The sequence below is a fragment of the Dreissena polymorpha genome, chromosome 14 (assembly GCF_020536995.1).
Source record: "Dreissena polymorpha isolate Duluth1 chromosome 14, UMN_Dpol_1.0, whole genome shotgun sequence".
Lineage (NCBI taxonomy): Eukaryota > Metazoa > Mollusca > Bivalvia > Myida > Dreissenidae > Dreissena > Dreissena polymorpha.
Window position 1 is genome coordinate 29,907,593 of NC_068368.1, and position 144,179 is coordinate 30,051,771.

A 144,179-nucleotide genomic window follows, 5' to 3' on the forward strand; every position below is an offset into this window, starting at 1 on the left:
TTGATTGGTCTGGCTATGTACATATACCGCGCCTTGCAGACAGCTAGTCTTGCTTTGTACATATGTATCACCAAGTTTTCTATATGGTAAAGTCTGTCACGTGACTACGATCAACAACAAGGAATTATTTAACATAAAAGTCAATTAAAAATACACATTCAAATAAACACAATCTATGGTATTCAACAAATAAAGAAAACATCATTGGCGACATTACCTCTCCTTGCCTCGGTCCAACCACATAACTAAAATAATCTGAATAACATGAATATACTTCAACACATTACTTATCATTTGAATACATATCTCTCACTATTCTAAGCACTTTGCTTTGTATACCAGACTTAAACATGTTCAACCATATTGCATTGCGGTATATACTATCAAAACATTTCAACATGTCGACGTATATAACAAATAGACGTTTATTTTCATTTAAATAATTGTGTACAATCGATACCAATATATAAATAGCATCAGCAGTTGAACAACCTTTCATAAATCCTAACAGCGCCTCCGAAATAATGTTATTTTTACTGCAAAAAGATTCAAGACGTTTGTTAAAAATCGTGGTTAATAATTTTGAAAAGCCACTCACTAAACTAATCCCTCTATAGTTATTAACATCATTTACAGCATCTTTTTATAGAACATAACAGAAAGACAGTTTATTAAAACTTATACATAATAACATCGCCTTTAATGCCTAGTAATGTCACGAGTCGGTATACTAAAGTAGCTAACCCAATCAATATTGCTACGTATATATGTTAGTATTTTTAATGAATTTTCAAAACTAAATTCAATGAAATTTCTTAACAAAATAAAGAAATATATAGAAAGGGATTATCATCCATTCTGTCCATTTTTCGTGAAAAAATATCGAGTTTCTGGAATATAATTGTGTTATATATAACTTAATTGGCCTTATAGAGCGTTAATAAGGACCTGTTGTACCCACGATGATCTGGAGACAGAATTGTTAAAACAATTGCTCTTCGCACTTATTTACCGAAGTCTAACACAGGGGGTAATAACGTGACGAACAAAATGGCGACGTCCGTGCCGAAGCATTCATTATCCCCCGCCAAAGGCGGAGGGATATTGTTTTGGCATTGTCCGTCCGTCCTTCCGTCCGTCCGTCTTTCCGTTCGGCCGTCCGTCCGGAGCAACATCTTGGAAGTGCTTTGGCGGATTTCATTGAAACTTGGTATGAGTATATATATGGATAATAGGATGATGCACACCAAATGACATTGTACACCATCTGATAATAACAGAGTTGAGTTATGGCCCTTTGTATCTTGAAAAAATGCTTTTTGTGTGTGAAGAGCCATATCTTGGATGTGCTTTGGCGGATTTCATTGAAACTTGGTATGAGTGTCCAGAAGCATATTGGCGGGGGATGTCAATTCAACGAATTTGCTTGGTTTTTGTGGTTTGTACCCTGTATTATTTTTGTTGATTTTTTTTAAATTGTTAAATACCGCTAATTTTCGAGCCATATCGGTAAGAAAGTGATTAGCGTTCATTTAGTATTCGCTTTATATCTCGACTTCACTTTCTGCGATTTTTCTAACCGGGGGCTGTAACTTTGAGATCGTTTTATTAAGTGACAGAGCAGGAACCCTCTGGCATTCTTATTTGCATTTAACATACCAAAATCGAAAACAAAATCGACACAATAGTTCCATTATCAATCATTAACAACAAAACGATGTAATGAAAACGATGGCGACAACCATTATATACGTCATTACAATAATAAATGTACTGGCAGCGTCTAAATTGGATCCGTTTTATGTATTTAATGCAAAACAACATTAAAGATTGCATAGTCGTTAATTATACCTGTAAACAGTATAATAAGTTGTTCTCACCCATAGAACTGGTCTGTTATATAAATAAATATAGCCACTATGGCTCATTTTCGCATGATTGCATAACGTTTAACATCGACAGCATGTAAGCAAGGGTAATTCCATTTGATCTGGTAGTGGAAGATGATGCAAACATTGAATCCACCAGCTTGCAATAAATCACAACCATATCGGAAAAAATGTGCTGTGCGGTTAAAATTTTTTAATTGAGAGAACACAATGCGCTAAAAACGATGATATATAAAATGTTCAGGTGCCGTTATAATTAAAACTGAAAATTAAAAAAAATCTTGTGTTTTAATTATGTTTATATTAAAATCCAACTTAATTGTAAACATTCCCTTATTATATTTTTAATAATATTCTTTGATCTGTTGTGATATTTAAAGTTCACGTAAATATACAAGTGCGCTTTTAATCGAGGGAGGTAATTTGAACGAATTTTTATAATAAATACGCGTTTGCACTTGTCTAACATGGTGTTTATTAGTAACACTGGCGACTTGTCCATTTATTCACATTACAAAAACAACACGTACTTGTTTACAGGTAATTAATTTAAACGGTAAATGTTTGAAAAAAAAACACCACGCTAGTGCTGGGCGAGCGAACGCGGACATTCATTTTTAATCTAAATTTACTCATGCTGTCCACATTTTTTGGGTTAACTAGTTTAATTAAAACGGACGATTTGTGGTGTTTAAGATTGACCAAAAAGTCAATAAATTATTATTGTTAATGAATAGAAGCATATTTACAACAGCCAAACGACTAAACACATTTATGTTTCACTAATAAGCACATTATAATATTGTATCGTTAACTTTGACCTTAAACACTTAATGAGGGTTTTACGAGAAAGAAATAACATAGCGTTGAATAATACTAGTATCTTTACTTAATTTATCAGTTCACTATGTCATCACGATACATAACTGATATTTAAACGATAAATCATTCAACACCCAAGCGATAGGAAGTCATTTTACGGATGCTCAGAAATTACATATTGTTACATAAAGATTTATTTTGTCTTCGGCTGAACTGGTATGTGCCTTGTCGTATCGACGAATGTTTAGCATTTAACATAAGACTTCAATTTGCAGTTTTAAAGAAGACGTTTATTAGGTATATTCCTTAAACGAAGATCAGGCAAGTGACATAAGTGACAGAGATGAATAATAAAAATTCAAAAAAGTTATTATAGAAATTAATTGTTGACATTTATGTTTCTACGAAAACTATTTTGCTAAGTAAATTTTTAAAACGATATATGAAATAGAAAAGATTTAAGGCGTTGACGATTGTTCACATTTAATTATAGTTCGTTAAATTAAATAAAAAACGCAGTCGTTTTTAAAGCACTACACTTTGAATTGATTATGATACGCCCACATAGTTTGTTTTCTTAAACAAATCATCAGAAGTATTTAAAAGGAGGAGATAAAGTGATTTTTTGTCCATTGTATCAGCTAAACGTGTCACAATCCAAGCATTTAACTTTCACAAACAAATAGAACACACGTTTTTAGTGCAGTTTATAATTTTATATGTTTAATGTACCTTATTTCTCAACATACTATTGTTTAATATTGTAACTGAATATTTTTTACGAAACATGTTCTCTGTCATTTCGGATGCATTAAAGTGTAATAATAACCACACAAAACAGCACTCAATGGGCGTAAAAACACATTCATTGTTCCGAAAAGTATAACATGTTTATTTTCAAAAAAAAAATAATTAGATATTAGGAAATGCAAATGTATTCCTTATTTCCAAACACTTTCGTATTCTTATTGTGTTTTTACCTCCTAGATTTCACGCACATTTAATACGAATGTCCTTTATCGCAAATTTGGTCTAACTTTAAAATAAAGCGAACTATGATGACATTATGGTAATTCTCTCATCTTTATCTATGTTGCTAAAGTCAAGTTGCCTTTAAATGCCAGCATATACAAATGCGTCGTTTGCCTTAAAAAAAGAACAAAATGAATTTAAGTTTCACTTTTTTAATTATAAACAATTAGTCTTTAAGTTTTACTTTCTTTCATGAACTTTATTTTCTAGTTAATTGAATGACTCTATCTAGCCATGATCTAATTAAGGAACCAAAGTTGTATTGATTGTGTTATTGGTATTTTCTTCTCTGTATTTTCTGCAATTTTAAATAAGGAGAACATTATTCGATACGTAAAAGAAAACAATACGTGTCCAATCATATATAATTCAGTTATAAAGATTAGAATCGAGAGGAAAATGGTGTGATCTTCTCGGATAGCTTACGTAGCACGTGGTCATTCCAGAGAAGATCAACAATATATAGCATCTCTCCTCAATACTGTGTTTGTTTTTCATCAAACAAAGAGATCGTATTAGTGCAGAAATATTTCTTTAATACAATATCCGATGTCCATTAAAGTAATTTAAATGCACACCATTCGCACAAATCTACTTATTCGATAAATAAAAACAATATATATCATATTGCGCTATATCGTATCAAACAAATTATCAAGTGTAAGAATCGATAGCGATCGTTAAATCTCTTCGAAACACCATGTTTTCGTCCAGCTGTATCTAATGAATACGCCAATCGCAAAATATCTTCTAGACAAGCAATAAATCATCTGCAGAACAATCGCAGAAGACAATCTTTGCAAATTAGATTGGTTGTTGTTTCGCAAGTGTTCCCTTAACGGGAAAGGTAATATAAGCGTATTAATTTGAAATTGAAAGTCTTGAAATAGTAAAATATGTTACTGGGGACCTGTGAGTCTCTCTGGAGTGTTGGGACATATAGTTTTCCATTTTGCCTATCATACATTACATTTTATGCAGACAAGTATGGAATGCATATCGTTATCAACCAATTATATACATCGAAATTATTATAGGAAACATTTGGGACAGTCTTAAAAATCTCATCATTTGATACGAATTGACCAGGCTCGTCATTCATTGGAAGACCGTTTGTGGTGTGTTTCTTGCCTGTATGTGGCCATTGATCCGCTGCGCGTCGTGAGTCGCGTGTATCAAAGGTTGTATAAGAACTTCTGCGAAGATTAAGTCAATTCAGTTGTGCGGTAAATGTTGGTAAAGTCGGGATTTGTCGGCAAATACAAACGACCATTAGAAAATGAAAACTATAATCGGAAAGTGTTTCTCTTGTTTTAGCAAAATAAAAAGCCTATGACAAGTTAATATTGATGTAAATCATTTTTGTTCAGAGAATAAATACAAGTGCAAAATATAACATGTTCAATAAATAAAGAACACAAAAAGTTACACAATTGTTGATTGATGATATAATAAGGCATTTGCTACGTACATTCGCAAACATCATGTCTCATTAAACATTGAAAACCGAATAGCGACAACCATGTAAATAGCGGACCCATCATGCAATAATGAAATAAATCATGTATTACTTTTTGCATATTTTTAATTTAGAAAAAAGTACAATGTATTCAAATATTTTGATATTTTTTAGATTTATCATCTATATGCCGAAAGGAAATGTTTTCTTCCCTCACGAACACTCGGTTAAGTGAAAACAAATGTTTATTTCTTTCAAACTTCGTCCAAAAAGATATCACGATGACATTCCAGAAAATGCCGAGGATACTTTAATAGGCATTCTTAACAGATGTTTCTGATTTTATGGAATCCTTTGTAAAACACAGCTCTGTTGTTTATGTCTTAAACAACCACTTCCATTATATTTCGCTGAAATTAGATATTAATAAAAGGAAACAACACGTGTTTGATTGTATAACATAATTTGTTTAATGATATTAAAATCAGCGACGTTGATGTGTCTGATTAATAGTATTGAACAGTAACTTACAGTGGCAATATGCTGTGCTAAACTTAAACGATGACACTTTCATTTCGTTTCCTGTCAATAAGGGATGACGTGCTTTATTAAGTTTTCTTTATAATTGACACAGCTGAAGTTTTAATGGTTCTTATTTGGTATGTGCTTTGTTTCTAATTGGTTGTAATGAAATAAAATCACATAAAACACAATGATACTCTATGAATATAAACTTTATATTTCTATTCACTTGTACTAGTAAATCGAAGGACATGTCACAATACAAAAACATAAAATAAATAAGTGAAGAAAACGCCAATTTGTTATCTTATAGCTCTATGGGGCTCCGTAACAAGTATGCTTTCTAATGAAAATGTGTCCTGTAAGTCAATTGTAAGCTTATCGGTTTGTTAGAAGTTACACGTACACCTGCAGACGACGTGAATAAATAGTGGTCCGTAAAAACAAACGTGTTTCATCAGCAAATATTCAACAATGTCTGATGGTCGACTGGCCTATCATGGGTCTCTATTACTGAATGCATGAACGGGAGTCGTACATTCGATAAACTCCTGTGTTTCTTGACCATGTGACATTGCAAAAGGTGTGTGCATCACGAAGAGATGTCTGCAAGAAAGGACTGGCTTTGAACAAACTCAAATACCACTAGACCATCAATTTATTAATAAAGAGTTGGTTAAAAGATCTAATAAGAAAGAAATATAAAGGAAATACCACTAGACCAATAAATTGTCAGAAAAGAGTAAGTGAACATTTGTATGTGCAGTTCACAAAAAGTATTTGAACTGCTGTTGCGTTTCATGCTCATTTCTAGTAAACATGACTAAGTAACATATTTTATATTTATTATGCCTTACCTTTAGCAAATCAAATATATATTAGAATTGTTAGATATTGGTTGAATTGTTAATAAGCAATGACAACAAATACACTCGAATAGTATATAATATGTTAAAAGCTGATGCAAATATATACCCTTATAAAACATCCTGGGTTACTTTAGTGTGAGATTTCGCTTCACAACACTTGTCCCGTAGTCTGGACGACCGTTGGGGCACCACAGATGATCTGGCAACCAGTACTCTTCATTCTTCTCGCCCTTCGGACTGTCTCACGGCTTCGCTGAGCCTCATCCCTGTCCACTCTGAGACGTTGTCCTCCCATCTTTTCTTTGTCTGCCTCTCCTCCTCCCTCCTTTTACTGTGCCTTGTAACACAGTCTTGGCAAGCCCTGACGATCGTGAGACGTGCCCATACCACTTTAGTTTGCGCCTTTTCACAGTGGTCAGTAGTTCTTCATGGGGACCTATGGCTTGCCTGATTCTGTTTCGGACTTCCTCGGTTGTGATGTGGTCCTTGTAGGAGATGCCGAGGAGTCGTCGAAAGCATCTCATGGCCTGTATCCTTCTCTCCAAGTCAGCTGTTAGTGTCCACGACTCACAGGCATACAAAAATATGGACATAACCAGGGTGCGCATCAGTCTGATCTTTGAGCTGAGGGCTATGTTTGTGTCCTTCCAGATGGTTTTGAGTTTTGTGAGTGCTGCTGTGGTCTGGGCAATTCTGGCGAGTAGTCCGAGATTTACTGACCTCCATTTGCTTCTACAAAGTATGGCTTTTTCGAGGAGTAGGTGATATTGATGTTTTATGTATGTTTTAAGCAACGTCTTCATGCTAGTTATATCCAATTATGGTAACATCGTCTGGAAAACTCGACCCAAGCAACGTTTTTTTCGGGAGATAGTCGACTTTGATTTACAAACGTTTCCTAAGTGTATAAATGTTAAAAGTTCAGGATTGCTTTCACTAGGTTAATTGTTTCTTCTCATAATCTTCAAGTTGAGTCTGGAAGGTGGCATAGACCAATAAGTATCCCATTATAAGACAGAAAATGTACTGTTTGTTATAAGCTTGAGACGAGTTTCACTTTATTTAAGAATGTTCAGTATATCATGATTTACGCAAACAATACATCAAACAAAATATTGTTGGTGTACACCTGGCCCCGTGTTCACAAAACGATTTTGCAATCGAAAATCTGTTTTAACTGACATCGATTTTCGTTTTTGCCTATCAACTACAATGAAAATCCATTTTCAATGACAAGCAAAATCGGAAAAAAATGTTTTGTGAACACGGGGCAAGGTACGTTTAAATTAACGCAGCTGTTTGAAAGCAAACATGAAATTGTATTTCGGCGTCTAAGCATGTTTATATTTAAATGTTTTGAAATCAGAAAATCATTAAATGATACATCATTTGTAAAAGACACCCACTGTCTCTTTTGATAGTGCAACGCACACTAGGTTAGTATTATCATACGTTCATGTGTATTGAGCTTCTTTGACAAATTAGAAAATCATTTTAATCATAATCATATGACTGTGTTAATTACATTTGTGTCTCTTTAATAAATCCTCTAGTTGTATTCTGAGAAATATATTCATTGAATGTTTTGTAAATGTGTATTCCGTATGAAAATACGACAGAGTTAACTCATTGTGTATAGTCATATTTGTTCATTTGTATTTAGTCAATAACGAAAGATATTGTAAATATGCTATTAGTTCTTTTATATTGCGTCCCTACTGACATCTATGAGACAATTGCTTGTAATATGTAACTATCATATTAGTGTGCACATATCGATTGCGTATCTTCTGTAATATTGACTTTGTGTTATATGGCGCATGCTCTTTTGTACCATGTCTCTCACACTGTAATATAATGATATGATTTCTCGTACACCAAGTCTCTACTGGTAATTTATTGATAAATATTTAACACAGATACTGAGATATAACTATATGTGTACTTTTGTAACACATGTGTTTATTGACAGATCATGGTGTCTCTTTAAAAAAAAAACATAAGAATAACGAAATGTGATCATGCATGTTGCGTATCTTTTGGGCAACTTTGAAACAAATCCGTAAATTATTAACATAATTGTGTTTTTGAAAGTTACGATTATGAACTATAACTGCATAAAGAATCAGAGAAGCATATCATTGTAATGTATAATAAATATGTGTTATTTTTTATGCCCGGTTTATGTATTTTGTGTTGACATACATTAAACGAACAGAGATATAGCGCCCATGAGAAAAAAATGAATAATTATATACACATTCTCCATATATTTGCGTTTTGTCCGATAACCCACCTTTTGCCTCTGCTCGTATTATTAATCGGCATCTTTGTTATATTTAATTATTTAGCACAGCTCATTCCTATAAATGTATTGGTACTTGATTTTTTTCAACACAACTTTTTCATTTTGCATTGTGTCCCGTGACTTGCTATTACTGTTTATGTACATATCTATATGTTAACATGGGCCTTTGGCCTACCGATTCTGAAATAAAAATATCGACCCTTTTTCCGTTTTGCTCAACGCTGCACGCACAGGCTACAAACATTAATCGTATTGTACGATCAAACGTCTATTAGAGCATAGTTATTAACACATTAATGTTAACATTATAGCTTATAATTTACTACTTCCCTTCTTGGTAAGTAGCGGCGGTAATTGACTGATGGTGGCTGATAAACAACAATTGTCTTATTAAAGTGATGCGAACGCGGTGTGGTCATTCATACGTTCCAATCGAAGCGACTGGAAAAACAATCAATTTATAAATGTGAAGGAAAGTTTAGTGTCAAGACTCTGTAATCATGAAACATCGTTTTAACAGAGGCCAAACACTAGACGTATATGTTTTATTTATTGCTTCCTGAGTTTTTCTGAAATAAAATATGCATTAAATGTCTATAAACGTTTCATTATTTCAACCGGAATACTTGAATAATAAGTCCATACACGTTGTTAATTATGAATGCAGTAGCAATAAACTTGTCTCAGCCTCACCGTTTTATCGGAAAAGAGCGAAAGAGATGTATTGAGCTTAATCATTAGTTCTGCTTTTATCGATCTGCTTATCAATGTATTAGAGAAATAATGTGACGCTAAAATGCAACAGAATATCGGCTTTGTCAAAAATGTAAATACTTTATCATTTATGTAATTACAATTGTCCTAATAACATAGAAAACAAATTAAAGGTATATAAAACTTCTTTAGCTCTTCCTTAAATATTACTGTTGACATGAGAGGATAAAAAATGACATAGGTTTCTCTATTGACGATTTTGCGGTTTCCTAGCGGTTTGGCTCTATTTAATCACGCAGTGCACGCCGATAAGAGCTAATTAATGTATATTAAAGAGAAGTTTAGGCACCGTTTAATAAAAAAGTGAATCGCTCTTTTAACTAAGAAAGTCATCTGCTTATCTTTTGTTTCACATTACATGGACGATTGATGTCTCTTTCTTCTTTGAAGTGGTGCACAATTCGAAGCAATAGTCATCTTTCCTCGATCGTGCACAATCGTAAGAATATATGAATTATAATTGATCGTGCATGTCATGTCTTTTGTGTTTTCGTTAAAACTCACAGGTGGCGCCATTGAAATGTGCCTTAAAGACATCCTGTTTTAGGCTTTAACGGATTTGGATACGGATACAGCAGAAACCGACGGGAGAGTGATTATAATTCGATTTCTTTTCGCATAACAAACGGTAATCACACTAACATACAAAGAGTGATTGGTGCTTCATGTTTTATGGACTTCGAAAGTCAAGGACCGGGGAAACAGAGTCTTACTGCCTGACTCTCAGTTATTTTATGTATGTATTGTGATGTATACACATCTTTTCTACGGAGTTTGTTGAGGTATATACAATTCAGTCAATATTGTATACTATTGAGCGGCTCGACATCCATAGTTCTAGAGGCAACAGCTATAACAGAAAGGTTAAGAGAGTTCTTTGTTATGAAGTTGAAGTGAAATATTTGTGCTCCGATTGTATTGTGCCAAAGCTAAATACTTGAGTCTAATCACCATTTATGTTTGCCGTTTAAACATGCAATTATTAAAGTGAGGTTAATTGTATCAAGTGCGATCTCTGTTATAATAAGAATACATCTATTTGTGGTGAAAAACGATAGACGTTCAGTAAATACAAATCGCATGGGCCAAGTGTGGGGTTTGGAGTTCCTTTAACAGGTTTAACCACAATGCTCGTTCATTTACCTTTCCAATGCGTTTACCTATAAATGGTGTTATATGTCAGTGCGTTTGTTATTTATGTGTTTTTTTGTATTGCATTCGTTTTATGTCGCATTGTTTTGCAAAAGGATCATTGTCACAAATTAAGGACCACATTGTATATTACTTATTCTTCTTAAGTTTTAGTTTGTGTGTGCATGGTACAGAAATACCAAACGAAAGGATTTTAGGAGTACCAATAACGTATTGATAGAATATGACCTGCTAACTTCTTCTTACACAATATATTACAACAAAAACATTGATATTCATTTAGAAACACAGATAGTTAGATATGTTTAAAACTGAATAGTACCACGATAAAATTCGGAAAGTGTACATAGTTTTCCATCTGAAATTTACAAACTTTTAAAACTTAAGTATTCCACGTCCACATTCTGGAAACGTTTTCATAAATTGTAAATAAACGACTGCTGAATATTTACTTAAAGAAATTGTATTTTAATGCACACGCTTACGGTTTTAATAAAACGATTCTGTAAGGATTATATTTTATGTTTCCTATGTTAATAAAATGCCGGAAAACACTGTTTCATTACTCGAAAGCCAGTGCTCAATATTGTAACATTTTTGTTGTTTTGTTTCAATGAAATATGACATTATGTGACAGTATATGCATTTGATATATGTTGTTGTTTTCAGATCTTAATGGTTTTACGTGTTGGTTTTTTTTCTCGAGTTTAATTGCATGTTGCATTTTAAACAACTAAAATCTTAGTCGATATATCTGAACATAACAATCCCTCAACAACCAAACATTGTGTATCAGGTGTTATAGTAAACAGTCGAATCGGTGTCAGGTTTACCTTTAGTGTGAAGGCAATACATAAGATTCATGATACAACGATTTGCAATCAATAAAAATACATGCTTATGTCATTGTAACATTGCGACACAAACGATGTATAACTGTTCTAAAAAGTACAATGATAAAAGGCAAACAAACCATGATTAACAGAGTCAGTAAAAGGGGGCAGTGGTAATAAATTACAGCACATGTCGACTGAACCAAAGCGATAAATAATGCATCAAACAGAAGTTTTTTGCCGCTCACACAGAACAAGACACATATAATCTCTTATTTTCTCAACACGGAATAGACAAAATCAAAAGATGTTGTTGCTGTATACCTCGTATCTTTCTATTGGGCGATGTACATATGTGTTTTGTTCTGTGAAAGCTGGTCGTAATGCATGTGCGTGAAGTGTCGTCCCAGATTAGCCTGTGCAGTCCGCACAGGCTAATCAGGGACGACACTCTCCGCTTAAATGGTATTTTCCGTTTAAAGGAAGTTCCTTTTTACCGAAAATCTAGTTTAAGCGGAAAGTGTCGTCCCTGATTAGCCTGTGCGGACTGCACAGGCTAATCTGGGACGACACTTTACGCACATGCATTATGCCCAATTTTCTCAGAACAAGACACATATTTCTAAAAGAAACTTTCTAGAATATATTACGGGAAGGTCAAGTTCGCATTTCCTGTTCGATGTTGCTTTGTGCGTGCACTTGAAACACATCAAATGGTGTCATTCTGGATTTGGAACATCCGCTCTATATAAAACAAACCTTTAAAATTTATTTGAAACCTATTTATATTTAGCTCCATTGCATAGAAAGTCCAAGGCTTATTTGAAACGCTCTCGAGTCCATTTCCTGGGACTTGAATCAGTACTTTGTGTCTATGGGGGAGATCAAAAGAACACTCCCACAGTGGGGATCTAACCCGTGACCATAAAGTCGCCAGGCGAACACTGTATCCATTACGCCACGGCGACCTCTTGAAAATTGAAATGAGGTTCCTCACAGAGCATTAATAACCTCCCGTTCTCACAGAGCTGCGACTTTACGACGATCATCCCGATCAAGCCACGATCTGAAAAAGTTTGGATCGGGGCGGATCGAGGTCGATCGGAGTCTAAATCGAGCAATTTGGCAAATTATGGTCTTCATTTCGACTTTTGTCTTTTTCTTCTTGTTTCTTTTTGGCCACGATCCAGCTACGCTTGTTTTGAGCATGTTCAAAAATAAGCGTCGCGAGAGCGTAGAGCTCCCAAATCATTAAGACTCTGTCGCAATCATACTGCGCGTATGAAGACTCCACTACGTTTCTCCTGCGATTTGTCACGATCGGCCACTCTTTGATCATAGTAGAAGCGGCGTCAACGTGTGGACTGGGGGTAAGCAGCTCTAATGATATATTCAAAATCTGAGTGCTTTTAAGGTTTGTTCTTAGATATGACTTGGAGACCCAGTTGTCGCCCTCAATCGATCATCTAGATGGCAAAGTGGCAAACTTATTTTCAATATAAACATTTTGACCCAAATAGTATAAAGACTGTGTCAGCAATGTGACTTCTATAGTGTTAATTTTTTTTGTAAGGTCTGACCTGATGAAGAAGTTTGATCTCACTTCACCAAGATTTAAAATTGTCCCACATAGTCAAGTTGTAAGATTTACATATTTACACAGTTTTAGCAAGATTAAGTAATACATACTAAATCTATGAACAAATGCTCTAGTGATCTACTTGTTTACCACACTTGACCCAGATTAGAATTGTGCATATTATCAAGTTAAAAATTCTGACCAAGTTTAAGAAAGAGAGACATTTCTAGAATTATTTTGTTTTTTTAATTCGGACTGATTACAAATTATATATTTATTCGTTCACACAAATTTAAACAAAAAAACGGTTGGAACTAGTCAAACTTTTGCGTTGAGGATGGTAGAAAAGCATGCAAAGCCAATGTGTTAAAAAGGTTTTGATGGCAGACTGCAATCAGGGGCAATTCTTTACACACATTGGTAAAGCCTGGTTTTTCCTAGAGACTTGATCATCATAGTGTAGATAATTTTTTTAATAAATGAAAACCCAATGATAATTACTTAAGTTGCATTTATTTCAGTTAATATAATCAATTATATACATACACTGCATGTACATACAATTGAAGTAAATGTTTCAAAATGTATAAAAAACCTGTTTCTAAGCAGTATACATTTTCAAGAAAAGATACATGTCACCAAATGATCTGATAACATAACATATTGCATTAAATGACAACTTTTAGACTAAATAATACCATTTTGAAGGTTGACAGTTACTACATATAAGTATATGTGATTCAATAAATATGATACATTTTAATGACAACATCTGTATAAGTGAGATAAGAAATAAACAGCAAAAAACAACAACAATCTTTAGCAACAATGTGAGTAAATGGTGCGTATTCATTTAGCCAAGCAAACTTCAAGAACACTATTTATACCCACAACAAAATGCTAAGATAAAACAAAACATAAAAAGTAATAAACACACACATTTATTCATAATTGGTCCTGAAAAACCAATCCACATGGGTGAGTATTTTCTAGCACGTCAGAGTCGATCCATCTTTGAAAATTATGGACATGACTTTACAAAATGACAATATCAGTAAATAGTGACCTTTGAATGTAAAACATGTGAGTGTGTGTGTTTCAATATGTTAGAGCCCTATGATTTGACAATTAAGTTGTGGTTATAATTGGAAACTTAAATTTAATTTGATAGACCGAAAATGTGCGAAAATATTTATTCCTCATCATTCAAAAATGGATCCTGTGCCATATGTGGCCAAAGTAGCGAAGTCCAGCCTAATCATCCTTTCAGTCTGGTCAGGAGCTGCACTTTGCATTAATGAGACCACAAAACATTATTGCAGACAGTTGCACATGTAGCACTGATTAGACTGCGTTATTAATCAACTTTGATGATCTTTATGTTGTTTGTTTTTGTTCAATTAACTGAATAGCTCAATATACCCGGTATCGTGGTAATATACTGTTATTGACTTAGAACAAAACTCATGACATATGCTTATATAGATGCCACTTGGTTTTTACTAATGCAGTTTGAATCCTGATTTATTTACCAACACGTATGAAACTGTTGGCCTTTACATGTCTATAAAGTACAAGAACCAGTAACTTCTTCAGTCATAAGACCACACTTAAGTTAATGAATGGTTTGCTGAATATGGACCATAATAAACCTTGAAAACAATCATGACCAAGACACAGTCCACTCCTTTGTTTACAATTTGTAAAGACAAGACATATGAGCCTAGTTGTGAGAAAAAAGGCTTAATGAATGTTGCGTAAAGTGTCCTAACAGATTAGCCTGAGAAGACTGCACAGGCTAATAAGGGACAATACTTTCTGCTTATATGATCTTTTCCTGTGAAGTCTGCACAGGCTAATAAGGGACGATACTTTCCGCGTTTGTGTTCTTTTTTGTCTCTTTTTCACAAAAAAATCATTTCAGTCTTAAGGTGTTATCCATGATTAGCCTGTGGTAACAATCCAGGTTAATTTGGGACTACACTTAACGCACATGCATTAAGCCCCATTTTCACAGAGCGAGACCTAAAAAGATGAAACTACACAAACGCATATGTTAAATTAAAAATATTTAAAAATGTAACATTTAGCAATAGAGATTTTTGCCTACATAATTGAGTGCCTTATGGATATAGATAAATAACAATTACATAAAAGAACTTAAATAATGATGATGTTATTATTTTTAATATTAGTGATAATTATTAATTTTTAAAGGTTAATTAGAGAAGTTAAAATATTACAGCAGACTTTTAAACATAGAAATTAAAGAAATTAATGAATTTTAAAGCAAAATAAATATATGTTTTTACTAAATTCGAGTTAATAAGTCTCATATCAGGATGAAATCTTGGTTGAAAGCACCATCAACAAGAGATGTGTTTGTCAGAAACACAATGCCTACTATTGCGCCGCTTTGAAATAAAATTTCAATATATCATTTGGCAGGTTTAGAAATTATCTCCCTTTTAAAGCTTATTACTTCCCTTGGATTGTATTTTTTACTTTTAACCTTGAAGAATAACCTTTCACCACTCAAAATGTGCAGCTCCATGAGATACACATGCATGCCATATATCAAGTTACTATCTTCAATATTGCAAAAGTTATGGCCAATGTTAAAGTTTTCGGACGGACGGACAGACAGTTCAAATGCTATATGCCACCCTACCGGGGGCATAAAAAAAACATTTCATCGACTCAACAAATTACTATATAATTATTTCCAGAAACAAGAGGTAATTACATTACATTTATTTATGAGCAGCTTACAGATGAGATACAGCAAAAACATAAATGCAAGAATAAGCATCTAGATCGAAGCATGGCAGTGCTAATTTATTCTTAATTTATGATAAAAGAAACAAAACTCATAACTGATTAAATCCTGATAAACTGGTTTTGAAAAAAGATGTCATTCACAGTCAACAACAGGTTCAAGTATCGTAACTTCCAATGTACACTTTTAAGATTAAAAATTGATTAAATGTCATATTGAATCAATGGATAGTAACATTCTGTATAGGACATACACTTTCATTTCTTAAAGTCATCTTTAAACATTGGCATTATTTACAGTTATTTAAACATACCATTTTCTTTCAGTGTAAAAGACGTGGTTGCTTTATAAACATAACATATGTTAGTATTTAAGTACAAAAGACTGCATTAAAATAGCATACATCTATTGAGAATTCATACTGTTACTTTATAATTCATTTTTTTGAATTCAATGCTATAAAGAAAACAGAAATAGTGAAATAACAATTAAGCACTTGCAAAATAATGTTCATGACACTTTCAGTGTAATGGTCCAAATAAAATGTGAAAATTATAAGTACTTTTAGAAAATGAATAAAAAAAGTCAGCGTAGTATTGTTTCAAATGTTGTTCACTAGTATTTGACAACAATTGTGATAGATGAAACATAGCCTTTATATCTTTTTGAAAATTCGACAAAATAAACGAGATATAGAAACACAAGCAATTTCATATCTGCAAAAACATGATTAAATTTTAATAAATAATAATTCTCACATTTGAATGTGCTTTTAATATTTTCCTTAACTTTGTTTAAGACCAATTTCTTGAGAAACAAAATGTTTCTTTGACATACCTTCATGTTTGATGAAAATGCTTCCAAATAATCATGGCCGTAAATAATCTAAATATCATTGCATTGTACTCTCCCCTTGTAAATAACCTTGTATTGTTTATTAAGTTATTCCGTGGTAAAATAAACAAATAGTTTCGTAATGAGACATGTTTATAATAAGTTAACAATCTTATAATCTAAGAACAAAATGATATTACAAAACAATGTTTTTAACATTATAAGCAAAGTTCGAATCCTGACAAGAAATAACATGGCGTATTTGGCATAAATATTAACAGATGGTTGACATTTGCTACATATGATTATATCCGTCAATAAAAATATAACTGTACATAGGGCATTTCCCCTTAAAATTCTCCACCCTATCAAATGCTCAATTTCTTATCATACACAAACTACCACCCTAATCAATAGCATCATTATAAATTTCATTATGTTCAAGCATGACTTAACAGTAGTTGTTTTAGTCAAATTATGCTGCCAGCAAGTACTAGACACCAAGAAATTAGAAATGCTCATATATAATGAATAAAATTATTAAATACCAAAATGTGGAGTCAATATAAAAGCCCAAAAATGGTAAAATGAAGACAAATCGGGCAATAATTAGGAAATATACATGTGTTGCGTCAAACAATTTACAGCAGCATATTCAGTTGAGTTGATATAGTAACTGAATGAATTCAGTTTATCACCACATGTGAATCAATTGGGTTTCACATTTAAATATCATATATCACATACAATTACACATTAAAAAATATTTAAAATATAACACAGACCAGAAACACCACATAATAGTTTTACAGCATTCAGGTGTCTTCTTTATCAACAAATCACATAACTTAAAGTTTTCATATCCATATAAACTCATGTCAATTTTTTTTAAACATTTATCTGCTTCAAAACATATTGCACATACATACATGTAATTGGGTTCCTTTTTTAAAGAAGTCACCTAACCACCTATGCAACGTTTTAGCAACCCCAGAGTTTCTCACTGGGTCTAGAGCAGCATATTAACGTAATTCATCAAATCTCAGTTTCATCAGATTCCAGTTTTCAGACCAGCAAAATATTCTATTATTGTGGATACTAACTAACAAGTTACATGTAACTGTTTCCACTGAATGGTTTTTGACATTTTATTATTTCTTTGATTTTTGCAATTTTGAAAAGCATACGAACATTTAGAACCTTTTGTCCATAAGATGTAATCTTGTAGGAAATAAGCAGATTTATTTCCTAAAATATGAAGTGCATGTACATGTGTTTTTTCTTTAAATTTAGGGCCAGGGTATTCGGCCCTATTCCCAATGGCAAAATTTATATATTTTTCCAAAATGGAACCTTAAAATTCCCAATGAAAATTGAAAGGTTCCCAGATATTTTTTTTATCTCAACATTTACCTCACCTCCCATCCACATCTTTAAGTTGAACCATAGTAAATATAATATTGAAAACACTTTAATTGTAAAATTTACAACACTTATTTCCTAATTTTAGTTTAAAACACCAATCCAAAAGATCAATTCTCAAAATTGTACTGCCCCCCCCCCCACATTTACAGCACTGTCACTATAATTGCCATAGCTTTGTTGTTTTCAAGGACTAGGTAGTGTGACACTGTATAAACAGACAGGTCACTGTACAGGTATATAAATATTAGGCAGAAAAATGCATCAATTATCTCAGTTTAAACTTTTAAACCTTAAATTGTTTTCTTTAGACTGCAAATTGACCGATCAACAAGATTTAATAGCACTTACTCGCTAAAGCATGGATCGTATTTATCTGACAGACATGTCACATTTTTATCCTTAATTGGTGTTTGAACGGAGATTTACCCATAAACAGATAATATACATGGTTAAATATGCAGCAGTAATCTATTAACGTGACTGAAACAATTTATTGTATGTATATTGTCACTGCAAATGTCTAACAAAAAAGATGGGAAATTCGATTTTTGTTGATAAGCATGATTTCATGTTTATGTTCGCCATCTTTTGTATCATATTTTTTATCAAATACTTTGCTATAAATGCATAATTATATTTTGTCTCAATCTAGATCCAAAGAAAAAATTAACAACCTACAAAAAAAATGCCTCTAACTTTGTCCAATTTTATCAAAATCATGTGTGTTTTTTTCACAATCAAGCTTGGATTGAGAGGAACTTAATAAAAAAATTAAAGGGAAAAATATTTTTTAAATTCCTTTGAAGCACAGGAATAGGACCAATTTCTGCACAACAAAGCCCTAACAAATCTCTATTTATCAAAATGTAAGCCACGTTTGTGCATTTTATACATTGAAGTTGAATTCATTAGACAACTATTCGATCTATGGCAAGTTGAACAACAAATGTCACAAAAAACAGTTTTTATGTTAAAACGGAAGTTTCCTGGCCAAATAAAGCACCTTGACTGTTATATGACAAATACAAAGACTGTATATTTAATCTCATTGATATTCTCCTTTATAACTTTTCTCCTGCCAGATTTCCGGCATCTAAAAGTGCATATAATATATATATATATAACTTCTCAGGTAATGGCGCAAATTTCACAAACGTATTTCTGTTTCGAGCTGTCTAATGACTTCAAGTCCACGTGCGTATACCATTGTGCGGTATATATCTCACAGTTATCACAGTAATAATCTCTATATTATACACATATCAATTATGGCCCTTAATTTAAACATGTCCACGTTTAAAACCAAAGTGTACACATTTGGATAGCTTCCATTCAGGTCCATACAGGCACAATGCACGTTTCGATTTAGGCCTCCATTTCACACACTGTAATACTATGTTATTTGGTATGTATGACAAGCCTTGCCCATGCTTGTCATAAACATATCCATATGACCCAGCCATTTTTTCAAGCACACATCTATGACTTGTAACCACCATTTCACATACTAGTTGCGCAAGAGTAGCTGTCTATTGTACATAAAAATACTTTTGTTAATCTATATTATATTCCTTCAGACCTCTTTTAAACACTCATTGTTTGCTATAATTATATTTAAAGATATCTATTCTGACTTTTTATAAAGCACTTTTCCATCATTTACAAACATGAAAATCTAGGTCTATATTGCACAAAATCGAGTTTCAGCCTCTATTTCACACACATGTCAATTTTGCACTTTATAGAAACTAATGCTATTTAACATACATGTGGTACTTTTGACCTCTGTCACATTTATGTCTGTTCAGTCTCTATTTCACTTTCATGTCAGTTTGGCCTCTATATTTCACATTCATGTCAATTTAACCTCTATTTCACATACTGTTAAGTTTGAGCTTCTATTTCGCAAAGACATGTTAGTTCTGTATTCTATTTCACATAAATGCTAAAGAAACATCTATTTCAAATACATGTTTGAGCTGGTTACTTTCACATACAAATGACAGTTTTGCCCAATAATTTAGAACATTTTTGTGGTGTCACAACACGCCTCTATTTAACGGCCATGTAACGGAGCGTGTATATCCAACCATATCCCGGATTCATCTGGTCCCACGAGTACTGGTTCACCGCGGTCATATTGAGCAGGAAGCGTTTCTCATCCAGTCGACCACAGGTGGCGTTTTTGACCTGCAATTTGAAAATTGCAATTAAAAGAAAAGAAAACTTAAGAAATATTTTTAACGCTTTCTGAGTAGATTCAGGGTGTTATATCAGGGTGTTCTAGTGGGCCTGTCGAGAGCCACCCCAATGGTCTTGTTGATAAGAGTGTAAGAGAACTGCAATATTTACAACCCATGTAGGTAATCATTTTGAATAAAGTCTATTAAGTCAGAATCGTGTACATTAAAAAAGCAATTGTAACAAGCACATATCAACATATTCATCATATAAAATGTACAAGCAAATTATAGACTTTGCTATTGAATTGACTTTATAAGTCATTTTTAAGTGAGGACCCTGCAAAACACCTGTTTTTATAAAAATTAAACCACCCAATACGGACGAAACCTATTGCTTTCAACAAAAAAATGACAATCAATAAGACAATTTCCTTTTTTGAAAAAAGGATAAATCAATGCTCAAAACCAAAGCTACACAGGCAGTTCAAAAGAAGGTGGTCCTGAATTCAGACACAAAAAGATTCTAAGTATTGTGAACAACAGACGAAATCAATGCCATGATTGTGACAGACTAAGACTTGCAGGAACCACCTGCCATGCGTGGACATGTAAATGGGCGTGTTGTGTTTATTTCCCATGTCTGCTAGGACCATAATTTTCAATTAAAATGACAGTTTCACCGAGCTGCAACCTCTACTAGTGTCACTGTTATTGTTAGAATAAACAGAGACAGGGCATTCCAAGGTGAGCAGGGATGCTCTATATAAGGCAAAAGTCATAATCAGATCTGATGTTTAGGGGCCATTCGTAAACTTCGATTGGTCAGGCCTAGAATTCATGCATATTAATTATTTGAATTTCTATTGCAAGTCGCCCAACTCTTCAATGTACTTAGAACCTTGAAACAAGTAAGTTGGTCACTCATGTGCTAGTAGACACTGAAACTAGTGGGTCTGGCACGACTGCTAATCATTTTTGGGGACTACAGATAGCAATATGCAGTAAGTAATATTTTGTGTAACCTCATAATTGTCAGTTTTATGAGAAAATTAATTTTCTTTATCGATCGTATTCCTAATACTTTATCAGTAAATTTTTGATATCTTAATAAGATTTGATTTTTGGTAAAGGGCAGGAAAACCACACATAATGTCATATGTTAATTGATTGATTGAATAAGTTTGATCTGTATGAATGTACAATTATGTATTCATGAGATATTGTTTTTATCATGACCCATACAACCTTTGTTAAATCATGTATTTTATATAATGCATGCGTCTGATTGAATGTTGTATTATGTCTAGGTAACTTTGTTATTTGCAGAAAACCGTCTTCGAGTATAACGTCTTAACATCTTCGTCTTCTGCACGTCATTTAACATCTGTTGGCGTCAATCATGAATTTTATTTTACAAGACGCGTGTGTTGCTTTGTCTTCTAAGCCCCCAAAAGGTGATCACGCCAGGAGTTGTGTCTCTATACTCCGTGGCACAGTTATTGCATAATTTAAAGTTACTGCGAAAGGAACTTGACAATTATCGCGAAGAAAGAGTTACTGCGTAACCTCTGTTTCCTACAATGACAATGAAGCATTCCTTAAAATGGAAATGAGAAGAAATAACTAGAAAGTCCTACTTATCTCATACATCAATTTGCCTCCAGAAGATAATCAGAATAAAAGCTGCTACATGATAGAAATTGTAATCCCCCAAGATTAGAGTATTAGCATTAGGATTCCCTGTTACCTAAATGGGTGATTAACATGCATTCACATATTTCAATTAACTCTTCAAGGTTGCTTGTTTAAGACCACTTTTTTTTAAAACCTTTTCCAGATATTGGCACGGCAGCATTTATATCTTACAGACAATGTAGGCAGACATATTTAATATTAAAGCGGTCACCCTAGGTGTAATTTTAATGATTACATTAGTCTTAATAAGAAAATCGTGCCTCTCCAATTATGTTTGATTTTAAAGCTATGAGGAATAGAATAGTTTTGCTATTCAGTCTTTGGTCAAGTTTATAAATTAAAGTTTGAATGAATGAGTGAATACAGATACTTGTATATAATGCAAAATTTCCAAATAAAACAATGAAACACAATTTTCTACTTAGGTCTCAAAACAATTTTAAGAGTGTGTGTGTTTCAAAGATTATGTACAGGCCCTCTTTGTCTAAACGCCTGCATGTATGTGTGGACTGCAAGTATGTGACCAGGCTGGGGGATAAACCTGTCACCGCCAGATTTGTAGAGGGCTTGATCATCTGAGCAGGCTGGGGAACAAACCTGTGACCGTCAGATTTGTAGAGGGCTTGACCAACTGAGGTAGCCGGCCCAGTTTTGGTAACAATTTCAAAACAATGTCCCTCATTTACCCATTCATGCCTAGTGGACTCTCCCATCCTTCTAAATTGGATCAATTTATTTCCAAAATGAGGGATGTCTAGTATATTTATTTCTATATTTAGAATATTTCATACAGAAATTCCTTTAAGCAAACGGCGCAGACCCTGATGAGACGCCTCATCATGCGGCGTCTCATCTGGGTCTACGCTGTTTGCCAATGCCTTTTTCTAGACGCTAGACATACATGTGTTAATAGGAAAAATGATCACATATTTCCCTCCAAGCATTTCAGACAACAATATATAGCCCATTAGTAGCATATTTATTATTCTTTAATGTTCTCTGTTTATTTGCGTCTTGGTATAATTCTTGTTGTATTATTAAACCATGCACAATTTGTGCTATAAAGATAATATACTATTGATCCAGCTGTCATCTGTTAAAATTCACTTTGATATTGGTTAGGGTTTTTTTATACAGCAATGTTCATACAGCATTTTATTTTCGTCACTTCTGAGGCAAGATTGAAGTCAACAGTAAAGGGCAACACCTGATTTAGACAGGTTAAATTAATCATTTCAAGTAAACAACTTAATGTCACATTTGGTTGTATCAAACAAAGGCATTTAAAAAAGTATATGAGTCAAGCTCTGTGAAAATGGGGTTTAATGCGTAAAGTGTCGTCCACAATAGATTAGACTGTGCACTCGGCACAGGTTAATCAGGGACGACACTTTTTCTAAACCCGATTATTGTGAAGAAGAGACTTTCTTTAAACGAATGACATAAAAGCGGAAAGTGTCGTCCTTGATTAGCCTGTGCAGATTGCACAGGCTTATTTGAGACGACACCTTACTCACATTTATTCAACCCCCTTTTTCACTGAGCACGGAATTTAATTTGAGATGGTATATATTGAAATCCTTATAAAAATAAATTGCAGACTTAGTTACTACAACATAACATCTGATTGCACTTTAAAGGCATGTCCTCAAAAAAAGAAATGAACATTTAGATAGCAACCCATTACATGAATTAAATACAACTTATACATAAATTAGAGACCTCTCACAAGAACAATTAAGTGAACAAACATGTAAATGTAAATGTAAATGACCTGTTCTATCAGATCCGCCCTTACCTTATCATTTGTATTGCCACATTGTACATGCTTCTTGATTTATACCCAAAATACAAGGCATATCTCTACAGGGTCAAATAAGACCAGATGTGTTTGTGAAACACTATGTCCCCCTTTATATTTGACCTTTGACCTTTAAGGATGACATTGACCTTAACCTTTCATCACTCAAAATGTGCAGCTCCATGAGAAACACATGCATGCCAAATATCAAGTTGCTATCTTCAATATTGTAAAAGTTATGGCAAATGTTAAAGTTTGACGCAAACAAACCAACAAGCCAACAAAACCAACAAACAGACAGGGCAAAAACAATATGTCCCCCAGTATAGCCTGGGGGACGTAAAACGCACCAATGTTTAAAAAAAACTGTCAACATACTTTTTATTCATACAAATTCGAGGAACAAAATACATTTTTACAGTCACAAAGAAATAGATTTACCTAGACAATTGGTTTTAAACCTGAAGCATGGCAAGGAAGCCTTTTATTATCATAGAGAAAAGTCATAAAGAGGAGTGATGAACCGAATTAAGCCTCTGATTTGCCTGCAGAAATACTTGATTACAAGAATGTATGAAATAAAAGAACGATTATTTAAATAAGAGCATCTACATAACCTAAAGGATTCTTGGCTGCAGAAAAAAGACACACACAATGATAAAGCAGTGCAGAATCTCCAAGATTTAAAATAGTTTAATTGAAACGGACGATTTGTGGTATTTAAGATTTACCAAAAAGTAAATAAATAATTATTGTTAATGAATAGAAGCACATTTACAATAGTCAAACGGCTATACACATTTATGTTTCGCTCAAATAAGCTCATTATATTATTGTATTGTTAACTTTGACCTTATCCACTACGAAAACAAGCCCACCATTCGCTACGATTTCTCACATTTATTAAATCGGGAAGACTCGTGACAGTCTGCGATTCAGTTACGACAGTGGTACGATTGAGTTACGACGAATCGTGGGGTTCGGTTGAAGTCTTGCGAATAGGGTTGCGACTTCACTACGATGTGTAAGAATCTACTGCGACTGTACTACGAACGATGCAGATCGGTCACGACTAAGCTAGGACCTCACCGAACGCACCCATGAATTCGGCGCCAATATCTACTGATCTTGATTCTAACACGGCACGCGACTTGTTTTCTATAGACAAAAAAAGAAATAAAGTGTGGGGTATTCTGCAATAAACTATGGGCGGAAATTAATGTTTCGAAAATAGTTCCGAATAAATAAAGAAAATAGTGCAGTAAAATGCACGTGCTTAAATCCCGCTCTTAAAGAAATGTAAAAAAATGTAGCACGTATATAAATGTAATGAAACAACAAATTGTATATTTGGTGATAAGTGGCATGACCACGCCTGCTAAAAATTTGTTTGTTAAGAAACGTAATTAAGAAAACATTAATAGCATGTCAGCTTTTCAGAAGAATTAATATATGTGACGTCATTTAGTTCCTATGAGTGTCGTTCTCAATGAAAGTGACGAAATTTGCAAAATATTTATGAATGAAAACGACGTCAAATGTTTGTACAATTCAATTACGTCACTAAATATTGAACTTTGTACTAAGAAGGGCGGAGTATTGAAAAATATAGTTCACGTCCAAAAGCTTGAAGCAAATCAATCAGAATCGTGTAAGAATAGAAATAATATTTTTCTATGATGGCTTGTTGTCGAATAACCCACAGTAAGGAGTATAGATTCGTGTTATCAAAGCACTCGTGCTCCGCATTCGTGATTTAATTCCTACGCATCTATACTCATTACTGTGGGTTATTCGAAAACAAAACATGATGGAAAAATATTATTTCTTTATCATTCTTTACAAAATCGTAACTGTTTCGTAACTTAATCGCGAGAATCTTAGCGGGCTCGCAACTCAATCGGGGTGAACTCTTGAGAGTCTTGACAAAGTCGTAAATGATTCGTAGACAGATCACGTGATCACCGATTCCCCGATTGAGTCACGAATTACCTAAGATTCCATTACGACGCCCAAGAACGCACTGTTACGAGTCAACTGCGATTAAATTCGGTCTTGGAGGTCTTGGTCAAATTTTGAACACGTTTAAAAACGGGCCGCGATTTTTTGGGAGCTCACGACTCGCCCGCGACTGGCTACGAATGAGTTAGGACCTTCGCCGATTGAGTTACGAATGTCCCAGACCTCAAAATATTGGAAATCGGGACAAATCGTGGCGAATCGGGTCGTTGTGGAATACCCCTATTAAACACTGTATGTGGGTTTCACGAGGAAGGAATAACACAGCGTTGAATAATATCTATTCTTAATTTATCAGTTTACTATGGCATCACGATACATAACTGATATTAAAACGATAAATCATCCAAAGCCCACGCGATTGGAAGTAATTTTACGGATGCTCAGAAATTATATATTTTTCAGTAAATATATATTTTGTCTTTGGCTGAACTGGTATGTGCCTTATCGTATCGACGATACTTTAGTATTCAACATATAATTTGCAGTTTTAAAGAAGACGTTAATAAGGTATATACCTTGAACGAAGATCAGGCAAGTGATATAAGTGACAGAAATGAATTTTACAATATTTATGTTTGCTCAAATACTATTTTGCTGTGTCAAATTTTAAAACGATACATGAAATACAAAAGATTTAAGGCTTTTACGATTTTTTACATTTAAATGTACTTCGTTCAATTTAATAAGAAAGCCCTACACTTTGAATTGAATATGATGCGCCAACAGAGTTTGTTTTCTTAAACAAATCGTCAGACTCATTAAAAATGGTGAGTTAAAGTCAAATTTTGGGTCTATTGTATGAGTTAAATGTGTCACAATACAAACATTGAACTTACACAAACAAATCGAACTCACATTTTTAGTGCGATTTATAACTTTATATGGTTAAGGTACCTTATTGTTTAACATATTATGGTTTAATATTGTACGAGAACATGTTCAATGCAATTGTGGATGCATTAGCTAATAAAAGTGTAATTATACCCACACAGAACGGCACTCAATGGGCGTACAAACCCATTCATTGATCCGACAATGACAACATATATATTAAAAAAAAATATTATTAGATATAGGGAAATGCCAATGTATTTCTTATTAACAAACACATACATCGTATTTCTATTGTTTCTTTTTACCGCCCAGATTTCGCGCACATTTACTATGATTGACATTTATCGCAAACTTGGTCTAACTTGAAATAAAGCAACATATAACATACCGGTAATTATCTCATCTTTATCAATATTGTTAAAGTCAATTTGATCGAACATTCAAACTTGTCATTTGCCTTAAATGAAGAACAAAACAAATTTAAGTTCGGCATTTTTTTAATTATAAGCAATCAGTGTTTAAGTTTTACTTTCATTCAGGAACGTTATTTTCTAGTTAATTGAATGACTCTACCTAGCCATGATCTACTTAAGGAATCAAAGTTTTATTGATTGCGTTATTGGTATTTTCTTCTCTGTATTTGTCTGCAATCTTAAATAAGGGGAACATTATTCGATTCGTAAGAGAAAACAATATGTGCCCAGTCATATTTAGTTCAGCTGAAAAGATTAGAATCGCGAGGAAAAATATCTGATCTTGTCGAATATATTACGTAGTACGTTGTCAGTCCAGAGAAGATCAACAATATACCAGCACTCCTCAATAATATTTTTGTTTTTCATCAAACCAAGAGATCACATTAGTGCAGAAATATTTCTTTGAGACAATGTCTTATGTCCATTAAACTAATTTAAATGCACACCTCACTTGCACAAATTTGCATATTCGATAAATAAAAATATAATATATATTCTATTGCGCTATATCATATCCAACCAATTATCAAGTGTAAGAATCGATGGCAATCGTTCAAACTTTTAGAAAAACCATGTTTTTGTCCAGTATATTCAAAGGAAAAGGTCAATCGCAAAATATCTTCTAGACAAACAATAAATCATCTGCAGAACAATCGCAAAAGACAATCTTTGTAAATTAGATTGGCTGCTGCTCCGCAAGTGTTCCCTTAACGGGAAATGTAATACAAGTGTATTAATTTGAAATTGAAAGTCTTGAAATACTGAAATATTTTACTGGGTGCCCTGTGAGTTCTTCTGGAGTCTTAGGTTTTATAGTTTGCCATTTTGCCTATCATACATTACATTTTATGCAGCTAAGTATGGAATGCATATCGTTATCAACCAATTATATACATCGAAATTATTATAGCATTTGGGGCCGTCTTAAAAATCTCATCATTTGATACGAATCGACCAGGCTCGTCATTCATTGGAAGACCATTTGTGGTGTTTTTCAAGCATGTATGTGGTCATTGATCTGCTACGCGTCGTGAGTCGCGTGTATCAAAGGTTGTATAAGAACTACTGCGAATATTTAGTCAATTCAGTTGTGCGAGGAATGTTGGTAAGGACGGGATTTGTCTGAAAGCCAAACACTATTATTTTATGACAAATACAAACGACCATTAAGAAACGAAAAGTATAATTGTATTGTGTGTTTGTCTTGTTTTAAGCAGAAAAGCCAATGACAAGTTAATCTTCATGTAAAGAATGTGTTTTCAGAGAATAAATACAGGGGGAAAATATAACATGTTCAATAAAGAAAGAACACAAAAATGTCACATAATTGTTAATAAATCACATTATTAGGCATAATCGTCGGATACCCACGTTCGACCCATGGAGAGTAACGGAATGAATTAGTCGTGGGTATCCGACGATGAATTAGGCATGTGCTACATTAAATCGCAAACCTCATTTCGCATTAAACATTGAAAATAAAATAGCGACAACCATGTAAAAAGCGGAACCATCATGCAATCAAGAAATACATCATGAATAACATTTTGCATAATTTTATAGTAGAATTTGACGTCTTATAGTTTTGTGATGTATCATCTATACGCCGAAAAGATATGTATTCTTCCCTAACCAACACTCTGTAAAGTGAAAACAAATGTTTATTTCTTTCAAACTTCGTCCTAAAAATGTCACGATGGCATTCCAGAAAATGCCGGGGATACTTTTATAGGTATGCTTAACACATTTTTGCTGATTGTATGGAATCCCTTCCGCTGTTTATATCTGAAAACACACACTTGCAGACTATTTCTCTGAAACTGGATATTAATAAGAGGAAACAACACGTGTTTGATTGTATACCATTACTTGTTTAATGATGTTAACTCAGCGACGTTGATGTGTCTGAACAATAGTATTGAACAGTAACTTTACAGTGGCAATATTCTGTGCACAACTCAAACGAGGACACTTTTATTTTGTTTCCTGTAAATAAGGGACAACGTGCTAAAGTTGTCTCTATAATTGGTGCAGTTGAGGTTTTACTTGGTTCACATTTGGTCTGTGCTTTGTTTCTCATTTAGTGTAATGAAATTAAATAACATAAAACACAATGATACTCTATAAGTATAAACATTGTTTCTCTATTCACTTGCACTAGTAAATCGAAGGACTTGGCACAATACAAAAACATTAAATAAATAAGTGAATGAAACATAGCAAGAAAATGCCAATTTCTTATCTTATAGCTATTTGGGGCTCCGTAACCAGCATGCATTCTAATGTAATAGATGTTGTCCTCGAGGTAAATGTTAAGCTTATCGGTTTGTTAGAAATTACACATACACCTGCAGATGACGTGAAAAAATAGTGGTCCATAAAAACAAACGTGTTTCATCAGCAAATATTCCACAACGTCTGATAGTCGCCTGGCTCTCATGGATCTTTATTACTGAATGCATGCACGGGAGTCGTACATTCGATAAACTCCGATGTTTTTGACCATGTGAAATTGCAAAAGGTATGAGCATCAAGAAGAGCTGTTTGCAAAAACGAACTGGCTTTGAACAAATACCACTAGACCATCAATTTATTTATAAAGCGTTGGTTAAAAGATATAATAAGGAAGAAACATAAAGGAAATATCACAAGACCAATACATTGTCAGAAAAGAGTAAGTGAACATTTGTATGCGCACTTCACAAAAGTATTTGAACTACTGTTTCGTTTCATGCTCTGTTCCAGTTAACATGACTAAGTGACATATTTTCTATTTATTATGCCTTACCTTTAGCAAATCAAATGTATATTAGAATTGTTAGATATTGATTAAAAGTGTTAATACGCAATGACAACAAATACACTCGAACAGTAAATAATATGTTAAAAGCTGATGCAGATATATACCCTGATAAAATCTCTTGGGATACTTTAGTCCAAGATGTACTGATCTCAATTGGCTTCGACGAAGTATGGCTTTCCCAAGGAGTTGGTGATATTGATGTTTATATGTATGTTTTTAAGCAACGTCTGCATGATAGTTATATCCAGTTATGGCACCATCGTCTGGATAACTCGACTCGGGCAACGTTTTTTTTTCGGGAGGTAGCCGACTTTGATATTCAAACGTTTCTTAAGTGTTCAAAAGTTCAGAATTGCTTTCACTAGGTTAGTATTATCATACGTTCATGTGTATTGAGATTCTTTGACAAATTAGAAAAGCATTTTAATCAATATCATATGACTGTAAATATAAAACGTGTGTCTCTTTAATATGTCCTCTAGTTGTATTTTGATTAACATATTTATTGAATATTTTGTAAATTTGTTAATCGTATGAAAATACGACAGAGTTAACTCATTGTACATAGTCATATTTGTTCATTTGTATTTAGTCAATAACGAAAGATATTGATCAAAAACTATTTGTTCTCGTATATTGCGTCCCTACTGACATATATGAGACAAATGATTGTAATTTGTAACTATCATATGATTGTGCACATATGCATTGCGTCTCTTCTGTAATATTTACTTTGTGTTATAGAGTGGCGCATGCTCTTTTGTATCATGTCTCTCACACTGTAATACTATGATATGATTTCTCGTACACCAAGTCTCTACTGGTTATTTATTGATAAATATTTAACACACATACTGAAATATCATTAAAACCCCTATTGGAATAACGCAATGTGCTCATGAATGTTGTGTATCTTTTGGGCAACTTTGAAACAAATCATAAAATTATCAACATAATTATGTTTTTGAGAGTTACGATTATAAATAATAAATGTATACAGATTTGGATATATACGATTATTTATATTGTAATGTATAATAAATTATGTATTATTTGAATATGACCGTTGTATATATTTTGTGTTGACATAAATTAAACTAACAGAGTTATAGAGCCCACAGGACAAAAAAATGTAAAATTATATACACCTTCTCCGCATATTTACGTTTTGTCCGATTACCCCCTTTTGCCTCTGCTCGTATTATTAATCGACATCTTTGTTATATTTAATTATTTAGCACAACTCATTCCTATAAATGTATTGGTACTTGATTTATTTCAACGCAACTTTTTCATTGTCATTTTGTCACGTGACTTGCTATTACTGTTTATGTACATTAACTGTGTGTTCACATGGGCCTATGGCCTACCGATTCTGAAATTAAATCTTCTTCGTCTTCACGTTAGAAGGAATGCATTAAAAATAAAAATGTCGATCTTTTTTTTCGTTTTGCTCTGCGCTGCATGCACAAGCTACAAACATAAATCGCATTTTACGATCAAACGTCTATTAGAGTATAGTTGTTATCATTTAAATGTTTACATTATAGCTTATAATTTACTACTCTCTTTCTTTGTAAGTCGCAGCAGTAATTGACTCATGGTGGCTCATTAACAACACTTACCTTATTAAATGCATGAGCTGTATGGTTATTGACGTTCGAATCGACAATTAGCAACACTTGATGAATAATATATGAAACAGCTAAAAATTATTTAATGACTTCATAATCTTTTTAATGAAATGAGTACGTTATCATTATGTGAATATAATTGAGCGACTGGAAAACAATACTTAAATTGTCGATTGTTACATGTGAAGGAAGTTTGGTGTCAAGACTCAGTTATCATGAAACATCTTTTTTAACATTGACCAAATACTAGAATATATGTTTTATTTATTGCTTTCTGAGTTTGTCTGAAATAAAATATGCATTAAATGTTTATAAACGTTTGGTTATTTCAACCGGAATAATTGAATTAAAAGTCCATACACGTTGTTAATTCTGAGTGCAGTAGCAATAAACTTGTCTCAGCCTCACCGTTTTATCGGAAAAGAGCGAAAGAGATGTATTGAGCTAAGTCATTAGTTCTGCTTTTATCGATTTGCTAATCAATTTATTAGAGCAATAATTTGACGCCAGTATGCAACAAAATAACGGCTTTGTCAAAAATAGAAACATTAATCCGTTATCATGCATGTGATTACCCTGGCCCTAATAACAAATTACATGTATATTAAACGTGCTATAGCTCTTCCTTAAATATTACTGTTGACATGAGTTGATAACAAATGACGTGGGGTTTCTCTATGGACGATTTTGTGGTTTCCTAGCGGTCTGGCTCTATGTTATCATACAGTCCACACCGATAAGAGCTTAATACATATTTAAGAGATGTTTAGGCACCGTTTAATCAAAAGAGAATCGCTCTTTTAACTAAGAAAGTCATCTGCTTATCAATTAATTCACAATTTTTGGACGGTTGTCGTCTCTGTCTTCTTTGAAGTGGTGCATAATTCCAAGCCATACTCATTTTTCCTCGATTGTGCAAAATCGTAAGAACAAATGAACTTAAATTTAAAGAACATTTCCGGCCTTTTGTGTTTTCGTTTCAACTCACGTGGCGCCATTGCAATTTGCCTTCAAGACATCCTGTTTTGGGCTTGAGCGGATCTTAATGGTTACGAACACAGCAGATATCGACTGGAGAGGGAGTACAATTCGATTTCTGTTCGGATATCACGTTGATTAAAACACACTTCCATACGGAGAGCGGTTGCCGCGTCATGTTTTCTGGACTTAGAGAGTCAAGGACCGCAGAAACGGAGTGCTACTTTCCGAAACACAGTTATTTTATGTATGTGTTGTGATGTATGCACATCTTTTCTAAGTGGTTTGTTGTTTTATGTACAAGTCCATCAATATTGTATACTATTGATCGGGTCGACTTCCATAGTTCTATAGTTCTAGAGAAAACAGCTTTTACAGAAAGGTTCAGAGAGAACTTTGTCATGAAGTTGAAGTCAAATATATTTGTGCTCCGATTGTGTTGTTAAATACTTATGTCTAATCACCATTTATGTTTGCCATTTAAATATGCAATTATTACAGTGAGGGTAATTGTATCAAGTACGAACTCTGTTATAAAAAGAATACATATATTTGTGGTGAAAAGCGATAGTCGTTCAGAAAATACAAATCGCATGGGCCATGTGTGAGGTTTGGAGTTCCTTTAACAGGTTTAAACCACATTACTCATTAATTTACCTTTCGATTGCGTTTACCTAATAATTATGCGTTATATGTATGTGGGTTTGTTATCTACGTATGTTGTTTTTTTCCTCTTAAAATTCGGAAAGTGTACTTAGTTTTCAATTTGAAATTTTCTAACTTTTGAAACTTAAGTATACCACGTCAACAAATGCATAAAATTGTAAATTAACGTCTGCTGAATATTTGCTTAAAGAAATTGTATTTTATCGCACACGCTTAAGGTTTTAATGAAACGATTCTGTAAGGATTACATTTTATGTTTCCTATGTTAATAAAATGCCGGAAAACACTGTTTCATTACTCGAAAGCCAGTGCTCAATATTGTAACATGTTTTGTTTTAAATTTGCATGAAATTTGACATTATGTGATTGTGTATGCATTTTATATTTGTGTTTTTTTTTTATCTTAATGGTCTTACCTGTTGGTTTTCTTTTCTTGAGTTTAAAGGGATCTTTTCACGCTTTGGTAAATTGACAAAATTGAAAAAAAAAGTTGTTTCAGATTCGCAAATTTTCGTTTTAGTTATTGATATTTTTGAGGAGACAGCAATACTGAACATTTACCATGATCTAATATAGCCATTATATGCATCTTTTGACGATTTAAAAACCTGAAAATTATAAAGCGTTGCAACGCGAAACGATTGAATAATTTGGAGAGTTATGTTGTGTTGTTGTTTAATCATGTGAAACTACGAAGATTGCTTATACGAATTATAAAATACATCTCTAATAGATACTTGCCAGGATAGCCGAGCGGTCTAATTGGTTTTTACTCCAGGACTCCGGGGGTCACTGGTTCGAGCCCTGCTGCGGACTACTTTGTTTTCCTTTTTTAAATTTTATTCTTGATTTTTTACTGGAGCTCTTTAGATCCAATGTTTACATTTATCTATAAAAACATTTAATGAGAAACTTCAAAACATGCCAAAATCTGTAAAAAGGCCCCTTTAATTGCATGTTGCATTTACAACAACTAAAATCGTTGTCGAAATATCTGAAAATAACAATCCCCCCACAACCAAACATTGTTTATCAGGTGTTATAGTAAACAGTCGCATCGGTGTCAGGTATACCTTTAGTGTGAAGGCAATACATAGTGCCCCAACATAAGATTCATGATACAACGATTTGCAATCAATAAAAAATACATGCTTGTGTCATTGTAACATTGCGACACAAACGATGTATAACTGTTCTAAAAAGCACGATGATAAAAGGAAAACAAACCATGATTACCAGAGTCAGTAAAAGGAGGAGGGGTAGTGGTAATAAATTACAGCACATGTCGACTGAACCAAAGCGATAATAACTTGCATCTGCGAAAAAAAATTATCAAACAGTTTTTTGCCACTCACACAAATGAAAGTAGATGGAATATCTTGCATACGTTCACAAGTATATGACTAAGCTAAAATGTGCTTCTGCGCCAAGTATACGTTACTATAACATGTATTGCGCAGTTCGGCCTGGTTTTGAACGGTTTGTAATGGCTTAATATTTACATATTACGCCCCGCCTTTGCCCCGCCCCGCAACCCCACAACCTAGAGCAATCGGTGATTTTCAATTAAGTGATACCATGGTGTCATACAATAAATATTTATCCTTGAAAAGGTTTCGATTATAACGTTCATTCATCATATTCGTAGAAAACACGCTTCAATGTCCATTTTAACTCTCTGCAATGCACCGGTATCTATGGTAGAACAGGTTCATAGTAAATGATTAACGTAAACATGCTGCGTTTTTGTGCTGCATGTTGTTCATATTTCCACAAAACAAAACAAGAAGTTGTTTATTCAATAAAAGCCTTTTCTGCTCTATGTATGCACCAGTGTATTCCCTTTACCAATTTGTGTAATAAATGTCCATCAAATGTCATAGGCAGTCGTGCAAAAATATAACAAGCCGCTTTTTTTGTCTGCATATGTCAGCTTGCTGCGCTAGAATTGCAAAGAAACTGCAATCTGCAATATAGTCGACAGGTATGTTGACGGTTTGGTAAATATCGCACAGTGCAACAGTGTTTCTTGCAAGAGAATAAGTTACATGTATGCGTATAATTATAATTATACTGTTATTGGCGTCGCCCTGGAGGGCAGCGACTAGTATGTAATGCTTTTTTTCGCTTATGGGAGGAGAAGTTATTTTACGGATCAATGTATATATTTTTGTTTTAAGAATATCTTGCATAGTGGTGATTTTTTGTGTAAATTAGTGTAAATAAGTACTGCATTTGTGCCTATTACATTTATTACAACATTTATTGCCAATAATGGAAAGCTAATTGTTTAAATTAATAACTGATCCACAACTGATCACAGGGAAAAGATCACAGGGACTGGGCAAATACGCGAAACTTTCTGGTTTTGTATAAAAACAAATGATGTTTTGTATAAAAACAAAACATAATCAAAATATATTTATTTTGTGTTTTTTCTAATTTGCTTATTTAGTGGAGAATCAATGAAGTACGATATTTGACGACCTATCGCGCAAGCAAATTTATTGGAAGGCGTAGTGGTATGAAAACGTACAATGTATTAGTTTATTAATAGACATATAATAACGATCGCTATACACAACTTCGCCAAATAGCAGTGCATAATAGCCGGAATAGCTCAGATGGGAGAGCGTTAGACTGAAGTTGTTTACGCAACAGTCATCTAAAGGCCCCAGGTTCAATCCCGGGTTCCGGCACGAACGGAACAATTCGGCGGCTGACAATTTGTTCAGTCAGGTTAATAAATATAATAAAGCTTTATTTTATGTAGACATTTTAAAATCCATTTTACTACAATTGGACATTTTTATTAAACTTAATGGATGCAACGTGGTGACAACGTTAATAAAAATTTCTTACATCATTTAAATATCTTTTAAAAATACACGTGTTTTTATATAAACAAATAAATGCAAACAACACATCTATTATCCATGTATATTTATGGTTGTCTATCATAGGCCTAACCCTACCACATATAGAACGCGAAGCGCGACACGTATTATTGATTGTAACAATGAGTTGCGATAAAGGAAGCGGCCGCTTATCAAGGAGGAGCTGTGTCCCAGCAACCCGTTTCCCTAGAGTCAAGCACTCCTCGGAGTTTTTTTAAGAACCACATATAGAGCGCTAAGCGCGACACGTATCACTATCCAGGTGGTACGGGCCCTTGAGCATTATCCGACCATTACGTCCAAAGTTATCTTCCTTAGAATTTGAGAAATTTTGAAATCCTTGTTCGAAGTCCAAAATTTTCATCCGATTGTTCCCAAACTTTCACAGGTTTTTTTATCAATAAGGACCCAGCCCAAACTCTATATGAGCAATATCGGACCATAAGTCCAGAATTATGTCTCTTTGAATTTAAAAATAAAAGTGAACTAGAAATGGTGCGACAGAGGCCGACGCGTATCCCCACGCCGCATGTTTGACCCAGGGGTGCCCCAGGGTTGGTAATGGGGCCATGGATAGTTGAGATTGACCGTATTGTCATAAGAGAAGTTAGTATCAATAAGAAGTGAATCGGTGTAAAAATGAAGAAATTATAGTAAAAGGCTATTTTCGGTGGGTGTGGCCTATTTGGGCTGGGCGCCCCAGGGTTGGTAATGGGGCCATGCATAGTTGAGATTGACCGTATTGCCATAAGAGAGATTCAGTATCAATTTGAAGTGAATCGGTGTAGAAATGAAGAAATTATAGTAAAAGGCAATTTCGGATGGGTGTGGTATATGTGGGCGGGGCGCCCCAGGGTTGGTAATTGGGCCATGCATAGTTGAAATTTACCGTATTGTAATAAGAGAGGTTCAGTATCAATTTGAAGTGAATCGGTGTAGAACTGAAGAAATTATAGTAAAAGACAATTTTGGGTGGGTGTGGCCTATGTGGGCGGGGCGCCCCAGGGTTGATAATCGGGCCACGCATAGTTGAGATTGACCGTATTGTCATTAGAGAGGTTCAGTATCAATTTGAAGTGAATCGTTGTAGAAATGAAGAAATTATAGTAAAAGGCAATTTTGGGTGGGTGGGGTCTATGTGGGCAGGGACGCCCAAGGGTTGGTAATAGGGCCATGCATAGTTGAGATTGACGGTATTGTCATAAGAAAGGTTCAGTATTAATTTGAAGTAAATCGGTGTAGACATGAAGAAGTTAATGTTAAATAACCTAAAAAAATGATTGAAAATATCTGACCCGGCCCCACCCCAACCCACATAACTTTTGACCAAGGGGTCAGATCAAAATTCCAAATAGTGCAGTGTCGCACATATGCTCATAGCTACCATGTGTGTAAGTTTCATGGTTGTAGTGCTAATAGTGTAGGAGGAGATAGTGGCCAGGACGGACAGACAGACGGACGGACAGACGGACGGCGGAGATACCACAATATCCCCACGCTTTTCAAAAATTGTGGGAATAAAAACTGCTTGGTAAGGTGATTATGTCAACATTTTTCATCAGATTCTTTCCAAACTTACAGTGTCTTCATATCAATGATCATTTTTACCTAATTTAAAATGAGAAACATCGGGACAATAAGTCCAGAATTTTTTTCATTTAAATTTGACACATTAAAAAATTTCCACTTAGTTTAAAAGATTTCACAACTTTCGTCTGAATCTTTCCAAACTTGTTAAGTGTTTTATATCAGTTTTACTCGAACCCTATTGAAAATGATGAATATCGGAGCAATAAATCTATTATGAACTTTTACTGAATTTCAAAGTATTGTGAATTGCAGCTTCTTTATACAATTTACAGTTTTCATTCATTTTTTTTCAAACTTTTACAGTGTTTTCATATCAATGAGTACTCAATCCCTATCGTAAATGAGCCACGTAAGAATAAGTTCAGAATCATCTCCCCTTGACGTTGAGAAAAATATGAAATTACGCTTACAAGATGAAGCAGATTTTTAAAACCTACACAGTTCTGTTCCATTAATGAAAACTGCACACGGTTAACAGTAAAAAAATGAAACCAATGTAAATAAAATGAACTATGAAATATTTGGGAGTTACAACACAAAATCATAGATAATGGTTATTTGGGAGTTATAACACAACAACATAAATAATGGTTATTTGGGAGTTACTAACACAAAATCATATATAATGGTTTTACCAGTATCTTTTTCTATTTTGTTTAAAATAATCGGCCAATATTTACAGTAGAAAAAAATTGTTCCATGTAACTTCATTGAGTGCTTTTTACACTGAAATTCCCGACGCCCTTTGATGCTTTGCATCAATACTTATCTTGTTGTATATTGAAGCGCAGGAGGCATGGACAAGAGAGACCATATGACAAAAACATACCAGAGGGAATATTAGTATAATTCCGTAACAATATATCGTTTCAGTTTCCGCATATTTAAACAGGGTATTACCAATGACATGAGTACTATTAAAAGATAAGGTCAGCTGCTACGAAGAAAACATACATCCCTCTTGGGTATATTCAATATTCAGTAAAGTATATCCGATTTCCAGACCTCAAGTGAAGTAGATATCATTTTTGCAGTGAGGTATATATGATTTACAGTTAGATATATCCTTCGTGTTCAGAATATTTCCGATGTGGTATATTTCAGAGTTGTACTGATTATTTCAATTGAGATGAATTTCATGTTAATTTTGGGTTCAACCCGATTTTCATTGAGGTATTTCTCTGTGTTTTATTTCAACTCATATACACACAACATTTATTATTCCTCCCGAATAATCTCTTATTTTCTCAAAACGAAATAGTCAAAATAACAAAATAGTGTTGCTGTACATTTCGTATCTTGCAAGGGCGGTGTGCATATTTCTTTAAGAAACTTTCCAGAATCTATAACGGGTAGGTCCAGTTCGCATTTCCGGTTTGATGTTGTTTTGTGCGTGCCCTTGAAACACATCAAATGCTGTCATTTTGGATTTGGAACATCGGCTCTATATAAAAAACCTTCAACATGTATTTGAAAGCTATTTATATTTAGCTCGAACTGCATAGAAAGCCCAAGGCTTATTTGACACGATCTTGAGTCAAATTCCTGGGACTTGAATCAGTTCTTTGTGTCTATGGGGAGATCAAAAGAACACTCCCACAGTGGGGATCGAACCTGTGACCGTTATGTCGCTAGGCGGACACTGTATCCATTACACCACGGCGACCTCTTGAACATTTGGATGAGTTTCCTCACAGAGCAACTCTGCCGAGGAAAGTCCCAAAAGAAGGATGGTTGGACGTGGGGCTAGCAACCCCACTCCGTAAAAAAAGTGACGCTACAGAAACTGCAACGACAACAACTACGCCTTAGCAACTGCCTGGACGGGAAGTCTCCACTTCAGTGGGGTCCATGACGCGAGCTGGTGAAAACCTTCAGGAAGCCAGCCCGCTGACAAGTCTTCTTACGACGAAGGCCAAGACAAGGATAGGGACCTGGAACATCACAACCCTATATGAGAGTGGCAAATCAGCACAAGTGGCCAGAGAGATGGTAAGATACAACATCAAAGTTTTGGGATTATGCGAGACCCGATGGAATGGGAGTGGCCAGACCAGACTGTCTTCAGGAGAAACCATCATCTACTCCGGACATAAAGACATGGAACACGATCACACCCAAGGAGTCGCACTAATGCTGGCGTCAGAGGCTACGAGAGCGTTGATGGCATGGGAACCTGTCTCACCCAGACTTATGGCAGCGAGGTTCAACTCAAAGGGAAGGATGACCACCATCATCCAGTGCTACGCACCCACAAACACAGCCCAGGAAGAGGAGAAGGAAGACTTCTACAGCTCTTTGCAGTCCCTTCTAGACCGGACTCCGCACAGAGTAATAAAAATCGTCATGGGCGACTTGAACGCTAAGGTGGGCGAAGACAACCCAGGCAATGAACTCATCATGGGCAGACATGGCGTAGGTACCTGCAATGAGAACGGAGAGCTGTTCACAGACTTCTGCTCTTTCAATGACCTAGTGATAGGTGGCAACATCTTCCCCCACAGAAGGATCCAAAAGACCACTTGGACTTCACCTGATGGGAAGACGGAAAACCAGATTGACCACTTCACCATTGACCAAAAGTGGAGACGAAGTGTCCTGGACTTCAGAGTAAGACGCGGCCCTGACGCAGCCTCCGAACATCAGTTGCTAGTGGCAACACTGAGGACCAAGCTCAGATCCTTCTGTGACTCTTCAGGAAGAGCATACCACAAATACAACATACAATTTTTAAAGGACAAAAAGAAAGCGGGAGAGCTCAACTGTGAAGTCAAGAACAGGTTCGAGGCGCTGATAGAGTTGGGCGAAGAGACAGTAGAGTTCCACTGGACAGAGATACAGAAGACCTGGAAGGATGCATGCACCAAAGTTCTGGGGAAGAAAGTGAGGGAGCAGAAGAACTAGATGACGACGGGAACATGGGAGAAGATAGAGAAGAGGAGGGAGCTGAAATAGAAAATTAACCGATGCGGTGACTAACAACAGAAAACCGACCTCAGAGCACAGTATTGAAAGGCGAACCGAGAAAAGCGCAAGACATGACAAAAGGCAATTTGTACACGACTTGACAGAAGAGGCAGAAACAGCAGCTTAGCAGAACAACATGAAGAGAGTCTACGAGATAACCCGGGCCTTGTCAGGGAAGAGTTTCAATCCGAGTAAGCCAGTCAAGGACAGGAATGGGAGAACCATCACAAGTGATTAGGGGCAAAGGAAAAGATGGACGGAACATTTTGAAGAAATTCTCAACAGACCACCGCCGCATACAGTTCCTGACATACCACCAGCAGAAGAACCCCTATGCATCAACACAAACCCACCAACCAACTTAGGCAGAAATCATCAAAGCCATCAGGTCCCTGAAAAACGGCAAGGCACCAGGCCCTGACGGCATCCCCCCAGAAGCCCTAAAGACAGATGCGACAGCAGCAGCAGATATGTTGCACCCCTTCCTGGCGAAGATATGGGATCAGGAAAAGTGCCAACTGACTGGAATCTTGGGTACTTGGTAAAGCTTCTAAAGAAAGGTGACCTTTCTCAGTGCGAAAACTGGCGAGGAATCATGCTGCTGTCCATCCCCAGCAAGGTGCTGACCAGAATCATCATAGAGAGACTGAAGGAGGCTTTAGACAAGAGGTTGGAACAGAACAAGCAGGATTTAGACAAGACCGATCATCTACAGACCATATCGCCACTCTGCCTATCATCATAGAGCAGTCTCCTTTGTACACGACCTTCGCTGACTTCGAAAAAGCGTTTGACAACGTCGACAGGGATACCATCTGGAAGTTGATGCATCACTACAGAATCCCGCAAAAGCTCATAAACATCATCCAGCAGCTTTATGAGGACCCATCTTGCCAGGTCATCCACAATGGGAAGCTGACAGATGCCTTCACAGTAAAGACAGGAGTGAGGCAAGGTTGTATGCTCTCGCCGACAATTTTCCTGATCGTCATAGACTGGATCATGAGAAGACCACTGAGGGCAGCAACACTGGCATGCAGTGGACCTTTACCAAACACATAGAGGACCTGGACTTTGCAAATGACATCGGCCTTCTTTCACACAAGCAACAGCATGCTAGGTCTAAGCTAACGCAGCTAGCGGAAGAGGCAGAAAAGACTGGCCTGAGAATCAACACCAAAATAACAGAGCTGATGAGGATGAACAATCGACAACATCAGCCACTGAATCTATGGGGAGAAGATCTGGTAGAGGTCGACCGCTTAATGTACCTAAGAAGAGTGGTCAACATTAATGGCGGCGCAGATGAAGACGTTAAGAACTGGATTGACAAAGAAAGGGTAGCTTTCAACATCCTGCGTCCCATCTGGAACTCCAAGGCCTTATCCCAGCGCAGCAAAGTCTGCATCTTTAACACCAACGTGAAAGCAGTCCTCCTCTATGGATCCGAAACATGGCGGGTTACCAACACCATCACCAACAAGATACAGACATTTGTCAACAAGTGCTTGCGCCACATTCTCAACATCAGGTGGCCTGAGATGATTTCTAACACAGACCCATGGAACGGAACCAACCAGAATCCCGTCGGTCAGGACATCAAGAAAAGACTAGAGCCTTGTCACAGACGTGACGTATACCCCCACATGCCGCATTGACACAGACTATTTTTCATCTTGTCTTCACAAAACAAGAGAATCTTATTTATGGCGATTTTGAAGAATTATTATGCCATTATCATTTATAGCCATTTTGACCTTTGAACTCTTGAGTTCTTTCACATGACAAGCCGTCCAATGACTGTGAACAAAATTAATGCACAGAGTCATTTATAAATCTCACAATGAATGGCATAGTTATGGCCCAGACAAGATCATTTATTGCCATTTTTGATCTTTGAACTAAAAATGTGACCTTGACCTTGAAGATATCGACGTAATTCTTTCGCGCGCCACACCGTCCAATGATGGTGAACCAATGTGCCAAATGATTTTAAAATCTCACAATAAACGACATAGTTTTGCACGGACAAGCTCATTTATGGCCATTTTTGACCTTCGAACTCAAAGTGTGACCTTGACCTTGGAGATATCGACGTAATTCTTTCGCGCGACACTCCGTCCAATGATGGTGAACATATGTGCCAAATGATAATCAAATCTCACAATGAACGACATAGTTATGGCCCGGACAAGCTCATTTATGGCCATTTTTGACCTTTAAACTCAAAGTGTGACCTTGACTTCGGAGATATCGATGTAATTCTTTCACGCCACACACCGTCCACTGATGGTGAACAAATGCGCCAAATGATTTTAAAATCTCACAATGAACAACATAGTAATGGCCCGGACAAGGTCATTTATGGCCATTTTTGACCTTTGAACTTTAAGTGTGACCTTGGAGATATCGACGTAATTCTTTCGAGCAACACACCTTCCAATGATGGTAAACAAATGTGCCAAATTTTATTAAAATCTTACAATGAATGACATAGTTATGGTCCAAACAAGCTCATTTATGATCATTGAACTCAAAGTGTGACCTTGACCTTGGAGATATCGACATAATACTTTCGCGCGACACACCGTCCAATGATGGTGAACACATTTGCAAAATGATTTTAAAATCTCTCAATAAATGACAAAGATATGGCCCCGACAAGCATTTGACCTTTGAACTGCAAGTGTAACCTTGCTCTTTGAGATATCGACGTACTTTTTTCACACGACACACCGTCCCATGATGATGAACAAGTGTACCAAGTTATTTTAAAATCTAACGATACTTGACATAGTTATGGACCGGACAAACTTTCAGTTTAAAACACACTAAGTGACCCCGTGACCTAGTTTTTGACCTGACATGACCCTTAATCAAACTTGACCTAGACATCATCTAGATACAACTACTGACTAAGTTTGGTGAAGATCGGATGAAATTTCGGGACAGAGAGACAGACCGACCGACGGACCGACCGACTAAGTGACTCCTATATAGCCCCCATTACCAATGGTAATGGATGTATAAAAATGGGGATGGATAGGTCGCACACTTAGAAAACCAGTCGACAACGTCACAAGGCAAGCACTAGACTGGAACTCACAGGGAAAAAGGAAAGTGGGACGGCCCAAACAGTCATGGAGAAGGTCAGTCCAGAGTGACATGGACCCAGCTTAGGAGAGCAGCCCAGAACAGAGTGCGTTGGCGTGGTGTTGTTGCAGCCCTATGCTCCAATAGGAGTCTCACGGAATAAGTAAGTCAAGTCCATACAGAGCGTTAGTAATGATATATACAAAATCTGGGTGCTTTTAAGGTTTGTTCTTAGATATTACCTGGAGACCCAGTTGTCGCCCTCAATCGACCTAGATGGCAAACAGGCAAATGTATCTTCAATATAAACATTCTGACCCAAATAGTATGAAAACTGTGTCAGCAATGTGGCTTCTTTAGTGTTAACATTTTTTGGGTATGTTTGACCTTCTGAAGAAGTTTGATCTCACTTCACCCAGATTCAAAATGGTTCCACATTTGGTAAGATTTACATATTTACACAGTTTTGGCAAGATATAGTAATAAATATGGCTGGTAAACTAATAATAAATTCTATGAACAAATGCTCTAGGGACCTAGTTTTTGAACACACTTGACCCAATTGATTAGAATTGTGCATATTATCAAGTTAAAAATTCTGACCAAGTTTCAGAAAGAGAGACATAGCGAGAATTATTTTGTTTTTTTTAATTCGTCCTGATGACAAATTATATATTTATTCGTTCACACAAATTTGAACAAAAAACGGTTGGAACTAGTCAAACTTTTGCGTTGAGGATGGTAGAAAAACATGCAAAGCCAATGTGTTAAAAAGGTTTTGATTGCAGACTGCAATTAAGGGCAATTCTTTACACACATTGGTTTAGCCTGGTTTGTCCTAGAGACTTGATCATCATAGTGTAGATAATTTTTTAAATAAATAAAACCCCATTAAAATTACTTTAGTTGTATTTATCTCAGTTAATATAATCAATCATATACATACACTGCATGTACAAACAATTGAAGTAAATGTTTCAAAAATTAATAAACCTGTCCCTTAGCAGTATACATTTTCAAGAAAAGATACATGTCACCAAATGATCTGATAACATAACATATTGCATTTAAAGACAACTTTTAAACTAAATAATACCATTTTCAAGGTATATGTGCTTCAATAAATATGATACATTTTAATGACAACATCTGTATAAGTGAGATAAGAAATAAACAGCAAAAAAACAACAACAATCTTTAGCAACAATGTGAGTAAATGGTGCGTATTCATTTAGTCAAGCAAACTTCAAGAACACGTTTTATACCCACAACAAAATGCTAAGATAAAACAAAACATTAAAAGTAATATATCTTAAACACACACATTTATTCATAATTGGTCATGAAAAAGCAATCCACATGGGTGAGTATTTTCTAGCACGTCAGAGTCGAACCAGCTTTGAAAATTACGGACCTGAACTTACAAATTGACCACATCAGTAAATAGTGACCTATGAATGTAAAACGTGTGTGTGTGTGTGTGTGTTTCAATGTGATAGAGCCCTATATTTTTCCAATTAAGTTGTGATTATAATTGGAAACTTAAATTTAATTTGATAGACAAAAAATGTATGAAAATATTTATTCCGCATCGTTCAAAACTGGGTCCAGTTCCATATGAGGCCAAAGTGGCCAAGTCCAGCCTTATCATCCTTTCAGTATGGTCAGGAGCTGCACTTTGCATTAACCCTTTCAGTGCTGGAACCGAATTTTAAAGGCCTTTGCAAACAGTTTGGATCCAGATGAGACGCCACAAAACATGGCGTCTCATCAGGATCCAAACTGTTTGCTATTTTGATAGTAGTCTTTGAAAAAAATCGAAGAAATGCTAAATTTAGAAATTCAGCAGACGACATTTTAGCAGAAGACAAATTTCCCAGCATGCAAAGGGTTAATGAGACCACAAAACATTATTGCAGACAGTTGTACATGTAGCACTGACCAGACTGCGTTATTGTTCAAGCTTGTCTGGACTTATCCTTACTGCATATCCCTATGCATGCCGGGAAATTTATCGTCTGCTAAAATGTCGTCTGCTGAATTTCTACAATTAGCATTTCTTCGGAAAAAAAATTCAAAAAATACAATCAGAATAGCAAACAGTTTGGATCCAGATGAGACGCCACGTCCTGTGGCGTCTCATCTGGATTCACACTGTTTGCAAAGGCCTTCAAAATTCGGTTCCCGCACTGAAAGATATATAGCAGAAGACACTTTCTGCACAAGTGGTTCAGGTAATCTGATTATGTAAAACATATTGCCCCGTGATTAGATTACAAAATAATGCAAGACTTGTGTAAGCATAACTTAATTATAAAAGAGAATCCAGTGAGGCCAATTAGAAATTTAAATTTGTGTTCAGCCTCTTATATTTTCTGAGAAAACGCTATGCTTAGCTTTCCATAGGACGCAGTCTGACAGATCAAGTCTGGTGGACTGAGGTCAAAAAGTTAGTTAATATCCATTTTATAAACAAATGAAAATGAGTGCTTAATCATGAAAACAGTTTTATTAGTTAGCATATTTAATTGATTAGTAAATTACTTTTGGATTAGCCCATTCAAAGGTATTACCTTCATGATCTTTATGTTTATTTTTTTCAATTAACTGAATAGCTCAATACATCGTGGTAACATACTGTTTTCTTGACCTTGAACAAAATTCATGACAGATGCTTATATACATGCCACTTGGTTTTTACTAATGCAGTTGGAATCCTGATTTATTTACCAACACGTATGAAATTGTTGGCCTTCACATGTCTATAAAGTACAAGAACCAGTAACTTCTTCAGTCATAAGACCACACTTAAGTTAATGAATGGTTTGCTGAATATGGACCATAATAAACCTTGAAAACAATCATGACCAACCACAGTCCACTCCTTTGTTTACAATTTGTAAAGACAAGACATATGAGCCTAATTGTGAGAAAAAAGGCTTAATGAATGTGCATTAGGTGCCCTAACATATTAGGCTGTGAAGTTTGCACAGGCTAATAAGGGACCATACTTTCTGATTATATGATCTTTTCCTGTTTAGTATGAACAGGCTAATAAGGGACAATACTTTCTGATTATATGATCTTTTCCTGTTTAGTATGAACAGGCTAATAAGGGACAATACTTTCTGCGTTTATATTCTTTCTTGTCCCTTTTTTACAGAACATCAGGTCAGGCTGAGAGTGTTATCCCTGATATTTAAGCCTGTGTGAATAATACAGGTTAACCCTTTGCATGCTGGGAAATTTGTCGTCTGCTAAAATGTTGTCTGCTGAATTTCTAAAATAAGCATTTTCTTCGATTTTTTTTTCCAAGAATACTATCAGAATAGCAAACAGTTTGGATCCTGATGAGACGCCACCTTCTGTGGCGTCTCATCTGGATCCAAACTGTTTGCAAAGGCCTTTAAAATTCGGTTCCCGCATTGAAAGGGTTAATCTGTGACCACACTTTATGCACATGCATTGTAGCCCTCTTGCCAAGAGTGAGACCCACATGGATATAACTACATGTACTCACATGTTAACTTAAAAATATCAAAAATGTAACATTTAGCAATAGAGATTTTGCCTACATAATTGAGTAACCTATGAATATACATATATAACAATAAGTTATTTAACATAAAAGAACTTAAATAATGATGATGATATTATTTTTTAATATTAATGATAATTATCTATTTTTGAAAGGTTAATTTGAGAAGTTAAAATAATGCAGTAGACTTATAAACAAAGAAAATAAAGAAAACAATGAATTTTAAAGCACTAACAATTAGTTAAAATATATGTTTTTACTCAATTCCAGTTAATAAGGTTTGTATCAGTATGAAATCTTGGTTGAAAGCACCATAAATTGAAAAACCCATTTCATCAACTTAACAATTGAGTTACTATACATGTATAATAATTTCTAGCAACAAGAGGTTGTACTAATGGAAGCACTCAACTATTTCAAAGCGCATTTAATGTCATTTATTTATGAGAAGCTTACAGTTGATATACAGCAAAAAAATAAATGCAAGAATAAGCATCTAGATCGAAGCATGGCAGTGCAAAGTTATGCTAAATATATGATTAAAGATACACAACTCATAACTGATTAAATCCTGATAAACTGGTTTTTAAAAAGATGTCATTCGCAGTCAACAACCCGTTCAAGAATTTCAATTTCAATGTACACTTTTAAGAAAATTGCTTAAATGTCATATTGAATCAATGTATAGTAACATTCTGTTCAGGACATTAACTTTTTTTCTATAAGTCATCTTTTAACATTGACATTAATACAGTTATTTAATCCTTTCCCACTTAAAAGCAAAGTGAAAATGGCTATGTGCAAACAGCATAAAAGCTTGTGAGTAACTCGCAGTCTGTTCAGGTTTTATTTTGTTTGATGCTCATCAGTATCTAAGGTTTTGGAGATGAAGCCTTAAAAACTTGAATCTAGTAAAAAAGATCTTTAATTAAATATAACTTTCTAAGGGGCTACACATGCTTGAAAATACGTTTCTAAATGGTAAAGGGTTAAACATACAGTTTCTTTCAATGTGAAAGACGTGGTTGCTTTATGAACATAACATATGATAGTATTTAAGTACAAAAGACTACGTTAAAATGGCATACATCTATTGATAATTCATACTGGTACTATATAATTTATTTGTATGAAATCAATGCTATAAAGAAAACAGAAATAGTGTAATAACAATAAAGCACTTGCAAAATAATGTTCATGGCACTATCAGTTTGGTCCAAATAAAATGTGAAAACTATTAGTACTTTTAGAAAATGAATAAAAAGTCAGCGCAGTATTGTTTCAAATGTTGTTCACTAGTATTTGACAACAATTGTGATAGGTCAAACATTGCCTTTATATCTTTTACGAAAATTCAACAGAATAAACAAGATATACAAACATAAGCTATTTCAGATCTGCAAAAACTTGATTAAATAATTAGTCCAACATTTGAATGTGCTTATAATATTTTCATAAATATTTGTCTGAATGCCTATTTCTTGAGAAACTAAAATTTAATGTTTTGTTGACATATCTGTATGTAATGATGTGAATGCTTGCAAATAATAATGGACGTAAATAATCCACATTATCATTGCATTGTTAACTTTCCCCTTGTAAATAGTCTTGTATTGTTCATTTAATTATTCTGTGGTAAAATAAATAAATAAATTTGTAATGAAACATGTTTATAATAATTGAATAATTGTAAAAATCTAAGAACAAAATGATATTACAAAACAGTGTTTTTTAACATTATAAGCAAAGTTCGAATCCTGACTAGAAATAACATGGCGTATTTGGCATGAATATTAACAGATGGTTGACATTTGCTACACATGATTATATCCGTCAATAAAAATATAACTGTACATATGGCATTTCCCCAAAAAATTCTCCACCCTATCAAATGCTCAATTTCTTATCATACACAAACTACCACCCTAATTAATAGCATCATTATACATTTCACTATGTACAAGCATGACTTTAACAATAGTTGTTTTAGTCAAATTATGTTGCCAACAACTACTAGACACCAAGAAATTAGAAATGCTCATATATAATGAATAAAATTATTAAATACGAAATAAGTGGAGTCAATAAAAAGCTTAAAAATGGGAAAATGAATACACATCTGACAATAATTGGGACATATACAGTGTGTTGCGTCAAAACATTTACAGCAGCATATTCAATTTAGTTGATATAGGAACTAAATGAATTCAGTTTATCACCACATGTGAATCAGTTGGGTTTCAAATTTAAATTTCATTTTTCATAAAAAATTTCACATAAAAAAATATATACTTGAAAAACAGAGACCAAAAACACCACATAATACAGCATTCAGGTGTCTTAATATTTATCAACACATCACATAACTTAAAGAATTCATATCCATATATACTCATGTTAAAAGTTTTTTTTACAAATTTATCTGCTTCAAAACATATTGCACATACAAAATTGGGTTCCTTTTTTTAAAGAGGTCTCCTATAAACCACCTATGCAGTGTTTTTGCAACCCCAGTCTCTCACTGGGTTTATGGGCAGCATATTGACATCACTCATCAAATCTCAGTTTCATCAGATTCCAGTTTTCAGACCAGCAAAATATTATATTATTGTGGATATAACTATAACAAGCTACATGTAACTGTCTCCAATGATTGGTTTTTGACATTTAATTATTTCTTTGATTTTTGCAATTTTGAAAAGCATAAGCACATTTAGAACCTTTTGTCCATTAGATGTAACCTTGTTGGAGATTAGCAGAAAGGTGGAAAATTTACCCAAATAATGATACCTAAATTTCCTAAACTATTAAGCACATGTACACAGTGGATATTTTTTCCTTTACATTCAGGGCCAGGGTATTCGGCCCCATTCTCAATGGCAAAATTTATATATTTTTCCAAAATGGAACCTTAAAATTCCCAATGAAAGGTTTCCAGAAAAATATTTTTTTTAGATCTCAACATTTAGCTCACATCCCGTCCACCTCTATAAATTGAACCTTAGTAAATATAATATTGAAAACACTTCAATTGTCAATTTTGAAGCATTTGTAAGCAAAACAACTACAACACTTATTTCCTTACTTTAGTTACAAACAGGCCTCGACACTAACAGTGTCCCGGGAACCCGAGACCCCTAAATTTGTGTGAGGGACACCAGTTTTTCCCAGGATTTTGCTCTAATTTTAATAGTCAGGGTTCCCTGTCGACACCAATCTGTAGAAGTTAGTGTCAAGCCCTGACAAAAGCTGTGATTTTTACCAATCCAAAGGAATCCATTCCCAAAATGGTACCCCCCCCCCCCCCACACACACACATGTATGTGGCACTGTCACTATAATGTAGCACTGTCACTATAATTGCCATATCTTTGTTGTTTTCAAGGACTAGGTAGTGTGACACTGTATAAACAGACAAGGTCACTGTACCGGAATATAAATATTGAATGCATCAATTAACTCAGTTTAAACTTGTTAAACCTTAAATTGTTTTCTTAAGACTGCAAATTGACCGATCAACAAGCTTTAATAGCCATTGCTCACTATAACATGGATCATATTTATCTGACAGATATGTCACATTTTTATCCTTAATTGGTGTTTGAACGGAGATTGACCCGTGAGCAGATAATTATACATGGTTAAATATGCAGCAGTAATCTATCAATGTGACTGAAACAATTGTATGCATTTTTTCACTGCAAATGTTTAAAAAAATTGAATTGGGGTTAGTTATAATATTAACATAGCTCAGTGTTTTCGTTTCACCTTTGGGGAGAGGTGGAGGGGCCCTTAAGATGGGAAATTCGATTTTTGTTGATAAGCATGATTTCATGTTTATGTTCGCCATCTTTTGTATCATATTTTTTTATCAAATACTTTGCTATAAATGCACAATTATATTTTGTCTCAATCTAGATCCAATGAAAAAATTAACAACCTATACAAAAATGCCTCTAACTTTGTCCAATTTTATCAAAATTGTATATGTTTTTTTCACAATCAAGCTTGGATTGAGAGGGACTTAATAGAATAATCAAAGGGGAAATATTTTTTTTTATTCCTTTGAAGAACAGGAATGGGACCAATTTCTGCACAACAAAGCCCGAACAGATCACTATTTATCAAAGTGTAAGCCAAGTTTGTGTATTTTATACCTTGAAGTTGAATACCTACATTAGAAAAAAAATCTATGGCAAGTTGAACAACAAATCTCACAAAAAACAGTTTTTATGTAAAAACAGAAGTTTCCTGGCCGAATATAGCACCTTTACTGTTATATGACAAATACAAAGACTGTATATTTAATCTCATTGATATTCTCCTTTATAACTATTCTCCTGCCAAACTTCCTGCATCTTAAAGTGCATATAATATAACTTCTCAGGTAATGGCGCAAATTTCACAAACATATTTCTGTTCCGAGCTGTCTCATCTGCTAATGGCTTCAAGTCCACGTGCGTATGCCATTGTGCGGTATATATCTCATAGTTATCACAGTAATAATCTCTATATTATATACACATGTCAGTAATGGCCATTAATTTAAACATGTCGACGTAGTCCGTTTATAACCAAAGCGTACACATTTGGATAGCTTCCATTCAGGTCCATAGTGTCAATGCACGTTTCGATTTAGGCCTCCATTTCACACACTGCAATACTATTTGATTTTGTATGTATAACAAGCCTTGCCCATACTTGTCGTAAACATATCCATTTGACCCAGCCATTTTTTCAAGCACACATCTATGACTTGTAACCACCATTTCACATACTAGTTGCGCAAGAGTAGCTGTCTATTGTACATAAAAATACTTTTTATCCCCACGCTTTTTGAAAAAAAGGTGGGGATATTGTGGTGATCTCCGCCGTCCGTCCGTCCGTCTGTCCGTCCGTCTGTCCGTCCGTCCTGGCCACTATCTCCTCCTACACTAAAAGCACTAGAACCTTGAAATTTACACACATGGTAGCTATGAGCATATGTGCGACCCTGCACTATTTGGAATTTTGATCTGACCCCTGGGTCAAAAGTTATAGGGGTTGGGGTGGGGCCGCGTCAGAAATTATCACTCATTTTTTTAGGTTATTTTACATTTACTTCTTTATTTCTACACCGATTCACTTCAAATTGATACTGGACCTCACCTATGACAATACGGTCAATCTCAACCATGCATGGCCCCATTCCCAACCCTGGGGCGCCCCGCCCACATAGGCCACACCCACCAAAAATTTCCATTTACTATAATTTTTTCATTTCTACACGGATTCACTTCAAATTGATACTGAACTTTTGTTATGACATTAGGGTCAATCTCAACTATGCATGGCCCCAATCCCAACCCTGGGGCGCCCGCCCACATAGGCCACACCCACCAAAAAATTCCATTTACTATAATTTTTTCATTTCTACACGGATTCACTTCAAATTGATACTGAACTTCTCTTATGACATTAGGGTCAATCTCAACTATGCATGGCCCCATAACCAACCCTGGGGCCCCGCCCACATAGACCACACCCACCCAAAATTGCCTTTACTATAATTTCTTCATTTCTACACCGATTCACTTCAAATTGATATTGAACTTCTCTTATGACAATACAGTCAATCTCAACTATGCATGGCCCCATTACCAACCCTGGGGCGCCCCGCCCACATAGACCACACCCACCCAAAATTGCCTTTTACTATAATTTCTTCATTTCTACACCGATTCACTTCAAATTGATACTGAACCTCTCTTATGACAATACGGTCAATCTCAACTATGCATGGCCCCATTACCAACCCTGGGGCGCCCTGCCCACATATGTCACACCCACCCAAAATTGCCTTTTACTATAACTTCTTCATTTCTACACCAATTCACTTCTAATTGATGATGAACTTCTCTTATGACAATACGGTCAATCTCAGCTATGCATGGCCCCATTACCAACCCTGGGGCACACCTAGGTCAAACATTCGGCGTGGGGATACGCGTCGGCCTCTGCCGCGCCATTTCTAGTTTAAATCTGTTTTATATTGCTTCAGGCCTCTTTTAAACACTTATTGTAGGCTATAATTATATTAAAAGATATATATCCTTACTTTGTATAAAGCACTTTTCCACCTTTTAACAAATATGTAAACATACATGTAGGTCTATATTGCACAAATTCAAGTTTCAGTCTCTATTTTACACCCATGGCCATTTTGCACTTTATAGACACTGCTGCTATTTCACATACATGTGCTACTTTTGACCTCTGTCACATTTATGTCAGTTCAGCCTCTATTTCACATGTATGTCATTTTGATCTCACATTCTTGTCAGTTTGGCCTCTTACTCACATACGTTTTAGTTTGAGCTTCTATTTCACACAGACGGGTTAGTTCTGTATTCTATTAAACATAAATGCCAAAGTAACCTCTATTTCACATACATGTAGGTTTGAGCTGGTTACTTTCACATGCACATGACAGTTTTGCCCAATAGTTTAGATTATTTTTTGTGGTGTCACAACATGCCTCTATTTAACAGCCATGCACCGGAGCGTGTATATCCAACCATATCCCGGATTCATCTGGTCCCACGAGTACTGGTTCACCCCGGTCATATTGAGCAGGAAACGCTTCTCATCCAGTCGACCACAGGTGGCGTTTGTGACCTGTAATTTGAAAATTGCAATTAAAAGAACAGAAAACTTGCAAAATATTTTTAACGCTATTTGAGTAGATTGAGGGTGTTCCGTCTGTTCCAGTGGGCCTGTCAAGAGCCACCCTTGGTCTTGTTGAGATGAGAGCAAGAGAAGTGCAATATTTACAGCTAATGTAGGTGATCATTGTGAATTAAGTCTAACAAGCCAGAATCTAGTACATTTAAAAAAGCAATTGTTATAAGCACAGAGCAACATATGCATCATATAAAATGTACAAGCAAATTAAAGGCATTTTTATTTAATTGTTTATAAGTCATTTTTAAGGAAGGACCATGCAAAACGCCTATATTTATCAAAATTACAATGCAATACAGCCAAAAACTATTGCTTTCAACAAAAAATGACAATGAATAAGACAATTTCCTTTTTTGAAAAAAAGATAAACCAATGCTTGAAACCAAAGCTACACAGGCAGTTCAAAAGAAGATGGTCCTGAATTCAGACACTAAAAGACTCTAAGTATTGTCACCAACAGAAGAAATCAATGCCATGATAATGAAGCATTCCTTAAAATGGAAATGAGAAGAAATAACTAGAAAGTCCTACTTATCTCATGCATCAATATGCCTCCAGAAGATAATCAGAATAAAAGCTGCTACATGATAGAAATTGTAATCCCCCAAGATTAGACCATTAGCATTAGGATTCCTTGTTACTTGAATGGGTGATTAACATGCAATCACAATTATCACATATTTCAATGAACTCTTCAAGGTTGCTTGCTTTAAAGACCTCAATTTTTCAAAACCTTTTCCAGTTTGGCACTGCAGCATTTATTTCTTACAGAAAATGTAGGCAGAAATGATCAATATTAAAGGGGCCTTTTCACGTTTTGGTAAATTGACAAAATTTTAAAAAGTTGTTTCAGATTCACAAATTTTGGTCTTAGTTATGATGTTTGTAAGGAGACAGTACTACTGAACATTTACCATGCTCTAAAATAGCCATTATATGCATCTTTTGACGATTTAAGAACCTGAAAATTATTAAGCGTTGAAACATGAATAAATTGAACAATTTGGAGAGTTCTGTTTTTGTCATTATATTTTGTGAGTTGTAACACTACGAAGATTGCTGATATGAAGTATAAAATGCTTCCTTAATTGTATGAGCACAGACGGTCGAATGGTCTAATTGGTAGACTTTTACACCAGGATCCCAGGGGTTAGTGGTTCGAGCCCTGTTGAGGATTACTTTTCTTTTCTTCTTTTAATTTTCTTCTTGATTTTTTACTGGAGTTTTTTAGATCCAATGTTTACATGTATCAATATAAAGCATTTTATGACAAACTTTAATACATGCTGAAATCCGTGAAAAGGCCCATTTAATGAAGTCACCCTAATTTAAATTTTGATTATTACCTAAGTCTTAAGAACAAAGTCATGCCTCTCAAATTATGTTTGATTTTTAGCTATCAGAAATAGAAGAAATCTCCAGTTTATTTAAGAAGCTTTCAGGTTTATGGTTTTGCTATTCAGTCTTTGGTCAAGTCTATAAATTTAAATTTGAATGAGTGAATACCAATATAATGGAAACATTCCAAATGAAACAAAAGCTGTCTACATAATAGGATGACAAATACCCCAATAAACGCTTTGAAAGATATTATGAGCATTTTTCCAAAACTAAACGCATTTTTAGAAACCTAAACGCGCACCCTAAGTTCAAGGTCAAAGGGATCAAAATTTGTGTGCGTATGGAAAGGGTCCATATACACATGCATACCAAATATGAATGTTACATCTGAATGGACATATAAGTTATGAGCATTTAGGAAACGTAAACGCAAAGTGTGATGGACAGACAGACGGACGGTGCAATCACTAATTATGCCCTCTTGGGGGCATGAAAATCCAGCAAAATTTTCTACTTAGGTCTAAAAACAATTTTGAGAGTGTGTGTTTCAGATTTTATTTACAGGCCCCAGCTGCATCTACACGCCTGCATGTATGTGCGGACTGCAAGTATGCTGCCGGCCGGGCTGGGGAACAAACCTGTGACTGTCAGACTTGTAGAGGGCTTGACCATCTGAGGTACAAATGTAGCCTGCCCAGTTTTGGTAACAATTCCAAAACCAGGTCCCTCATTTATCATAGGGAAAAAGGATCACATATTTTCCTCCAAGGAATGTTGTCACTCTGACAACAACCTACATCAATATATAGCTCACTAGTAGCATATTTATTATACTTTAATGCTCTCTGTTTATTTGCTTCTGGGCATAATTATTTTGTTTTATTACACCATGCCCATTAATTTGTGCTATAATGATCATATATTATTGATCCAGATGCCATCTGTTAACACTAAGGTTGATATTGGTGAGGATTTTATAGACAGCCATGTTCATCAAGCATTTTATTTTTGTCACATCTGAGGCAATATTATTGTCAACAGTGAAGGGCAACACCTGATGTAGACAGGTTTAATATATCATTTCAAGTAAACAACTTAAAGTCACATTTGGTGGTATCAAAATAAGACCTATACAAAAAGTATATGAATTTCATTTGAGATGGTATATCTATAAAACCCAAATGAAAATTAATTCCAGACTCAATTAATAACATAACACCTGATCCCACTTTAAAGGCATGTCCTCAAAAAATAAATCAACATTTAGATAGCAACTAATTACATAAATTAATTTGAGACCTCTCACAAAAACAGTTCCATCATATCCACCATGATCATTAGTAGTGTCACACTGTACATGCTCCTTGATTAATACCCAAAATAAAAGACATATCTCTACAGGGCCACATAATAAAACCCCCAATGTTTTCAAAGACACTAACAACATAATTTTGATTTATACAAATTCAAGGAAACATAATACATTTTGACAGTCACAAAGGAGAATAATCATCCATACAGTTGGCTTTAAACCTGAAGCATGCCAAGCCTTTCCTTACCCTACAGAAATGTCATAAAGTGGAGTTATGATGCAAATAAAGCCTCTGAACTGCCTGCAGAAATATTTGATTGCAAGAATGTATGAAATAAAAGAACAATGAATTAAATAAGAGCATCTGCATAGCCTAAAGGGATTCTTGGCTGCTGAAAATAGACACACACAGAATGATAAAAGCTGTTGCAGAATCTCCCAAGGTTTAAATAATAGATAAGTTAAGGCAGCCATACTGAAGTACTGCAGTCTAACTCAGTCTTCGAAATTAGCTTTGAAAAGTTACATGCCAGTCGGGCCAGTTACTTAAGAATTTTTACATGCCCAACATATTTTTTACATGCCCAAACTTTTTTAACCAAAATTATAACAAATCACAACATTTTAACACTTACATGCTACACATAGTAAAGCAGAACATTTGTTTCAATAGTAGTGAATACAATTACATCTAATCAATCACTAGAATTAAGACGGTCGATCGTTACACCAGTGCTCTTGAAAAGAGCGTTCTCTGGTGTCCTCATACCATTTCTTGGCTTCCTTTTTCTCTAAATCATTGTCAATTTTCTATTTTGGAAGTGCTTTATCGGGCTTAGCCCCATCAACATACCTAAGATACTGCCTCTATGTCGACAATGACACTTGTTTACATTGACAAAAACGGAAGTGTATTACTTGATTGAAATGATCGATTCAAAAAGTATCTTCTCGATTAATGTCTAGAGAAACCGTAGATAAGAACGGAATGTGACCGAACTGCATCGGTCAAAAACAATAACGATGACGTGTGCAAGCAGGTGCGTGTTGTTAAACCAATCGAATTTCATTGTTTTACAACTTACGGAAAGGTGTTTGTTCGCAAAATTGAAAAATAGATCTGCAAATATCAAGAACCGCTTACGATTTTTTTGTATAAACTGTCAATTGGCTTCAATAATTTACATGCCCGGCGGGCCACAAACGTGAATTTTTGTATGTGCCCGGCAGTAATTTTACTCGCCACGGGCGATCGGGCATGTGCTAATTTCGAAGACTGCTAACTCTACTGGAAAGATTATTTTACTTTGCCTCAGGGGAGTTATTTATTCATTTTCATTTCTTACAACTTTTGTGGAAACTACTAGTTTTGTTTGTGTTATTTAAATAAATAAATCAAACTTTTGTGATGTGGATGCAACTGTGTTTCCTTTTCTTTTTTTTTTTACTCAAACTTAACATTATATTTAATTTCCCCCAAACCAGTAGGTTGCGAAAAACTAAGAAATTATCAAACCTTACATTGTTTAACTGGAGTAACACAATATACTGTTAAATAGAGCATGTTAAATTCTTTGCATCAGAATGCTGTGTTTTTACTGAAGAAATAAACAAACCAGATACCATGAGTCAGACTGAGGCACAGCTAGAGAGAGGGGTTACAAGTAGACAATGTTGTGAGTGAGGTTGGTGATTTTTTATTCCCATTCCTGTCAATAACATGCCACCTGCCAGTCATAAAACTGGCTTAGACCTACCACTTGCTTTCTCTGAGCGTTGCATAATTCAGGCATAAATGTAGAAACCTTGCAGTTGGTGCCAACCTGCTTTTTTGAAAGTGTAATTATTATAAAGCAACAAGCGCAAAACTATTGTATCTTTTATAGAAATGTGAGTCAGATCGTACAGTTTCATGCTTAACCCTACATACGTTCATTAATAGTTTGTTGTAGTCTCCCTTTAGAACATGTACACAAGAGCAGGCTTCCTGAAAAGGCCGGACCACCGGTCTTGTCAGGCAAAATTCTTTACGGTCCAGCAAAGTTTATAATATGGCCGGTCCTTGTGACAGGCTAAAAAAATTATGACTAAATTACTGATAAGTCTAATACTTGCCAAAAGAGCGAATAAATCTTATAAAATAGCCTATTACATGCATCCCATCCCAATAAAAAACAAGGGCTGTTTGTAAAACATGCATGCCCCCCATATGGGCTGTCATTTGTAGTGGCAGCCATTGTGTGAATACGTTTTTTGTCACTGTGACCTTGATCTTTGACCTAGTGACCTGAAAATCAATAGGGGTCATCTGCAAGTCATGATAAATGTACCTATGAAGTTTCATGATCCTAGGCCTAAGTATTCTTGAGTTATCACCCGGAAATCATTTTACTGTTTCGAGTCACTGTGACCTTGACCTTTGACCTAGTGACCTAAAAATCAATAGGGGTCATCAGCCAGTCATGATCAATGTACCTGTGAAGTTTCATGATCCTAGGCAGGGTTTTTTTGTCCCGATTTTATAGCTGAAATTCGGCTATATTCCCAATCGCAAAAAGTATACTTTTTTCTTAACCAAATTTTCAATTTTCTAAGTATAAAAAGGGCACATAATTCTGTCAAAATGCACGCCATAGTTATCTAACTTTGCTTACCCAGTCCCCTCATGATAGTAAGTGCACCAAGTTTGAATGCAATAGCTTTGACACTTTATGAGAAAAGTGGACCTAAACACAAAACTTAACCGGACGCCGACGCCAAGGTGATGACAATAGCTCATAACTTTTTTTTCAAATGACCTTGAATAGGGGTCATCTGCGAGTCATGATCAATGTACCTAAGAAGTTTCATGATCCTAGGCATAAGCGTTCTTGAGTTATCATCCGGAAACCATTTTACTGTTTCTGGTTTATATTAATTTTGTCTTTAATATAATTGGCCAAAAAAAAGATTTTAAGAGAACTCACAATATTTCACTAAAGGCACTATGCCCCAGCACTTTTTGAACTTTTGACCATTAGAACCTAGGTTATGCAAGGCATGAGTCATGACAATTGTTTTTATTTTACTTCTACAGTGTTAACATTAGCTTCACTAAACAGCCATATATTTTACTTACAAAAGGAGCTCTATCTTAACACTTTGCATGCTGGGAAATTTGTTGTCTGCTAAAATGTCGTCTGCAGAATTTCTAAAATTAGCATTTTCTTCGACTTTTTTTCAAAGAATACTATCAGAATAGCAAACAGTTTGGATCCTGATGAGATGCCATGTTTTGTGGCGTCTCATCTGGATCCAAACTGTTTGCAAAGGCCTTTACAATTCGGTTCCAGTGCTGAAAGATTTAAAGCATATTTACTTACAAAAGCTGCCCAGAGTTCTTTCTTTGAGCCTATCCTATCCATCATCTGTCGACATATCTCAGCCAGCTCGTTTCGTCCTCCCGTCTCCTTGCACTTATCGTTGTCCTTGAGAATGGCTTCGTTGTATCCATACGCGAGGCGCAGCCCTCCTACCCTGAAAATATATTTGAGTCGCTCTGTGAGAAAACAATTCTAAATGCATGTGCGTATAGTGACGCCCCAACTTAGCCTGTCCAGTTCACACAGGCTAATTATATACCACACTTTCCACCTTAAATGGATTTCCATCAAGAAGAGTCGTCATTGTAATCACAAATACAAGTCCCTATTTAGCCTGTGCAGTCTCCATGTGCGTAAAGTGTCGTCCCAACTTAGCCTGTCCAGTTCGCACAGGCTAATTATATACCACACTTTCCGCCTTAAATGGACTTCCATCTAGAAAAGTCATTATTGTTATCACAAATACATGTACAAGTCCCTATTTAGCCTGTGCAGTCTCCAATCTGGTATGACACTTTACTTATAATGCTTTAACCCTTTCCAACTCAGAAGCAAAAAAGAAACAATGGCTATGTGCAAACAGCATAAAATCAGAACAGCCTGCAAGTCACTCGCAGTCTGTTCATGCAGGTTTTATGATTTTTGCTGCTCATCAGTAACTATGGGTTGGAAATGAAGCCTTTAAAACTGAAATCTAGTAAGGAAGGTCATTTACCCATTTAAGCCTAGTGGACTCTCCCATCCTTCTAAATTGGATCAATTTATTTCCAAAATTAGGGATGTCTAGTATATTTATTTCTATATTTTGAATATTTCTAACAGAAATTCCTTTAAGCAAACAGCGCAGACCCTGATGAGACGCCGCATCATGTGGCGTCTCATCTGGGTCTACGCTGTTTGCCAAGGCCTTTTTCTAGACGCTAGGCATAAATGGGTTAATTAAATCTAACTTTCTAAGGGACCACACATGCCTCAAAATATGCATCTAAGTGGTGAAGGCTCATGCAAGTATCAACAGCTAAATGGTCAGTAAAGATGTAGATTGTTCAGTATTTATAGGATAAGACTGTAACAACCTGCATTGACCAGCAATTAGTTTGGTGTTGTTTTTGTTTCTCTGATGCTTTCTCTGGCATTCATCAAAGTAGCAAATTGCTAAAAATATCTGTGTGGCAACAAGTCTTTATTTAATCCATAGAAATATCCAAAATGAGGATAATAATGACATAACATTGTAAATTTGGCTAAAGACAATCTTTTTCCTCACTTCGTGAAGTAAAAATCTGAGATGGATTAATTTTTATATTCAATCAAATGTCATTCGCCAATTTTGGAAAGCGAACATCAATGTATTTGCAAAATGCAGTTATCCTCATGTTTCATAGCATTAAATCTGTTACCATCACAATGGGGAATTTGGAAATTCAACATGGCCCGAACATATCAGGGATAGAAATGAAGAGCAAAATCCATATTTGCCTTAAAAGTCAGCAGTATCATGTTGCCAGCAAGAACATTTTTTTGCATCTAGTTTTTCCCCCCAAGGACTGGTAAACTCAATTCAAGACCAGAAATTCAAGACCACAAATGTGCAATAATTGTCAACAGTTCTGTTGTTAGAAATATCTATGTGTTACCTCTAGATCTATTGCAGGCATTCATTTTTCCAGGGGGGGGGAGACTGAGATAAGTTGTGTTTCAGGTTGAAAATATTAGTTCTTATCACTACTACTGATTACAGAAAACAAAACAGTATATAACTAGAAATGGCACGGCAGAGGCCAACGCGTATCCCCACACCGCATGTTTGACCCAGGGGCGCCCCAGGGTAACGGTAATGGGGCCATGCATAGTTAAGATTGACCGTTGGCAGTGAATTGGTGTAGAAATAAAGAAATTATAGTAAAAGGCAATTTTGGGTGGGCGTGGCCTATGTGGGCGGGGCGCCCCAGGGTTGGTAATGGGGCCATGCATAGTTGAGATGGACTGTTACAATAATTGTCATAAAAGAAGTTCAGTATCAATTTGAAGTAAATCGGTGTAGAAATGAAGAAATTATAGTAAAAGGCAATTTTGGGTGGGCGTGGCCTATGTGGGCGGGGCGCCCCAGGGTTGGTAATGGGGCCATGCATAGTTGAGATTAACCGTATTGTCATAAGAGATCAATTTGAAGTGAATCGGTGTAAAAATGAAGAAATTATAGAAAAAAGGCAATTTTGGGTGGGCGTGGCCTATGTGGGCGTGCCTAGGTGGGCGGTGCACCCCAGGGTTGGTAATGGGGCCATGCATAGCCGAGATTGACAGTATTGTCATAAGAGAGGTTCAGTATCAATTTGAAGTGAATCGGTGTAGAAATGGAGAAATTATAGTAAAAGGCAATTTTGGTTGGGCGTGGCCTATGTGGGCGGGGCGCCCCAGGGTTGGTAATGGGGCCATGCATAGTTGAGATTGACTGTGTTGTCATAAGAGAGGTTCAGTATCAATTTGAAGACAATCAGTGTAGAAATGAAGAAATTATAGTAAAATAACCTAAAAAATGAGTAAAAATCTCTGATCCGGCCCCACCCCAACCCCCATAACTTTTGACCCAGGGGTCAGATAAAATTCCGAATAGTGCAGGGTCTCACATATGCTCATAGCTATCATGTGTGTAAGTTTCAAGGTTCTAGTGCTTATAGTGTAGGAGGAGAAAGTGGCCAGGACGGACAGACGGAAGACGGAGATAACCACAATATCCCCACTTTTTCTCCGAAAAGCGTGGGGATAAATATATGCTTTATATATCATAGTTTTTTCCATGTATACTGATTGTTTTGCTGTTATTCTGTCATATCGCCAATTAAAATTAGTATATTTTTTCCAAAATCAGTCCCAAATTCCCAATTGATACTTTGACTTTCAGATGAAAATAGAGATGTTAAACTTTTATAGAAACAAACAAGAATATTTGTTGAATTCATATCCCCAGCCATTTTTAAAATTTTGTGACAAGACGGATGGACAGAAAAATGGACAGAATGAAAGAAGGACAAAAAATGATGGACATACAGATGAACAGAATGATGGCCGAACAGAATGACGTAGGACAATGCCAATTCTATATCCCTCCTCCTTTGGCGGGGATTAAATAACATTTATTATGACAGACAGTACTTGTAATAAAACTGCAATGTGGTAACTAGTGGTCCTCAGGCAGTTTTTCTTAAATTGGTGTAAAATAATACTTATAATATTTTAACTTATATGCTTCTTAGTTGTGCTTCATTTAAAAATGAAATATTTATCCTGTGTGTACTGCCTATAACATATATTGTCATTAAAACAGAACCACATTTTCATACCATAAGCAATATAAATTTAACTGGTGCTTCAACAATACAAATATTAATAATTTCAAGGTACATGACATGAGAGCTACTGTACATAAAAATTAATGTATGAGGCTTATTAACCACTGGTGACAGATGTTGACATTACATGTTATAGAAATAAAACTAGAGAGTTGAAGAAACAAAATATGACTTTAATGGTGACAGGTGTCTTATTGGCCAATGTGCAATGATTTACTGTTCATTTTATTAGGCTCTCAATTATTATGGTCTACATTGAATAGGACAACCACCCAGTGACAGGATTTGAAGGTTCACAGTTGAACAGACATTTTATGTGCATCCTAATTGTAAAAAAATACTGTATTTTTTAAGTTTTCTTTTTTCGTCATTCGTGGTTGACAGTCCCTTTAATGATTACACTCTTACCACCTCTGTATCCAGGTGAAATTATTCTGGGAGTAACCACCCATTATTTCATGGAATAAGAAATTGCTGAGACATTAACAGATAAACAGAGCTTTGGTTGTTGAAACAGAGTGTGTTTTTTCCCCAACAATTCAAGAAGAAATTTGACTCTTGGTTGACCTTAAGATAAAACACCATCATAATTCCAATTAAGTTTTTAACAGAAGCACTTGTTGTTGTTTTTAACACAAGAGCCTTATGTTTTCAACTTTAAGCTCTCAGAAAGTCAGCATATAATTGGGATACTTAATTGATCTCTACATGAATGTTGAAAAAGTTAATACTGTCTTAGGTTGCAGAGCTCCAGATTAGCATCGTTTTATCGTTATTACAATTTGTTTTTAAAGAAAAACGAAAAGATCAAAATCCATCCTATCAAAACAAATTGAGACAGAAGGATCCGAATTATGACCAGCAGTTTGATTGTATGGAATTTCCAAGTTCTGCGCAGCAAAAGTTAAATGATGACGAGATTTCCGATACCGGATCCGTGAATTAGTTGATTTTAACTAATAATATTCACATTTTCCGTTTCCGCTCTTCTGTTTACAAAATTAAACATGTCGGCTGCAAAGCGTGGACAAGTTCAAAAGAAACTTCATTCTGTGACAGTGCCAAGTATACTATGTTTCATTTGTGGCGAGAACGAAGTCCAAAGTCTCTTGTTGGCAGTATATTATCTAACATAGTGTCAAAAGCGGTTGATGAGGTGGCATCGACGATCTCCAAACCCAAACATCGTGGTATCACCCAAAAACAGATCTCGGCATGGAAAAATTACTTTCCCTGGTTTCAGATTGAAGGCTTGGATGCTGATATTCATTTGACATGTTCTTCTTGTATTAAACACAATGTGGCGAGAGAGGGCTTTTAAATTCAGAAAGGGACCGGTATGCACACAGTAGCTCATGCAAAGGTCAATGAAGTTTTAAGTTCAGTTTGTTATAATATATTTTTAATTGTAAGAAAAAAAACACTAATTGAAACTGTTGAACTTTGGAAAAAAAATAATTGCGAAAAAAATCTTGTAGTGAAAACTAATTGACCCGAAACCTTATCTGGAGCTCTGGGTTGTGAAAGTAAGAAATGACAATTACTAAATAATACAATTTAACTACAGCTTTGTCACAGACGTGACGAATACCCCCACATGCCGCATTGACACAGAATATTTTGCATGTTGTCTTCACAAAAAACAGCGGACAACATGCTAAATGTAGTAAAGGCACTAAGTGACCCTGTGACCTAGTTTTTGACCTGGCATAGCCCATATACGAACTTGACCTAGACATCATCTTAATACAATATCTGACCAAGTTTGGTGAAGATGAGATGAAAACAATTTGAATTAGAGAGCGGACACAACAGACCGACCGACAGACAAGCTCATTCCTATATACCCCCATAAACGAATCGTTTGTGGGGGTATAATTAAGTTAGTAATAAGTAATTAGTGATGGTTCTTTTGCTAACAAGCGCAGGGAGCCCGAGATACAAGAATTGAATTATCCTGAAAGCCCTGCACTGGTAAATATTTAATCAGTCAATTTCTCTGATTCATACAGATGGAATAAATGAAAAGGTTTGCAGGTTCCCTAGGATGATATGACAAGAGGACCAAGATGGCCCTAGTTCGCTCACCTGAGAGGAGTCGGTTCATTTAATCTTTACCAAATGTCAAACTTGACCTAGATATTGTCCAGACAAACATCCTGGTCAAGTTTCATCATTATTGAACCAAAACTCTGGCGTATGGAGTGTTTTCGTTTTTGTAAGATTTTACCTGGTGACCTATATTTTGAGTTGACCCCCCTTACCAAACATCAAACTTTGCTTACAAAAATAAATATTTTGACCAAGATTCATAAAATCTGAAACAAAATTGTGACCTCTAGAGTGTTTACAATGATTTTGTATAATATAATGAAAATTTGGACAATCTAAGGGCAATAATAATATGGCATTAATTATGTGATTTTGCTCATTATCAAACTTGACAGATCTTTCAGCAACTTTCATAAAGAATGCTTGAGAAGTGTGAATGCTAGAGTGTTTACAAACCAAATGTGGACGAACAGACAATGGACAAAGACCAATTCTAAAACCTCACCTGAGCAATCAGGTGAGCTAAAAAGTGTGTTTCACCGATCTGAGCCATTTTCCAACTTGTCCGAGAAATCAATAAAACCAATGTATTGACTAAGTTTCACGATGATTAGGCAAAAAGTGAGACTTCTATAGTGTTTGATCACAAGGTTTCTCTCTAGTCACATAAGGAAAACTGTCCCCCCCCCCCTGGCGGTAATGTTTTTTGACCGATCGGGACAATTTGCACACTCATCTGAGATATACATAAAACCAATATTTTCACCAAGTTTCATGATGATTGGGCAAAAAATGTGACTTCTAGAGTATTCACAAGCTTTTTTTACTACATAAATATAAGAAAACTGCCCCCCCCCCGGCAGCCATGTTATTCAACTGACCAGAACCCTTTTTTAACTCAACTCTCGTATCAAGGAAACAAATGTTCTGACCAAATTTCATGAAAATTGGGCCAAAAATGTGACTTCTAGAGTGTTCACATGTTTTCACTTATAATATACATTTAGAGAAAAATGCCCCGCCCACTAACGGCCATGTTTTTTACCGATCTGGACCATTTTCGAACTCGTCCAAGATATCAATAAAACCAATGTTTTGACCAACTTTCATGATGATTGGGCAAAAATTGTGACTTCTAGAGGGTTTACAAGGTTTCTCTATAGCCAAATAAGAAAAACTGCTCCGCCCACTGGCGGCCATGTTTTTCAACGGACCAGAACCACTTTTGAACTCAACCAACATATCATAAAGACAAACTTTTTGACAAAGATACATGAAGATTGGGCATGCAATCTGACTTCTACAGTGTTTACAAGTTTTTTCCTTTTTTTGACCTAGTGACTTAGTTTTTGACCCGGCACGACCCAGTTTCGAACTCGACCGATATTTCATTGGGACGAAGCTTCTAACCAAGATTCATGAAGATCGGACAATAAATGTGGCTTCTAGAGTGTTTACGAACAAATGTGGATGGACGGACAGACGACGGACAAAGACCGGTCACAAAAGCTCACCTGAGCAATCAGGTGAGCTAAAAAGTCAGTGGCAAAATGCCAGTATCCAAACTGCAGAATAATCAATCATTTCTTAAAGGTAGATTGACAGTTACAAATTCAAGTCCTGAGGACCATAACTTTTTTTACAGCCTAATTATGTGTTCATTCTTAGTAGTTATTCAAGTGTTAATTGACCATGGTTGGATAGCCATTAAAAACAGTAGTGTGTTTACCGACAACATTGCATTATTTTGATTGATGGTTAGATGGGCATGAACTTTTATGGTATTAATCAATGTTGTTTCATGCAAAAAAAGACCAACACTTCCCCCTGCAAAAAAACAACAGAAAAAAAGCTTTAGAACATTTACGGAAAATGATTTTTGTTCTGAATTAATTTTCAAATTAACCTTTTACCACTGAGAATAAAGATACTATTTTGATACATGTGTGGTCCATTAGAAAGTAAAATTTAATTAAAGACCTTTCCTACTAGATTTAAGTTTTAAAGGCTTCATTTCTAACCCTTAGATACTGATGAGCAGCAAACAGCATACAACCTGAACAGGCTGCAAATTACTCGCAGGCTGTTCTGGTTTTATGCTGGTTGCAAAACACATGGGGGAATGGGTTAAGGGCACTGATATAATAAAGCTTATCCTAAAAAGCCTTCAAAATGTCTCCGTATAAACATTGCCAAATACAATCATTCTACTTATAAACATTTCAATGCTGGATATCTCCCTTTAACAACACAACCACCCACAATTGTCAATGCTCCAGACTTGTTCATTAAGGTAGGGTAACATGCTTTTTAGGGTAACATGCCCTTGAAGCAATCAGGTAAACCATTCACTGAACAAGAAACCCATTGATGCTGTGCATAAAAAGAGTGACAGTTTACATTCCCAGGCAAGTAAACAATATCAGCAGGGGTGTGATTTAATTAAGAACCACATTAGGAGAGGAAAATGCCATACCCCCCCCCCTTTCAGGATTCAATCAAACATTTCATTTGTATATAGATCCATAAAGCCATAAAAAGTTCATATCTATTAAAAACTGAACTGGCATCCCCTTACAGGATTCAATTTATTATGCTTCGTTTGTACATGTATAAAGATTCATAAAAGTAAATAACTATTAAAAACTAAAATGCCAACCCCCCTCTTACAGGATTCAATTAAATACTTCATTTTTATATAGATCCATAAAAAGTTTATAGCATGTGCAAGTACATGCAAGAGAAAACACTGAATGTGCATCCTGTTGACATTTAATGCATTTTACATAATTTGTCCTTGGTGCTGCACTTGTAACTGCATTTGAGCCATGCATGTACGATGTGCATCTGGTTTGAAGCAGACTGCTGCACTGTTGAATCTGAGCTTACAACAGCCTTTGGATATCATATTAGCTAACCATTAGATACAAAGTCTTCTGTGTCCTGTACAAGCCAAAAAGGTACAATTGCATGAAGAACACATTTATATGCACACTGATTTCACTGAACATTTTGGCTCTGAAGACCATTACAAGATTGTGCCTGTCTGCTGCAATAAGCCCCTTTTTAAATCCCAATTTGGGGAAAGTAAGGAGTTTTAATAACACCCCATTTCCCTTGCAGGGTTAAAATGGGGGAGGGGGGGGGGCAAGTGATTTTCAAAAGTAGCTAGCCCTCAGGTCACATTTCATGGCCATAATTCTCCCAAAATAATTTTCTTCTTAAGACTGCAAGAGGATAACAATCTCTCAAGCAAAATCACCAGGTAGTACTCTATTGTGCAATCTCAAATTTAACACTGGCCTTATGACATTTTTGTCTGCAATGTCAGACAGACCGACACCCCTGTTGTTGTTCAGAGTTTATTTTCAGGTCCATGCGCGCCCCTTCTTGGAGTCATTAAGGATGGACCTGCCCCTGTGACCTTTCAGGGGAAAAAAATTAATTTAGAGCTAAAGTAGGTCAAATTTACCCCAGCTTCCCGGGTATTCGCCAAAGATATAATTTAGATCCAAATAGACCAGTGCACGGTGGCCAATGATACCTTAATGTGCACTGGTAGATAGACAAATTCATGTCTGAACGCAGCACCGCTGCAGCACACAGCTCCGCCTGTATGGCCCACTTGTTGTCATTGGCTGTCGGCTTCATCCCCAAGACAGTTTCCCCAGTGCGTTGAGCGTACTGAGTACCGCTGTCCCAGGGTCCCTCTCTAAAGCCACCCCCTTGGGTTTCCCCCCGCACAGTGCACAGACCCAGGTCTGTCCCGTATGTCCCCCACGCTGGTGTTCTCGCTGTCCCGCCGTCCCTGGCCCTCTTCAGACAGGATCTCTGGCAGGTCCGGGCCGGCGAGCTCTCGACGATAAACAGCGGGTGACAAGTCCGCTGCATCTTGGAGAAGACAGCAATCCCAGCAGTGTGGAAGACGTCCGGCTCGAGGATGACGGACTCAGCTGGATTAGCAGAGCCACCCGCAGAAGTTCCCCTCTATAAGGAAATATGTACAGGTAAGAATATCTTCTGCGGGCGACTCTCGCCTCGGTCGCGACGCGCACGCTCCAGCTGCTGACCGAGATCGACATCCCTGTAATGTTATGCTCTCCTTTATAGCTGGTAGATAACATCAGACGTCACTTATGATTTATTCATTACCTCTAATTTGTTTTCCTCCATGTTCGACACCATTGTAATGTTATGCTCTCCTTTATAGCTGGTAGATAACATCAGATGTCAGTTAATTTATTCATTTCCTCTAATGTGTTTTCCTTCATGTTCAGTTACTGTAAATAAACCCAAGGGCTTCACTTAAGATTGTTCACAGTATGAAGTGGATATATGAGTGCAGAGAGGCAATTATTAAGTCTGTGCATAGGTTTAAATGTACTTGAAATTCTGAAGTAATTTATCACACAAGGTATAAACATAGAAACATGCAATAACTATTACATGTATATAGTTTGTGTTTAACATTGATGACAACCGCATTCTTGATAATCCTTGTTCATAATTACCTGCATTTAAATGAACTAGCAGTAAAAACTCACTTTAGTTTAAAACAGCATTCATCTACCAGATAAATCCTCTTTAAATGGGGAAATGTTATGTTGCTGAGAATAATTATTTATGTACTGCCAAGGAAATTGAAATCTTATATCCAGGAGACAATTTTTTTAAATGTTTTTTCAGAGGGGGTAATCACGTGATAGACAAGATGGCGACGCCCATACCGAGACAGTTATTTTTCGCCGTTTTATACCATTTATTACTTCTGTTTATTTTTTAAATGACGCTCACTTTCCAGCCATATCACTAAGAAGGTGATTAGCGTTTACTTCGTATTTTAATTCGCTTTATATCTCGACTTTACTCGGTGCAAATTTTCTTAGTGGAGCCCTAATTGGGTCATCCCGCTAAAAAAATTTGCACCGAGTAAAGTCGAGATATAGAGAGAATATTACCTCAAAATAAAAGCCAGTATCTTTCTTTTTAATATGGCTGAAAAGTGAGCCGAATAAAAAATAATAATACAAGTAGTAAAGGGTATAAAACAACGAAAAATACCTGCCTCGGCATGGACGTCGCCATCTTGTTTGTCACGTGATTACCCCCTCTGTTTTATCAAGAATCAATGTTGTTCAAGGAGATGTAATGAATGGCAAACTATCACAAAAACTATTCCAGTCAACCCTTTTTAAATTCTCTATGGCGACTGAAGAAAAAACTACTTTTTCTTTTGAAAACAAGTGCTGTGTTTGTGAAACACAATGCCCCCTACTGCGCTGCTTTGAAGCCATATATTTGACCTTTGACCTTGAAGGATGACCTTGACCTTTCACCACTCAACATGTGCAGCTCCATGAGATACATGTACACATGCATGCCAAATATCAAAATGCTATCATCAATATTGAAAAAGTTATGACCTAGGTTAAAGTTTTGGGACAGACACACACATACAATGACAGACAGACACATACAATGACAGACAGACAGGCCGAACACAGTAAACCCCCGATCATTCGATCCGGGGGCATAAAAATAAAATCATAAAATTAGCAGTGTTATGTTCTTTATGCATACATTTTATAAATGCAGGCATCATAAAGTTAATTCAAAATCAAAACATGAAGGTCAGTGTCACTTTAAAGTGGGCAAGGTCAGTATAATACAGGAGCTACATGTACACTTCTTTATGTCCATACAAACCCATCCCTAATCTGTTCTTCATGATCCTCCACAATGTACATGTAGACTCAGGTAGTGGGTCATGTAATACCAACACTTGTAAATGTCAGATGGCATGAAGGTGAAAACCTTGCTATAAATATACTTTGTTATCCAAGGATTAAACTACGCTTGACAAATGGCTGGGAGACTTGATAAAGGAGTAGGGTGACCTCTTGAAAAACGACAGGTTAGACCAACTTTAACATTGTACATGTAGGACTTGATTGTGCTGTTTTCATTAAGGAAACATCCATTCAGTGTATACACCATGTCAAACGTTCCATCCCCGGCAAAATGTTGTTCATGATTTCATGAACACTTCAAGCCAATCAAGAACTGTTCATGAACGGTTCTTAAAAAGTTCCTGAGCTTGGTTCATGAACTTTTGGACATGAACTGTTCTTAAGACATGTTCATGAACTGTTTATGAATTATTGTTGAACATTTCAAAGTTCATGAACAGTTCTTCATCTAACCATAAATACTTAGTGATGAACATTTCATGCACAAGTATTTCTAATGACTTTTCTGAGACAGACTTTAAGGATCCATCATGAATAATTCATGAATTCCTTTTGGCTAGATGTTTCATACATATTTTTGAAAGTAATATTGAAATGTCTAGCATACAAATCTTGTAGATTTGTGAAACCTGTGAAGTTAGTATGAATATGCATAGTACTTTCACCACTGTAAGTTAGAGTTCTTGACCTGTTCTAGAGAATTTTAAGAACATTTGTACAAGAACTGTTCAAGAACTGCCTTCAGGAACACTTCAATAACTTTTTAAGGACCTTTCCTGTTCTTGAATTATTCTTAAACTATTCTTGAACACTTTAAGAACTTTTTTGAACAACATGTTTCCTTCTGATGTTCTTTAACAGGTCTACACAATGTTTTTGAACGTATGATGGACTTTTAAGAATCCAATATGTTCTTAAAAGGATCTGTCATTGTTCTTGGAAGACTTAAAAGACAAGTTTAAGAACGTTTTAAGGACATCTTATTTCAAGAACAGTTTAAGATGATATCAAGAACTCAATGTACATTGCATTGCTGTTTTAACAAAGAAAGAATATTGTGTGCACAGGAAGTTGAAACGGAAGGCACATGGTTTATGTTATATTTGAAAATGTAAGTCTTTAATAAATTACCGGCTGAACTGATCAGCCATTGGTTCCATTTCAAGTTCTTTGGCACTGTAAGTGTAACCATTTCAGGGAAACCATTGATTAGTAAATGATTCTTGAACTGAAAATGAGACTTTTCATAATCTTTTCAATACATGAATTATTCATGAACATATAGTGCAAAGTTGTATTATGAAATTTAAAGAGTATTATCAAACCACTTGTACCTCAGTTATTAGTGTTATATTTAAATTATTGTTATATGTTGCTATCAATATGTTAAGTGCTTATACAAGACTTGTTTCTTCTTACCCTGACCTGTTTGTTGAGCTTTAGTAACACTTATGATAACCTTTGCATAAATTGACAAATTCTTGTTCATGAATAGTTCATGAACACTTCATGCCACCTCAGTTCATGAACTCTTGAAGAACTATGGTTCATGAACTATTCACTTACAGTTCGTGAACAGAAAATGAGCCATTGAAAAATAGAAGGAAAATGTTCATGAACTGTTCGTGAACAGCAAAACCGTTCCATTTCAAGTTCTTTGGCACTGTAAGTGTAACCATTTCAGGGAAACCATTGATTAGTAAATGATTCTTGAACTGAAAATGAGACTATTCATAATCTTATAAATACATGAATTATTCATGAACATATAGTGCAAAGTTGTATTATGAAATTTAAAGAGTATTATCAAACCACTTGTACCTCAGTTATTAGTGTTATATTTAAATTATTGTTATACATGTATGTTGCTATCAATATGTTAAGTGCTAATACAAGACTTGTTTCTTCTTACCCTGACCTGTTTGTTGAGCTTTAGTAACACTTATGATAACCTTTGCATAAATTGACAAATTCTTGTTCATGAATAGTTCATGAACACTTCATGCCACCTCAGTTCATGAACTCTTGAAGAACTATGGTTCATGAACTATTCACTTACAGTTCGTGAACAGAAAATGAGCCATTGAAAAATAGAAGGAAAATGTTCATGAACTGTTCGTGAACAGCAAAACCCTGAAGAATTTTTCAAGAATTGTGTTGTTCATGAACTGTTCAAGAACACTTCATGCCATTGATGTTCATGAATAGTTCATGAACATTTCTTGCCATAATGGTTCAAGAATAGTTCATGAACACTTCATGCCACACGGGTTCAAGAATAGTTCATGAACACTTCATGCCATAAGGGTTCAATAATAGTTCATGAACACTTCATGCCATTAGGTTTCAAGAATATTTCATGAACACTTCATGCCATTAGTGTTCATGAACAGTTCATGAACTAAAATTTCAAGAACTTTTCACAGATGTGGCTCATTTTCTGTTCACAAACTATTCGTGAACAGTTCATGAACTCAGTTCATGAACAGTTCATGAACTGTTCACGAATTATTCGTGAACTGCAGAACAACATTTCGCAGGGGATGACAATAATAATGTTGAGCTTATACAAAATAATACTGTAAAATGTTTGTGTTTCTCTATAAAATCATCATTAGTCTGTATTTAGGGATTTAAACTTATAATGACAATGCCCTAATGGAATATAACTAATGGGCACCCTGCCATTCTGTATAAATTAAATCCATATTTGTAATCTTATCTATAGTTAAACCCATATAAAGATGGGCAAAGGGTCGATTCTCTGTGATTAAGTACGGCCCACTTTTTGCTTTAGGTCAGTCTAACATGTTAAAGAATTACATTTAAACTATTAACTCATGCTGAAGACAAAACAATTGTAGTTAAATGAGAAAGAATTAGTTTTTACTTTATTTACAAACAGTACCCTTTCTGATCTATGTATTGTGTGACAAAACAGACTATAGAAAATTCACAGTTGAAAGACCTTGACTGCAATCTTATTTTTGTTACTCATACTTTAACCCTTTCAGTGCGGGAACCGAATTTTGAAGGCCTTTGCAAACAGTTTGGATCCAGATGAGACGCCACAGAACGTGGCGTCTCATCAGGATCCAAACTGTTTGCTATTCTGATAATATTCTATGAAAAAATCGAAGAAAATGCTAATTTTAGAAATTCAGCAGACGACATTTTAGCAGACGACAAATTTCCCAGCATGCAAAGGGTTAAGCTTGCTGTACTCACTTTGCCTTTACCAGATGATATTGAAAACACAATTACAGTTAACATGACTATTAGTCCCACCTGCCAATCTCATTATCTGCCATTTATTGTAGCTCTAATTGGGCATATCAACCACCTATAATGGTAATATTTTTTTCCTAAGCAGAAATTTTTACAGTAAAAAGGAGCGTAAAATTACACTTGCATGCTCAAAATGATGAATAAATTTTGCTCTGAGTGAATATGACATCCGAAATACATGTACATGTACCTCATTAAACAACCCCATTTTGAATTTTCAGTTCAGTCAGTGCCTTTGTTTTGTAAAAGATGTATGATTTGCATGTGATGATGCTGGATGCAATATAAACAGCTCATGTATGAGCCGCCTTGGGGTTAATATTTACATTTACAGTCTTTATTTCCTGGCAAAATACCAAATCAGCTTGACATGAGGGTTGTTGTATTCAGATACAATCATGTTGGTCCATGAAGGATGCCTGACAACTGTGAAACATGCACCTGCAAAGAATTAACTTCCACCTTTTGTGTGCAGCAGCTGTTAAGCTGCAAGTTACCTGGAGAAGGTTTTCACACCCCTGAAGTGGTTCATTAAGAATTCAGACACCACAACAACCTCTACAGACACTTACAAACATAAACATAGTACAATTTTCTATTCAAAGTTAAGGGAGGGAGAAGACCTACATGTAACACTATTTTGTTATCATCCCTGCTATAAGACTTGTCCTGGAAATGTGCAGCTCAGTTAGAGACGTTTTATAAACACTCAAATACACATTATAGCCAGCACATTTATATACATTTTACATGTACCAATGTTTGTTTCATGCAAGTGTTTTGTAACCGCACATAACCCTTTCTCACTTAAAAACAAAGTGAAAATGGCTATAAGCACACAGCATAAAAACAGAAAAGCCTGCCAGTAACTCGCAGTCTGTTCAGGTTTTACATGTATGCTGTTTGCTGCTCATCATGCAGTATCTTAGGGTTAGAAATGAAGCCTTGAAAACTTGAATCTTAGCTAAAAAAAGGTTTTAAATTAAATATAACTTTCTAAGGAATTACAATTGCGTCAAAATACCTATCTATGCAGCGATTTTTTTCCTTCTTTATAAAGTACCGGTAAACGGCACTTTCCCAATTACGAAAACACTGCAAATTTCCCAATTGCTGTCCAAAAAATTCCCAATTTAAGGTAAAAAAATAAAAAAATAAATATTTTTTATATTTTTTTTGAAAATGTAACATTTTTTTAGTTTCCCTATGCAGCTCTATGGTTTGAACCTAGGTAAATAAAATATTGACAGCTTGAAAACACTTAGTTATCAATCTTAAAGTATTTGGGAGCATAAAATCAAATACACCAATTTCCCAATTTGAGGGTTTCACGACTCGATTTTTCCAAATTTTCAGGCTTTCACAACTCAATTTTTCCCAATTGGACCTGTACAGGTACTTTTCCCAATTGGACAAAAAAAATCGCTGCTATGTCAAAGTGGTAAAGGGTTAAAGTAATGTTTTACTTTCCGCAATCTCGCAAATTCCAATCAGTCTTTATCTACATGTATTTCGCGTGGAACTTCCTCTCACCTCATGTCCTTGCAGGTCCATGTTTGAGCTGGGAACTGCCCTGGTTGATGATCCACACTGCATTCTATCGTCTTGTTGTAAATCATCATACCTGATGGAAAGGCCTTGTCTGGAAAAATTAAAATAATCATCATATGAGTGGCGTTCTGGGAAAACTGGGCTTAATGCATGTGCGTAAAGTGTTGTCCCAAATTAGCCTGTGCAGTCCGCACAGGCTAATCGGGGACGACACTTTCCGCCTAAACTTTTAATATTTTCAGTATGGAGGGACTTCCTTAAAACTAAAAATACCATAAAAGCGGAAAGTGTCGTCCCTGATTAGCCTGTGCTGACTGCACAGGCTAATCTGGGACGAAACTTTACACACATGCATTATGCCCAGTTTTTTCAGAACGCGACTTATATCATACTACATGTATCAACACACTCCAGGGTTTTTTCTAGCCATTTTGGGAAAAGGACTCTGGTCAAATACATGTAGGGAGTTTTTCAATTGATAAAATGGCAAATTTGGGATTTTTTTTATCAACAAATTTTGCTGCATCAGGCCTTTCCTGGGCTTTTTGGGAAATGAATTATGCGGGAAAAGTTATTTGTGAGCGGACATGGGACTAAAAAATTGAGATATAATACCTATTAGACACAGCTTTAAAAGAAAATAAATTTGACTTTTTTTACAATTTTGGTTAGAGATCAGTTTTGGGATTGGGTCTGTTTTATTGCCTTTTTTTAAAAAGCAGAAAAAATCTTTACTCCTTAATACGCTGACAGTTATTTTTAAATTAAATGCTTTTTTCAGTACTTTTATTTTAGGCCTTATTTCTCTGCTCACTTGGTACACATTTTCCCTATAACTGTTCAGAAAGTTTTGCTGAAGATGTTACATGTAATAGCCCACATAAAAGACATTAAAATGAAGGGGTTCTATTTTTAGCTTATCTATTTTTTGAAAAAAATTATGAGCTATTGTCATCACCTTGGCGTCGGCGTTCGGTTAAGTTTTGCGTTTAGGTCCACTTTTCTCAGAAAGTATCAATGCTATTGCATTCAAACTTGGTACACTTACTAACTATCATGAGGGGACTGGGCAGGCAAAGTTAGATAACTCTGGCGTGCATTTTGACAGAATTATGTGCCCTTTTTATACTTAGAAAATTGAAAATTTTGGTTAAGTTTTGCGTTTAGGTCCACTTTTCTCAGAAAGTAGCAATGCTATGGCATTCAAACTTGGTACACTTACTTACTATCATGAGGGGACTGGGCAGGCAAAGTAAGAAAACTCTGGCGTGCATTTTGACAGAATTATGTGCCCTTTTTATACTTAGAAAATTGAAAATTTGGTTAAGTTTTGTGTTTAAGTCCACTTTATTCCTACAGTATCAAAGCTATTGCTTTCATACTTGCAACACTTATTAACTATCATAAGGAGACTGTGCAGGCAAAGTAATGTAACTCTGACTGGCATTTTGACAGAATTATGTGCCCTTTTTATACTTAGAAAATTGAAGATTTGGTTAAGTTTTGTGTTTTGGTCCACTTTACCCCTAAAGTATCATAGATATTGCTTTCATACTTCAGGGCTCGCGCTGTCGTTCGCCACTTGAGCCATTTGCCAAAATATTGAGAATTTGGCTCAAGAAAAATCCGATTTGCGAAAATGCTAAAATCTCGTAAAATTTCATTGAAAACAGCCGCCATTTTAACCCGAGACTGGTTTTCTATATTTTTCTCTTTGTTTCAAAGAAAGTATTCGCAATTTGAACAGTGAACGAAAACCGGTCTGCACCTGTATCGAGACATCGCTTGACCTAATTGTTATTGAAGTGCACATGGTAGCTGGCCAATCAAAACTGAGCTCGCTTATACATGAAATGACGTTGTTGAATGAAACGTAAAAATGGGTGGAGCTTTGAATACACAGTTAATATTGTCGTCTGCAAACAAAATAGCGGCCGGTCGCAAATGTCGTATTATAAGATTAAAATGAAAATAAGCGTGACAATAAATTAATTATTTTCAAGCTGACTATCGATCTAAATTAAAGAGTGATAATTAAATAATTAGTTGTATGTCGTTGATGTTACAACTTTCTGCCAACGCACTACAGACAATCTAGGATCCAAAAAATTTCCGGGGGGGGGGGGGGGGGGGGGGGGGGGCGGGGGGACCCTGGACCCCCCTAGATCTGGGTGGCTCAAACATTTTTTGGGCCAGCGCTAGCCCTGTACTTGGAACACTCGCAAACTATCATAAGGGTACAGTAAAAGGACAAGTTGCATAACTCTGGTTGTCATTTTTACGGGATTATGGCCCTTTTTTGACTTAGTAACTTTGAATATTGGGTTAAATTTTGTGTTTCGATCCACTTTTCTTCTTAAGTATCAAGGCTTTTGCTTTCAAACTGCAAATACTTTCATGCTATCATGAGGTTACTGTACCTGGCAAGTTGAATTTTACCTGGACCTTTGAATGACCTTGACTCTCAAGGTCAAATTATTAAATTTTGCTAAAATTGCCATAACTTCTTTATTTATGATTAGATTTGATTGATACTTTGACAAAACTACTCTTACCTGAACCCCCCCCCCCCGATTTTTTTTTTTTTGCGTTTTTTTCCCATTTCTGAAAGATAATGTAATCAATTCCACACCCCCACACTATACACCCCTCTTTACTCCGCCCCTCCCTCCTTTGTGATTGAAAATGATAGTCCCTTCACCTTTAAAAAGAAAATAGATGAGCGGTCTGCACCCGAAAGGCGGTGCTCTTGTTTTTATTTTTCATCAATAGAAGTTTTAGAAATGGAATTTAATTTCAAAGTCTCAAAAGATGTTGAAAGACAAGATTTAGATGGGTGATCATTCTTATTCACACAAAAGAGATTATAACACCTATTTGAAAACTAAAGTAATACAATTTGATTTGGAGATTGGATTAGCAATAACAGACATTTAACATTCATTTAACTGTGCAAGCTTGTTGAATTACCATTGGATTTATTGTTAATCTTTCAATATTAAATTTGAAAGCAAAATGAAAATATTTATGTACACATTTATTGGTCACATTTGGTGTTGAAAGAAATTAACAGCACCATGTTAAAAATGATGTTATACTCTCTATTCTTAAAACCCTCTGACCATATTGGTATCACAGAGACTTTTCACCTGTATTTAAAAAGGCCAATTAAATACATGAATAAATAAATAATAAAACTTCTTTAGATTCATGCAGTATTCCCCTTAAATCAAAACGTACACCAGCCTTTCCATTTGCCAAATCCTATTTGATATAAAGCCCAAAATAATTTGTCTTGGACGTCTTGACCCAGAGCAGAGAGACCGTCTTGACCCAGAGCAGAGAGACCGACATGAAGACCATGATAGGAGGGATATAAATAACCAGAGTGCAATACATGTATAATTTCCTGATTAGGTTGAATACTTGATAGCTGGTGGTTGCAATGACCCAAATGAATAAGTTGCTAGAATTAAATATAAATAAACTCATACCAGAGATCTCTGAGAGCAATTTAAATTTCTGAATAGTTGAATAGGTTTAATAGTTGATGGTTACACTAACCCACATGAATGGGTTGCTAGGGTTGAATCAAAATAAAGCAATGCTCCATCAAATATTTTAAATGATCAGAGTGCTTACTACAGAGATATTCAACTGTAAGATGTACTTAAAGGCCCTTTTCTTCTGTAGATGTGGATCACAGGTGTTGGGCACGTGGCAAAGTCACATTAACACTATCAATATGCATAAAACAACTTTTTCATATTTGTATTTTTGTTATTGAACTAATGCGGATTATGTTCGGTAGCTGGGGTATTTCGATACTTTTGCTCTTGTAAAAATCGGAACTGAACGTTCGGTTAGATAGGAGCTGACCTAGCATTTCTACGAGTTCGAGAAGTGTTTTCTTGTAGTTAATGTTGGCAAGTAGCCCTTTGTGGCCATTTTTGGTCACGAGGCATCCTTTCCCGACAAATGGTACATAGTTTACGAAAATCGACCGCCATTTAAGCACATAATGGCTTAAAAATGTTGATGTAGATGATTTTCCTGTGTCAAGAGATACCTACCTTGTTTTAATATATATTATATCATATTTTTTTTTATTTTTTTTTTGTGATGAAAAAAGTAGTTATTGACATATTGATAGTGTTAAAGTGACTTGGCCACGTGCCCAATACCTGTGATGTGGATCAGATTTTTTTCCGAAACAAAATAAAGTAATTTGTGTCATTTTTTAAGATTTGTTTCTCCCATCCTTATATAAAAGTGACTAAATAATTAATAAGCAACAAAACAATTAATGTTTTCTGACCTATAAATACCTAAATAAACTGAGGTACAGTCATCATTCAGTGTTTTTTTATGGCAATTTTGGGGCCGAATTCCCCTCAAAAAAGAGTATATGTTTTACCCCCATTTTGTAAAAAAAATCCCCTCCAGAAGTTAAAAAAAACAAAAAGACATTTATTTTTTTTTAGAAAGAACTGTCTCATAATCATGATAAATATATCTCAAATTTATTTCATAAACAATTACATGTAACAAAGTATATAACTATAATTTATATTATTTTGAATTATTTTAAAGAGTTGTATTTTATAATTAAATAGTTTTTCCCAAATCAGTGGACTTTTCACATTAAGGTATAGCGCACCCCTAATGGGCACATATCCAAATATAATCTAATTAATTATTTTCTTAATCAGCATCATTTCACTGGACTACATGCAATTTTTTAGGTAGGCTTACCATGCTTTAAAAAAAAATATACCGTTTTTTTTTTTCAAAACCACCCCCACGCTCGGCTTTTGTCCAGTTTATTTTCACCCCTGGGGTATATAAAAGTTCCATAATTCATTCAAATTTCCAAATATGGGCATGCTGTTGGTGTGTACAGATGCAGTAAAGGTGTTTGAAATTTGAACAAGATGAAATAAGTATTCTTTTACAGACATTTATTTTTTACAAATTTTTGTCTATGGAAGAGCGCCATGAAATGTAAGTGATTTCAGCCAAGTAAAAATCGGGTCGGTTAAAAACAAAGTGTCATAAAATTGAAAATAGTATCATTTAAGTTATATTTAAAACGTAGTTTTTATAGAAACACTACATGTATATACAGCAAAAATACCAAGAAATAGACAGATTTACCGTTTACTTTTTGAAATAAAAATAACAAGTTTCATGATTCTAGGCATAAGCGTTCTTGAGTTATCATCCGGAAACCATTTTACTATTTCGGGTCACCGTGACCTTGACCTTTGACCTAGTGACCTCAAAATCAATAGGGGTCATCTGCGAGTCATGATCAATGTTCCTATGAAGTTTCATGATCCTAGGCCCAAGCGTTCTTGAGTTATCATCCGGAAACCACCTGGTGGACCGACCGACCGACAGACTGACATGAGCAAAGCAATATACCCCCTCTTCTTCGAAGGGGGGCATAAAAATGCAATAGGCATCATTCGTATTTTTTAGCAGTAAATCACCCAATTTAGCCATAACGTTGTTTTAATTTAAAAATTGAAGGATGTGCATACAAATTTCAACATATTTAACAAAATACATAGCATATATGCTACATTAAATCAAATTACGTTAGAAAAGAACTACGGGTAAAATGCGTCGCAAAAAGTATGTGATGTCGGCAGGATTCGAACCTGCGCGGGAAGATCCCAAAAGATTTTTAGTCCATCGCCTTAACCACTCGGCCACGACAACTTCACATGTGTGCAAGCTTAAATAAGATATCCATAAGTAAACAGGTATAAAGGCTCATCAATCTTTGAAGAAATCGCGAAATCATATTTTTTCAGATGATGTTTGGATCAAAGTCTATATTTATTGTGAAAATAATGTATTCTAAAGGAATTACGTAAACATATATAAAAATTCAAAGTTTGAAAAAAATAAAATGCATCTCTCGGAAATAACAGATCATTGAAGATCGGCAATGATCGTTAAATAAATCGCGGGAAATCATTAGAGGTGCGCTACCTTTGCATTTTTCTCCCAAAATGGCCAAGAAAAGGCCTGATGTATCTATATTGTGTCAATATTTGTTGATAAAATCATTCCAATTTGGTCCATTTTATTGATAAAAAATTATCATATTTGCCATTTTATCGATTTAAAAGATCCCAATTAGACTCAAAATGGCTAAGAAAACTGAGACTGTGCATGAAGGCTGAAATGTCTGAAACTAATGTTGAAAATATCATTGATATATATATTTTAATTTTAAGAAAAAGGACAAAGACATTCAGCTGTGAATATTATATTCATAAAAACATGTGTATTAATATAATAATTATGATTACATATAAACAAGTGAATTTTAAATTTTCCCCTTTTCCTAAAAAATGACGCATTTTTTCCCCTTGGGACGGGCCCTGCCACCATTCCCCTATAAGTGAAAACAAGGGACAAAATTGTCACAAACCAGGTTTTCATTGTGAAAAAAAATCTGATAAAGGGAGACAACTCAAACTGAACTTTTGAAATGAACAAACAAAATTAACCCCCTTTGTAAGTTTGTTTTAAAATAAATCTATTTTTAGTCGTGGCGACCTTGACATTGGAGATATTAACGTGATTCTTTCGTGCGACACACCGTCCCATGATGGTGAACAAATGTGCCAAATGATTTTAAAATCTCATAATGAATGACATAGTTATAGCCCAGACAAGCTCATTTATGGCTATTTTTTACCTTTGAACTCAAAGTGTGACCTTGGAGATATTGACGTAATTTTTTCGCGCGACACACCGTCTAATGATGGTTAACAAATGTGCCAAATGATTTTAAAATCTCACAATGAACGACAAAGTTATGGCCCGGACAAGCTTGTTCTGCCCGCCCGCCAGCCAGCCAGCCAGCCCGCATTCGCCAATCTAATAACCAGTTTTTTCCTTCGGAAAACCTGGTTAATTCCTTCGGAAAACCTGGTTAAAAAACACTGTCATTCTTTCACCCAAGAGCTATTTCACTCATTAAATTTAGAATGTTTGTGTAATTCTCCTAATTACCATATCAGGGTTATTTTTCTCCACTTTTTGGGAAGATAGCCCATGGCTTTGGAATTAGGAATTTTATTGGCATTATCATGAAATTGGGGAAACAAGATTCATTAGCCTTTTTTTCACACTTAAAGTCAACTGATTAGGGAAATACTAAATTTGATATAACTCTTTTTAATCATTCAAATTAAAAAAACAAAATTATATAATACTTTGTTAGATGTACAGTATAGGCAACGTGTACTTTGACAAACACCACTCGTTGCGGTGTTCATTTTACGGTGTTCGCTTACCAAACGACCCCCGCGATGGGTGTTCAGATCAAATATTCGCGGGGGCCGTTTTCCATAAGGTGGACACCGCGAATCACCGTGGACCCATAATATCTACCGCAATGTTCATCGTGTTCGCTAAAAATAAAATAATTGAACATAAACATAGGTCGGTACCAATTTGCAGAAAGAATCTACCATGCGTTTGAATGTTATAGGTGTCATTTGGTGTCTAAAAAATTAACAACGATTACGAACAATCACAATCGATTACCGCATACATGCAAAAATTCCCGTCTCTGTCCATTACCCGATAATCCCGAGATTTCCGATTTCATGCAAATTCTGGTCAATGTTGACGATAAAAGTGTGATAGAAATGCAAAAATCACAAACGTTCGCCATATCTCTAAACTATCAAATGAATTTCTGCATATGTTTCTATTTAAAGATTTGATGAAATAAGCGCCCAATCAGAACAGGTGTATTCCAACATTCGTAAATCACCTGGAGCCTAGTGTGCGCGTTGTGTAGAGTTCATGTTCTGTTACAAATTGTAGCCCCAAATAAATACATGTATATATGCCCATGATATTTTCATTTTCTTTGTTCTGAACCATAAAAAGCGCACGAAAATTGGCGTGGGTGTATTTATTTTTGACACAAAATCTTCGTAGCGCAGACAACATTGGAATCTTTTAATTTCGATTTTAAGTTTCGTAGTGAATTTCTTCTCAAGTACCGGGGTAGCACGCGAATGATTTGGAATTGACATTTCATCTGAATAAAATAAAAATCAAACACGCTGTAACACGCTATATTTAGATTTCATGCAACATGTACAAGTCATTTTCTGGAAATCGGGAAAAATGAAACCCAATTTTGTGAAAACAAAAAGGGCAATTGCATTGATTAACACCATAAAAGTTAATCGTATTGATCATCTTAACGCTTATTTTAGTTTCCGACTTAACGTACTGCCCGAGTTTAAGTACACATAAAAAATGTGCACATAATATCTACATGTACATGAAGTATATGATTTTATTTTGTACATATACATGTACATTTAAAACGTGTGAATGACCCTCGCAGACAGGTGTTTACGGTGGCTGCGCAGCATCGCGGTGATCACGGGTGTTCCCATTAACGATAGCGTGCAATCGCGGCAATTTCGGGTGTTCGCCGAACACCGCGGTCAGTAGCGTGTCCGCCCCCCGCGAAATGTCACCCATCGGGAAAATTGAACACCGCGGACACGCGTTTTTGTCAAAGTACACATTGCCTGTACTGTAATTGAATTAAAATTGAGATAAAATACGCATAACACACTTCTTTCTAAACAAAATTTGTTTTTTGGAAATTGGGAATTTTTTGACACATTTTGAGAAAAAAGTATACTTTTTGGGATTGGGAACATAGCCGAATTTCGGCTATAAAATCGGGCAAAATAAAACCTGCATACACTACGCGACCCGTGATTTTTGCCGCGATTCTCGCATCACCGCAATCGATGCAACGTGACAAATTGCGGTGATTCCGAGCGACAAGAAAATTTGGGTGATGTCTAGGCGACCGTCGCGCGATGTATGTCGCTGTTACGCAATCAGCGCGAATCACCGCAAATCACAGCGAACCGCCGTGGTTCACCTTTTTAAGAGATTTACATTAAGGGTTACACTACATTACATGTAACATATATGTATACACTTACATTATACATTGCAATAATAAAGCTTTTGTTGTTGTTGTATGCAATGGGCGTATTAGCTAAAATACTCCCGTTCCGACATGAACGTGATGAAGTAATGTCGGAAGCTTTAACGGCTCCAAATTAATATAACAGCGCAGAAGAATGATCATGCAATAATTATTTAACATAACATGTAAACATTATTTAACTAATTGCACTAGCATAATGTTTATTAAAACTTACAATCAATTATATTCCAGGCCCAAATACACTACCACTGTTCAAATTTCATATTGTTGCAATATACATGTAGCGTAGCACTGTGTAAATTGAAAGTTGCATAGTGTTTCGTCATTGGTCGGTTATAAATACCTTGTTTCTCTACATGGTATTTGATTTCGAAGAAACTAATAATTTGGTAATTTACGAGAAATATGATATAAGTTTTCCATTTAAACTTTGATCTTACCATGTGTGTTAATTGACATTATTAATTATGTTAATACTTAATTTTGCATTTCATTAAGAATTATAACGTGTAGATCTAGCCCTTTTGTTAACAGTGTTTAGCAAAATATTCGCGCCTTCAGACACGGGAAATTGTTTAAGTAACACTTTCATTTAAAGGTTAAATGTAATCGGTAGTTTACATCTAATTAGTTGGACTAAAATATGCTATACTTATTTATTTTCTGTTTCAGGCTCCAATGCGGATAACTCGTGTTACTCGCGTTACTTTCCAAGCGTTGTACATACATTCACAATGCTTGATAAGCCGGAAATCGGAAATACATTACTGTTCTATTTTTAAGTACATGTTATTATGACATCGTTGCCTATATATTTAAGCCGTTAAACATTGTGTTTGTTTGCTGAAAAAAAACACGAGTTTATCAACCTAGCACTTAGCGTTCGCAGAGTTCAATTAATTTATGATGATGTATAATGTACATGCATTTGTCTGGGTTTTCACGCCAAAAACAAAACACCCTCAACATTTGATTATTTAGTGTGTACTGTCCAGCGGGTGATAGTGTTTGTTCAAGTGTCTAATTGGCACTCTTTGTACGTGTTCAAACTGTGAAAAGATGTGACTATCACAGAAACAACAGGATGGCGCTGCCAATTAAGTGCGATAATGGATCAAAGGGCATTGACAAAAAATAACAGTTTGGATATATTTTTCGGCGTTTACTCAGATGGTCTCTCACAACAAAAAAACTATACAAGTCAAGGTATTATGTTTTACTTCTATCAGTAACGATACGGATACGGCGTGTTTGATTTGAATTGACTTTAAAAGAAATATCAAATTGTTGGCGATATAACTGTTTTAAAAATACCAAAGAAACATTTAACCGAAATCAACATAATTCAATGTTCTCTGCGCTACGCAGTTTGTATAAAAAATCAATACTTGCACACTCGTATACCTTGACCTTGTACATTGCCGCATAATTTGCGCGCTCTTTTGTCGGGAAATAAACATGATGACTATAGTATATTGAATGCATTTGTAAACGTCGTGTTAACATTAAAACATCGGAAGTGTGTTTCGGATTATAAATTTTTATTCTCATTTGGGAATTTAACGGAACATTTATACTTATGGTATATTTGTTTTTAATTGTATATTAATTTGTTACAACGCTTTACGTGTGAAAAAAATGTTTTGATAATATTATGCATTAATAGCACAATTTCCAGAAGGAAAACGTTTTTTACATGAAGGCGTATGACGCATTAAAACGTTTTTTGTAAGATCGTATTGTATCAATCTAAATTTAAATACGCTCGTCCAATGAAAGCTGTGTCCCACATTATGCGCTGTACTCTTAACACTTCTGAAAAATGGCGTAGTCATATGATTGTTTTAATGAAATTCTCAAACATATTTACCGACATAAATGTTCAAGATTATTTTTTTATGTTGGATTATCGGATAATTGTGAACATTAGAAGCGTTATGTACATGTATAAAGTTATCGATACGATTCGGTTTCTATGCATGAATTGGCGAGTCATCGTTGTCACTGCGATCACGGCGAATCGCAGCGAATCACCACAACATTGAGGGGATTTAGCGCGAAGATTATCTTGCTCTCGCGCGACGTTGGAGTGACGAGTCACGTGAAATCGAGGTGATTTTCCACCCAAAGAGCAAAATGCCCGCCTTGACTTCGCAAATTAGGCAAAAATCACGGGTCGCGTAGTGTATCTTCTGCTATTTTATTAATTTTGGACAAAGGTTTATACATGTTACCTGAATAAGCATAGTTGTAACACTATTAAAAGTAAATACATTTATTACTAATACAAGCATTTATTATATAATTAACATCAAATATAATATTCAGCATCAATGTGGAATAACACAAATACATAATTGTGACAATAACCATTTTTGTTTTTAGTCATGTTTTCCTTTGTAAACAGCGCCCGCCTTAGTGACGATTGAAATTCTTAAATGGAATGATTGAATTTTTGGTAAAATGACACTTTTCAAAATAATTATCATAGTCGTGTACATTCAAAAAAGAATGTACAATGTACATGTATGCATTATGCATGCATGCTTAACATGCAAAATTATGCTCTTCCCTAATAACAATTTCTATTTAATAACAAATTGTCATTCATCATCTTGTCCTTGAGTATATTCATGAACTTGTCAAAGAATGATGAGTTATTCATGACTGCTATATTTGTTGTTCATGTAATTCATGCCCATCCAACAACAAAGTTCTTGAATGAAGTTAAATCATTCCCAGGGATGATACACAAGAAATCTGTTCTAGCTCAAAATTCAATAACATTTACAGGCTATTTATGAAGAAGCCTACACTCATGCTTATAGACTAGGAATGATAATGTCATGCTTTCACTGTGTACAGTTTTAACAGATGGTGTAATAAATTGTCATGTCTTTTTATGAATAACTTAGGCATAAAAATTAAAGACATTTACTTTTTAATATAAATAAAGCAATGATTGTATGCCGATAGAAAGCTATTGATGCATATGGTGATTAAGTTGTAATTCATTTAAGTTTGTATTCATTTGCATGCCTGTACTTTGTAGTGAATGATTTTAAGCAGATGCACATCTTTTCTAGACAGATACGCATCTTATCTGAAGATCCAAATAACAAGCAAATTCGTTGAATTGATATCCCCCGCCAATATACTTCTGGACACATAAGTTTTCTGGATGGATGGACAAGGCCAACGTGAATCATCCTCTTATCCGTATATATACTCATACCAAGTTTTTATGAAATCCGCCAAAGCACTTCCAAGATATGGCTCCGGACACAAAAAAAGCATTTTTTCAAGATACAAAGGGCCATAGCTCCGTTATCAGCAGATCGTATACAATGCCATTTGGCGTGCATCATCCTCTTATCCATATATATACTCATACCAAGTTACAATGAAATCTGCCAAAGCACTTCCAAGATATTGTTCCGGACACAAAAGTGCTGGACGGACGGACAGACAGACGGAAAGACGGAAAACGGACAGACAACGCCAAAACAATGTCCCTCCGCCTATGGCGGAGATTAATTAATGCCTAGGGACACAAATACAAGACAGTAAATTGTTATGTACATATCATGTACATATTTAGTCAGTATTCCATTCAAAATGAAAGCTTTTATGAACAGACATAAAACATTATTACAAATATATCTTGAAATCAGAAGTTGCAATGGAATAAATAAATCACATTGCTGATTTAAGGTCCCCAGACCAAGGCTTTAACCCTTTCCCAGTTATAAGCTAAGTGAAAATGGCTATGTGCAAACAGCATAAAACCACAACAGCCTGCGAGTAACTAACTCACAGTCTGTTCAGGTTGTATGCTGTTTGCTGCTCACCATTATCTAAGGGCTGGAACTGTAACCTTTAAAACTTGGTGCTAGTGAGAAAGGTATTTGATTAAATGTAACTTTCTCAGGGACTACAAAAGCATTAATCTAAGTGGTAAAGGGCTAAATGGGGGAAAGGCTTTCAAGAACACAATCCCATTCAAAAACTCGTTGTGTTTTTCCAGCTGTATTAAACTGAACAGAAACTTGTTGCCAATTGACCCACTTCAGCTTGCAGAAAAGCCATTTGTTCAACTTCAAGAATCCTACAAACATGCCACTGATTGAAAAGCACCTTAGAGAGATTGCTAAATACCGGTAGCTTTTGTGGCGAAAACCTTGCAGCCAGCTGTAAAAGACAGCACACAATTATGTCTCAATGAATTTAGTACTAGAATAATGTCTCTGGTGGCATTTAAATAGCAGCAACATATGTGCATGCACATTATTCTTGCTATATTAATTAAATTATAATTGTGTTTAAACTTTATAGGAAATGTTTAACACTCAATATTTGAAGGAAAGTTTTCTAAAGAACTGTGCAAGTTCTCAATGACCACAATGAAATAAAAAGTAATGTTCTGGATTTAATTTGGACAAACATTCACAGGAATTGCAGTAAAACTAGATGATGCAAGCGGATTTTGAACTGTTCATGGAAAGATATATGTAAACTAATCTGAATAATTTGTAAATTGTATCATCATACTTAACCACGTTTTAATTGCAGCTTTATACCCCAAATTTCAAACTGAAAAGGGTTGCTTCACACATTAACTTAACATATAAGTACAAATATGGAATTGAAATTAGTAAATTGCCATGATATTGCCTGTACAGGTTACCAACAATTGAACTGCCTTTATTCGGCTTCCGTTCAGAGGAAACAAAGGTACAATCTATTGGGGCATCAACCGTTAACATATAGACAAACATTCAATACACTGCTCATTATTTGATACCATCAATACAAAGAGAAATTCAGAATATCAGTCCTGCTGGTCACCAAATATCTAGCTCAAGGTTCCATTTAGAAAATTTTCAATAATGCTTTATTGCTGGCAGCCTAAGGGTTAAGGCAAGGTTAAAGTTGAAACAGCCAATGGGTCAAAAACAGGTCAGTGATTCAAAGTGAGTATATTTATCATTATTATAACGATAAATGGCAAATTTGGAAATTATTTATTAACAAAATGGACCAAATTGGTATTTTCTTTATTAAAAAAATATTGACACATCAGGCTTTTTCTTGGCCATTTTCCTATTGTTTAATATAAATTATAGAATAATCGTGATATACTTTTTTAGATGTTTATGACATTGTAACCCATCCAGAAAAATTCCCAACCACTATCGGGATTGAACCCGGGGCCTCCCAGTTCCAAATCAATTAATTTATTAAATGACTTATGTCCATATCATGTATATTATATATTGTAATTTTGGTGATCTCTATTGATGTATACCACCAGAACATATTCAAATATCTGCCTTTACCTACTAAATAAAATAAATGGAGTGGAGTTCAAAATAAAATGCTCTGTTTTTTATTTGACTGTGTAACAATACAAACAAATCTGTAAAACATAATAATATATTTAAAAAATTATAGCCATTTGTTATAATATATTTTGTTGAAACAAATATACAGTAATTAATATAAATATATTAAAAATATTATTTTTAAAAATAGTTAATTATTAAAACATGGTTTGTTATTAATCTGATTAATGTATTTTGGACAATACATGACTCGTGTTTATAATTAGTGTAATTATAAAGACTAAAAGAGAAAAGATAAAAAAAGAGCCATAAAATTGTCTGAAGTCTCCTAAACTGGTACAACTTTACAGTGGCACATAGCTGGCAACATCCGGAAATTGCAACGCTAAGTCACAAAAATATATAAAGCACTTGGCGTGTAATTATCACTTCTTGGGAGGAAGGTAATATTTCTTACCAGGGAATCGTGCCTCGAGGGTATCCTCGGGTTTATCGCTGTCAATCACGTTTAAATAAAACAATAACAGTATTCCGATATTGAATGCAAAACGCAAACCGTTACGCTCCATTGTATTTCTCTATTTCGCGAGCAAACGCTAACGAAAACGCATTGCTTTAATCCAATTAGAGCATCCTTTCATTGCACGCGTGTTATTTTGGTGTGCGTGCATGTACACTACACGATGTGTCGCGCGCCGCTGAGCATTAACCAATGAAATAGAAGTATGGCTTGTTTACGACACGGCGCGTGAATTTATAGTCTGTTTTCGACAAATAGATAACCTATAAGTAAATTTCTTGTCTAGATTATTGCATTGCATGCGTTATCCCCCTTAAAATTCGGGAATTGTTTAAAGCAATGAACATACGGGGGCTGTCTCAGAATAACCTTAGTTGCAATAATCCAACTCCCAGCTATTGACCCTCCGGGTCTGGGATGAGCTGTACGTATGTACTCATAAAAGCTCAGAGCATTCAAGAAGAACTAAGAATATACAACACCAAATGGTGTGTCACTTGGCATGTGAGATTTACTGTAACATGCAGGGGTCCTATGCACGTTAAGTAATAACATAAGGCAAAAATTGTACATCTCATTTGTTTTCACTGACCTTTCGAAAATGTTATTTTTCGTTATTCTTTTACTTGAATCATACCCGGGGGGTAACTTCCCAAATTTAAGGGTAGGGGTGTCCCACTAAACTTCCGAAATTAGACCCATTTTTATACCGGAACTCTGATAAAGTAGACCCATTTTGATACAAGATTTTTGAAAAAACAGACCCATTTGTGAACGATGCCATTGATAAACTGAACCCATTTCAATACTAGAATTTGATTAAGTGGACACATTTCATACTAGAATTTTAATCTCTATCATATCAATACAGTATACTTTTTGAATTTGCTATTATGTGTTTATTTGTAAATTTCATATATGTCTCGCTACTGAAATTTATTTTTTGATACCCATTTATATACAAGATTGAAATTTATCATACCCATTTTGATACTGATGCTTTCAAATCTAAATACAGGCAAGTGTCTGATTTCAATACCCATATCTATACTTAGATGCTCAAAACCATACCCATATCTATAATTTTAGTCGAAAAACACACCCTATATTTTTGGCACACCGCTATATACCCGTATATAGCAAGTTACCCCCCCCCCCCCCCCCCCGGGGAATCATAACTTAAATTAGACTTTAATAACTTAAATAAAAATATGCAAATAAATGCCGCTGCTACAGCGGGAGCGGGTATTGAACCCTGTCTTAACAAGTGTGTGTATTTCGAAGTTTATAAGGTCCGAGCCTGAGGTGATGTGAGCAAAGATCTATAAATAAACATTGATGTGAGGGACCGGCCGGAGTGTTTTCATAGAACTGCTACCTAATTAACGCTCGATTGGTCATTGCTGGCTCGGGCACTACTTACATGTACCCCGGGTACTCTTAAGTATACTTACATGTACACCGGGTACGGTAAATATACCGAAACGTACTCGGTCGATATAAGACTGTACCCGAGTACTCTGGTTCCCAGCTTCTATTTTAAACAAATAGAAGGGGCAGGTAATCCAGACTAGTACCCGAGTTGTATTCCCGCCCAAAACCCGATGTCGTGAAACGCGCTACCGATTACCGATAAACGATATTGTTTATCTAAAACAAACTTCTCTTAAAAAACACTGCATAATATAGAGGCCATTTAACGGAAAATTGACATAAATGTGAACAGAATGATTTTTTTTAAGCCGACAACTACCGATTTAGCGTTAAAATTCCCGTGTACGTTTTAGTATATTTACCGTACCCGGGATATATGTAAGTATACTAAAAAGTACCCGGGGTATATGTAAGTATACTTAAGAGTACCCGGGGTACATATAAGTAGTACCCGAGCCGAAAAATGACCAAATGAGCCTTATTAACTATCTAGACTCACGGAAGTTTGATATGCTGTATCTTCAATGTCTATTTATTTTTTAATTAAAAGACCGTGAATTTTTTTGTAGTCTTGTGGTGCGGGTTTGGGGTGGTAGACTAATAACATGAAGGAAAATCCACATGTCCAGTATGTACGTAGGCCACCATCAAAACGCACGTGCTTTCGGGAACGGTGATTAAACCAAGGTGGTCGCCAAGATGAGAAGTACAAACCATGGCGCTTATTCGACAGCCCTTATCTTGATACTGTGGGTATTTCAAAGTTTATGAGCTCCTTCCGGGTCTGTCACATTACAAGATATGTATTCACTACACACATAATGCGCTATTTGTGACGGTTGAAGTGTGAAATGTCGTTTGCGCACGCCAGTTGAACGCCAGTGATATCATCCAAGTAACTTTGTGGTGTTATTTTATGTGCTTGCAATCTGCAAAATGTCTACCCATTAACGTAACAAATGTTATTGTATTAATATTTCTTGTTAATACGTTATTCTGTAGCTATGTTCTAAGCGCTTCTGAGAAAACACTCGCACAAATGAACTTCTGCTAGACTTTCACGTAATAATGGCAAACTTCATTGCAGGACGTTTTTTATTACTGGACAAGAAACGTTGTAAATGTTTGTCATTTCTGAGGAACTTGTACGTATCCATAATTTCTTGAAAAAAAACCACTTGCTTAAAAAAACGTGCAATTATCGTAAATCTTTATTTCACCAGATGACATGTGCATAAATTGGGAGATTACATTCAGACAATTGAACTTTTAAGAGATCTATAAAGAAGACGATTTTTAGACACATTTGCAAATATGACAAATGATGCTACTAAAGGCCATGGATTTGAATTACGGGGTTGGCGAATTTATTGTTAAATGCTTTTCAAATTACTTTGAACTCGAACAATATTGTAGTTTTGTAATATAATGACATTTTTTTTCAAAACTATGCACGCCTCCTGTGAACAAATCCCTTTAAACTGATGCAGTCGTTTGAATGACACATTATCAGACAGTGACGTCATTACACTTACATTTCTTGTTGTTACTTTGATCAGTGTATTTATAGTGGTTGTTATTATGTGCGTTCTCATGATTACTACCTAAAACCGCCCCCTTGACAACTGTAACTTGGAAAGATGAAAGAGAAATAATGTTTTATCTACCTTTGAATATTACACAGATTCAGAATTTTGTCTCCCGGACAATAAGTGCATGCAGGCAGTTATAGGAGAATGTCCGTAAAACTACATGTACTTTCATGACCAATACTTGCACAATGCCTGAGAAAAACGAATATAACATACATTGAGATTGAACGCACAATAACAATAAGGATATTTTCGTACCTAGAACGGCATACGTATACATGTTGCATAAAGTAAATAAGTAACTGTGGTTTCGAAACCGTTTAATATCTTCCCTTGTTCAGACATTGGTACAGTGTTTCAACTTATATGTTACTTACTTGTTTTCCAAATTGTCTGAAAAAAACTTAAACGACGATTGATTATTTTTTCCACCCTTATTTCTATTAATGGTTTACCATAATAAATGTTATTTTTAATAACGATTCTCCTTTTTAATTGTAAGGTATTTAACATTACTTTTTGAATCGATACTGATAACTCTGCCAAAAATTGATTTCGTCAATGAGGAGTTATCTTTCTTTAAAAAACATGGGCGACTGTTACAATTACACTGTTACAATTTTTTTTACTTTTCTTATACCGATACAATGACTTTTAAATGAAATAACCTAGCAGATATGAAGTTTAAGCATAATAACACAACATATTCATTTATGAAACTGAACGCGGAATAATGATATGAATGTCCCCGTACGTAGAATAGCACACTTACACATATTGTACATATGTGTAATATAGATATATACAAGATTAATGTTACCGTGATGAACATTTTTTGTTGGAGAGCTTTGTATTTAAGCGCTCTTGGCATAGTTTAAAGTATATTTTCCTTCATTATCATACCATGTAAATACATGTATTTGTGTGAAACAATACGTTAATAATATTGCTTATATGTACATGTTTACGCCTAACCGCATTACTTCTCAAATAACATTGACACTCCACTTTGTCGACAATAAGAATGCTACACTTGATTATTTATGTATCTTTCAAAAATGCAGACTGGCCCACATATTGCTCAGTTATTTTTATTAAAGAAGCAGTATGGGATAAATTGGGATAATTTATCGCTCAAACGCTGATCAATTCATCCGTTCATTTCATTGGAAAACATTACAAGTCTAAATATATGCAGATTTAATGTCAAAGGTCAAAATTTCAAAAATAAACGTGAAAAGGTTATAACTTATATTAACCCATTTATGCCTAGTGGACTCTCCCATCCTTCTAAATTGGATCAATTTATTCCTAAAATTAGGGATGTCTAGTATATTTATTTCTATATGTAGAATATTTCTTACAGAAATTCATACGGATCATCATTATGATAGCAAACACTGCACTTCGGCCTGGGCCTAAGATTGGACTGATGGTACGTTTTTAACTCTTTCAGTGCTGGAACCGAATTTTGAAGGCCTTTGCAAACCGTTTGGATCCAGACGAGACGCCACAACGACATTTTAGCAGACGACAAGTTTCCCAGCATGCAAAGGGTTAAGTGGCCAAAGTACCAACTGTTTACAAGAAGGAATTTGTATAAACATAAAAAGTGAAAAACGTAATATCGAATATTATAGTGGGAAGTCTCCACCTTTTTAAAATTATTAGTACACATTAACAACCTAACTATCATAAACATGTATGCGTCAAATAATGACGACATCACGACAAAAGTCCAGGCTCGGATGGACTAAAAATATTATTTAATTAACATTTTTGGACTAACATTAAACAGAACTAAATGAATATGATATATAATTCCTTTGAAACAGGAAATTTAACCGAATTTTCAACACAAAGTCTTATATCACTTTTGTCCCAAAAAGATAAACAAATTCATTATATTAACAATTGGAGGACAGTCTCTTCGTTAAATGTCTTACTATAAAAGTGAAAGTAAATCTGTAGCTAATACAATAAAACCTTCTCTACAAAAACTTATTTACACATATCAAACGGGATTCTTTAAAGGGGGAAATAGTTGAGAAAATATCGCAATTTTAAATGAAGTCACTGATAAAGTAAACGGTTACAATCAAACAGGATAGATTTTTTCTCTGATTGGCAAAACGCTTTTTATAGCTTAGACCATAATGGTATGACACATATTTAGATAGCATAATCTTTTATAGAGCGGGTGAAACTCTTTTTTATAGAAATTCAAAATCGTGTGTTGTTAATAATGGTTATTTCCAACTTCTTCGACATCACAAAGGAAGAACGGCCAGGTTTCCCCCTTTTGCCCTATATGTTAAGCAAATGAATTGAATTATATAAGACATACTACAAACATGAAAGAAATGAACATAGGCAATATCGAACTTAAACAAACATAAGTTGCAGAAGATGCCTGTTTTCCTCGTAACGGCAGTCAACAGTAGTTTGATCATTTAATTTAATTATCAGCCTTCACCAGTTAATCAGACTTAAAATTGAATAACAATACCTGCTTTAAAATATAATAAAGGCGTTTATTTACTGAAAGATTTTACATTTTGGTGTGGTCTTGTGTTGTGGGAGATGCCGCAGTAGTTGGAGAAAACCCTACGTGTCCGGTATGGTGATTACCAACCAAACTACGGGAACGGGTATTGAACCCGGATCGCCTTTGTAAGAAGCGCGGGTACCAACCATTGCGCTAGTCGGACAACTGCATCAAATTAACCCATTTATGCCTAGTGGACTCTCCCATCCTTTTAAATTGGATCAATTTATTTCCAAAATTAGGGATGTCTAGTATATTCATTTCTATATTTAGAATATTTCTTACAGAAATTCATGTAAGCAAACAGCGCAGACCCTGATGAGACGCCGCATCATGCGGCGTCTCATCTGGGTCTACGCTGTTTGCCAATGCCTTTTATCTAGACGCTAGGCATAAATGGGTTAAATACAATAAATGAGTAGTTTAATAAATTGTATGGAAAAGGCATGAATATGTCGGAATAATGTGCGTTATACATTTTACTTATTTTAAGTTCAGTTTATCTTAGTGAGACGGTACGAATATGCGAAATATCTTAAGCTTTCTTTGGTAAGGATCCTAAGGTAAGGTTTAGGTAAAAATACCTGTATTAAGTTTATGCCATATTTTTGTAGGAAGTTTCGTTTCATTTGCCCTGCAAACAAATCAGTAAGAAAGGATTGTGAAATAACGGATATTCAAATAATATTTTGTAATGCAATCGCAATGTTTTGAGGATAACATGAGCCGCCTCATGCGAGAAGGGGTCATTTGTGCTATTTGGCCAGTGTAGATCAAGAACGGCGTGCGCATTCGTGCCGCCTGGCCAGGATTTCCCCGTCTGCTTACGATAACACGAAACCGTGCGTTTCTTTATAGCGGACAGGGTAGGTAACTCCTAACCAGAATTCGCGATGTCACCGGCATGTCTGGAGCTTAGTCGGTCGCATATGGCATACATTTTGTAGCATGACGCGGCTCTTTTTTTATGTTATAATTATTGACTTATATAAGAGACATGTTTATTCTATGAGCTATTTTTAATAATGTTTAATTCATCGATAATAATCAAATCGTTTGAACACGAGCAGTGCTTATAATGGGCAAGACTTCGATTGGCCCCGGTGATATCCATTGTGATTAATTAGACCGCGTGCTGGGCTTAATGCGAGTTTGTAAAGTGTTCTCCCGAAATAGCCTTTGCAGTCCGCATGGCCTAATCAAAGAAGCCACTTTTCGCCTCGACTGGATTTTCATTTACCAAAGACTTCCTTTAAACGAAAAATCCATTAAAGCGAAAAGTGTTGTCACGGATTCGGCTGATTAGGTGTGATCCCAATGCTTGACCTTAACATTCAAGGTCAAGCTTCATTGTGTTCCGCGCGAAACACAGTATTAAAGATATTATCTTTATAAATAGATTACCATTTGTGTCAATGTAATTCAAAGTCCTTATATATATATATATATATATATATATATATATATATATATATATATATATATATATATATATATATATATATATATATATATATATATATATATATATATATATATATATATATGTAGTTTTGACAGTTGAGCGAGTATTCTAATATGGTACATATATAACTTCATATGAATCTAATTTCCGTTGCAAATAGTTAAACAGTGCAAAACAGTTGTTCTAAACATAATCATAATATAGTATTATATATTTATTTTACTTTGCAAACGCATAAATCATATTAGAACCAACATTATTTGTTTTGTCGGTCATTCCTTAAATCGTCCACGTGTGTTAATTTAAAGCAAATGTCACGTGCACACGTGGCTTAAAGTCTATGTTCATTTTTAAGCGAATAAATGTATAGGGGGCCTAAAGCATATTTAAACATAAAACCAAACACAGCAAAAATGGCGAAATTTCACATCCATGATTCAAAATTCATTATAATATAATAAGGTAATATTTTGACATTGACAACTCATGCATGTTTTAAATATAGACAGTTCAACATAAACTTCCATTAGTGGCTAACAATACTTTTCAACACAAATGCCGTTTTAATACACACGTGTAATATAAACAAATATGTACTGATTATATTACATGGGAAACGGGGTATGGTATGTGATTAATTATTATTTCGTACCGAGATTTTAATCAACTGAAATTTACATTGCTTAGTGTACGGTAAGGATCTTAAAAGCTCGTTTTATACTGGTTTAGTTTTTATTAGTTACATCTTTATTTAGCTTCGGTGACCTTAATATAAAATTACCCGGAACGATTTGAACACAATTGGGTCACCCAATGATCCTTCTTGTGAAAATTTATTAAAATTTTCCCAGGAGAAGTCGTAACAAAATTGTAGAAAATACGCACAAACTGACGGACGACGGACAACACAGTATCAACAAAGCTCCATTTAAGCATTATGTGCTCAGGTGAGCTTACAAACTATACATTCAAGGCATAATAAGCTAATACCATTAAGGTAAATTTATATTACTTGGAGAAAATTTAACACGTCTTTATATTTAATAAGTAGCGTTCAAAATACATGTTGGTAATATTGACGAAGAGGCAAAAACACATATGATATTTTTAAACAGTCATATAATATTTATAGAACACTTATAAAACTAAAATGCCTAACCAACACACGTTGTTTTACAAATTAAACTTGAAATGATTGTATTTGACAGGATACAAAATTTATGGTGTAACACAATAACAATTTATGTACTAGAAGTATTGTTTTGTCACAGTCTTATATTGGTTTATGGGATTGTAGATAATATAAAGTATAAATAAAGTTACTAAAGCGACTGAGTACTAGTTTCTGGTATGTTAGTAATCAGTAAATACAAACTTGAAACGATCATTACGATGGCATTTATCGACTAACATAAATAAAGTAATAATTATAACAACTCAATGTAAAATTTATTTACAGGTAATAACAAAATTATTCTTATGTTTGCATAAATTGACTACAATTTTAAAGTAAGAATACAAGGTAAAATGTATATATCTGTTATAAAAAGATCTTTCTTTTGTTAACATACATCGACTTACAATAACAAAGTAACAATTTAAAGAATAATGTATAAACAGGTAATAACACAATAATTCGTAACTTGGCATTATTTGACTAACAAGAATACGGTTATAACTAAACAAATAATGTTTATCAGAAGAATAAGAAAATATGCATGTTCACTACTATTTATTTATGACAAAATAGGCATTTGCATTTTTACAATGTGTTTGCATGATTATTTCAACAGGACGACGTTCGTGTAATTTACATCAATACATAACGAACATGGTCATGTTTAGCATGACAAAAACACAAGAATAACTATAACAGCTATGCGAAAAGATTAAACTCACATTTGCCATAGCATATGTAAATCATTATAACAAGACAAATATAAATATGCAAAAATACATTTTAAAATGAAGCTAAAAGATATATATAGAACTTAACTTATTTTTTTATTTTAATCATTAGCATACCGTTAATGCCAATTACACCTAATTGCATAATTTAAATTAGGTATTTACATTCTTTTTACATGTATACACCTTCTTTACATTTAATTTACGTTGTAATTCTTATTAAACAGCAACGTGCAAACATTCTTCTTTTCACACCTTTATATTTACAGATATTAATTATTGTTGGAATTTGATAAATATACATTTGCAATAAACCATTTAAACTCGCAACACAATACAACGTTTTACACGAACAACTAAGCAACACTAACAACGTCAAAACTAAAATTTACTGACTTTCATTTAAATCACAAACCTAAAAAAATGAATACATACACTCACAATTACAAAGTAATACTTTAAAACATAGCACCTCCAGTTAAAAATAACGACACAATAATACTAGCGCAAAAGCACATTTCAAAATACGCAACATCACAAGTAGGTATTGCCACAAAATTCATTCAGTAGCAAACCATTTGGGGCAGACATTACGAGGTATTGAAACGTTGAATCGCATGTACAGCACAGCTTCTTTTCTTCTTCATCGACGGGGATATCATAAACGATTGAGCAATGGACAGTACAGTAAAATATGCGGCGGAAGTTATCGTTGGTGCAATATTAGATCCTCAATCCCGTTTTTTTATACTTTCTCATAGGGGGTAATCACGTGACAAAACAAGATGGCATCCTCCATACCGAGACAGGTATTTTCCGCCGTTTTATATCCTTTATTACTTGTATTAATTGTTTTAATGCCGCTCTATATCAGAAAGAAAGTAATAAGCGTCTAATTCGTAAAACTTGAATTATTTTTCGACTTTACTCGCTGCGAATTTTCTTAGTGGAGTTGTAATTGGGTCATCACGCCAAGAAATTTCGCAACGAGTAAAATCGAGATGTAGAGCGAATTCTAATACGAAATAAACGCAAATGACTTTCTTGTTAATATGGCTGGAAAGTTTGCGGCATTTAAAATATTATAAAAGAAATGATGGGTATAAAACCGCGAAAAATACCTGTCTCGGAGTTGACGTCGTCATCGTGTTTGTCACCTGATTACCCCCTTTGTTTCTGATGGATCACTTTCACGAGAACACGGCGGAGAACCTGATCAAATTATCCAAAAACAAATAGGCAATATAATTTGTTATTATTATTATACGACCTCTTTAGAAGTTCCAATAAAGTATGTTATTAATATATATTATATATTGTATACATTCATAAGCTATATAGTTCAATCTTAAAAAAATAACACGTTTATGATTAACATTTTACTTCATTGTTTTGTATTTACTTTTTACGTGAACATTTTAAGGGCGATACGTGTTTGATATATTTTCAAATTATTGTGGGAGTTTACCTCATTGACATACAAATACCGATGTCATTGTGCATGTATGAGTCATACATCGTTGACACGTGATCTCAAAGCTCGCGGCAGAGTGGTTGTTCCTTCTCTCTTACTTTAGACATGAATTTGGCGTAGTACCCGACATGTCTGAAAAACGGTATACGTACAGGATTTTTATATGTTAATTTGACCTTAAATAAAAAAACTATAGAAAATATTTAAAACATTATCCTACATGTTCATACATGGATAATAACGTAATTGTTTTAAATAAACAGATAATACACAGACAAATAAATTCATGGTAATTTACGCTCATAAAATAAGTTTGCAGTGCATCTAAAACTCATGTGTCGTTTCGACTGATACCATCACCTTCGTTTGAATGTGATGATTACGTGTCTAAAGCCAAGAGAAAGACTTGAAACTCATTTATGTGTTAATTCGGAGAGCCCTTGAATAGATACAATACTGGTCACTACGTGTATACGAGTGCGGGCCTTATTCAATTAATTAAATTTTGCATTATTATTTATAAGTGTTAACAATGATTAATTTTTGCTTGTTTAAACATATCCAATTTTCTGATTATCATTTCTTGCTTTTTCGCAATAATCAGCCGAGCGTCTGCTTAGTAAACATAGACAGTATCGATCTTTATTTTATACTTTTTCCGAAGACTAACCGACTTGAAGCGACACATTATATAGCATCATAATAAATCAAGAAGGGCATGATGGCTCTTGAGCGCTCACATGGGTTAACTTTTGACCTCTAAGTGTGACATTGACTGTAAAGGTAATGAGACATGTGATGCACCGATCAGTCAGTCATATCTTGGTAGTCTTTTGTGGCAAGTTGTATTATAACTGAATGTTATATGAAAAAGTTACAGCCTCGACAAGCTGGTGTGTAGCCAAATTAAGTTTAACCTATTGTTATAGCTTAATTGCATGGGAAGAGAAAAGCTTATTGAAACGCTCTCGATTCCGTTTCCTGGGTAGAACCAGTACTTGGTGTCATTGGGAGTTATCAAAAGAATGCTCCCACAGTGGGAATCGAACCCGTGATGTCACGCTTGACATATATCCACCATGCTACGGCGATCTTTGAACCTAAGGGTGACCCCGACCTTTGGGGTATGACCCCGACCTTTGGGGTAGGGAGAAAAGTTTTACACACAAAATGCCGTGTCCTCGTAGTTGTCATACGTAGGAAGTTATATTAAAAAAGCATGATGAATTACACAGCTGCAGTCCGAATAGGAAAAACATATCCTTGAAGTATTACTTTAATATTTGATAGACAAAGTTTGAACGCGACACGTCGTCTTATGATGAATAGTATTTGCGGAATGTTATATTACAATCCATAATTATAAAGAGAAGTGAAGGCCGGGACAAGTGTGACCTTGATATTGTATGTAGAGATATAGAGGAAATGCAGTCTCCTCATTGATGTCCTTTGTGGTAGGTATTCTTAAAATAGCATGATTTATGACAAACTTACATTCCGAACAAGCAGCGTTTTTGCAAAATTAGACCTTGTCACTCTTACATGTGACCTTGACTTTTGAGATAAGGTCTTGAGACAAGTTTTACATGCGACTTATAGAATTATGATGGATTGCGCTTGGGCCGAGTAATTTCAAAATCTATTAATATATAGCCAAAATGTGGCGGATCCTTCAACGTTCAATCTTTTTATAGCCAAATTTGACCTTTGACCTTTAAGTGCGACATTTACCTTTGAAGTATGGAGATGTTGTAACACAAGACACGTCGTCTTATGATTTACTGTTTCTGCTTAGTTGCAAAGTTATGGACAAGACAGGAACTATGAAGTGCGACCTTGAACTTTAAGGGAGATGGGTGTTACACACGACTCGTCGTCTTATTTAATTCATTTATTAATAAAAGAACCATGCAATAAAAAATTTGCTTTACCAAATCATGTTTGTTTGCAGTACATTACATAAAATATAGGTAATTTTCCGTGCTTTTGTCTTATAAATCAATATTATCGAATAAGGCAAATGCGTGGTTATCGGAAAGAGCAAAATGCGAGGACAATAGATTATTGTAAAATTATATTTAGGTTCATAATATACCCATCTAAATAACGGTTACCAAAATTATCGCAAACCAAGAAAATAACCTACTTGGCGACAAAGATTATGGTTGCTCTGCGATGAACTCAATGGTTGGCGCTGCTGACTCGGTAAAAAGGCCATGAAGACTATGGTTGGCGTTGCTGACTTGATAATTTGTAGATGAAGACTATCGTTGGCGCTGCTGACTTGGTAATTTGTAGATGAAGACTATCGTTAGCGCTGCTGACTTGATAACTCGGCGATGAAGACTATCGTTAGCGCTGCTGAATTGATAATTTGTAGATGAAGACTATCGTTACCGCTGCTGACTTGGTAATTTGTAGATGAAGAATGTCGTTAGCGCTGCTGACTTGGTAATTGGTAGATGAAGATTATCGTTAGCGCTGCTGACTTGGTAATTTGTAGATGAAGACTATCGTTAGCGCTGCTGACTTGGTAATTTGTAGATGAAGAATGTCGTTAGCGCTGCTTACTTGGTAATTGGTAGATGAGGACTATCGTTAGCGCTGCTGACTTGGTAATTTGTAGATGAAGACTATCGTTAGCGCTGCTGACTTGGTAATTTGTAGATGAAGAATGTCGTTAGCGCTGCTGACTTGGTAAGTTGAAGATTAAGATTATCGTTGGCGCTGCTGACTTGGTAACTCGGCGATGAAGACGATCGTTAGCGCTGCTGACTTGATAATTTGTAGATGAAGACTATCGTTACCGCTGCTGACTTGGTAATTTGTAGATGAAGACTGTCGTTAGCGCTGCTGACTTGGTAATTGGTAGATGAAGACTATCGTTAGCGCTGCTGACTTGGTAATTTGTAGATGAAGACTATCGTTAGCGCTGCTGACTTGGTAATTTGTAGATGAAGACTATCGTAAGCGCTGCTGACTTGGTAATTTGTAGATGAAGACTATCGTTAGCGCTGCTGACTTGGTAATTTGTAGATGAAGACTATCGTTAGCGCTGCTGACTTGGTAATTTGTAGATGAAGACTATCGTTAGCGCTGCTGACTTGGTAATTTGTAGATGAAGACTATCGTTAGCGCTGCTGACTTGGTAATTTGTAGGTGAAGACTATGGCTTGTGTTGCTGATTAGGTAACTCGTGAGCAAATACTTAAGTTAAAGTGGCTGACTAGGTTACTCGAAGATGATGACTTTGGTTTACCTTTCTGAATTGGTACCACAGCGATGATAACTAAGGTTGCGCTGCAGACTTTGTGGCATTCGCTTATGTCAGGACTTCATTGCTGAAGTTTTAAACCGCATGGACGACTATGATTTTCGGAAGCTTTCTTGCTGAACTGCGATAACGACCATGATTTGCGCTGCTATCTTGCTGTTCCGCGATGGCGACCATCTTGCATGCCGATGTCCAGCTGATCCAGACCGACGAATATGGTTTGACGCAAGACTCATAAACATAGGCATTTAATATACGGTACTTTATATTAAAGGAATGTGAGCTTGATTTATCTAATCTGAGAATAACTTAAGATAAAATAAAACTATATTAAACCTAGTGGATATAGTTCCGACATACATTTTAATTGGGTATTATTGTTTGTAGCTGTATGTACAGTAGTATTTTATAAATGGTGATATGGTTGTTTCAGAATGCAAAATTGTTTGAGAAATTTTGCGAAACATTTTCTTGTTTTATAAGAGTAACGAGTTTAAGTATGGATATCAGAAGCTATACAAAGTCGGGCATATGTTCAGACGTTCTTAAACGTGCTAAATAAAAATTCAAAATACGTATTTATTTAGTTGTTTATGCACGAAATGTTTAGACGCATTTTACAGTAATTTCGTATCAACGTATTCTCCCTCTCTTCTCAGTAAATGTTTATCATACGCGTCATCGGCATCATCAGCGGTAGCAGAAAGTGTGAGAGAAGCCCAACCACCACCACCAACAGCATGTCGTTTGTCAACAACTTCAAACAGTTGCACCTCCACCGATTCTTGGTCACAATATTCTTCTTTGATTATTGAATATTCTTCTTCATTTTCTTCTTAACGGAACAGCAGTTTACAATGTACAGCATTTAGTAAGCATGTCCTGTACGAAATGTAGCGCGGTCAGAGACAATGTTTTGTAAATAATAAACAAATACTTAACAAAATTATAAACAAATACTTAATAGATCCTGGCATTCTGATATCCATATGATAGTTATGCAAACATATCACCAGCTGCTCCAAGTAGGTAAGACGAGGCAATGATCAGAGCGTCAACGTTGTCTATTTGTGTCATGTTCAGACTTGTGATGTGCATGGTAGATAATGATTCATATATTCCAGGTCAGTTTTTAATAACTTCCATTTCAACACTCGATAAATATGCACATCTTTATGTCGTATAAATCCCGTTTAAACGAATTTCTTTCAACATGGTTAATTCGTATTTTCCTCACACTTCCAACATTTGAACCACTCATAATCATGATAGTCATGTGAAGTACATTGATAAGCGTTAAATAAATCTCTTATAATTCATTTTAAGAATAGCCAATGTTTTATCTATAGCTTTATGTTTTTTTCTATGAATTGTCCAAATTGTACATATGGGATGAGACTATAATCAACTATAAACAACAATATTCTACACGGCCCCATACTGCATTCTATCTCAATATTGGACAGGTCATGTAATAACATTTCAGATCGCAAGTCTGATGTATGTTTATGACATTCATCTCCGTGAGCTTCTTCACATGGCTGCAATACAACATTCCACAGCACACACTCGACATGATGATCTAATAAAGACAGGGTGATCAACAAGCTGAACAGCCATTCAAATGAACAGTCAACTTCCTGCAAACGTATACACTGCAACGAAGCAGGCAGCCTGAAATCACATCGACCCGTATAAGTCCCCCTAAAATATTGCTTTGTGAGCTTGTTGAGCGTGTGAAGTATCTCTGACGCTAATGAGACACAATCAGCTGTTCTCAGATCTAGGATCCTTTACTTGAATCACGTAATATGTCAAACAGTTCCATACTGCAATTGTTCACTAATATATTGATATTGGACAGGTCACGTGACAAGATTTCAGATCGCCAGTCTGATGCATGTACATGAGAATAATCTCCACGAGCTTCTTCACATGGCTGCAATACAACATCCCACAGCTCACACTCGACAGGACGATCTAATGAAGACAGCGTAATCAACAAGCTGCACAGCCATTCAGATGAACATTCGACTTTCTGCAGACTAATACACTGCAGTGAAGCAGGCAGCCTGAGATCAAATCGATTCCTATAGGTCCCCCACAAATACAACTTTGTGAGCTTGTTGAGCGTGTGAAGTATCTCTGACGCTAATGAGACACAATCAGCCGTTCTCAGACCTAGGATCCCTATTCTTAAATCACGTAATATTTCAAACAGTTCCATACTGCAATTGTTCACTAATATATTGATATTGGACAGGTCACGTGACAAGATTTCAGATCGCAACCCTGAGGCATGTACATGAGAATAATCTCCACGAGCTTCTTCACATGGCTGCAATACAACATTCACCAGCTTACACTCGACAGGACGATCTAATAAAGACAGCGCGATCAACAAGCTGCACAGCCATTCAGATGAACATTCGACTTCCGGCAGACTAATACACTGCAGTGAAGCAGGCAGCCTGAGATCAAATCGATCCGTATAGGTCCCCCACAAATACAACTTTGTGAGCTTGTTGAGCGTGTGAAGTATCTCTGACGCTAATGAGACACAATCAGCCGTTCTCAAATCTAGGATCCCTATACTTGAATCACGTAATATTTCAAACAGTTCCATACTGCTATTTTTCACTAAAATCTCAATATTGAACAGGTCACGTAATAACATTTCTGATCGCAAGTCTGATGCATGTATATGGCACTCATCTCCATTAGCTTCTTCACATGGCTGCAATACAACATTCCACAGCTCACACTCGACAGGATGATCTAATAAAGACAGCGTGATCAACAAGCTGCACAACCACTCAGAGGAACATTTGACTTCCTGCAGACTAATACACTGCAATGAAGCAGGCAGCATGAGATCAAATCGATCCGTATAGGTCCCCCACAAATACAACTTTGTGAGCTTGTTGAGCGTGTGAAGTATCTCTGACGCTAATGAGACACAATCAGCCGTTCTCAGATCTAGGATCCCTATACTTGAATCACGTAATATTTCAAACAGTTCCATACTGCAATTGTTCACTAATATATTGATATTGGACAGGTCACGTGACAAGATTTCAGATCGCAACTCTGTTGCATGTATATGACAATAATCTCCACGAGCTTCTTCACATGGCTGCAATACAACATTCCACAGCTCACACTTGACAGGACGATCTAATACAGACAGCGCGATCAACAAGCTGCACAGCCATTCAAATGAACATTCGACTTCCGGCAGACTAATACACTGCAATGAAGCAGGCAGCATGAGATCACATCGACCCGTATAGGTCCCCCACAAATTCAGCTTTGTGAGCTTGTTGAGCGTGTGAAGAATCTCTGACGCTAATGAGACACAATCAGTCGTTCTCAGATCTAGGATCCCTATACTTGAATCACGTAATATTTCAAACAGTTCCATACTGCAATTGTTCACTAATAAATTGATATTGGACAGGTCACGTGACAAGATTTCAGATCGCAACTCTGATGCATGTACATGAGAATAATCTCCACGAGCTTCTTCACATGGCTGCAATACAACATCCAACAGCTCACACTCGACAGGATGATCTAATAAAGACAGCGCGATCAACAAGCTGCACAGCCAATCGGATGAACATTCGACTTTCTGCAGACTAATACACTGTAGTGAAGCAGGCAGCCTGAGATCAAATCGATCCGTATAGGTCCCCCACAAATACAACTTTGTGAGCTTGTTGAGCGTGTGAAGTATCTCTGACGCTAATGAGACACAATCCGCCGTTCTCAGATCTAGGATCCCTATTCTTGAATCACGTAATATTTCAAACAGTTCCATACTGCAATTGTTCACTAATATATTGATAATGGACAGGTCACGTGACAAGATTTCAGATCGCAACTCTGTTGCATGTACATGAGAATAATCTCCACGAGCTTCTTCACATGGCTGCAATACAACATTCCACAGCTCACACTTGACAGGATGATCTAATAAAGACAGCGTGATCAACAAGCTGCACAACCACTCAGAGGAACATTTGACTTCCTGCAGACTAATACACTGCAATGAAGCAGGCAGCATGAGATCAAATCGATCCGTATAGGTCCCCCACAAATACAACTTTGTGAGCTTGTTGAGCGTGTGAAGTATCTCTGACGCTAATGAGACACAATCAGCCGTTCTCAGATCTAGGATCCCTATACTTGAATCACGTAATATTTCAAACAGTTCCATACTGCAATTGTTTACTAATATATTGCTATTGGACAGGTCACGTGACGATATTTCAGATCGCAACTCTGATGCATGTACATGAGAATAATCTCCACGAGCTTCTTCACATGGCTGCAATACAACATTCCACAGCTCACACTCGACATGATGATCTAATAAAGACAGGGTGATCAACAAGCTGCACAGCCATTCAAATGAACATTCGACTTTCGGCAGACTAATACACTGCAATGAAGCAGGCAGCATGAGATCACATCGACCCGTATAGGTACCCCACAAGTACAGCTTTGTGAGCTTGTTGAGCGTGTGAAGAATCTCTGACGCTAATGAGACACAATCAGTCGTTCTCAGATCTAGGATCCCTATACTTGAATCACGTAATATTTCAAACAGTTCCATACTGCAATTCTTCACTAATATATTGATATTGGACAGGTCACGTGACAAGATTTCAGATCGCCAGTCTGATGCATGTACATGAGAATAATCTCCACGAGCTTCTTCACATGGCTGCAATACACCATCCCACAGCTCACACTTGACAGGATGATGTAATAAAGACAGCGCGATCAATAAGCTGCACAGCCAATCGGATGAACATTCGACTTTCTGCAGACTAATACACTGCAGTGAAGCAGGCAGCCTGAGATCAAATCGATCCGTATAGGTCCCCCACAAAAACAACTTTGTGAGCTTGTTGAGCGTGTTAAGTATCTCTGAGACTAATGAGACACAATCATCCGTTCTCAAATCTAGGATCCCTATACTTAAATCACGTAATATTTCAAACAGTTCCATACTGCTATTTTTCACTAAAATCTCAATATTGGACAGGTCACGTGACAAGATTTCAGATCGCAACTCTGTTGCATGTATATAAGAATAATCTCCACGAGCTTCTTCACATGGCTGCAATACAACATTCCACAGCTCACATTTGACAGGATGATCTAATAAAGACAGCGCGATCAACAAGCTGCACAGCCATTCAGATGAACATTCGACTTCCGGCAGACTAATACACTGCAATGAAGCAGGCAGCATGATATCACATCGACCCGTATAGGTCCCCCTCAAAAACAGCTTTGTGAGCTTGTTGAGCGTGTGAAGACTCTCTGACGCTAATGAGACACAATCAGCCGTTCTCAGATCTAGGATCCCTATACTTGAATCACGTAATATTTCAAACAGTTCCATACTGCAATTGTTCACTAATAAATTGATATTGGACAGGTCACGTGACAAGATTTCAGATCGCAACTCTGATGCATGTTCATGAGAATGATCTTCACGAGCTTCTTCACATAGCTGCAATACAACACCCAACAGCTCACACTTGACAGGATGATGTAATAAAGACAGCGCGATCAACAAGCTGCACAGCCAATCGGATGAACATTCGACTTCCGGCAGACTAATACACTGCAGTGAAGCGGGCAGCCTGAGATCAAATCGATCCGTATAGGTCCCCCACAAAAACAACTTTGTGAGCTTGTTGAGCGTGTGAAGTATATCTGGCGCTAATGAGACACAATCAGCCGTTCTCAGATCTAGGATCCCTATACTTAAATCACGTAATATTTCAAACAGTTCCATACTGCTATTTTTCACTAAAATCTCAATATTGGACAGGTCACGTGACAAGATTTCAGATCGCAACTCTGTTGCATGTATATAAGAATAATCTCTACGAGCTTCTTCACATGGCTGCAATACAACATTCCACAGCTCACACTTGACATGATGATCTAATAAAGACAGCACGATCAACAAGCTGCACAGCCATTCAGATGAACATTCGACTTCCTGCAGACTAATGCACTGCATTGAAGCAGGCAGCATGAGATCACATCGACCCGTATAGGTCCCCCTCAAGTACAGCTTTGTGAGCTTGTAGAACGTGTGAAATATCTCTGACGCTAATGAGAGACAATCAGCCGTTATCAGATCTAGGATCCCTATACTTGAATCACGTAATATTTCAAACAGTTCCATACTGCTATTTTTCACTAAAATCTCAATATTGGACAAGTCACGTGACAAGATTTCAGATCGCAACTCTGTTGCATGTACATGAGAATAATCTCCACGAGCTTCTTCACATGGCTGCAATACAACATTCCACAGCTCACACTCGACATGATGATCTAATAAAGACAGCACGATCAACAAGCTGCACAGCCATTCAGATGAACATTCGACTTCCTGCAGACTAATGCACTGCATTGAAGCAGGCAGCATGAGATCACATCGACCCGTATAGGTCCCCCTCAAGTACAGCTTTGTGAGCTTGTAGAGCGTGTGAAATATCTCTGACGCTAATGAGAGACAATCAGCCGTTATCAGATCTAGGATCCCTATACTTGAATCACGTAGTATTTCAAACAGTTCCATACTGCAATTGTTCACTAATAAATTGATATTGGACAGGTCACGTGACAAGATTTCAGATCGCAACTCTGTTGCATGTATATGACAATAATCTCCACGAGCTTCTTCACATGGCTGCAATACAACATTCCACAGCTCGCACTTGACAGGACGATCTAATAAAGACAGCGCGATCAACAAGCTGCACAGCCATTCAGATGAACATTCGACTTCCGGCAGACTAATATACTGCAATGAAGCAGGCAGCATGAGATCACATCGATCCGTATAGGTCCCCCACAAACTTAGCTTTGTGAGCTTGTTGAGCGTGTGAAGTATCTCTGACGCTAATGAGACACAATCAGTCGTTCTCAGATCTAGGATCCCTATACTTGAATCACGTAATATTTCAAACAGTTCCATACTGCTATTTTTCACTAAAATCTCAATATTGAACAGGTCACGTAATAACATTTCTGATCGCAAGTCTGATGCATGTATATGGCACTCATCTCCATTAGCTTCTTCACATGGCTGCAATACAACATCCCATAGCTCACACTCGACAGAATGATCTAATGAAGACAGCGTAATCAACAAGCTGCACAGCCATTCAGATGAACATTCGACTTCCGGCAGACTAATACACCGCAATGAAGCAGGCAGCCTGAGATCACATCGACCCGTATAGGTCCCCCACAAATACAGCTTTGTGAGCTTGTTGAGTGTGTGAAGTATCTCTGATGCTAATATTAGGTCACCAGCGGTTCTCGCTGACAGTTTCCCGATCGAAGTGCCATGAAGTATTCCATATAAGTCAGTATTTCCCAGTTTCAAATTAAGGCAAATATTTGTCATGTCACTTAACAATAATTCTGACTGAAATAGGTGTGTATTGCAATCAGTTACAATCTCAAACAAAATACATTGAATATCGTGTTTTAATGACGCTAAGTGCACTAGCAACCGTCGTAGAAACACGTCAGTACATGTACATTTACACAAACTAACGCCTTGTATTGTTTCAGGAAGCACGATGTCTTCCGAAAAACGTGAGTCTTCGATTTTCAAAAACGTTAATTGAGACAGGGACGGCAGTACGCAAGAAAATGATGATACGTCAATTTTCCCAGTACAGTGTAGCTCTTGTATGGTCATCTGATGTAATTCTTTATTAATTTCTGGAGTCACTTTCGTCGTAACGCGTTTAAGACTACGCTTGGAATGTTGAAGGACTTTCAGTATTTCGTCTGTTTGTAGAAAATTAGTTTCTAATATAAGTGACCGCACACTTGACTTGTTGTACATTAAAAGTTCTTTTAATGCTTTTGAATCGGCATAACTCAAATATATACTAAATGCAAAGTCTTGACAATTCAAGCCGATTTCCTTCTGACCGCTGGTTTTAGCCTCAATGCAGCATGAAATAATCATGCGCTGGTACAAGACTAAAAGTGCAAAAAGAAAATGTGCATCTTTAGCCATCTGAGTGTGTTTTGATTTAACATTCTTTATCTTTGTATAAACGTCAGTCTGAAATGTCTTTACTTGTTCCATATCAAAGTTTGCCTGTACGTAATTGCTCAGTCCTTGGTTTATGTTTTCGAGGAGCTCGATGTCAGTCAGACGGTTTAACAGTTCATTAGCTTTCTTACAGTCTAGCCCACACAGATAAATAACTGTCTGACTCATTTCTAAAATATTATATTTCGTTTCGGTTTGGAAAAACTCTGAAAGTTCTTGCTTTGAATTTGCAATATGATATGCAGCCAGGAATTCCTGAACTGTCTCGTGTATAAATGAAAACTGTGATTCCTGTGGTGCTATACCGACACTGTGTCTTCGTGTTAAAACACCAGCATGGAGGCAAAATTGCAGCTGTTCTAAAGTTAAATACTTGATTAATTCCCGTTCGCTGAACACTAAAGACTTTTTTGATGAAAATGTAAATTGAAACGCAACATTCGCAAGCGCATCAAATATATCAACTCTTTCCTTAATGAAGCTTGTATTTGATAAACACTGTATCGAATGCCCAATTTTAAAATAACCCTTTTTCGCATTTGCCTTCTTAAAAAGTAGGTCAAGTAGAATGCAGTTTATTTCGCACAGAGAACCTTTAAAAGCGTTATTGTTTATCCACACATTAACTAACAACACCTGCAACCAGGGCGACGTGAGAAAACGCATCAATTGATTTTCATTAACGTACTTCTTGAATTCAGTGTGTGTCCTGTCAGTACCCGTCTGAAGACTGAGTATTATGTGCTTTGTGAGCTCCTCTGAATCATTTATCCCTTCAATTTCTATAAGTCTGTCAATTTCAGAATCCTTGATCCGCTCATCCATCATTTTCCATGGTCGTGTTGTTACTAAAGATACGCACTTTGTATGACAGTTTGCAATTAAAGGTACTGTGTATTTGTTTAAATCATCTGTCCATTCGTTCAGTCCATCCATAGTTACGATGCAAGTTTCTTGTTTCATGATTTGTTGTAAAAGCAAAAATGCCTTTATACGTTCATCTCCCGTGTAAATCAAGTCTATTATTTGTGTTTTAATCATCTCTATTACCTCACGTTGACCGATGGCATCTCTTAATGAAATGTGAAACAGAAACCGGAAGTCCCTCAACGTATCAATATCGCTGAATGTGGATACGCAATTTTGATTGTGCAATGACACTGCCTCGCACCAGTCAATCGCAAGTTTAATAAGGAATGTAGATTTCCCCGTTCCGGGGTCTCCTTGAATAAACACACGATTTAGTTTTTTATCATTATAAAATATGCCCCTGTATTGGTGAATCGTGCTGTTCGTTTTCGTCCGAGATCCATCTTTCTCAATATTAATGGGAATCATTTTCGGTGTCACAAATATATCCCAGATGGGTTTGTCACAACCCTCACGTAGTGGAGAAACAGATACAGTATTCATCTTCGTCGTATAGAACTGTATTAAGTTGCTGCGAAAATCTGAAATAATACATCAATTGAAATTGACATCAATATAAATAATGAAAGCAACGAATACCATAACAACAACACGACTACTTGAACTACTACTACTGCTACCACCACCACCACCCATACCGCACCCACGCATCAACGCACCCAACAACCAACCCACCCAGAAGTTATGTCCATAACCTGAACTACAAATGTTACAAACTATGTCAGATTATCCAAATATTTATTCTGAAAGGAGATCGTTGAAAACAAGTTATTCTGCAAGAACTCTATATTTATATCATTGAAATCTAAAATCTATACTGACATTAGAGCATTAGCCCCTCTAGGCCTTTAAATATTGAAATTATAAATTAAAGAAATATTGTGGGTGATTATCAATTATTTGCATCTGTTCGCACATTGTAAATATAGTTCGTTGTTAATTTATATATAGTTTAAAGGGGCCTTTTCACAGATTTTGGCATTTTTTAACTTATTCATTAAATGCTTTATATCGATAAATGTAAACATTGGATCGTAAAAGCTCCAGTAAAAAATCAAGAATATATTTAAAAAAAGGAAAAGAACATTGCCCGGACCAGGTTTCGAACCAGTGACCCCTGGAGTCCTGCCAGAGTCCTGAAGTAAAAACGCTTTAGCCTACTGAGCTATTCCGCCGAGTAAACACATGTGACGTATTTTATACCTTATATAAGCAATCTTCGTAGTTTCACAAAATTTAGCGACAAAAACAGAACTCTCCAAATTATTCAACCGTTTCGCGTTGCAACGCTTTATAATTTGTAGGTTTTAAAATCGTCAAAAGATGCATATAATGGCTATATTAGACCATGGTAAATGTTCAGTATTACTGTTTCCTCACAAATATCATAACTAAAACGAAAATTTGCGAATCTGAAACAACTTTTTTCAATTTTGTCAATTTACCAAAGCGTGAAAAGATCCCTTTAAACTTGCGTTTCTTTAAATATTGCGATTTAAACAGACATTTAATAATTAATATAAAACGCATTTAGAAATAAAATATATTACTGGTTCACAAAATCGCAAACTCCCGCACACAATTGCACCATCACGCGTGTACAGTGATTGGATCGTGAAATGCTGCATAATTAATATTGTTGGGAGATAACGTGTTCTTTATTGTATCAATCATACTGATTATAAAAAAAATTAAAAATATTTCACCAAGTGTTGATTTTATATAAACAGGGATTTCAAATTTGAGAACGTTAAATTAAATCATGCACACAATTGGACTCAATTGTTGACCTGACCTTTCTTAATAGGAACATCGGGCATTTTTCTGCTTTATTGGCAGGGAACTAACATAATGACTAGTACTAAGTGTGTGAATTCTCAATTAAATACGTGTAGTTTTTGCAGAGAATTAGGTTGATTGCACACAAACTGGGCCTTTTCACAGATTTTGGCATGTATTTAAGTTTGCCATTAAATGCTTTAATTTGATAATTGTAAAGATTGGATATAAAAAGCTCCAGTAAAAAAACAAGAATAAAATTAAAGAAATAAATAAAGATACCCTCAACTGGCCTCGAACCACCGACCCCTGGAGTAAAAGTCTAACGCTTAGACCACTCGGTCATTCTTGCTCATACATAAGTGATGTATTTTATACTTTATATAAGCAATCCTCGTACTGTCACAAAATATAACGACAACAACAGAACTCTCCATAAAATGTCAATCGTTTCGCGTTTCAACGCTTTAGAATGTTCAGGTTTTTTAAATCGTCAAAAGATTCCTATAATGGATAATTTATAGCATGGTAAATGTTCAGTATTACTGTTTCCTCACAAATATCATAACTACAACGAACATTTCGTGAAAAGGTCCCTTTACCCTAGCATTTCGCAACGCATAGGAACAAGCTAGCAGTACAGATTGAAAGCATCAACACATACCCCAGCTGAAATTTCCAGAACGTGATCCTAAAGAACGTGCTCCATTATTACTCTGCTGACTAATTTATAACACAATGTACCTTTCGTTTACTCGAAATTACAAATTAACCCCAAAGATACGTTTTTTTTTCTTTAAAAGTTATATTAAAAAATTTCATATGAATAATATCAATTATAATTCTATATTCATGTTAAAACAATGTAAACTTAAACTGGATATAATTCTGTTTACCGGTAATTTCAGGACAGAGCAATGAGCTGTCTAGTGACCTAACATAATGCATATGTCAAATTTCAAGTGAAAACCATCGGTAGTTACAAACATACTGATTTTTTAAGAACAACAAACCTTAACCAGAAAATAAAGATTATGAATAAGTGATATTAATTTTGTTACTTAACACGTCTTTGCATAAATGAAATATATGGATTATTTCAATTTATTTGTCCATATGTGAGACCAAATAGGGTTCGCGCTGTTTGTTGAAAAGGTAATGAGTACATGTATATAGGAAACAAATCTTATTTTACGAACCTGCTTTGCCTCTTTCGTATTCTACTTGTGTAGTTTTGTTCGCTGCTTGTTGCATGCGCATAATGCCATCCTGCAAATTGTATTCAATGCGTTTCGTGGAATCCTGAATCTTGCTTTCAAGGCATTGTTCCGCATCGTATCTCTTCCTTTCAATGTGTTCTACCCCAGATTGTGTCTTGCTTTTAAGACATCGTTGCCCAACATGTGTCTGGTTTGAAAGGCGTTGTACTCCAACCTGAGTCTTCTTTTTAATGCGTTGTTCCCCAACCCGAGTCTTCTTTTTTATGCGTTGCTCCAAACATGTAATATAATCATTAGCATTTGCCAAGGTCCTTTCTGCCTCCTCAGAAAAACGTTCGCCCGCCTCTTTAGCATGTGTGAGCGTTTGATAGGCCTCCTTCAACAACTCGCCCAATTCTTTGAAGGATATGCGATCATTCTGCAGCTGAATGAAATAGTATTTGGTTGTTTAAAAAAAAAAAGATATGACCAATCATAATGATCAGAATATTGTTTGATGAATATTATTTTATTTCCGTGCGGAGTCGTATTAGAATTTTATGAGAAACAATATAAAGTTTTCACGAGGTGCGGAGCAACGAGTCAAAATAAATCTGTATGATGACTCAAAATAAAATAAAACTAGAACTCAGCGAGCTGGATGTGTCGCCTAATGGTAGCATGCCTGTGTTCATTGTTTACTATTATATCGGGAATAGGACATTCATTCTTAATGTTGTTACTAACCTTTACCCTTTTTTGTCTTATTTAGTAACATATTGAATACGCAAAACCTTTTTAATGAATGAATGAATCAATAAAAAAAAATTAATGTTTAAAGTTAAGCTCAAGACAAAGTGGTTATGAACCTTTTTTGGGTCGCGGTCGCAGATTTCGAAATCTGAACGCGGACCCTAAGTTCAAGGTCAAGGTCACAGGGGTCAAAACGTTTATGCGCATGGAAATGTCTTGTCCAGATACACATGCTTACCAAATATGAAAGCAATATATGAAGGAACACAGGCGTTATGAGTTTTTTTTTTAATCGCGGTCGCAGATTTCGAAACCTGAACGCTTACCTCAAGTTCAAGGTCAAGGTCAGAGGGGTAAAAAAAATTATGCGCATGGAAAGGTGTTGTCCAGATACACATGCATACCAAATATGAAAGCAATATCTGAAGGGACACAGTAGTTATGAGCGTTTTTCGAATCGCGGTCGCAGATTTCGAAACCTGAACGCTGACCTCAAGTTCAAGGTAAAGGTCACAGGGGTCAAAAATTGTATGCGCATGGAAAGGTGTTGTCCAGATACACATGCTTACCAAATATGAAAGCAATATATGAAGGGACACAGAAGTTATGAGCCTTTTTCGAAAAGTGTTACGTCGCCGCCGACGCCGCCGACACCGACGCCGACGCCGACACCGCGGACGCAAGTAATACATATATGTCCCCTGACCATAGTCAGGCGACATAAAACGATCTTACACTGACATAAAACAAATGTAATTTTAATGTATGTGTTAATGTCTTGCTCATTTAGGATGAATTTATCAAATGTGCGCAATAGGCTTGTGCGTCGTAAGATTTTGTGAATTGTGACCTCATCTATACGACAACATATCATATTAAAGAAAGTACGCTCAGTGATGCAACTGAAAAATAGTTAATCCTCTGATATTACTCCTTTTATTAAAGTTTCTGCATAACAAAATATCAAAATCACAGAAGCATTCATTTGACAACGTTGCGCAATTACGCCTTTAACAAAATTACGGAACCAATGCTCTGACTACATGGTTACATCTTTTAACATGAAATAATATAGTCAATGTTTTCGAACGATATATCATTCCGTTTGAAACAATGGCGTCATGAACGAAGCTATATAAAATTGCGGCAAAATTGAAAAAGTACGCCACAATCAAATGACGTAAGGTCTTAAATATACGGAATCCGGATAAAGCCAAGTTGGTTGTCGCGTGTCGACCTTCGAGGTCGACGCACGACATTGAAGAGAAATTCAAGCGACGCACGATATGACACTCGACATTTATGCGACTATCAAGATTTGAGTGTCGCATATCGCGCTAGGTTTTAGAAAAAAATATTGCAGAAAATCTTGACTGTCGACTGAATTGTCGCGCGTCGTTTCGTGCGTCGCTTAAATGTGGCTTGAATGTCGCTTGAATGTGGCTTGAATGTCGCTTGAATGTCTTGTGTCGACCTTCGAGCGCGACACAAGACATTTGAGCGACGAACGATACGACGCGCGACATGCGATACGACACACGACACTATATCGAGCAAATGTTGCGCAAATGTCGCCTGCCGACCTAAAAATCCGCTAGGACGACACGCGACATTCTCTCGATGCACGATACGACGCGCGACGCACGATATGACACTCGACACTATATCGAGCAATTATCGCGCTAGTGTCGCATGTCGACCGGTGTGGGAGTCATTTTTTCAACTTCAAGCACGGTGTTATAGTAACAATTTCAGCTACAAGTAAAAATGACGGCAGTTAGCAGCAGCAGTAATAGCAGCATCAGTAGCAGCAGCAGCAACAGAAGCAGCAGCAGCCGCAGCAGTGGCAGCAGCAGCAGTAGAAGCAGTAGCAATAGCAGCATCAGTAACAGCAGAAGCAGCAGCAGTAGCAGCAGCAGTAGCAGCAGCAGTAGCAGCAGCAGTAGCTGCAACAGTAGCAGCAGTAGCCGAAGTAGCAGCAGTAGCAGGAGAAGAAGCAGTGGCAGTAGAATAAGTTGTAGCAGCAGCAGCAGAAGTAGCAGTAGTAGTAGCAGCAGCAGTAGCAGCAACAACAGTAGTAGCAGCAGCAGCAGTAGTAGCAGTAGAATCAGAAGCAGCATTAGAAGTAGTAGCAGCAGTAGCAGCAGTAGAAGCAGTAGAAGCAGTAGAAGCAGCAGTAGCAGTAGTAGTAGCAGTAGTAATAGTAGTAGTAGTAGCAGTAGTAGTAGTAGTAGTAGAAGTAGTAGTAGTACTAGTAGTAGTAGTAGTAGTTGTAGTAGCAGTAGTGGTAGTAAGAGTAGTAGTAGTAGCAGTAGTAGTAATAGTAGTAGTAGTAGTAGTAGTAGTAGTAGTAGCGGTAGTGATAGTGAGACTGGTGGTAGTGGTAGTGTTAGTGGGACTGGTATAAGTGGTATAAGTAGTTGTAGTAGTAGTAGTAGTAGTAGAAGTAGTAGTAGTAGTCGTAGTAGTAGTAGTAGTAGTAGTAGTTGTAGTAGTAGTAGTAGAAGTAGTAGTAGTAGTAGTAGTAGTAGTAGTAGTAGTAGTAGTAGTAGTAGTAGTAGTAGTAGTAGTAGTAGTTGTTGTTGTAGTAGTAGTAGTAGTAGTAGTAGAAGTAGTAGTAGTAGTCGTTGTAGTAGTAGTAATAGTAGCAATAGCAGTTGCTGTGCAGTACCAGCATCATCACCACCAGCAGTTGCAGTGGTAGTAGTTGTAGTAGTAGAAGTAAAAGCTGCAGTAGAAGCAGTAGCAGCAGCAGTAGCGGTAGCAGCAGTAGCAGCAGCAGCAGTAACAGCAGCAGAAGAAGTAGCAGTAGTAGTAGTAGCAGTAGTAGTAGTAGTAGAAGTAGTAGTAGTAGAAGTAGTAGTAGTAGTAGCAGCAGCAGTAGCAGCAGTAGCAACAGTAGCAGCAGTAACAGCAGCAGCACGTGCAGCAGTAGCAACAGCAGTAGCAGCAGCAGTAGCAGCAGCAGTAGCAGCAGCAGCAGTAGCAGCAGTAGGAGCAGTAGCAGCTTTAGCAGCAGAAGCAACAGAAGCAGCAGTAGCCGAAGCAGCAGCAGTAGCAGCAGTAACAGCAGTAACAGCAGTAACAGCAGTAACAGCAGAAACAGCAGTAGCAGTAGCAGCAACAGCAGCAACAGCAGAAGCAGCAGTAGCAGCAGTAGTAGCAGCAGCAGCAGTAGCAGCAGCAGAAGTAGCAGCAGTAGAAGCATTAGCAGAAGTAGAAACAGTAACAGCAGTAGAAGCAGTAGCAGCAGTAGAGACAGTTGTTGCCTATCGTCCAAAGTCATCCCTGATACAGATGAACAACAGTTTTGACTGTTCACCAAGCATCCATGAAATAACTGTTTTATTACCTGATCAATTACACGAGCGGGCAACAGTTCAAACTATTTACCGGTCAACAGTTCGAAATATTTACCGGTTACAGTTTAAAACATTGCAACATTACTTTTTCAACCAGGAAATAACAAAAAATAATTAAGTATAATTTATATAAGGCATCAAGTAATAATATAAAATATTTCCTTCTAATAGTTCAGTATTTTTTTCTTTGGATAGAATTTTGAAAAATCGGTGGTGTCTTTTATATAATTTGGTGCTTCGATAACATGCATATGTTTCTAACTCCTTATTGATATCAGTTATTTTCATATGATTTGTTGTTTTTAATTTCATTTTTTTAATTTTTCTACATATGTATAAGTGTCTGTTATCACAAGTCCAGAACCCCTGTCTGCAGGCCTTATCACTATACTGGAATCATTTAATAACGTGTGTAATGCCGGTTTTCCTTGTATAGTGATATGTAACTATCCTTTTCTTATGTTATTAATTATATCTTTACTGCTTCAATGTAAGCCTCCACCCACTTTATTTTGCTATCTTCATTTTGAGTAAAACGGCTTTTCTCATACTCTTCTTTCTTATCCTTTCTTGCTTGATGTTGATCATTATGGAAAAACTCTGCAAGACGCATCTTTTTTCGCCCAGTCTGATAGGTTACTGTATAGTTTTGATAAGTGTACAAGTTTTAGTCACTGAACTATATTATTATAGTAACTTGATGATAAGGTTTCTATTGTTATATAGGTCTAATTTTACACTTACAATACGGTTATTCACCAATTGTAAAACATTGAAATGGTAACGCTTGATAATTCATTTCTATTCTACACAAAACAATAATAAAGCACACTTCATAATGTTTTTATCTTCTGTCAGCATACTAGAATATATATATACAATATATATATATATATATATATATATATATATATATATATATATATATATATATATATATATATATATATATATATATATATATATATATATATATATATATATATTCTAGTATGCTGACAGAAGATAAAAACATTATGAAGTATATATATATATATGTATATATAAATTTATTTATTTATTTATTCATTTATTTATTCATTTATTTATTTTATTATTGAATCCATGTCTGCAATACACGTTTTCATGTATTAGTGCGTATCAATAGTACTATATTATTATTAATATATATATAAATTGACATCGAAATAATGATCAGATTATTTTGCTCGTCGCTTCTGTTTCCTAATCACAAAGCTTTGCCCATCATGTTTTCACATAATACGCATATTTTGTTTTTAAAACGTTGAGCGTGTGCATCAGGCAATATGCGTCCCCCTATATATCACTTTAATCAGTACAAAGGAGTTACAATGCCCTACTTACAGATTATTTACACATTAAGGTCATTCAGCTCGGCAATACCGTTCAATTATTAATGAGAACCAGATTAGACACATTTTGATGTTTATATTATTTATAGTATAAACAGAGACAAGAGGCCGTTATTATACCAAACAATTCCGAAGCCGAAATTCAGTCGTTTACGATCATCTCTACATTAAGGTCATTCAGATGTAAATATTTTTTGCGAAATCAGCATTTCAAGGAAAATCTTCGGGATAGCCTTAGGTATCAAAAAACGCACGTACGAACGGACGAGTGTAATGCTTAATATCTTCCACTTTTTGGGAAAACAACCTTATTTCACAAAACATTTATATTGCCTTTGTCTTATTTTTCTCATATATAATAATATATTTTATTAATGTGCACTATTCTTTTTAGTTTGAAAGATGTCAAAAACTGTTTTGAATTTGTAAATGTAAACGGGTCCCTTAGACTTACATCTCTTAGTCTCGTACATGCATGCGTTGCTGATGGATCATGTTGTAAGCAGTTTGGATCAGCCAGTAGCGTCGACAGGATCTGGAAATAGTCCTGTAGGTCAGCATCTGTAACCTTGCAGTCGGATGTGTGACGTACATCTCGGCCGATCTGACGGACCTAAGAACAACACATCATGGTAAATGAGCAAGTTGTATGTTTATCCAATTCGGAAGTTTTAGTGTACACGATTTAAATGTCAGCATTTTATTTTCGCAATCTTAATAAACATATTAATATGACCGAGGAATATTAAATAATAAGAAATAATTAATTAAAAATCTTTGAAAAGTAACATCATTACACATTGTAACTTCATATACATTTTAAAACCGTAACGTTTACTCGTATTTGTTGTAGAATTAAAAGTGCGTCTATGTGCCTTTGGCGAGCGTAATAACGAATTTCCTGGAAGAGTTTAATAAAATATGGTATGTTATGACAACGAGTGTCAGATCTGTTTTATCACATGCTTTTAAATGAGCAAATTAAATAAATATTTAAGCAAACATAATGATAAATCCCGAATGTTGTTTTCATTTTGTGACGTCATTTGACGTTGCAACATCATTTCAGCAAAAGAACAAAATGCGATTGGTCAATAAACGAAAACTAAGCCAATGAATACGCTTAAAAAGTATAATGGTTATATTACATGGGAAACAGGGTAAGGCATGTGATAAAAACGTATTTGACCAGGCTTATACGGATTTGCTAATATAGGACACGCCGTGTGAACATGGAGGAGTTTTCTACTGCACAGAAGAAAATTATCTGCGATTAAAAAAAACACACTTTTATTTCATTTGTTTCCTGCTACAACTTCTTCTTAACTTTTATTCTTATTTTTAAATCATCAACGTTTAATCAGTTAAAATAAAGATCGTATATACTCGATGTAATTTACAAATACACGAAATGCCAATGTAAGCGTTTATGCACTGATTAGAAAATCATATGATATAAATTGATGACATAAAATACTCCAAACATTGTGTTTATGTCTCTGTGATTTTCATAAAAACATTCAGTTATAAGTGAACGAAAGAGACATAATACTGTATATGCATTAAACTCGTGTTTTCTTGAATTGTATAACCTTTTCTAGTGGACATTGTTTATCAGGCGGTGGAGGTGATAGACATGAAGAAGATAGACATGTCTGGAAATGTAGGCAATTCAACATAATGCTTATCACGCCATTGAAGTCTGATTCCTGGACCGAGCTAACGCTGTTATATCCGTCTGGAGGGAGGAAGCATTTTCCTATTTCCCAATAGTCTTGTGCCCAGTTTTCCGCACGAGTGTTTCTCCAGGACGGCCCATTGTATCTGTGTTGTAATATGATATTCTGTTTTACGTGATCACACGTTGGACATGGCTGTGGTTTCTGTGATTTGTGAAAAGGACAATAACTCAGTTTCTTCCTGTTACAATACGGGTTTGTGGGACATGGTATGAGTTTTTCAATTTGACAGTTTCCACAACTTCTACCTACAACGGCGTGTACATTCTGCAATTGTGTGTCCAGAAAGTTTGTAAGTCCTTGCTTCGCCACATTGAGTGCTATGGACGCCTTGAACCAATTAGTGGTCTCCTTGTCAGTAAACAAGTTGGTGTTGGCCGCCATCCTGCTATAATAACTTGCACCGTTCAGTTGTGCGTTCTTTGATGGACATGTTTAAACACGACATGATTTCCCTTATACGTAAGATTCCGGTGTTCAAACTTGACTCCGATTATATGCTATTGTCAGTGGTTTTCCTTTGTCATCTACAAAAAATAAGTTCATGTACAAAACTCACGAAGTCGGTTTAGATAAAACACGTCTAACCGAAAGTGTTTTTACATATGTTATAGATTCATAAGCATACATTTTTATCTATTTAGTAAGATATATTGGCCGACTGTATAAATATAAGCTTATCTCCTACGAAATCCTGTATTAATGACAGTAGGATTATGTCGCCGACATTACATATTTTGATATAACATATAATAAAACTTCTTCCTTTGCTATTCTCAGCAAACCATGCTGGTTTGAGACTAATCGATCAATAAGAAACCTTCTGTTTTTTGTATTTTAAAACAAGACAAGTGACAAAATTGTCACACAACCAGGTTTTCAATTTGAAAAAAAAGTCTGATATAGGGAGACAATTCAAAATGTGCATTGTTACCCCCCTTGTGTCAAAATCAATCTATTTTTACTCTTGGCGACATTGATTTCAATTTGAAAAAAAGTCTGATAAAGGAAGACAGCTCAAAATGTGCATTTGATGAAAATGGGAGTTCAAATATTGCATCAACTTTTGAATAGAAAGGAATGCTGTTGCTGTTTAGAACGTGTTCGACATAGACTGTGATCTGTATTAAAGGGGCCTTTTCACGTGTTGCTAAATTGACAAAAATTAAAAAGTTGTTTCAGATTCGCAAATTTTTGTTTTAGTTAAGATATGTGTGAGGAAACATTGATACTGAATATTTACCATGCTATAAAACAGCCATGATATGCATCTTTTCACAATTTAAAAACCTGAAAATTATAAAGCGTTGCAACGCGAAACGATTGAATAATGTTTAAAGGTCTGTTCTTGTCGTTATATTTTGTGAAACTAACAGGAAAGCTTATATAAAGTAAAAAATACATCGGCAATAGTGTGAGGACGGATGGCCGAGTGGTCTAAATGGTAGACTTTAACTCCAGAACTCCAGGGGTCAGTTGTTCGAGCCCTGCTGCGGGTTAGTTTTATTCTTTTATTACTATTATTTTCGATTTTTTTTATTGGAGCTGTTTACATAAAATCATTACACTTATCAATATAAAGCATTTCTTGACAAACTTCAAAACATGCCAAAATCTGGGAAAAGGCCCCTTTAAAAACCATTTTGAGACTTTTAATATGTCTAAAACTATCTTTAATGAATATTTTATCTTCATTTGTGTATGTAACTGTTGGTTGAGAAATAGAGCTTAAGATTGTTATTAAATGTATATCGCTTTTAAATTACTCGAACAATTTCATTATAATTTGAAAAGAAATGTCAGCAATCACAAGGCAGTCATGAGTGTACAAACACAAAGGTTCGCATTGTTCTTTCACACAAAGCAAACAGAAATTTGATCCTGTCAGTATGAAACAATGCGAAGATTTTGGAAGATATAATACGCCTTATATTCAATGCGACTCGTCTCTCCATTGAATTCTTTTGAGCTAAATTTTCACGCAGGTTAAATAGAACATACATACACCTATTGAAATGTTCAAAATATCAATGAAGTGATTTTTGGTGTTTTTCAGATGTGAATATAAGCCAATAAAGTATTGAACATGATATAAAATTATGAACGGACATTAAACAATTATAAGTCTTCACCCATACTACTACTACTACTACTAATAATAATATTACTACTAATAATACTACTATTAATAATACTTATAATAATAATAATACTCATTATCATCATAAGAATAAGTATCATAAGAATAAAAATAAGAATAAAAATAAGAATAAAAATAAGAATAGAACCTACAAGAAGAAAAAGAATATGATGATGATGAGGAGGAGGATGATCGATGATGATGATGGTGATAAAGATGATGAAGATGAAGAAGAAGAAGAAGATGATGATGATGATGATGGTGATTATGATGATGATGATGATGATGATGATGAGGAGGAGGAGGAGGATGAGGATGATGAGGATGAGGATGAGGATGATGATGATGATGATGATGATGATGATGATGATGATGATGATGATGATGATGATGATGATGATGGTGATGATGATGATGATGATGATGATGATGATGATGATGATGATGATGATGATGATGATGATGATGATGATGATGATGATGATGATTAAGATGGTTTATGTATTATTAATACAAATTGAAATTATCTTATACTGAATGATTCATAATGAAGTGAATGATATTATCCGAGAATAGCTTACGCAATATGATTATTTAAAAACAACCGGAAATACTCGCTGACCAGTAGCCATTTACACAAAATACCCGTATAATTTTATTTTAATATGCTACCTATTAGAAACATCAAATAATAACAATGTACTTACGCAGTGCGTTTCATATGAATAATCATTCACTAAAACATTGTTGTAATATAAATATAATAAACTATACCTCTACAACCACGGATATCAAAACGAATGCGCACTTTATGTTAATTGCTTAGACACAATCACGTGACGAAACCAAATAACGACACGCTCTTTGCAAGTTATTTAATATCATTATGGTTTATATACGGAATACCGTTATGGCCATCATGGTTACTCATTAAAATCCAGAGGGCGACAATGCGATAGTACGATGGCGACAATGCGATAGTGCGATGGCGACAATGCGACAACGCGATAGTACGATGGCGACAATGTAACATCGCGATAGTACGATGGCGACAATGCGTTAGTCATCTTTTTTTCGACAGTGCAATAGTACGATGGCGACAATGCGATAATACGATGACGACAGTACGATAACGCGAGAGTAAGATGGCGACAATGCGATGATACGATGGCGACAGTACGATATGACTATCGCATTGTCGCCGTCGTACTATCGCACTGTCGCCATCCTATTGTCGCACTGTCGCAGTGTCGTCATCGTTATATCGCGTTGTCGCATTGTCGCCATCGTACTATCGCATTTCCGCCATCGTACTATCGCATTGTCGCCATCGTACTATCGCAATGTCGCCATCGTACTGTCGCACTATCGCATTGTCGACCTCTGGAATTTAATGTGTAACCACAATGGCCTTAACGGTATTCCGTACATATTGCACTGTCGCCATAGTATCATCGCATTGTCGCCATCGTACTAGCGCATTGTTGACATAGTACTATCGCGTTGTCCTACTGTCGTCATCGTATAATCGCATTGTCGATATCGTACTAAAGCACTGTCGCCATCGCATTGTCGCATTGTCGCATTGTCGATATCAAACTATCGCACTATCGCATTGTCGCATTGTCGATATCAAACTATCGCACTGTCGTCATTGTATTATCGCACTATCGCATTGTTGATATCGTATTGCCGCACTGTCGCCATCGTATTGTCGCACTGTCGCCATCGTACTATCGCATTGTCGCCATCGTACTATCGCGTTGTCGCATTGTGGCCATCGTACTATCGCATTGTCGCCATCGTACTATCGCATTATCGCATTGTCGCCCTCTTACATTTAATGTGAAACCACGATGGCATAACGATATTCCGTATTTATAGGCCATTGGCAGAAATACATGCCAAATAAGAGTTGAAATTAGAAACGCGAATCGGTGATAAAGTGCTTATTTTTAGCTCAGGCAAACAACCAGTCTTCAAATGTTCTCGTGTGTTTTATTGTTTTAAGTGGACCCTCATATATAGATCATATGATGAATAATTTAAATGTCAAAAGATAAAGGAGCGATGTAATATTATAAAATAAAGTGTTCTCAATGTGTGTTCAAAGATTACGAAGTCCTTTTATGCCTTAGGCTGCATTATATAAGGACCTAGAGTGTGTTCCACCACTCATTCCTACTTAACTAGACTCACGCAAGTTGAGATGAATTTTAAAGTTTTATTACAACTTGTAATCCAGTGCGTTTGTTTATATTCCTAAGTATTTAGTAATTAAGATGTCAAACGATAAAGGGTCAATATGTTAAATGATATAGTGTTCATATCAGTACATTATTAAGGCGTTATTTCTGAAATTATGTTGTGTAATTTCGTTTTCGCATGTTCAAGATTAATTTGCACTATTGAAATGTATGAGCACACATATCACATTTTTATATACACAAGACTACATGACGAGGGTTAAGTGACACAAAACCTAACATTAACGAAGAGAGAGAGAGAGAGAGAGAGAGAGAGAGAGAGAGAGAGAGAGAGAGAGAGAGAGAGAGAGAGGAGAGAGAGAGAGAAAGAGAGAGAGAGGAGAGAGAGAGAGAGAGAGAGAGAGAGAGAGAGAGAGAGAGAGAGAGAGAGAGAGAGAGAGAGAGAGAGAGCGTGTGCGTGTGCGTGTGCGTGTGCGTGTGCGTGTGCGTGTACGTGTACGTCAGCACATAAGGTAATCATTAAAACGCAGCGATGACCTGTAAATAAACTCTGATATTCACACACACGTGCATGTGCGTGTGTTTTTGCCTGATAAGATGTCTGTTATTAAAGTAATCGACCTGCTTGTTTCAAGGTGACAGAAATGAAATATAACAACACTATTTGCCGATATGTTTGTCTAAGAAACATTATACAAGACTAATGTTACCGTGCGGAACATTTTTTGTTGGAGAGCTTTGTATTTAAGCGCTCTTGACATAGTTTAATGTATATTTTCCTTTATTATCATAACATGTAAATACATGCATTTTTGTGAAACAATACGTAAATAATATTGCTTACATGAACTTTCTTACACCTAACCGCATTACTTCTCAAATATCATTGACACTCCACTTTTTCGACAATAAGAATGCTACATTTGATTATTTATGTATCTTTCAAAAAATGCAGACTGGCCCACATATTGCTCAGTTATTTTTATTAAAGAAGCAGTATGGGATAAATTGGTATAATTTATCGCTCAAACGCTTATCAATTCATCCGTTCATTTTATTGAAAAACATTACAAGTCTAAATATATGCAGATTGAATGTCAAGGGTCATAAATTCAAAAATAAACGTGAACAGGTTATAACTTATAAAAAACCAAAATCGGTCGACATAGCACTGCAGCAAGATCATCATTATCCCTTTGCATGCTGGGAAATTTGTCGTCTGCTAAAATGTCGTCTGCTCAATTTCTAAAATTAGCATTTTCTTAGATTTTTTTCAAAAAATACTATAAGAATAGCGAACAGTTTGGATCCAGATGAGACGCTACGTTCTGTGGCGTCACATCTGGATCCAAACTGTTTGCAAAGGCCTTTAAAACTCGGTTCCAGCACTTAAAGAGTTATGATAGCAAACAATGCACTTCTGGCCTGGGCATAAGATTGGACTGGAGGTACTTTTTTAAGTGGCCAAAGTTCCAACAATTTAAGTGTAGGAATTTTATTAACATAAAAAGTGAAAAACATAATATCGAATATTATCACATTATAGTGGGAAGTCTTCACGTTTTAAAATTATTAGTACACAATAAAAACATAGCTTTCATAAACATGTATGCGCCAAATAATGACGACATCACGACAAAAGTCCAGGCTCCGATGGACTAACAAAATAATTTAATAAACATTTTTGGACCGACATTAAACAGAACTAAATGCATATGATACCTAATTCCTTTGAAACAGGAAATTTAACCGAATTTTCAGCAGAAAGTCTTATACCACTTTTGCCCCAAAAAGATAAACATATTCATTATATTAACAATCTGAGGACAGTCTCTTTGTAGCATGTCTTACTATAAAATTGAAAATAAATCTGTAGCTAATAAAATAAAGCCTTTTCTACAAAAACTTATTTACACATATCAAACGGGATTCTTAAAGGGGGAAATTTTTGAGAAAATATCGCAATTTTAAATGAAGCCATTGATAAAGTAAACGGTTACAATCAAACAGGATAGATTTTTTTCTCTGATTGGCAAAACGCTTTTTATAGCTTAGACCATAATAGTATGACAAATATTTAGATAACATAGGATTAAGCTAATCTTTTATAGAGCGGTTGAAACTTTTGTTATAGAAATGCAAAATCTTGTATTCTTAATAATGGTTATTTCCAACTTCTTAGACATCACAAAGGAAGAACGGCCAGGTTTCCCCCTTTTGCCCTATATGTTTAGCATATGAATTGAATTATATAAGACATATTACAAACATAAAAGGAATTAAAGGGGCCTTTTCACGCTTTGGTTAATTGACAAAATTGAAAAAAAAATGTTTCAGATTCGCAAATTTTCCTTGCAATTATGAGATTTGTGAGGAAACAGTAATACTGAACATTTACCATGCTCTAAAATATCCATCATGTGCATCTTTTGACGATTTAAAAACCTGAAAATTATAAAGCGTTGCAACGCGAAACGATTGACTAATTTGGAGAATACTGTTGTTGTAGTTGTATGTTTTGATACTACGAGGATTGCATATATCAGGTTAAAAATACATTAGATTGATCTAAGAGCGGATGGTCTAGTGGATAGAGCGGTAGACTTTTGCTCCGTGGCTCCAGTGGTCAGTGGTTCGAGCCCCGTTGAGGGTTACTTTTTTAAATTCTCTAATTGTATTCTTGTTTTTTTTTCAGGAGATTTTTAGACCCAAATGTATACATTTATCACAAAAAAGCATTTAACAACAAACTTCAAAACATGCCAAAATCTGTGAAAAGGCCCCTTTAACATAGGCAATATCGAATTCAAACAAACATTAGTTGCAGAATATGCCTGTTTTCCTCGTGACGGCAGTCAACAGTAATTTGATCATTTAATTATCATCCTATTTTGTAATGCAATGACAATGTTTTGAGGATAATATGAGTCGCCTCATGCGAGAATGGGTCATATGTACTATTTGGCCAGCGTAGATCAAGAACGGCGTGCGCATTCGTGCCGTCTGGCCAGGATTTCCCCGTCTGCTTACGATACCATGAAACCTTGCGTTTCTTTATATTTATAGTGGGCAGGGTAACTCCTAACCGGAATTCGCGATTTCACCGGCATGTCTGGAGCTTAGTCGGCCGCATATGGCATACATTTTGTAGCATGACGCGGCTCTTATTTTGATTATGTTATAATTATTGACTTATATAAGAGACAGGTTTATACTACTTTTTGAATAATGTTTAATTCATCGATGATAATCAAATCGTTTGAACACGAGCAGTGCTTGAAATGGGAAAGACTTCGAATAGATTGGCACCGGCGATATTCATTGTGATTAATTAGACCGCGTGATGGGCTTAATGCGAGTTTGTAAGGAGGAGTCACGTGACCAATGGCGGGTACAGTAGTGTTTTTTTTCAAAGTGCTCAAATAAAAAGGGAATATAACGGATAGTACGCAATATATGTTCATTAAATAGTGATCTAAAGTAAAATAAGAACTAGCTAATATTATCCATTACGCATAATATGTGAGTGATTTAATCGGAACAGCAAACGGTGTAAAAAAGTGAAAATATTTTGGCGGACTATACCCCACCTCATTAGACAAAGGTCAACAGTGCAACCAAGAAAGCGCAACAGAACTGGTTTGTGGCTCATTACACTATTACTTAAGTTCTTAATAACAAAAGGCACACAATCTTGTATAAACTTAAAACAACAGAAGTGACGGTTAATGTATAGGAAACGTATTTGTCACAAGACGTGAACGTTTGTTCGCCTATATGCCCAAGAACAACAAAAACAAAGGTACAAACCAGCACACTACAAAGAGTACAGCAAATATGGACGTAAGACAAACATTGAATAAAACGATAAATACTACGGAGATCTTAGGACAAACGAGGGAAATTTTGTATGGGAACCCATCACTTTTCACTAGTCAAAATCTAATTTGTGATATTGAAAACAGCCACGGGGCTCCAAGCACTCGGCAGTGTCAAGAACAAGGACATACAATGCACAGCAATATGTGCCCTCCAGCAGTCTATCCAATGCTCGGTCAACCTCAGCAAAATCAGCATAACGGGACTTTTCATAATGGTGCACAATCAACATCGATACACAATCCGTCCTTCGGCTGCGTTCAAACGACGGACAGTAATAGTTTTCCGCCGTGGGCTGTAAACCTGTGTAACCAGATGACGAGGATACAATCAACGTTGGACATGCATACAAACCGATGGAAATAAATAAAAACCCTTATTGCACCCCAAACATAAAAGCTAACGCAATTAGAGGAAAAAGTCTCAGAAATTCCTGACTTAAAGCGCAATATGGAAAACGCGAACACTAATGTCAAATCCCTCCAAACTGACGTTAAAACACTAAGCGCAAAAATGGCAGAATATGACTTATCAATACAACAATACAGTGATATGTGTGACGACATAACAGGAAATAACAACGACTTTGAAAAGCGCCTTTCTAACGTAGAACAAGAAATTGGTAGGTTGCATTGCGCACACGATGAAGTAACAACAAAACTAAATCATACAGAAGAACGTGTAACAGACGTGCAATGGTGTGGCATGCGCGAGAACCTCTTGTTTTGCGGAATCAAAGAAGCCACAAACTACGCAATAGAAGGAGAAAACTGTGAGCAGATAATCACAAACTTCATAAACAAAGAACTTTCCATTGACCGTCCAATATCAATTGATCGTGCCCATAGATTCGGAAGATTCAGAAAAGATCATGTCCGCCCTCGACCAATAATAGTGAAATTCACATACTATAAAGAAAAAGAGATGATCAAACATGCTGGGCAGCAAAAACTCTCAAATTCGGATTACTGGGTCAAAGATCAATATCCAAAGGAAATGGAAGACAAGCGACGACCTCTGTACGAAATAGCAGACGAACTAAGAAAACACAAAGACAACAAAGTTGTGCTAGTGAGAGATAGGCTCTTTGTAAACGGTAAACCGTACATACCACAACAAACAAACAGTGTTAACAAAGGTAACTTAACCACGATGACAAATGCAAGCAATCAAAATAAAGGAAGCGGGAACCAAACAAACACCAATACACAGCGAACCAATACCCATGCACTCGAAGAAAATCACTGGAGCAGGACGTTCTATCGCCGCCAAAGCCATCAACAACGAATAGATAATTTAGGCATTACAACTCAAAATAAGTTCAGTGCACTTAGCACACCAGCTAGCGGAGAAACCTCAACTCGCTTCTTTAAACACGCGGGAACAAAGAAGGCAACATCGCCCCTCGATAGCGAAATCCAGTTTAAAAAACAACACTATTATGTCTCGAGTGACAGCGAAATGGACGATCTCGATACTGAAAACTGTAATATAAACCCATCACAGGAACCAATCTCCAGCCCCATACACACTGAAACGATGCAGCCCCCAAACCAGACCCCTGATCATACGCCAGCAATCCCCAACAACAGCGACATCGCAGTCGTAGACACGAACAGTGGTGCAGAACCGAAACTAAGTGACAATCGAACCAGTCAAGAATAGGAAAACGCAGGAAACAACGCAAATGAGATTCCAGACAATACTAATAACACTCAGCAATATATTTTTGAAAATTCTACATGTTTGAATAAGACTTGTTTGTTTGTGGTTTATCGGTTCGTCTTTTATGCCCCGAATTTGTAACATTTATTAACAAATTTGACATAATTGGTCTTCAGGAGACAAAAACTGATATTTCTGATACTATAAATGTACCAGGATTCAATGTACATATATTTCATAGAAAGGATTTATCAAGATATAAATTAGGTGGAATTGCTGTCCTTGTTAAAGAACTGTTCAGCCCATTTATTAAATTTGACGACAAAAGCGAATCTGACCTGATCAAATTGTTTACAATCTCAGGGAAATTATACGGTGAAACCCAAAATAACAACGATCTAAAATGTGGTATTGTGTACATTCCCCCAACAGGCAAAAGATTTGCTGCCGAAGACCCATACTTTTCCATTTAAAACGAAATTTTTAGATACAATCTTGATTGCAAAGACATTTTGTTGTTAGGAGATTTTAACTCAAGATGCGGTAGACTTAGTGACTACTCTTTAACTGATAGTTTTATAACTGATTTATTTGAACTAGAAGATGTTGAAAAGGAACAATCTGAGATATTAAAAACGTTTGAAGATTATCAAATACCGTTTGACAGAAAAATTTTAGACCTAAATACAAACAATTACGGCACTAAAATGATTGAATTCTGTAAAAATAGTAACTTCTTTATACTTAATGGTAGAATTGGCAGTGATGGTAAAACACCACGCCTAACATGTAGATACTCTAGCACCGTTGATTATGCACTAAGCACATCCAGTGTACTAAAGGATATAATTAATTTTGAAATCCAAGAATTTTGTGAATTATGCTCAGATGTTCATTCACCAATAACACTTGAAATTAAAACAAAAAGTTCTCAAATAAGAAAGTGCAATAACACGCAAAACAATATCATCATAACAAAAACCAAACTATGGAACAGCTCCAAAGCAGATACTTTTTATGAAAACTTTGATACTGCAACTGCTATCCAAATAGAAAACAGAATAGACCAGCTTATCGAGAACAACAACATTGACCAAAATAACATAAGTAGCATCGTAAACGACATAATCCAGCTATTCGCTAAATGCTCACATGAATCGTTTGGTACCATTAAACATAAATACAAAAAAACAGACTTATAAGCATAACACACTTAAAAAGCCTTGGTTCAACATCACGTGTCTTAATGTAAGAAATAAATACCACTTTGCCAGAAATATGTATAACGGACATAAAACACCCTATTTTAAAAGCAACCTCAACAAAATCAGCAAAATTTTAATAATACAAAATCACACTAAAATCATCATTTGGCCGACAATATAGTTAATGAACATATTAAATCAACTATTACAACCATACATGTCAAATTATTTAATGGAATATTTGACAGCTGATTTATCCCAGAAAACTGGACTATTGGCCAAATAAAACCCATATATAAAAACAAAGGAAACCCACTCTTCCAGAAAACTACAGGCCAATCTCACTGTTAAGCTGTTTTGGCAAGCTCTTCACATGCATTTTAAGCAAAAGATTGAACAAATTTTCAGAAAAACATGATCTAATAAACGAAACCCAGGCTGGCTTCCGCAAAAACTCTCTACTTCAGATAATATTTTCATACTCAAAACACTTATTAATATAACACATTCAAACAAAAAGAAACTTTACTGTTGCTTTTGTCGATTTCAAACAAGCGTTTGACTCTGTCTGGAGACAAGGCCTCTGGCAGAAACTACAAAGTGAGAAAATAAACGGTAAATGTTTTAAAATAATAACCAGCATGTATAATAACATAAAATCACAAGTCATAACAAGCCAAGGGCAAACTGCTTTCTTTGATTGCCTGGTCGGAGTACGACAAGGCGAAAACTTGAGCCCTTTCCTGTTTAATATTTTCCTAAATGATCTGCATCAAAACCTAAACTCATGTGGGATAAATGGACTTAATAATGAAATATCTGTCCAAGGACTGCAAATATACTTGAAAATGTCCCTACTACTCTATGCGGACGATACAGTAATATTCAGTGATGACCCCTCAGATCTTCAAAACGCACTAAATAATTTCAAATCATATTGTGATAACTGGAAACTGAAAATTAATTTAAACAAGACCCAAATAATGATCATTGGAAAAGGTAACCAAAGGAGAAATGTTACACATAAATTCAAAATTGGAAATGCCGAGATTGAAACTGTAAATAAGTATAAATATCTAGGCATATACTTCACAAAAACCGGTTCATTTGTCAAAACCAAAAAATATATTGCTGAACAAGCCACTTAGGCCATGTTTGCCCTTTTCCGCAAGATAAAAGCACGATCATTACCTTATGACCTGCAAATAGATCTTTTTGAAGAAACCATAAAACCAATACTTCTTTATGCCAGTGAGATATGGGGAATAGGGAACGTGGATATAATCGAAAGAGTGCAGCTCCGCTTCCTGAAATATATATTCAACCTAAAAAGCTCTACACCTTCATATATGATATATGGAGAAACTGGCCTCACACCTATAAAAATTGATATGCAAAAAAATCTATTGCATTCTGTTTATAGAAAACACGGAATCGTCTGAAACTTTAAAACTGTCTTCCAAGATATATCACTTACTCTTAGACCTACACTCCAAAAAGTTATTAAAGTCCCCTTGGATGGAAAACATAAAAACAATACTATATTACCAGGGCTATTCAGTAGTCTGGTATAGCCAATCATTCATTAATGGCAAATGGCTTATTAAATGATTGGCAATAAAACTGAAAGATATTTATATCCAGAACTGGATGGCTGATCTAGACAGAACTCCTGAAACATACATACAAAATTATAAAACAAACTTTTACGCAAGGAAGTTACATAAAGGTATAACCTCATTTACTCGCACAAAACTTGATTGCCTTCTTTACTAGGAATCACACACTACCTATTGAAACTGGCAGATGGCAAAACATACAAGTACATGACAGAAAATGTTCATTATGTGAGGAATTAGGTGATGAATTCCACTACCTATTTAAATGCCCTATATTTATAACTGAAAGAACAAAATGTATTAACAGACAATACTATACAAATCCAAATACAATAAAATTTTACTCGCTTGCATCAAGCGAAAACCATACATGCCTAAAAAATCTAGGTTTATTTTGCAATAAAATCATTAAATATTTAAGACGAAATAAATAAATTAAACAGAATTTGAAATTCCTATATTTCGTTTTGATAGGGGTTTTCAAATAAATATGCAAATGTATAAATAAACAATTACCCAAATTTATAAAGGGCTAACAGGTTCCCCACGTGCAGTCTTACAATATACTAAGACAACACAAAAGGGAAATAAACCCAATACAAAATAAAATATAAAACAAACAAAACCAATACCATCCTGCCTAAATCTCCAACCTTCTGGCAGATCATGTTGATTCGACCAACCTTGCTATCCCCAGACCAGAGTGAATACTTTTGCTGGTCTCTTAAATAGTAGAGTTGTCAGCAAGTCCCATATCCTGAAAGTTAAATTAAAACAAATCTTTATTAAATGAAATAATGCTCAGTCATGCTCTAACACAACTGCAAATAAATCCGAGACATGAAATTTTAAACTTATGTTATCAATATGTACCCCATGTAAATATTGTTTTCTTCTGTATAGAGTATATATCATTATATGAACAAATATGTCATCTGTATTATAAGTATTTAAGTATGTATATATGCTCTTTTCCTTATGACTTATGCTTTGAAATCTGAAGATTGGCATTGTTTCTTTTTCCTTGATTTATGATTGTTGTCAGATTGTTTTTCAACTTTTTGTACGATTTATTTGTTGTTACTTTGTCAAATATAACAAAACAATAGATATAATACCTTTCCGAGAATCACGAACAACTCCATTTAAGTAAACCACTGTAATCCATCTCCAATTATGCCCCTAAGGTTACTAAATACGTGAATTAAATGATCAAATCCCCATTCTACTTTACCGTTACACACGTGTAAAATCACACGATATTCCATACACGTTAAGGCGAAAGTCTATCGAGATTTGTTCACCCTGTCTATGAAAATTTGACCTGCCGTAAACCGTCCAAGTTAGAAAGCTAGAACAGCTTGTGGCATTTACAACGAGGTTTCGATAGGAGGCGGTGTTGAATGGCCGTGTTTTGTTTTAGATCTTATGATTTTATGACTTTTTTAAATGCAATTCTTAGTTTTTTTTGTGATGTAAGTAGTTAATAACAGGTGAACGATATCCATGGGCAACACTCGCGTGACAGAACTCAAATTTGAGTGATTCTCCCGTATTATTAGGACAATTTTTCATTTTATTTCTTGTCTTTTGTTCGACCTCGTGGTCGGTCGCGAACAAAAACTATGAACTATGGCGGAGTGTAAAAGATTTGCCATTTCTTGTCCTTAGTTCGACCTCGTGGTCGGTCGAGAAGAAAATCTGTGAACTATGGCGGGGTGTAAGAGATTTGCCACGCTGGAAGACGCTCTTTCAGCATTGGCAGAACACGAGCGGCTCCACACTGTGCGTTTTGTTCAGTGGAGCTCTCCAAAAGGCTTTGGAACTCTAAGTATGTCTTTTTTATTAGATTAATTTTATTTCAAAGATTAAATCTAGTTTTAGACTTTTGCGTGCTGTTCAGCCTGTTGTATTGTCTATTGGGATTTGGTTTAAACGTACTGGATCATTTATCTGTTTCATCTCAAATCATAACAAATTGTCTATAGAGATTTGAACTGTACACTGTTGGTCATTAATGATATTGTCTAGTATAGATATGTTAATTGTACGTTATAGGTCATTTATTATAAAAATTTGTCCATAGAGATTTGAATTGTATTTAATTGGTCATTTACCATCCAAATAACAGATGTGTCTATACAGATTTGAACTAAACCTTACTTTCTACTCCACATATATTTGAACAGGGAATGACTTGCCTGTGCTTTAAAGAATGTCTATACAGATTTGAGTAGAGTCAAATTGCTCTCTTGTGAACTATTCTATCAATCTTCGGATACTGTTTAACTATCCTTTTGGGTATTATTAACAGATCGCGCTGTCCGTGCAAGAAAAAGATTTAAACAATATTGTACAATAAAAGTATTGACAGTGAGACGTCAAAAAAAGAAAGTATGAATAAAACAAAGTTTGGAAGTGTTAGTATATGTTTAGACAAGAGTTAAAATCAGATTAAAAACGCACTCTGCCGCAACTAATTGTATGAAATTTGGCTTACTGCCAGCTTGAAGGATTCTTTTTTTATTTTTGTGTATTTTTAATAGTTACTTGTTGCCTTATAATGGCTTATTATAGATGTAAAAAAATACAAAAGCATGGTCTCTAGTGTATATGTTTTACATACTCGAAGAAATGAATATACGGATTCGAAAAGTACCTTAGTCCTTTCATTTTTGTACAGGTGTGTCAACACAGATTAGTCTTAAACTTTCACTCATGCTGTGTTGTCTATAGGGATTTGGATTTAACGTACCGGATTGTTTATCTGTTTATCATAAAAATGTGTCTATAGAGATTTGAAATTTAGAATTGTACACTTATGATCCTTAATGATATTTTCTATAGAGATTTTGAGCAATAGGTTATTTATTATAAAAATCTGTCTATAGAGATTTGAATTGTACTCTATTGGTCATTAATGATATTGTCTATAGAAAACTCAATTGTACGCAAAATGTCATTTATCATAAAAATATGTCCATAGAGATTTGAATTGCAATATTGGTCATTAATGATATTGTCTACAGAGATTTCAATTGTACGCAATAAATCATTTATCATAAAAATGTGTCTATAGAGATTTGAATTGTACTCTATTGGTCCAGGGCCCTTTTTACACTTTGGGGGATAGAGGCCGGGGCCCTTAGACGGAGGAATTTCATGTTGTTTTGGGCGAAAAGGGGAATTTTAGATCTTTTCACCAACCATTCAACACTTAAAATTTCTATATTTTAATGTAATTAACATAAATATCAGGGCTATAGATAACAAGCATATGTGCGTTATTACGCAATTAAAATAACCAAAAACGTAATTAAATTCAAAATCAAGCTTACACAAACGCAAATATAAATGTAATAACGTAATTCCTGTAAAAAATCTTTCGTCACGAAACGCAATTGTTACAAACACCGGGCGTATTTTTTAGACTGGTTATTTCCTGTACAAAAATGTACGGTCAGTACCCAATATTTTATATGCTGTCCTATGAAGAAAAGAAGGCAGTCTTTCCAGCGGTTATCAATCTTTGGGGTAAATTACTGTAATTATTCGTAGACCCGTCTGATTTCTACCAGCTGGCAACACAGGTATAAAAGTAAAAAAAAAAATTTTTTTTGGAAGGGGGGATTTTTAAGGGAAATATTTACTGCAATAAGGGGAAAAAGTATACTATTTTAAGGGGGGAATGGGGTCGAATTTTGGCCCCAAAAACGGCCAAACAAGGGCCCTGTGGTCATTAATGATATTGTCTATAGAGATTTTGTCCATAATGGGTCATTAATCATAAAAAAGAGTATATATAGATTTGAACTGTACTCTCGATATTGGTCATTAATGATATTGTCTATTGAGATTTCAATCATCCAGAATGGGTCATTTTTCATAAGAATGTGTGTACACAGATTTGAACTTTACCAGTGTTTTTTTTACCTTCTTTGGCCGGGACCTGTTCCCAATGAACTACGGATCCGTTCCCAAAATGAACCGGACCCGTCCTAATATCTGGATTATTTTTTTTTTAGCCTCAATTGGGAATTTTTGAGTCCCATTTGGGAAAAATATATACTTTTTTGTCCATTGTGAATGGGGCCGGAAACCGGCAGAGATTTTAAACGAAAACAAACACTGTAAGCACTTTCATTTACACTTGAATGCCCTAAGATAATGGTTTATTGTGTTGTTTTCTTTGTACTTGATTGTTGATTCAATTTACAATAAAAAGAATTAAATCAGCAGGATTAATAATGCACATCTTGTATTCAGCAATTTAAAATGGTAAAATAATGCAAAGTATTACAACACCATCTGTCTTGCGATAGCATGTTGTTGTTTGTGCAAGACTGTGAATAAAAGTTTATGTTGCTTTCCTGTGTCATTTAAAGCTGACAAAAGTTAAACAAAGTCATTAAAATACCATCTTCAATTTGTACAATTCACAACATAATTTTTTCCAATTGGAAGATTTCACGACTCGTTTTTTTCCCAAGTTGGTGATTTCACGACGCGAAAAATTTCCAATGGCATGGGTACCAGACCCGTTCCCAATTGGGTGAAAAAAATCACTGACTTTACGTAATATGTCATTTACTATTCGAATAACAGATGTGTCTATACAGATTTGAACTAATCCTTACATATCATTTATGATACAATATAAATTTGTCTGTAAGAAGTATATCAGTTAAAATATACTAGTGTGATTTCATATAAACCGTAACTTAAAGGTCATTTTTAGCTCATCTATTTTTTGAAAAAAAATAATTATGAGCTATTGTCATCACCTTGGCGTCGGCGTTGGCGTCGGTGTTTGCGTCGGCGTCCGGTTAAGTTTTGCGTTTAGGCCCACTTTTCTCAGAAAGTATCAATGCTATTGCATTCAAACTTGGTACACTTACTTACTATCATGAGGGGACTGGGCAGGCAAAGTTAGATAACTCTGGCGTGCATTTTGACAGAATTATGTGCCCTTTTTATACTTTGAAAATGGAAAATTTTGGTTAAGTTTTGTGTTAAGGTCCACTTTATTCCTACAGTATCAAAGCTATTGCTTTCATACTTGCAACACTTATTAACTATCATAAGGGGACTGTGCAGGCAAAGTTATGTAACTCTGACTGGCATTTTGACGGAATTCAGGGCCCTCAATCTGTCATATCCACGGCCGAATTGGCCGAAATTCGGCCGCATTCCCCCGCTGAAAAGTATACTTTTTCCCTTTTTTGTGGGAAAAATTCCCCCTAAAAAAAAATATAAAAAAAATAAATTATAGATTGATGTCTCATGATTATTATATCTCAATTCTATTTTAATTTATGCTTTTCAAACATACTAAATTATGAAATAAGCAATGAATATAGTGCAAACATGTACAAATGTAATAATTAGAGAGTAACTAAAAAATCCCCCAAAAAGGGAAACTCCGCGAAAATTCCCCCTGCTATGGGTAGCGACCCGCTTCCCCTAAAATGGATTTAGGCCCTGCCTTTATACTTAAAAAATTGAAAATTTGGGTAAGTTTTGTGTTTTGGTCCACTTTACCCCTAAAGTATCATAGATAATTGCTTTCATACTTAGAACACTTGCAAACTATCATAAGGGGTACAGTAAAAGGACAGGTTGCATAACTCTGGTTGTCATTTTTACAGAATTATGGCCCTTTTTTGACTTAGTAACTTTGAATATATGGTTCAATTTTGTGTTTCGATCCACTTTACTTCTAAAGTATCAAGGCTATTGCTTTCAAACTTCAAATACTGCCATGCTATCATGAGGTTACTGTACCTGGCAAGTTGAATTTTACCTTGACCTTTGAATGACCTTGACTCTCAAGGTCAAATTATTAAATTTTGCTAAAATTGCCATAACTTCTTTATTTATGATTAGATTTGATTGATACTTTGACAAAACTACTCTTACCTGACATACCACAATAGACTTCACCCAAACCATCATTTTTTTTAAGATCATGTCACAAATGACCACCACACCCTCACACTATACCCCCACCCCACCACCCCACATTTTTTTGTTTTGAAACGGTTAAAAAACACAAATATTTATTTTTATTATTTTATTTATGAAATACCGTCCAACCATCACACCGAACAAACCCCTCCCCCCCCCACACCACCCCCCCCCCCGAAAAATGTTTATTTATTTTTTTGCATTTTTTCCGGATTTTTGGAAGATACTGTAATAAATGTCCACACCCCCACACTATACACCCCTCTTCACTCCACCACTCCCTCCTTTGTGATTGAAAATGAGATTCCCTTCACCTTTAAAAAGAAAATAGATGAGCGGTCTGCACCCACAAGGCGGTGCTCTTGTTTTAAAATGTGCCTTAAGCTTTGAACTGATTCTCAGTCATACAACATAGTTGTGTCTATTCAGATTTAACCAAGTTCACAAGTGAGGATGTCCAATGGGACAAATATAAGTGAAATCTCTATAGACAATATCTTTATTGACTGTAATTGCCACAAGCTGTTCTAGCGGACGGTTTATAGCAAGTCAAATCTTAATTGACAGGGGAAACAAATTTGTATAGACTTGCCTTAACGAATTTGTAATTTAAACAGGATTTGTCAATTTTTAGTTCCCAAAACTAAGAGAAAACGAGGAAGTTCCTAACATGTAACCCATCTGCTCCATTTCTGCATAAACTCAAAAAGTCTATACTTCATATAATTTGATGTCAAATTTGCTATTACATTATTTTCATGTCCACCCCCACTATAGTGGGGCACATATTGTTTTTGCCCTGTCTGTTGGTTGGTTGGTTGGTTGGTTTGCTCCAACTTAAACATTTTGCCATAACTTTTTCAATATTGAAGATAGCAACTTCATATTTGGTATGCATGTGTATCTCGTGGAGCTGCACAGTTGAGTGGTGAAAGGTCAATGTCTAGGTCATTATTCAAGGTAAAAGGTCAAATATATAGCTTCAAAGCGGCGCAGAAGGGGACATAGTGTCTCTGACAAACACATATCTTGTTTTTGTCTAGAACACAGCCTTTTAAGGAGACACCATTTCAGTCAGTTCTTAGCATACATAGAAAATTGTGATAACAACGCTTGGTGTTTATTTCAGATACATGTTGACTGTACTGTAAATGAATTGATAATAAGTAATTATATTTTGTAGGGAGTTCAAGCCTGTTCGAAAACTGATTATTTTCCACCTCTGTCACTGCAAAATTAATTCATATCTTGTTAGTGAATTATATTTGTATGTTGTTTGAGATCTTTCTGTAGGTGGAGGAGTGTAAGACCAGCTGAAATAATGAACTCATCAATTTAATAATTATTCTAATAAACTGTTAAATATTTATATACATCTATGTATCCATGAAAAAAATGTGTTTACTGTAGTTTGAGATCCAAGCATGTAATTTTATATATAGCAAAAGCCTTCATTGAGAAAGTATCTTAGTTATTATAGAATC

The 144,179-nt window shown here is 35.5% G+C and overlaps 1 protein-coding gene and 1 non-coding gene across 3 annotated transcripts; both read right to left on the reverse strand.

Annotated features, from left to right (window-relative positions):
* Positions 1–20,255: 20,255 nt before the first annotated feature.
* LOC127857871 (uncharacterized) lies at positions 20,256–91,246 on the reverse strand. 2 transcript variants are annotated; one of them, XM_052394582.1, is made up of 4 exons: positions 91,005–91,246; positions 76,166–76,274; positions 60,193–60,346; positions 20,256–20,467 (listed from the first exon to the last, which is right to left on the reverse strand). In XM_052394582.1, the coding sequence occupies exons 1-4, from the start codon at positions 91,114–91,116 to the stop codon at positions 20,330–20,332; spliced, it is 513 nt and encodes a 170-aa protein (XP_052250542.1). In that variant the 5' UTR covers positions 91,117–91,246; the 3' UTR covers positions 20,256–20,329. The 2 variants fall into 2 exon arrangements, with proteins under 2 accessions (XP_052250542.1, XP_052250541.1); XM_052394581.1 differs by lacking the exon at positions 20,256–20,467 and adding an exon at positions 53,475–54,111.
* On the reverse strand, positions 81,829–81,910 carry Trnaf-aaa (transfer RNA phenylalanine (anticodon AAA)). The gene has a single exon. It is a non-coding gene; the product is annotated as a tRNA-Phe (tRNA).
* Positions 91,247–144,179: the final 52,933 nt, after the last annotated feature.

What these genes read in the sequence shown, in the direction of transcription:
- LOC127857871 (XM_052394582.1), bottom strand. Translation starts at nt 91,116, where the DNA reads ATGGAGCGTAACGGTTTGCGTTTTGCATTCAATATCGGAATACTGTTA. An exon ending in TGGACCTGCAAGGACATGAG is followed by an intron (nt 60,347 to 76,165) that starts GTGAGAGGAAGT and finishes ATATATTTTCAG; the next exon opens with GGTAGGAGGGCTGCGCCTCG. An exon ending in AAGAACTCTGGGCAGCTTTT is followed by an intron (nt 20,468 to 60,192) that starts GTAAGTAAATAT and finishes TTCAAATTGCAG; the next exon opens with GTCAAAAACGCCACCTGTGG.